Below are 144,179 nucleotides of genomic sequence, written 5' to 3'. Positions count from 1 at the left end.
AGTAATCACAGCTAATGCCTGGACGTGGAACAAGAACAAAACTTATCACATCATTTTGATTATCAGACCAAGGCTCGCGCTATACTTTGATCTTAGTTTTACGTTGACCCATTGTTCGATCTTTAAATAAAAAGCTTTTCGAATTGTTTTTAAATATAATTGGTAGTGATTGTTTGTTAGCTAAAGGTTCGTGTTAAGAAAATAAAAATTGTAAATAAACATAAATAAGTCACAGTAAAAGTATGTTTAACTAAAATAGTGATTATCTTTCTATGTTTTAAATTTAATTGTCTATCAATTAAGTTGCAAAATTGTAAAAGTCTTATCAGGCATGTCTAACTTAATAAGTAATACATAAAGTTGAATGTTATAAAACTTTATAAACCATTATACAAATTAAAGTAAAAATATTCTTTAACGAAAAAAGAATATTTACATTTTAAAATTTATTATTGTTTTACAACGTGTTCAAACTTAATTGCGGTTTTAAAGTTCATAAAAAGATGACGTGTAAAAATTTAGTAACTATTTAAGTTCTGGTTTTTTAAGAACATATTAAAATTGAAAAAGTTTTTTTTCCATTACAACATTTAAAAAATAAAATATTACTTAAAACTTAAGTGTAAAAAAAAGATTTAACTTTTAGTTTAAATGTTATAAAAACGTGTGAGTATGTTTTGATAAACAGTTGTACTAAAAATAAAAACAGCTTATTGTTTTACTCTGCAATTTAAAGGTCCTCTGTCTTCTAACTTTGAAGTATTTCCTTATTATAACTTTTTAGCCAATATTTATTTCGGCCATCATCAACAATGTTGAGATGTTCTTTGACATCGATAATAAACAATGAACTTCACCGCAAGATCAACAACAACAGCATCCGAGACAATCATACGACCGGTTTCGTCCTTATTAGGACTCATCAGGCAGGAATAGTCGCGAGAAACCGCTATTGTGATCTTAAACAAGAGGGCTTAAGTACTATACTTAAGTTTTTTTCAATTTTACCCACAAACGGTTGCTTCAGTACTTAGTACTTAAGCCCGCTTGTTTAAGATCACAATAGCGGTTTCTCGCGACTATTCCTGCCTGATGAGTCCTAATAAGGACGAAACCGGTCGTATGATTGTCTCGGATGCTGTTGTTGTTGATCTTGCGGTAAAGTTCATTGTTTATTATCGATGGCATAAAACATCTCAACATTGTTGACGATGGCCGAAATAAATATTGGCTAAAACTGATCAAACGAGCGCAGACTATAATCTCACAACAAGCTGACAATGTCTGAGACGTTGAGCTGTGAATGATATAGCTGTGTCATTTTTCAATTTTACCCACAAACGGTCGCTTCAGTACTTAGTACTTAAGCCCGCTTGTTTAAGACCACAATAGCGGTTTCTCGCGACTATTCCTGCCTGATGAGTCCTAATAAGGACGAAACCGGTCGTAGGATTGTCTCGGATGCTGTTGTTGTTGATCTTGCGGTAAAGTTCATTGCTTATTATAACTTGTAATTTATTTTCAGTTAAAGTTTTATTCCAATCGAGTTCAAAAAATCAGAAGTCTTAAACTTTTATCTTAAATTTATAAAACTTAGCTATATCAAATATAAAAACTAGTCATTAATAGTCATAGAACTTTAAAATTTTACATTTGACCTCTCTACATTAATTTCAATTTTAAAATATTTTATAATATTAATCAAATAAATATAGTTTTGCACAATGACGTAGACCAAGTTAATTAAACTTAATTTAGTAAATTATGAAAAACAATTTATTTTGATGTAAACAGAAAAGTATTCTTTACATAAAATATGTTAGTTATTTAAAGAAATTTTGTATCAATCTAGTTTTAGCAAGAAGTTTAAAACTAAATAGATGACTAAATTTTAAAGTTTAGAAAACAAAATATGTGACAAAAGCTTAAAAATCAATAAAATTAATAGTTTGATTCTCTTTAATTTTTTTTTTATTTCACTTTATAACAAGTTCAATTATAAAGAATAAACTAGAAAGCTAGTAAAAATAATAAAATTTTTAGAACATGTAGTTAAAATAACCTTATTTTATAAATAAATTACAAAACTGTGAGTGAATACTTTTCATGAAGCTATAAAAAAAACTATTTAATTAATATTTGTTAAATGAATTAATTAATTTTTTTAAATCCATATTTTTTTGACTTTTTACTTACTTTAAAATCTTCTTCTGTGCAGGAATTTTTGTCTTTCTAAATAAATACAAATAAATTTTAAAGGAATTTAAAACATAAACATATTTCTTTCTATAGACATTTCATATATAAAAACAAGAAAACAATGCAAAACTGTAAACTATTCAAAACAATATTTATAGCCTATCTTTCGCCTTCATGTATGCTTTTAGCTTATGTTTTTTTTTAAATTTTCTAACTTATAGTTTTAAAACATATGAAAAAACAATAAAACTATTTAATCACCAAACTTATCTTAAAGTTAACACTTAACACTTGCTTTATAAGAATTGACTGCAACAATCAAACAAGCATCAAATCATAATTTTGCAACGATAAAAATAATTAATACGCCTAAGTATATAACTAACCTACTCACTATGAAAATCTTATGTTTACTTTTCTAAGTATGACGACCTAAGTTCTAGAAACCAAAGCAGTGATAACCGCCATGCTCTAATAACAATATAATTTAATTTACTGTTGAGAATGAAGTCTGACACCTTGTGGTGTCTACAAATTACATACCGTAATTCAATGTTATTTGTGTGTCATTACAATGTTTTTTTTATGAACAAGTTTTCTAATACTTTTTTCTGTGTGTAAACAAGTAGTGACGTCACTAAGCTCGGCAGAGTGCATTTATTGTTTTGAAGAATATTTATTATTTATTTATAAGGAAAAATTTAATTTGAATAAACTAAATAATTTATGTCATTTTTGATAATAAAAGTCATCATTAAAAAAAAAGTGTTTCACAGTATAACTTTATCAAACTAAATGTTTTTGTTATATATACTACGGCTTTGAATCTAACATAAAGTTAAGAAGTAGAACAGTATAATCCTTAAAATAATACATTTAGTTTCACAAAAACTATTTAATTTCATTTAAAAAATTAAACTATAAAAACATGTCAATTCAAACTGAGTAAAAATTTACTCCTATCGTTGTTAAATCATTTATCTAAGCTAGTTAAGCAAAAAGTCTGTTTAATTGAATATTAAAAATAAAAGAAAATTATTAGATATTTGTTACAATTTGAACTCTCGAGGTTACATTTAGCACAATATTAACGCATAGTATAAAACAGTTTTTGTAAAAAGTTTATTTTTAATATTAACTAAAATTTTATATTTAGAATAATAAATAAACTAATCATGTTGCTGTAATCAAAATAAACTAATTGAAAGAACAACATAAAATAACGACAACAGCCAATAACATCTACACGTGTCTTATATCATTATAAAAGTTGCTTTTTTAGTTTCAACTTAAAGTTAATTCTAAGAAGATTAACACAAACTTTAAGTGAAACTTTCAATTGAAATCTAGTAAAAAAATCAAAAAAGCATAAACGCAAAATACATGAAACTTTAAAAGTTTACATAATAAATTATCAACATAATAAACTTATTTGTACGGTCGTAAATTAATGATTGCATTTATTTAAGCAAGTTTACTTTAATCTAAAAAAAAGTTCAATTAAGGAAGGTTTTCCCAAAAAAGGATAAGTTTATTTTTGATGCCCCCTTGGTGACCATTACAGAAGTTTAAGAGGCCAAAAAAAGTAAAGGGGCCACAGGGGAGCCATGAGGTCATAATTTGAAACTTACACTAGATATTTTTTTGAGTTGATGATGAAGAGCAACAAAAAAGTTTTAGGCGTTTGTAGTGGTAGTTTTGAAACTTAAACTAGGTATTAAGGAAAAACTTAATTTAGGGGCCATAAGCTGTAAAAAGGGGTGCACAAGACCATAATTTCAAACTTCTACTAGATATTCTGGATTGATAATGAAGAGCATAGAAAAAATTTTTATTTTCAACGATTTGAGATTAGACAATTGTCCAAATAAAACTAAATATTAAATTGTGTAAAAGTATTTATTTTTCATCAATACCTGAATATAACAATTGAAATATTAAGACATTTTATTCAAATTTAAAGCTACTAAATAAAATTTAGCAGTTACTTTTACCGTTTTTTAAAAAACATAAATTTTATTTTCGATATAAGTAATAAATTTTTAAATATTACAAGTTATATGCTAGGCATAAAAATACTTTAAAACTTACAGACTTCATTTATTGTTTTTAAAGTTTTTAAACTTTTAAGAAAAATTTGAAAACCATTCAAATGGTTTAAATTTTATTGTAATAAACTGTAAATCGGTGAGTTACCAAAATAATAATAAACCAAATTTGAGAGATAATAATAATAATGAAAGAGCAAGGATTTAAATTTTTTGAAAAAAAGGATTTTTTATGATTCAGCATAAATTTCTAAGAAAACATTGTGATAAACTTGAATTAGGTAAATCTTGAAACATGCAAAGTTACTAATAAACTATTTAACAACTAAATCAATATTATTTAAACAAGTATAAAACGCTCAAAATTTATAAGTACATTGTTTTCCTGATAAACAAAGTTAGTCTTAAATTTGACAGCTATAGTTACAGAGTAATATTTTATCGAAACATTTTTGAAGTCAAACGACTAACAAACACAGTAAGTTTGAAAAATGGGTGATCATAAATATTAACTCAAAAAGTTCTCGTTTTAAAAGATAAAAAAGATGATTTTAGACACCTGGAAGTATCTTATAAATTAAATTCCCTGGTAATGGAATACAGTTAACATAAAAGACTGTGGTGTTTATTTATACAAGTGGAAATTTTTTAGGTAGTGAGAAAAAAGGTAGTGACGTCACTAAACTCGGAAGAATGCATTTTGTATTTTTATTAAAAATATTTTCAACAAAAATTAATAGAATAAATATAAATAATTTTTAATATTTTTTTATAAAACTTATCATTATGAAATTTTCGCACGGAAATACTTGAACAAAATATTTATATGGTTATAATAACAGCACTTATAGGTTGAATATGAATTGAAATATCGAAAGTTGATTCAAATCTTTAACTATCATTTTGAGTGTTTGAAAAATTAAAAACTATCTAAATGGGTGTAATGATACACAAAATGTTTACTTATGTTTTACAATATTCTAATAAAGTAAATTAATACAAAAATATGTCAATTGCAATTCAGAGTTATTTAGGAGAATATTTTATAACTTAACAGTAGTTTTTTTAAAAGTTTGATTATGATATAAAATAACTTTTGATGTTTAAGAATATTTTTAAAGATTTATAATTTAATTTAATGATCGTATACTAAAAAGAGCATTAATTTCACCACGTCTGATATAACCTTTAAAAATATCGGTTATAGTTTAAATAAACTCAATTGAAATACAAATCAGAAAAATTTGTAATACTAACTTAAAAACCAAACTTAATGCAAACTAATACGAATGTAAGGTAAAATATACTAGGATTTTGAATTAATATTCAAACATATTAAATTTAACTTGAAACTACAATATTAAATTTTATTACAACAGTATTATTGCAAAAACAAATTTAATTTACTTTCAAAAGCTAAGTAAAACATACTAAAACTAGTAGGCGCATTAGACCAAAATAATTTTTATTTAAACTGCTTTAAAAATAAAACATATAAACTTGTTTAACAGAAAATAACTTAAAGATTCCTTACATAAATAGTATTATACTTAAAACATTATGGTCATTTAAATAAAGTATCTATTTAAAAAAACATAACCATTTTTATTTGTTTTAAATTCATAAGAATCAATTAAAAACAAAAAAACAAACTTTTCTTATAAAAATTAACATAACTTTAATGATGTATTGAATAAATAGAAAATTAATAAAAACTATTGAAACTTTAGTTTCTGAAAGCGAACATGACTTCGATCATGTACTAAACCCTCTTGTCAAGCGTTTGTTCGTGCAAAATATTCTTCAGTTGTTCGAACACCGAATTGAGTATTGACGGCGAAACGTCGCTTAAAAACTGACCCGTTTCTTTCATCACACCGATGGCTACCTGTGGTGAAGGTTACTAAGATTCAGCTCATACGTCTATGGAAATATAAGGATGAAGTTGACACTTTTTAGTGTCTTTAAATTAAAAACATGATAAAACACAAGGATTGGAATTTGTATACGAATTTTTCAAATGTAATCATTATGTATCCAAGTAAAAATATTTTCAGTTCAAAAATAAGTAGTGACGTCACTAAACTTGGTAGAAGGCATTTAGTAGTTTAAAAGAATTATTATACAACAACTGGATTTCAACGAAAGTATATACTTTTTCATACTTTTTATGTCATCAATTTTTAAATACTACCTGGCTTTATTAAATCAAACTAAATTTCTTGTTTTAAACCTCAAGACATAACAGCTTTTTGTTAATATTAAAATATTAAAATTAGTCTTAAATATTAATTTAACTACTCTTCGAACTACTTAATTAGTCGATAAAAACAAATTTAAATAATGCTATGACAATCTTGTGTAAAAACTTAATATTTAATTAAATTTCACCAGTATATAAATACAAAACATTTTGTTTATAAAATAAGTTAAATCAAATTTACCATTTCAGACACAGATTATTCTCTATTAGCTTTGTAACTAATAAAACAATTTGAAGTTTAATCTAATTATTTTGATTGTGGCAAGATTAAAAAGGAACATTTAAAATTACCTAAATAATAGTTCTCAAACCAGTAAAATGCTAGATTAAGAACCTGTGAGTTTACAATTAATACTAAATACTTCAAAAAATATATGTACTTGGTTTTATAATCGCTTATGGTACGAAAAGTAATTGGTTTCGAACAAAAAAAATAATCTATAAAAGTTTGATTATATCAATGATGTGTAATAGTTATCACAAGTTACTATTTTAAGATAATTTTTATTGTCATATTTGTCATATTCAAATAAAATACTTTTTTATTTGGCTTTCAAACAAAGCCGTTATAAACAACGCTATCGAAATTCTAGTGGTTATAAAAATAACATTATTAAAATTTAAATTTCAAGAAAAATCGCTAAAGAATCTAGGTGGATAGCAAGTATATCAAAAACATAATTGTGGATATTTGCTACTAAGAAAGAACATTGACACTTTGTAGTGCCTTCAAATATTTGACTTAAATGTGTAACTATGATGCTAAAGACAATATAGCAGATACACTGCAATAAATGCATTCTCAACTATTTTTTTCTTGTGTGAAAATATTAGTGACGTCACTTAACTTTTCATAATACATTTTAAACTTTAGACAATAATTATCATACAAAAAGTTTTACATCTATAGAAAAATTAGTTCTTAATTAAACTAATCAACTATAAAGAATTATTTAAGTCATTAGTTTATAAGTATTACTCAGTGTAATTTTATAAAAATAAATTAATTAGTTAGAATTACGTATTACAGCTTTTAATCTAACATATAATTATAAGAGTTAATAATTATTTTGAACTATTAGAGAAATTGAAAGTAGTTAAAATAATAGTAATGACAATGTTTATTGACAAATTGACCATCTTTTGTAAAGCACAATACATTTGATTAAATTTCACAAGCATTTTAGTATAAAAAATAATAAAAAACCATTTCAATTCAAGTTCAATGTTTTCTTTGTCATAATACAGATTTGCCGTGATTAGAATTCAAAGTAACTTTGGAGATTTACGCAATAAATTTTACTTATGAAATGCTTAGTATAAAAATCTTTAATAATTTGCAAATAAAATGCTCAAACTTTTACAAATCTAGTTTAAATTTTCGTTTACTAATAAATTCATTTTTAAGCAAGTTTACTAAACATATAAATGAATTAAACTTTGATTTATTTAAATGGTTTATTTATAAATAAATGATAATCATCCAATATCATAATAAAATACTTAAAATTTTAGATAACGCTTACTTTTTTAATTTATCCTATCTTGAAAGTATTAAATATTAGAGCAGTAACAATTCTAAATAAAAACTAATAACTACCAAAAAATTATTCAATAGCAAATTATTTGTTGTGAAATTTCATTTTTTTTTTAATTTAGTACTTGATTGTGATATAGTTAGGTTAAAGTGTTTCAAAATAATTGTCAACCAATTTAAGCAACTAACAATCATGTTTTGAACTAATATTATATTATAAAGTTAAACAAATAAATAACATTTATAATTACGAACATAACTTCAATCGTATACTGAATATTAATATATAAAATTAAAATATTTAACTAAAAACAAACAAAATTTACCTTTCTGAAAGCGAACATGACTTCGATCATGTACTGAACCCTCTTGTCAAGCGTTTGTTCGTGCAAAATATTCTTCAATTGTTCGAACACCGAATTGAGTATTGTCGGCGAAACGTCGCTCAAAAACTGACCGGTTTCTTTCAACACACCGATGGCTACCTGTAGTGAAATTTTAAAACACTTTACCTCATTTGCATAATGTTATGAATGAAACTATTTCTGAAACCTCAATACTGCAGCCAACCCCTTATTTTCACTTACTTTATGATGATTATCAACTTGTTGTTAAGAATGTAGTTTGAAACTTTAATACTTTGAAGTTATGAACCCTTTTATCAAGTTTTTGTTCATAGAAAATACACCTATAGTGAAAAGACTATTATTCAGTTCTCACATCTATAAAAACATACGAGTGAATTTGACACTTTTAGTGTCTTCAAATTAAAAATGATAAAACACAAGATTGAAATTTGTTAAATATATATGTAATCAATGTAGTCAATATGTTTCCAAGTAAAAATATTTTCAGTTCGAAAATAAGTGGTGACGTCACTAAACTTAGTAGAAGGCATTTAGTTTAAAAAAGAATTATTATACAACAACTGGTTTTCAACAAAAGTATATACTTTTTCATGCTTTTTATGTTATCAATTTTAAATTATTACTTGGCTTAATTAAATCAAATTAAATTTCCTGTTTTAAACCTCAACACATAATAGCTTAGAATATCATATTAAACATCAAAATTATTTTTAAATACTTATTTAACTACTCTTTGATCTATCTCATTAGTTGGTAAAAACAAAATTAAATAATGCTATGACAATTTTATGTTTACATAAATTTCACTAGTATCCAGGTATAAAACATTTAATCTATAAAAGTATGTCAATTTAAATTCATACTTATTAAACAGATTATTTTCTATCAGCTTTGTAACTTATTTAAAATTCGAAGTAAACTTAATTTTAATCTATTAATTTTGGTTGTTGCAAGTTTAGAAGGGAAGACTTGAAAAAACCTAAAAAATAATTCTTAATTCATTATTATTTTATACAAATTAATTTTCAAGAATATACATAAAAATAAAAGTTTGGTCCATGAACGAGAAAACTTTTCGGTTTTCGAGTCGTACACCAGGGCTATAATTTAATGCCTTGTCCAAGACATATTAAAAAAATAACAGTTTCAATTACAAACGTAATATTTTACTGAACTTTTTGCAAATAAAAACTAAAGAGAAAAAGACAATTTAAACATAGAGAAGGAGTTAAAGTAGCGAATACTGTACTGATAAAACTGATAAATATTTAAATAGAATAAAAAAAGGCTTTATAATAGCGAACATGAACTATGTACTGAATAAGTAATTTTGAAACAATAAACGGAATATGTTATTAATATCATGTTCTTACTAATTAACATCATATTTTAAAACTAAATTGAATAAAAAAATAAGAATTTACTTACATTGTTGCCACTGTTTTTTGGCAAGTTTCCTCTATGTTTTTGAAAAACATGTTTTGGGGTTTATTTTTACTTTTTAGGTTAAATTTAATTTTAAGGTAAAAAACAGTGTTAAGTAGTATAACAACATTAAAAAGAGTAAAGCTATTTTATGAGTGTTTTTTAAGCAAAAAATTTAACGCTAACAAAACGTTTTTATTTATATGTTAGATTCAAATCGAAATTTCATTATTGTAAATGCAAAAGCTTTGTAAAGTTCCAGGTGTATTTTCAAAGTTTCTCAAATCCAGGGTTTTTTAGTCTAAATTGACAAAATCCAGAATTCCAGGGTTTGTGGCAACCCTGTACCTATCTAATAGAAAACATTACCTCTTTTATTTGTTCTAAACTTATATGAATCAATAAATATATAAACAAACAAATAACCTTTCTGATAGCGAACATGACTTCAATCATGTACTGAACCCTCTTGTCAAGCGTTTGTTCGTACTAAATATTCTTCAATTGTTCGAACACCGAATTGAGTATTCTCAGCGTTATTCAATACACCAATGGCTAACTGTGGTGAACGTTACAAAAATTTAGCTCTTACGTCTGAGGAAAAATTGTTTTTTTTTAGATTATTATTTAAGTAGTTTTGAGTCTTTTTCAATTAAAATATTATCTTTTATTTTCACATTTATAACTACAAAAACACAAAACATATTTAGAGTACATATTAGTTGCATGTAAATGGATGCACATGTTTTTACAAACTAAGAATAACGGTAATAGGTTGATGATGATGGAGTTTGACTTTTTACAATGTCTTCAAAATGTTGTGTATGTAAACCTCTTAATAACTAAATTAATATTTTAAACACAAGCTTCATTTTTATATACAATTCAACTTTTTTGTGTGTTTAAAAATATTATGACGTCATTAAACTTGTCAGAATGCATTTTTTTTCAATCACAATTTTTTATTTGTATAAAAGTCATCTTCAAAAAGTACTACTCGCTTTAACTTCGAATTTAAGAAAATTAAAATTCTTGTTTAAAAACTCAACACATTACAGGTTTAAGTCATACTTTCAAATTATAATTACATGAAATTAATTGCTCTTCGAACTACTTGATTAGTAAATAAAAACAAACTTAAATAGTTTCGTGACAACCTTATGTAACACTTAATATTTACTTAAATTTCACAAGTAAATAAGTACAAAACATTTAGTTTATAAAAATATGTCAATTCAAATTCAAAATATTTAGACAGAATGTTCTATTTCATCTTATAAGTAACTTAAAATTCAAAGAAAGTTATTTAATTTAATCAATTAGTTTTTGACTGTTGCGAGTTTAAAAGGGAAGGTTTAAAATAGTCTTAAAAACTATTTTTAAATCAGAAAAACCTAGATTTAATAACTTTTATAAATTTACAAATTGAACTAAATTTAAAAAGAAAACAGTATGAACTCATGTTTAATGGTCATTTGCTAACAAAATTATTTAACCAAGTATATCAAAGCCTAAAATGAAAGTTTTAAATTATAGTTTTAGTAGTTCAAAGGTAAATAAATTAAGTAAAAATAATAACTATTATAATGTCAAAAAAATATTAAAATGTTAATTTATAAATCATGAAAAATCTATCTGTAATCACAAAAATGTTTTATACAAAAGAATAAAATTTTGATACAGGTTAGTAATTATCGATATATTATAACTACTGTTTATTTTTTTTAAAGTTTTAATTTCTTTATAACACAATATTTTACTGCAACAAAAGGAAATAAGATAGTAAGGAAAAAAATAAACAAAGAAAACATCAAAGAAAACGGATTTAAGATAATTCTTCTAAAAATTAAAATTCTGATGGTTTGAAAGGTTTATTGAAACAACATAGTACTTAACAAACTAGCATTTAGTAAGCTTCAATAATACATATATACAACATATAGTTCAAAATAACTGCAACAAGAATAAAATGCTCTAAGTTTACTAGACAATCTTTTTACAGTTTACCTAGCTTATTTGACTTATGCCTTAGACAATTATCTATCCAAAACTGCAATTGTACATGAAAAATACTTGGACTAGTTAGAAGTGATATAACTAAGGATTCACTTAATGCAAAATTTGACACTACACAGTTTTTTCAAATAGATTTAGCACCGAGGTTGCTTTTTTATTTTACTGAAATCAATAAATATTCGATGGTAAAATGAAGTTTTAGGAAACAATTTTTATTTATAATGTGAAAAAAAGCTTACTAACTCAGCTTTTTTCAGCTTATTCAAGTCTCTTTAAACTTTTGGTTCAATTTCATTTTTTAACTAAAAGTATTTGTAGTTCACAAGCGTATATAAGGTATTAATAGTTTCTAAAAGAAATAAAGATTTTTTTATGGTTTTTTTTTCACTAAAAAGCTGTTTATGATAAACTTAATACAATGTTATGTGTTCAAATTAAATTTAACTATCTCATGTTAAAATTAATTCTATGGCCTACTGAGGTGAAAATATTTCAAATATTAATATGTTTCTTTGTGTAAAACGTCTGTGAACTGAACAACTATAGGTGAATTTGACACTTTTAAGTGTCCTCAAATTAAAATATGATAAACCACAAGAATGGAGCTTGTAAAATATGTAGGTTAACAATATAATCAATATGTTTTCAAGTTAAAACATTTTCAGTTCGAAAATAAGTGGTGACGTCACTAAAATTAGTAGAAGGTATTTAGTAGTTTAAAAAATTATTATTATACAACAACTGGTTTTCAACGAAAGTATATATTTTTTCATACTTTTTATGTCATCAATTTTAATATATTACCTGGCTTATTAAATCAAACTAAATTTCCTGTTTTAAACCTCAACACATATAAGAAATTTAAGATTACAACTCAACACATGTTTAAGCAAATATAAGAATATTAGTGAGTTTAAAAAATAAAGTAAATACTTCAAAAAGTATATGTACTTTGTTTTATAAATGCTTACTAATCAAATTTATTTAACCAAGTTTATTATAGCCGGAAGTTTCACATCTACTTTTAGTTGTTCATAAGTAAATACACTACAAAATATAATAAATATCCAAATATCAAATAGAAAATTGAAATATTAGGAGGCAGTTAATCTATAAATCATAAAAATATTTCATTGTTTTTACAAACAGTTAGTACTTGATTGTAATATAGTTTAAGTTAAATTATTTCAAAATAATTGTCAACCAAATTTAGCAGCTAACATACATGTTTTTAACGAATATTAGATTATAAAGTTGAACAAACAAATAACATTTTTAATTACGAACATAGCTTCAATCTCATACTGATTAATGTTTATTTTATTTAAAAACTATTAAAATACTTTCTAACAGTAAAAGTAACTTCAATCATGCATTTAATAAATAACTATTGAAATCAAAACAAAGAAATTAACCTTTCTGATGGCGAATATGACTTTAATCATGTACTGATATAAAAAAATAAGTAATAAATTTTAATATATATGCAAACTAATAACCTTTCTCTAAATTACAATACCACATTGTATTACAATATCATATAGAAAAAGTATAAAAAATATATAAGTATATAAAAAGATAGGGTTATTTAAGTAAACTTAGACATATAGTACAACTTTTATTATTATTAATAGAACAAACTTGGAATAAATTTTAACTGAAGAACACTTCAAATTTAGTAAATGGTAAGCCTTCAAGTTAAATATTTTTCACTGCTTAATAACATTTTATTGAAGTGACTTTTCTTTCAAAACATAAACAAATAAATATTACACTAAATTAGTACAAACAAATACAATAAATCTTTATTTAAAAACAAACAATTAACCTTTCCAATAGCGAACATAACTTCGATCATGTACTGAACCCTCTTATCAAGCGTTTGTTCGTGCAAAATATTCTTCAATTGTTCGAACACCGAATTGAGTATTGTCGGCGAAACGTCGCTTAAAAACTGACCTGTTTCTTTCAACACACCGATGGCTACCTGTGGTGAAGGTTACTAAAACTCAGGTATAACTCTCACGTCTGTATACATAAAAGTTCTTTAAGACTCCTTAAAATAAAGAGTGTTTTTTAACCGAAATTCTTTGTTATTCACATGCGTGAATAAGATATTAATACTTTCCAAATGATATACAGATTTCGAAATTTTTTATATGCTAACATGCGCACTTAATAGTGACAAACTGTATGTACGAAAATTAACACATAGCAGTGTCTTCAAAATGAAAATACTTCAACTATATAATGTTAATAGTTTTCTAAGGCTTACCGAGGTAAATTTAATTCAAGTAGAAATATGTTTCTATTCGTAAAAAAGTAGTGACGTCACAAAACTTGTCAGAATGCATTTCAATGTTAAAAAAAAATTTGTTATACAGAAAGCATTTTGAACAGTAACAAATAGTTTTTTGACATATTTTTATAAAATTTATATCTTAAAAAGTATTACTCGGTTAATTATCAAACAAAATGATATTTAGATGTATTACTTTATAATATTAAGATCTGGTTTATAGGTTGATATAAAATAATCGAAATAAAATCAATTATCAGCTTTGCATATCTAAACAATTATTTAAATTTCACAAGTATTATAAATTTTAACATAAAAATGTCTCAACTTAAAATCACAACGCAAATACAAACATATTCTACAGTATTGTGTGTAGAAAAAAATTTATACGAGTTGATTTTGATTGCATTTAAAAATTAAATCTTGGTTTTTAAGCGATTGGTTTTGAGTTTTACAAATTTATAAAGAATGGTGTAAAGTATAATGATTAATATCAAGAGAAATATTTTAATTGTTAAGTAGCAAAAGTAATGGTCATTAAATAAAAGTGATTAAATTAGATTAATAAAATAGGCTCATTTTATATTTTATGGTCATGTTTTGATAAATTAATTTATTTAACAAAATGCATTTTTACCTAAAAAAGAAGTGCATTTAGAGTTACACCCGTTCATTAATAAAAATTCGAATTAAAGCAAAATCTTTTAAAAAAAAATCAATTTTTAAACTACCCGAATGAAAATAATTACACAAAATTCTTAATACAAACTCTTACCTAAAAGAGATTATTATACATGGGTAACTGTTTAGACAAATGAAAAGTTTCTTTGCTTCTACAAATGATCAACATTTTATTGTAATAAACTATTATTATTGATATTTTGAAAATATAAGATACAAATTGCTAAAACAAGTAAAACACCAAAGAGCAAAACTTTAAAATTATACTAACTAAACAATTGAATATCTAGTGATTAAACAAAGTAGTTGTAGCATATCAAATTGTATCACAAAAGTAGTATTTAGCAAGATTTTATACAGCATACAACTGTAAGCTAGTTCAAAAATAACTGCAGTCAGTGTTAAACAATGAAATCTATTACTAGTTATTTTGCTGTTATAATAAACAAATGACAAAAATAAGTGTGAAAAAGCAAATAAAATTCAAGGTTTTCAGGATTTTCTTAATTTCTTAAAATCAAAGCTTATTTTTGGCTTAAATTTTCAATTTCAAGGTATTTCTAGGGTTTTTGATAACCCTAAATAATTTCAATTATAGCAACTGAATGTTTATGACAAAGTTTAAAACATGACTGTTATAAATAAATCTTAAATCTATCAGTGCTAAAAGGTACATTGCAAGGCTCGATTTGCAAATAATAAACTCATCACAATCTAAATACAAGAAAATATCTCAGATATGTAAATAGACTTACAAAATATATAATTACAGCTACTTGATTTTGAGAAAAAGTCCGACACCTTGCAGTGTCATTTAAATAAATTTATTAGTGATTTGTAGTAGTTTAAAAATATATTAGTTTGTATTCTAATTATGTAAATAATACTTCTACAAGTAAAACATTTTTTGTGAAATGGCGTCACTAAATTTGTCTCAATGTATTTTGTAGTTTAAATAAGAAATATCAATTTAACAAAAATTAATTTTGAACAATATTAAACAACTTAATTAAATCCTTACTAAATTAAATAATCCTTGACACGCGTTTTTTCAATGTTTAATTATTTGAAAAGCATCCCTAGGTTTAAATTTTCCAAATAAAACTTCTCGTTTAAATGAACATGTTACAACTTTTAAACTAGCGTAAAGCATTAAAAGTATATGAAAATACTTTTTATACACTTTTTTGAACTATTTGAGTAGTTGACGAATAATAATCTAAATAAAGACTTTACTCAACTTCTGTAACATAAAACATTTATTAATATTTAAACAACATCTAAAAAAATATAAATGAAATGTCAATTCAGGTTCACAACTACTAAACAAACATATAAATTTTATATTCAGCTTTATACATTATTTAAACTTCCAAGCAAATTTTAAAAAATAGTCGATAAAATATTAAGTTTTACATAAGTTGTTTATTTGTTATTACAGTGGGTTTTTAATAAAATTGTCTAAAAATAAAGTATTGTCAACAAATAATAAAACACATAAAAAGTTTTGAAATAATAACTTTATTTTTAATTTTATAATTCTTAAAAACTTTATTTTTTGTAGACAAAAACATTATGCATTTAGCTAATTCTTAGCAAAAGTTGCAAAAGTATTTTTTGTTCAACATATATATATAATGACTTTTCAGTTTAAAACTATATAATTATAAAATAAAACTAAAGCTTAAATAATTATATCAAGAATTTTCTGTTTGTATGAAATATTCTAGGTTACAAGCCATTATAAAAAAAAAATCACCTTATATACTAAACCACATACTGTAAAAAGTCTTGAAATAATGCAAAAGTGAATAGCATTAATATCAAAGTAATTGGTTTACAGAACAAAATAAATTGATAATCAGAAAAATTGTTGATTAACTACATAACATTTTTTAAACAGCTTTTTTCTGGTGCATAACTTATTTAAAAAATATAACAAAACACATTTCATTTTTCTTAAATTTATTTGAGTACTTTCGTAGTAAGGCTCCTCAGAATTTGTATCTAACTAAGTTAAACTGAATTGAAATTCAAATAAAGTTACATATACTGTAGAACAAAGTTTTAAAATATAAAATGACGTAATAATAGAATGTTAAATCTAACTAAAAGCTTATACTATAGAAATTTGCTGCACTAATAAAACTCATTAAGGGTCATATTTATCGCTGGTTTATTTTAGTTTGATTCTAATCTAACAAGTTTTATTAGTACAGCAAATTTCTATAATATAAGCTTTTAGTCAGATTTAACATTCTATTACTATGTCATTTTATATTTTAAAACTTTGTTCTACAGTATATGTAACTTTATTTCAATTTTAATTCAGCTTAACTTAGTAAGATACAAATTCTGAGGAGCCTTACTACGAAAGTACTCAAATAAATTTAAGAAAGATTAAATGTGTTTTGTTATATTTTTTAAAAAACACTTTTTATTTTATATAAACTATTAATACAGATGACATCAAAGTTTCATATAGCAAAGCAAAAGTAAAACAACTTTTACTAAAAACTATATTTAAAATTAAATTTACAATACCTAGCAACAGATGTAAAATAAATTACTGTGATTATTTTTTAAATCTATGTAATAACTATAGTCTCAAAGCAAATCTGCTTTGTGGCATATGATTGTAAGACTTTTTTTTAGTTCAAGAAAAACATTTAAAAAAACAACCGCTATGGTCAACAAAAAAAAATGCAGCTTATTTTAACAACAATAGGTTTTCTAATAAAAAGAAAAGTAATTTACCTTTTAAACTTCAAAATGGCATGCTTTAGTTCTAATTTATGTAGTTCTCTCAAATGCAAGTAGACTCTTCTAAATTTTGTTGTATGACAATTTTTTCCATCTTTAATTCTGCCAGCAGGCTAGAATCTAACATTGCTGGTCTGGTGGGATACCTAAAAATTTTGTTAGCTTTTAATTATGTATGAAATAATTCACTATTACAACTTTTAGTGTTGCTTTTGTTACTACAGCTTTGAACATGGTTGCCACTTTGTCAATTGTTTTACATTTTTGAAGAAAAATGACAAAATTCTTGACTTTTCTTGACTTTACAGCTTTATGTTGTTAGGGGGCTGCCAAATGGTCAGAAAAAATACCAAAAAAAAATTTTTATTAAAGTTAACTTTCCTTATAAATGGGCACTAAATCAAACAAGATCATCAGTTGAATAAAATCATATTCAATTAGAGTTTTGAATAAGATTTTATTCAACTGATGATCTAATTTGATTTTGTTCAAACGAGTGAAACGTTGTTTTATAAATAAAATTTAAAATTTTGTATTGATCGTTCTCCTTATCATTAAGTTGAGAACTTTTATTGTGATCTATAAAGTAAAAATACAGAGCTGAGGTATATGACTAATTACATTTGTCCATTGTTATAATATGTAAAACTAGCAACTAAAAATCAATATATGATTATTTTAAGGGCATAGGGCGAGGCCAACATTTTTTTTTACTAAAAATAACATTGGCTTCTATATAAAAACTTAAAGTACAAACTACAAGCAAGTTTTCATAGAATTAAAAAATCTTATTTAACTTTTGAGATATTGTAATTTTTGTAAAAGGTTTCAGATACAAATGTATGGACCACAAATTTTTTTGGGTCAACTTTCTTGGAAATTTAAAAGCACTAATAATCTATTTTCTCCTAAAACCTCAACTTTTCAGAAAAATGTTCCTTTTATAGTTTCAAAGACTTTGAATGCTGCAATTTCAAAAAAATATTAAATATAAAAATTTTAATTAAATAAAACAAAAAAATATGTGATCTTTTTAAATACTTTTTTTTCAAAAAATTCTTCATTCAAATCTTATTTAAGTTTAATAATAGACTTTCTGTGAAAATTTGCAGAAAATTGCTAAAAAAATGAAGGAGGAGATAGATTTTTAATGAAATAGTCTTTTTTCACTTGCACCTTCTGTATTCCATTAGAAACCTATTGAGGTCAATGATCAAATATATCTAAAAATTTACTTTGAATTTTAAATCGGTTAAAAACTTCTGATAACTCAGATAAAACTATATAAAATTAGATCTACTTGTAAAAATCAAGGTGAAACCCCCTGTAGTCTTTACTGTAACTGCATTTTAAATAGATTACTGTAATTTCAACTGTTATTTATCTATGAGAAGGAGTTCATAAACTATTTGATGCACAATGGATCTAAACAAACAAATATTGTTTTTAATTAAAACTAAGTTTTTTGGTTTTATTATACTTATAAGAACATGTTTACACTCATTTAAAAGTATCATAAAAGTGCAGTTTTCTTACTTGTATTTAATAAAAATTGTACCTTTTTTAAATGTAATAGACTTTCTGTGAAAATTTGCAGAAAATTGCTAAAAAAATGAAGGAGGAGATAGATTTTTAATGAAATAGTCTTTTTTCACTTGCACCTTTTGTATTCCATTAGAAACCTATTGAGGTCAATGATCAAATATATCTAAAAATTTACTTTGAATTTTAAATCGGTTAAAAACTTCTGATAACTCAGATAAAACTATATAAAATTAGATCTACTTGTAAAAATCAAGGTGAAACACCCATGGCCTTTATTTAGCTGCATTTTAATTAGGTTACTATAATTGAAATTTTTTAATTGTTATTTAGATTATTAATATGAAAACAAGTACCTTTAGTAGTAGAACATCATTTTGCTGACATCTCAAAGTTTTGATGAAATTTTGATGTTTAGTCTTAGGTTGACATCAAAAATTATTTGTTTCCTATACTAAAAAAATGAACTTATTTTAAATCATTACAGCTGTTCCTAATAAACTATAGTTAACAACTTAGTATAGTGAGTTTTATCTTAATAAAAGTTTATATTAAAAATATATTAAGGGCTGTTTAAATTTCAATTTTAAAACTGATGTTCATAAAAACTCTTATTTTTCTTAAATATTCTAATTTATATTTGGATAGATTTATTTTAAATACATTGTAATATTTTCATGTGTGTTAGTTATGTGTTTCAAATTCTTATTATTTATGTCATACACTAATTAATTTATACATATACTTGTTTACATAACTTTTGGATTTTTCATTTTTTTTTATTTAAGTCTTTAAAATTTATACAGATCACAAAATAATATGAAAAACTAAACTGCGGTCTTTTCAGCCTCAAAAAACCCAGCCTCAAAAATGAAAAAATACCCTAAAAAACATGGTTTTTGAGTCTAAACTCAAAAATCAATCACGTTCACAGTTTTCAACCAATTTAAACAAAAAAGGTCTTAAACAATTGTTTATGCTTTGTAGTTATCAGAACATTTATTTTTATCAATTATAAAAGCCGAAAAATATTATTTTTTCCATCATAAAATCAAGCATTTTTTTTACTAGATTTCCGTATAAAAGCGGACATATTTTTTCAAAAATCAATCACGTTCACAGTTCTCAACTAATTTAAACAAAAAAGGTCTTAAACGATAGTTTAAGCTTTGTAGTTATCAGAACAATTACTTTTATTAATTATGAAAGCCGAAAAATATTATTTTTTTCCATCACAAAATTAAGCATTTTTTTACTAGTTTTTCCCTATAAAAGCGGACATATTTTTTCAAAAATCAATCACGTTCACAGTTCTCAACTAATTTAAACAAAAAAGGTCTTAAACGATAGTTAATGCTTTGTAGTTATCAGAACATTTACTTTTATTAATTATGAAAGCCGAAAAATATTTTTTTTTTCTATCACAAAATCAAGCATTTTTTTACTAGTTTTTCCTTATAAAAGCGGACATGGTTTTTTCAAAAATCAATCACGTTCACAAGTCTCATCCAATTTAAACAAAAAAGGTCTTAAACGATAGTTTATGCTTTGTAGTTATCAGAACATTTACTTTTATTAATTATGAAAGCCAAAAAATATTATTTTTTTCTATCACAAAATTAAGCATTTTTTTACTAGTTTTTCCTTATAAAAGCGGACATGGTTTTTTCAAAAATCAATCACGTTCACAGTTCTCAACTAATTTAAACAAAAAAGGTCTTAAACGATAGTTTATGCTTTGTAGTTATCAGAACATTTACTTTTATTAATTATGAAAGCCGGAAAATATTATTTTTTTCCATCATAAAATCAAGCATTTTTTTACTAGTTTTTCCTTATAAAAGCGGACATGGTTTTTTCAAAAATCAATCACGTTCACAATTCTCAACCAATTTAAACAAAAAAGGTCTTAAACGATAGTTTATGCTTTGTAGTTATCAGAACATTTACTTTTATTAATTCTGAAAGCCGAAAAATATTATTTTTTTCCATCACAAAATAAAGCATTTTTTTACTAGTTTTTCCTTATAAAAGCGGACATGGTTTTTTCAAAAATCAATCACGTTCACAGTTCTCAACTAATTTAAACCAAAAATATCTTAAACGATAGTTTATGCTTTGTAGTTATCAGAACATTTACTTTTATTAATTATGAAAGCCGAAAAATATTATTTATTTCCATCACAAAATCAAGCATTTTTTTACTAGTTTTTCCTTATAAAAGCGGACATGGTTTTTTCAAAAATCAATCACGTTCACAAGTCTTAACCAATTTAAACAAAAAAGGTCTTAAACGATAGTTTATGCTTTGTAGTTATCAGAACATTTACTTTTATTAATTATGAAAGCCGAAAAATATTATTTATTTCCATCACAAAATCAAGCATTTTTTTACTAGTTTTTCCTTATAAAAGCGGACATGGTTTTTTCAAAAATCAATCACGTTCACAAGTCTCAACCAATTTAAACAAAAAAGGTCTTAAACGATAGTTTATGCTTTGTAGTTATCAGAACAATTACTTTTATTAATTATGAAAGCCGAAAAATATTATTTTTTTCCATCACAAAATTAAGCATTTTTTTACTAGTTTTTCCCTATAAAAGCGGACATATTTTTTCAAAAATCAATCACGTTCACAGTTCTCAACTAATTTAAACAAAAAAGGTCTTAAACGATAGTTAATGCTTTGTAGTTATCAGAACATTTACTTTTATTAATTATGAAAGCCGAAAAATATTTTTTTTTTCTATCACAAAATCAAGCATTTTTTTACTAGTTTTTCCTTATAAAAGCGGACATGGTTTTTTCAAAAATCAATCACGTTCACAAGTCTCATCCAATTTAAACAAAAAAGGTCTTAAACGATAGTTTATGCTTTGTAGTTATCAGAACATTTACTTTTATTAATTATGAAAGCCAAAAAATATTATTTTTTTCTATCACAAAATTAAGCATTTTTTTACTAGTTTTTCCTTATAAAAGCGGACATGGTTTTTTCAAAAATCAATCACGTTCACAGTTCTCAACTAATTTAAACAAAAAAGGTCTTAAACGATAGTTTATGCTTTGTAGTTATCAGAACATTTACTTTTATTAATTATGAAAGCCGGAAAATATTATTTTTTTCCATCATAAAATCAAGCATTTTTTTACTAGTTTTTCCTTATAAAAGCGGACATGGTTTTTTCAAAAATCAATCACGTTCACAAGTCTCAACCAATTTAAACAAAAAAGGTCTTAAACGATAGTTTATGCTTTGTAGTTATCAGAACATTTACTTTTATTAATTCTGAAAGCCGAAAAATATTATTTTTTTCCATCACAAAATAAAGCATTTTTTTACTAGTTTTTCCTTATAAAAGCGGACATGGTTTTTTCAAAAATCAATCACGTTCACAGTTCTCAACTAATTTAAACCAAAAATATCTTAAACGATAGTTTATGCTTTGTAGTTATCAGAACATTTACTTTTATTAATTATGAAAGCCGAAAAATATTATTTATTTCCATCACAAAATCAAGCATTTTTTTACTAGTTTTTCCTTATAAAAGCGGACATGGTTTTTTCAAAAATCAATCACGTTCACAAGTCTTAACCAATTTAAACAAAAAAGGTCTTAAACGATAGTTTATGCTTTGTAGTTATCAGAACATTTACTTTTATTAATTATGAAAGCCGAAAAATATTATTTATTTCCATCACAAAATCAAGCATTTTTTTACTAGTTTTTCCTTATAAAAGCGGACATGGTTTTTTCAAAAATCAATCACGTTCACAAGTCTCAACCAATTTAAACAAAAAAGGTCTTAAACGATAGTTTATGCTTTGTAGTTATCAGAACATTTACTTTTATTAATTATGAAAGCCGAAAAATATTATTTTTTTCTATCACAAAATTAAGCATTTTTTTACTAGTTTTTCCTTATAAAAGCGGACATGGTTTTTTCAAAAATCAATCACGTTCACAAGTCTCAACCAATTTAAACAAAAAAGGTCTTAAACGATAGTTTATGCTTTGTAGTTATCAGAACATTTACTTTTATTAATTCTGAAAGCCGAAAAATATTATTTTTTTCCATCACAAAATTAAGCATTTTTTTACTAGTTTTTCCTTATAAAAGCGGACATGTTTTTTTCAAAAATCAATCACGTTCACAGTTCTCAACTAATTTAAACAAAAAAGGTCTTAAACGATAGTTTATGCTTTGTAGTTATCAGAACATTTACTTTTATTAATTATGAAAGCCGAAAAATATTATTTTTTTCTATCACAAAATTAAGCATTTTTTTACTAGTTTTTCCTTATAAAAGCGGACATGGTTTTTTCAAAAATCAATCACGTTCACAGTTCTCAACTAATTTAAACAAAAAAGGTCTTAAACGATAGTTTATGCTTTGTAGTTATCAGAACATTTACTTTTATTAATTATGAAAGCCGAAAAATATTATTTTTTTCCATCACAAAATTAAGCATTTTTTTACTAGTTTAAAGAAATATTGAGTATTTAGTTTTGTTCGATGTAAGTTGCGATTTAATTTAATAACTAAAAAAATTAAACAGTATTTGAAAAAAAAAAAATTAGTTTGCAGAAAAACTTATTCAAAACTTGAATGATGAGATTAGTAGTTTGAAGTTAGAAGGAGATGAACAGCTACTAAGTAAAAGAAAACTTATTGCAGATGAAATATTGTTAATTGGAGGTTAGTATACATACTAAAGGTAAATTAGTCTTTTCTAAAATAAAAGTTTTATAACATATATAACCTTTGTTATTCAGGTCCGCCAAATGTCGGTCCAGACCTAGACTATTGCTTTGGTTGCGGTAATGAAGACTTGGAAACAAAAAAAAAAACAAAAAGTTTTTGTGGGTGAGTTCAACTTAAGGTTACAAATAACAATCATTAAAGATTAAAACAAAGTTTTTATTTATAAAATACGTAAACTATTTTTTTAAAGATTCAGTGCGGAATTGGGAAGTGCCGACGGTGGTTCCACTTGAAATGTGCCGGATTAAGAACCAAACCAGCAAAAGGGTTTAATTAAAGCTGCTTAATGTGTCAAAATTTATGATTGTTTCAGTTTATGAATTTCGTTGTTTCGTTGCTACTATTTAAAGTTAAAATTAACGACAAGTTACTTTTAAATTTTATTTTTATCAACTGCTTATACATTATTAATCGTTTGCTAAAGATCCTTTGCTTTAAATTTACTTTAGTGTTTATTTATTTGCAAAAATAAAATGCTAAATAAAATTTTTAACCACTATTTGTATTTGTATTCTTAACTTATAACAAAATACTTAACACTAACTAAAAATCTTGCTGTAAATTGACAATATTCGCTTTAAAAGTACTCCTGCATTATCAAAAAAATGCAAACAGTATATTTTAAGGCCATAATCTTTTATCAAGAAGGTGGTTTTAGGGTAAAATTATGTTTATTATGAAAATACTTCTTAAGACTTTTATTCTATTTTTTAAAATATTTTTTAGTTAAGTTGAATGTTTCTTATAATTAGACTTAAGAACTCAGTTATAACCTATTAAAGTATTTCTATTAGTTTTAAAGCTTTGAATTAAGATTTAAACAACAATTTTAGTAAAACTTTCCTTGCTTTTATTAAAATTAAAAACATATATTTGCAATTAGTGTTTGTATAGTTCAGCAATAGGAGTAAATATAATAAACCTGCTATCAGCCGAATTTAGCAATGCGTATTGTGCGTAGAGTTGTAAAACAATAATAAAAGCTATAAAACAAAAAACTGCAGTAAAACCAGTTATATGTAGTATATTTTTTTTCTCTATCTTTAAGTCTTTTGTGTATAGTAGACTTCCATTTAACGCAGTCGTCTGCAAGCAACTGCCCTAATCAGTTTTTAAGTTATTTGTTGTTGTTGATCGTGCAGTGAAGTTCATTGTTTATTTTCGATGGCATAAAACAGGGGTCGGCAAACTGCGGCCCGCGAAGGGTACATCTGCGGCCCGCGAGCACGTTATTTTTTTGAATGGAATGCGGCCCGCGAAAGAAAATTTTGTGGCCCGCGAGCATGTAAAAGTGGCCCGCTGAGCAAAAATATTTCAAGTAAAATTTTTTTCGGTAATTCGATTTAATTTGATTAGTTTGGTTTTAAGTCTCTGTATAACATTTAAAAATAATTAGAAGAAGTTACTACTTTAGTTTAAACATGTGAAAAAGACAGATTAGCATTCTAACAGGATATTTTTCTGAGTTTCTTAATAACTTCTTCTTACAACAGCAATTAGTTATCTGAAAAAAGGGTTTAAAGAGTGCTTGAATTTTGTAAGTTAGTTATGTTATACCTATTTATTAAATAAACTAAATGCAAATGTTTTCCATTTTGTACAAAAGTAATGCACAGTAATTAACTAAAGTGTCATTTCTTTATAGCTTAGATATTCTTTTCAATATTTTTTATACCTAAGTTTCTTTTATATATTTTTTATTTGTAAATGTAATGTTTTAGTGTAAAAACATTTAAAATAACAAAGTAATAAAAAAAAGGTTTATTTAAGTTTTGTTTTGACACATTTTAAATTTTTAGAAGTTTTCTTTGCACTTAAATTAATTTATATGCACTCCAACTTAAAAAGATGCTCATATTTTAAACCACTATTTATAAAATACTTTAGTTAGTTTAAGTTTAGTTTATGCATATTTTTCTAAGTTTGTTTTTTCTACATGTAATATCTAAATTTGTACAGACACATTTAAAACAGTATATATGACATAAACTAATATAGTTTTTGTTAGGTATACATTTTCATTTTTCAAACATTTTTTTTTCAAACTAAGTTAACTTTTATGCTTTGCATATCAATACACACATTTGCTGTTTTTTGGAGCTACCTATTTAATATAAACTAGTCTAGGGGTGGTTTATAAACATTGACACACACTCAGACTATCACTATTTGAAGACTTCAAATCTCAGGCCAACTAAGTCATTTTATAAGTTTTTGGCTAGAATTGTTTTTTGTATACAAAACAATCAGAAATGTTTTTGTTAACTCAGGCTGGCTTTTTTGCTTGAAAGAGTGGCAAATTAAATTTATGATGTAAGTTTTGCTCAACCCAAAGTGTTAGTTTCAGTTATAATGTATATTAAATTTTAAGACTTGCAGCTGATATAATTCAGAATATTATTTATATTATTGTGTACATTTAAGTGTGAACAACCAGTGTTACCAAAAAACATGAATCTCGGAAAAGCTTTAAACTTGAAAATTTATGCTTAAAAATTTTAGAAAAAAACTTGTATTTGAGATTTTTTGAAAAAGCCTGGAGTTTCAAACAATTTTAATATGTAAAGTAGTGAAATTTCGATTAGACACAAAAAATTTAGCAAATAAACATTTCTTTATTAAAAAATATATTAAAGAAGCTTAACAGTGTTTTTTAATATTGATATACTTTATAAGACACTTTTTAAACTTTAATTAAACTTTATACTAAAAATAAAAGAAGAAATTGTACTTCTAAAAACTTTTGGTGCATTGCACCTTTACTTGTAAAATTTTACCGATTGTTGTGCTTCGTGTTTGAACTAAACCAAGAAATTATACTAAAGTGTCAAAGTTAAAAAAACATCTCTAATAAAAATTCTCAGATGAGCAATAGTTTTTCTATAAGTGCTCTCATTTTAACATATTGATTAAAGTCATAATTTGATTTATGCGACTTTATAACCTTAATGCATTTCTTAGTTAGGACTTTTTGTTGTCATTGAAGAAATAAACAAAAGTTTTTTATTACTGCCAACAAAAATTCTTTAAAAAATTTTTCAATTATAAACGTTATCTCATTTTTAACAATAGATTTTGCTACTTTATAACTTGCCTAACAACTTTTTTCTGATAATTTCTGATACTTTTTTATAGTTACTGAAGATAATCATGTGCTTTGTTGGAACTGACTTTGCTGATTTGTTTTTTTATCGTTTCTCGCAATAACTCCTAACTAACGTTTTATTTTTATTTTTGTTGCTCGTCTTTTATTTTAGAACTAATATTTTTAAATGCTTTATTCTATTTGCAGATAAAGAATTGCTGTAATGCTTAATAAAAAAATAGTTTTTCTCTTTGCTATAATTCAATAAAGTTTTGTTTTGTTAAAAACGTTTAAGAAAGTTAATTGTCCATTCCAGCTGACTTATATTTTTTTGGCATGTAATTTGTTTACTGTTAATAAGTTTCGTTATTTCTTTATGTTGTGATCTTTGTTTTAACTGGATTGCTACACAAACAGGCTATTTTAAAAGCTTGAAAACTCAGATGTGTGTGAAACATTTTTATTTCAAACACTTTAAAGAAATCTTAGAATTCCCAGAATAGCTTTTATGACTGTAGTGTAATTTACTAATTGTAGTTTTTTCTTGTTTTTTTACACTTTGTGTACTTTTTAATGATGATGATATTCTTACTAGGTACTTAAGCTTGATATACAACGATTTACTAGCTTTTTAAACTTTTAATGAACTTAGGCTGGTTTGATACAACTCAGACTTTTTTGCTTTTTAAGTGACAACCATGTAAAAAAATAGTTACTAATAAGATATTTTATTTAAGTATTCGAAAATTAATTATGTTAAAGAATTTGTTCTAGCTTTCTATAATACAAACAGGTATCAATTTCATTAAATTAACTAATTACTAAATTTTTTATTAAATGTAAACTATTTAACACGCAAAAACTTTTTTTTGAAGTTAATATTCTTAGAAATATGAAAAAAGGGGTTGATAATATAACAAATATATAAAAGTAACTTATAAGTTGTCTTTCAAGTTTTGTTTTTATAGGGAGTTAAATTGTATGTAAAATTAGAAAAGTATTAAAATTAACTTATTAAGTGCTTATGAAAGTACATAGTTTATTAACACATAAGTATATTAGTCAATGTAAATTTTATCCAAATTTAATTTTATTTAAATAGTCATTCAATGTATAGCTAAAAGTCATTTAAAATGATAAGGTTAATAAAATTAAAACTTTTCTCTAGTGTGACTAAAACTAAAACAAAAAGATTATTCAAATGTCACTAAAACTAAAACTGCGGCCCGCGAAGACTTTGTAAACTTGAAATTTGGCCCGCGACCACCAACTGCCTGCCGACCCCTGGCATAAAACATCTCAACTTGTTGACGATGGCCGAAATAAATATTGGCTAAATCTGATAAAACGAGCGTGGAGAGTAAAATCTCACATTAAGCTGACAATGTCTAAGACGTTGGGCTGTGAAGATTTGCCTGCGTCAATTTTTCGGACTTTACCCACAAACGGTCGCTTCAGTTCTTTGTAATAAAGCCCGCTTGGTAAGATCACAACAGCGGTTTCTCGCGACTATTCCTACCTGATGAGTCCTAATTAGAACGAAACCGGTCGTAGGATTGTCTCGGATGCTTTTGTTGTTGATCGTGCGGTGAGGTTCATTGTTTATACAGTTTTTAAATTGAAATGTTTATGCTGTATATCGGTTAAATATATTTTTATAAGATATAATATAAATAATTCGTAAACTATTCTACAGCTTAAAAATAAAGTGCTTACTATTTAAAAATTAATAATTTGGTAATAATTTATTACAATAATAAAAAACTGATTAATATTAATTTTTTTGGTAACTTATTAGCAATCGGTTAAAGTTGTTGCATTTGTTTTTTTTGATTAATATTATTTTTTTGGTAAAGCCTTTGTTTTTTTTTATAAAGAAGGCTCACTTAAAAGCACACTTTACTTGTGAACAATGAGCCTTGATAATTGTCAGCACTTAAAATCATGTAAAAAAGTTGGTTGTCAAGGATTTAAGTATGTGAATAAAATCATTCAAAAAAGTTGCAAAATTTTTCATTTTTGAGGCTGGGTTTTTTAAGGCTGAAAAGACTTTGGTAAAAACTAAAACTAACTTAAATCTTCCTTTTTGCATAACCTTGTTTTCTATTGGATTTATTTAAAGTATATAATTATACAAAAACTTTATTTTTAGTTTTGGCATACTTTGGAAAATTGATTTAATTGTATACTCTAAACTTTTTTTTTTTTTTTTCCATGCTCAAAATTGAAAATATATTCAAAAACTGCTTACACCTACCTATTGACAACAATTCATCTGACATGCTTTAATTTTGTTTTAGTTTTGATAATCTACCACTTTTTCAAACAATTCAAAACAAAAGGTAGTTTAAAACAAAATGGCGATTTTACTTTCTGCTACACAATAATTAGATATATTTTTAAGTTTAGTTTAAACCAGCTCTTTAATACTGCAACAAAATTAAAGTATAAACAAAGTAACAAATTAACTCTATATATATATATATATATATAGAATTAAGTTATTTAACTAGATAAATCAAATCTTTCACACTGAGCCCACCTTATGGGCTTTATTAATAAAAAAGTTTATTTCAAGATGTAAAACTCAAAGGACTCGAGTCCTTTGAGTTTTACATCTTGAAATAAACTTTTATATATATATATAATATATATTATATATTATATGTAAATATTTAACAAGGTTATTATTTAAACTTGAACACCTTCTACAGAGCCTACTTGAAGGGTTTTTAAACAGTTTATTAGAAAAGTACGATTTTTAAAATACTAGTAGATATGTTTCATAAAGCTAAACGCTTTAATTATCAGCCAGTTCAATTTAAAATAAAAAGCACTTTACTTTAGTAAAATTTTTTGTATAACTTTTGCATCTATGTTTAGTAAAGTTCTTTTTATTTTAAATTGAACTGGCTGATGAATAAAGCGTTTAACTTTAAGAAGCATATGTACCAGTATTTTTAAAACCTTACTTTCCAACAAATTATATATATAATAATAGAATAGTAGAATGTTTTTAAAAAAATAATAATTTTTCTTATTATAAAATAAGCAAGATTATTTTACATTAACGACACATACAACATATACTAAACTATATTTTGTTTTTGACAAAGCAGCTAAATAGTAGTATTTATATATTTTTCCAGTTCACAATGTATAAGTTGTTTTTTATTACTGTAATTTTCCTAAGTATGTTTTGACTTTAAGAGGCATAAACAAATTCTTCGTTGTACTGATTTCAAAAATTATTTATGTAAAGTAACCGTAAATTTGCAGTAAAATAACACAGCCGACTACTTACTCGAAAACTATTTTTTTCGTTATCTAATTTAAATTTTACAATTTTAGTTTTTAGCTCCTCTGTAAAGTATAAGTTTTTGTTTAATCAATAGGTATAGTTAAGTTTTTATTGACATTCAATTATACAATCTTTATTGTCTACTAGTTAAGTACAACTTTTTGTGTGAAAGTTTGCACCTTTTAATATATATTCTATTTACTGCACATATATTGAAATGAGTTATAAAAATTTTTACAGCTGTAGATTACTTTAATGTGTTTACAAAAGAAGTTGCAAAGACAGGACATTAAACAGTATCCACTGTGTATGAATCGATAACAAAAAAGTTTTTTTAATAAATTATGCTCGCATTTTACTATCTTGAGCTAAAAATAATAAAATTTTAAAAAATTAAGATTCAAAAAAATAAAAAACACTTTATATAAACTTTAATACTAAAAGTTTAAAATATTAAGATTTTTTTACCCAATACTTTCTACTGGAAAAGTCTTAATTAACTTTAGCACTTATCTTGATATTGACTTTTTTTTTCATTTTGTTATAAAGCACGAACAATGCTTTTGCATGTTTGAAAAACTGTAGAAAACAGAACTTTATATAAAAAAATAACACATGAATCTTATTTTAGCTTGACAGTACAAAAAAGCTGCTCAAGTTAAAATCCACACACACTTTTGCTAAAAACTTTAAATGTGAAAGTACATCATTCAGCACTGGTTAGTAGATTTAGTGCTATATGATGTATATTTTGTATACAGAAATGTTTATTATACAGGTAAAACTCAAACCGGTATAAAACAATTTATTAGCATTTTATTAAAAAATACAGTCTTCAATTCCGTAAAAGTTTTACTTTAAGTTATTAATCAAGCAAGTTTTAACACAAGTTAAAATAAAAGTTACTATGATGCTTGCTAGATGAGGTTCACTCAAAATTCAGTCTGAATTTTTTTTATGTTTTATGAAGGAAAACAAAAATCTTGCTCAAAAAATGTACAGACTCCAAGTTAAAATGAATAGACCTTTTGAATTTTTGCATAACGTTCACATAAACTCAATGCACATGAGATAGATGGTGTAAATTATGTTGTTTAAAATTTAATAAAATTTAAAGTTTATTTTTTTCTTGTGACTAAAAATTGTTGTTGTAAGTGTGCTAAAAACTTTAAATACAGTTTTTTGACATTATTTACAGATAAGCAACATTGTTCAGTGTAGTATACTATTTTATTATAGTTAACAAGGTCGGAATTTTTTAAACTGAAACGTGGTAGTGAATAAAGTATTTAAATTTGCACTAATATCATTGTTTAAAAGTAAAGTTAACTAAAACTTCAATAAAGTACAAGTTTTATTTTAATTTTTTTTTTAATTAAAACACTTTACATTCTGATAAGTCATATAAAATAAAAAATGTTTGTTTTCAGTGAAGTTATAGTTCATCCTTGTTTGGTTTGTTATTCTAAAACCACTTATAAAATCAAGAAAAAAAAAATTATTCAACTAAAGTTCAATTGAATGTAAGTCATCGATCATGTTAATATTTCACTTTAGAGAAATTATACATACAACTAAAAAAAGTTTTTCGGCTAGTAACAAAAAATTCAATATGACAATCTGTCTGAAAAGCTTTAAGATAAAATTCCTGGGCAAGACGGTTAACTTTATCCGTGGTGTATGACTTGATAACCAAAGAGTTTTCATACCTTGAACTAAACTTATTGAGCACTTTTTTTTTGTTTAATTAACAATCATTTAGCAAAGTAAAATAAAAAAGAAATTATCAGTTATTAATTTTTTAAAACTTTTAAACTTCAATTCTCTGAATACATAAGCTTTTCCCGGTTTGTTTTTAAACTGTTAGGTAGAAATTAACTAAATACATTCTAGTTCAGGGTTTCTCATAGTGAGCCATTTCATTAATTAAGGGGTAAATATTTTGAAACTTACACTTAGGTACTCCGAAGTTGACGGAGAAAAAAAGGAATTTAGCGTACCTAAAGGTAATTTTCAAATTTATCCAGACCAGAGATTCCCAAATTTGGCCATTAAAAACATTTAGGGGACCATAAGCTCGAAGGGGGGCATGAAGCCATAATTTTAATATATTCTAGAGTTAACTATACAGAGCAAAAACAAAAGTCTCTGGCGTATTCAACATTAGCTTTTTTAATGAGCTGGTCATAGCTTTTTTTTGTCTTCAATAGAGACCTTATAAAAAAAAGTTTGGAAAACCCTGGTATAGTTTAAAACGTTAAAAATTTAGAAACTTACAGGATTGCCAATGGTTTTTGAGAAATTTATTCCAAGTTTAATGATTTTCTACCAGATTTTTGAAAGTACACGTTTTGTAAAAGTTGTTTAGAACTTTTTTTTTTTGCCTAAATTGTAAAAATTCAGGTTTTCCAGGCCACCATTTACTTATTAATTTTAATAGCTAAAAACCTTTTTAGGTGGACATTAACTTATTCTATTACACTTGCTAATGAAAAAGTTTTTATTTTAATCCGAGCTTTGTTACTGCTAAATGCAAGTGTTCTGATTTTTTTGAAATTTTTGTTTCAGTGTATAGTTGTTTTCCGTAAAAAAAATTTTTCACAAAAAATAGTTAAAATTATAATTAAAGTTGGTTTAAAAGTTTAAAAGTTTTAGTTAACACTTTGGCAAGTTGATACTTACAAAATATCTATTAATTTAAAAAAAATTAAACGCTTTTCAATACGATCGACTAATTGCAACCCCTAAATTTATAATGGCACTCATGGTTAGTCTTATTTATATTCTGGATCACTTTCTTTTAACTTGGATTTTCTAGTGGCGATTTCGACTATCAGTAGTTAACGACTAGTAAGATAGTAAAATAGAAAACGGGTAAATTAACTAGTTAAAAGGCGTTATCTATTTAAGTGACAATTTAAATTTAGTTTTGAAAACCGTGTCTGGAATAATTCAATAAATTCAAGTTAATTACTGACTGCAATTATTGTGTTTTTTAATGTTGAACCAAGCTGTTTTACATGAGTGATTAAGAATTTCAAAAAGTGGACTTGTACAACAACTTATTCCAAAATATTAAGCTCCTATTTTGTGCTTTCCGTTGTTCCCCATTAACAACTTTACCATATACACAATTCAATTAAATCTGACCCTAAGCATTGATTACACTTTAAGTTAAATGATATCAAATACTAAAAGAGCCAAAAAAAAACTTCTGCATTTAAGTGTAGGACAAAAAGCCGTTTTAACTATAAGCAGGGTGGCCACTGGTTTTTTTAGAAACATCTTTTAAGTTTTCTTATTTTCTATGTTTTTTATAAGTACACGTTTTTGGGTCTATTTTTTGTTTTTAGTCTAAATATTGTATCAAGTAGTATAACAACATTGAAAATACACTGTAAAGCTACTTTAATTGTGCTTCTAAATATGAAATTTCGATGATGAATTTTGATCTGTTAGGTAGATTCAAATTAAAATATTACTACTTAACATATAAAATTTGTTTAAAAATTAAGGTTCTTTAGTGATTTGTGTGCAAAACTTAAGGATTTTTAAAGTTTCTCAAATTACGATTATGTTTGGCTTAATTTGCCGAATTCCAGGTTTAGTGGCCAACTTGTATAATGCAAAATAAAACTAATCTTAATTTTCAGCTGTCCATGACAATATTAAACTACCCATTGATAGGTTTTTTATGTAAATATGAATAGTGGTGACTTAAATCAAACAAATCGTTTTATGCTAATAGTCTCAATAATTCAACTTAAGATTCCTTATTGAACAATCTGTAAATTCATTAAAATCTTCCATTTGGAATGGGCAACGCACTTATAAACTTTTAACCTCTTTTGAAAATTAGTTAAAACCTTTCAACTTACAATTTTCTAAAGTATGCTTCTTGATGATGGTTAATACATAGCAGTGCAATAATAATTGTACCATGACATTTACATTACCGTAAATTTTTATTTTAAAGTACAATTTTTCAAAAAAGTTCGGCCCTTACAGAAATTTTTAGTGAATCTGGCCCGCCGACTGACTTTTCAAGCTGTTATTTATGCTCTTTATCAATACAAAACCATCTTTTAAATTATTGGACTTCTATATCCGTTTTTTACAGGTTAGAAAACTTATTGTAATTTGCACTACTTACACAACACAAGCGAACATAATTTTTAGGTTAAAAGCTCTTAACGTATTTCAATATTCGGTAATAGAAACCTTAATATATTTTTGTAGCATTTAATTTACCAAAGACAAATGCAAGCGAGGTTTTCATCAACTTTTTAATGAGAGATTAGCACAATAGAAACAAAAAGAAATATTTTGTACACCAGCTAACAACAAATAGCTGCAATTGTAAAGTTGTGAGCAGTTTTTAGTGAAAACTCGCGACTCTGCTGCTTAAAACTACATAAAAAGCCGTTAAAAATGGCGGGAAACCTTTTCGCTTGATTGGTTTTGTGCAACGAAGCATAGCAAAAAAGTAAAGATGGCGCCAAAAAACAACATAATTTATTTATTAAAAAAAGGGGTGAGTTACTCGTTTTAGTATATAAACACTGATATATATATAGTTACACACATTAAATGCAAACAGAGTCGTCACGTTTAAGTTGTGACGTCACAATCACTTGTTGAAGTGGGGGGTCTGACGGATGGCCAGGCAGAGGGCGTTGGATTTGTCGAGCAACAGCTGGGTGGAGATCTCGGTGGAAAGCGCCCTGCCGCCCTCGATACCAAGAAGATCGGCTGTAAAAATATAATATATTATTCTTATTTCTAATTAAGAAACTATATCTTATCATGTATATTTGTTAATTTTAAAAATTTATTAATATCAGTTGAAAGTTCTCTGAAATACTTGGTAGATCGGCTGTAAAAATATATAAATATTATATTATTTGTAATTAATATATTTATATTTAAAATTAGTTAGTGGAAAAAAAATATAAAAACGTAACATCTGTGTTATATAAAATTTTAGTTTAATGTCTCCAACAACATCCAATGTGTCAGAAGCTTGAAACTTTTACAAAAATTTAAACTTAATTATTTAAATTTCTTAACACACGCTATAATTTTGAAAAACAAAAAGAGGAGTAAGTTTATTTAATTAATTACTAATAGATTGATATTTTGTTGTTATATATAATAAATAAACGTAAATTTACCATCTTGGAGGATTCTGAGAACCTGATCATAAGCTTCTTTGAATACCTTCTTGTTATCAGAACTGTCATTTTCTTGCTGGGTTTGAACACTGTTTGAAATAAATAAAATGTTATTTTAATATATTTGAAATTACAACTTTACTTCTTGCTATCAGAACAATCATTTTCCTTCCATCCGCAGTTGTTAAAATTTTTTGTAATCATTCATAAAGATATTTATTTCCAATTACACGTGTTATTATTAATTAATTTATATTGAGATCAAGATTGATGTTATTGTGACTTTGTATTAGTGCTAAGATGGTGGTTATGACGTAATATTGAACTTGCTAGTTTTTAGAATATTCATTTTATTTTATCTGAGTTTAAATCACACTGTTGACGATGAAATAAATAAAGCACTATCAATGGCTTATACAATGTGATTTCGTAGTTAACAATAACCTGTGCTTAATAATGGTGGTGATGATGTAAAAAAATATTGTGAATCAGGAGTGAACTTATAACTACAATACATTTATTTATAATAATCTATACTTGAATATGGTGTTGATGATGTAATTATTATTTAAATATTTATTTATTATAATAACCTGTGCTTGAAAATAGTGGCTATACTTCAATTATTAATTTTATATTTATTAACAATTACCTATGCTTGAAAATAGTAGTTATAATATAACTGAAGATGGAGAACCAGGAATGGAGATTTTGACAAAATGTCGGGCTGTACAACAAATTCTCATCACTCTGGATCTCCTGCTGAGGTTGATTGTTCACTCTGTAAACATGTATTCATTTTATTAAACATAACTCGTTTATACTCATGATAATATACAATCTTATTAGGCTAACTGTTCACTCAAGTAATTCCAACTTTAGTAAGTTGAGTTCGTTACACTGTGAATTTTGAAACTGTATACATTTATTGTTTTCATTTTAGTAAAAAAAATGTCATAGTTAACATTTTTTAATCTACTGTAAAAAACCATATGTTTTATTTATACCTATTCAATTAACTATTTACTTACCTCTGAAGATTTTTGACAATTTCATCGAGGCAAGGCGCGCAAGCAGCAACATCTTCAAAGCAGTTCTTCAATAGGCTAACCTGTGAAATTAATAACAAATATTTAATACATAAATTTAATTATAACTAATAAAATAGTAAAAACAACAAAGAATAAATATCATTGTGATTTATTAAGCTAAATAAAATAAATCTTCAAAAAAACTTTAACAAAATCACTTGTTATCATAATAAATAATAAAAGCTTATTACAATTAGAGCAAAATTAATTTGAACAAAAACCAGCTTTTTACTACAAACTGTTTTTATTGCAAAACTTGAAACTTGTTTTTCACTGTTACAACAAAAAAGACTTAAAACAAAACAAAAACCATAACAACTTGACAAAATTAATAAATCAAGCATTTATCTATATTCCAGTGAAATTGTTTCACTAGGATCTTTTGTTAGCAAACGATTAAATTTATATTTTAAAAAGGTTAAATCAAGCACACCCATAGGAGATATCTGAAACAAAAAAAAACTAACAACTTAACAACTTTATTAAATCAACCCATAGAAATTTTCTCACCTTGTTGTTATGCTGGTTGGCGGGAAGATTGGCGTTCTGGGAGCTGGAAGGGGCGAACTTGGAAGCGAGCAGGTTGAGGATGCCCACCCTCGAGAAGAACTCGGCGGTTGGCATGACAGCGAGCGCGAAGAACGTTGCCGCCTTCTGGTAATGCTTGATCGCCTTTTGGAAGTTGGTCGCTTTCTGTTTGGAAATATAAATAATTATTTATTGTATTTTTATTTCATATGTTATTGTCAAGGATGCTTTGAAGCAGAAAATGCAGCTTTGATTGACCAAAAACTGGGATTGGTGACTGGAAATTATCCTTATCAACCTGAATTTGTAAGAATTTGAAACCAATAGCAACTTGAAACTAATAAAAATTTTACTGGAATAAAAAAAGAAGTTAATAACTAGAAGTAAAATCATTTCTATGAAGTTCATTTTAAGTCATAAAAATTATCCTGATTGAGTGTGTGGCAAACTTTGTTTATCACCTGTCACAGTTTACTAATCCTGATTTAATTATGCCCTCACAAAAATATTTACCTGAGCTTGGTCCTTGATTGTACTGACAAGCATTATACATATTCTGACGCAACAAATATCTAACCTGAGCTTGGTCCTTTTCTTAAAAAGCCTGATTGTACTTTCATATTATGACGTAACAAACCAACCTGAGTCTGATCCTTCACCCAAGTACGCATGATTGTATATTTATACTATGACGTCACGAAAATACTCACCTGAGCCTGATCCTTCTCCAAGTAGGCCTGGTTGTACTGGCAGGCGAGCATGTGGTGGCTCTCGGCGATTCTGTTCCGGGCCACCTTCAGGTTGGCGCTGTCCAGGTGGTTCTCCGTGAAGTACTTCCAGATCCTGATGGACTTGGTCAGGTACTGGAACATGTCGCCCTCCATACTGTTCGCAGTGTCCTGTGTTGTGAGTGAATGGTTTTATACTGTTTCTATTTGAGTTTTATGCTGTTTCTATTGAGTTTTAGTTTTAAGCTGTTTATATTGATTTTTTGTTTTATACTGTTTCCTATTAAGTTTTTTTTTAAGTTTTTAGCTGGGTAAAAGTATCTCCAGTGAACGTCTGAAATTGAAAACTTATTTGCTTAAATAAATTTCAACCCGTTTATATATTTTATTGCAAATAATTATTTGTTAAACCCTGTGTTCGATAAATATGCTCCAACGGTCTCTTTGTTGTTGAACGGATCTGACCTACAAACATGTACAAAACAAAAATTAAATACATTACCAAAACAATATATATATATTTATTTATATTTCAAACAAAATTAGGTTTACACCGGTCATTGTACATGTTTATTGATTTATCAAAACTTTAATCTGTGAAAAGTTATACACAAAAAACATTTTTATTAAACTGTTGAATACTTTAATTTCATAGTGTATGTTTTGTAGGGTTTCTATAGAATACATTTGATTTTTATAGCTACAAATATAAAAACAATTGTACTAAAACATTAATAACTCTACGCTGTGTATTTTTCATTATTTAATTATAGCGCTTAGTTTGGCTACTAATTAGATTCTACATAATACCCTAGATTACCCTGTACCCTAGAAATGTGTTTTAAAATTCAAATAGCAACTAGCAAGATTTACAGATAAATTATATTTAAAATACAATCAAACTTTAGTATTTAAATAAAAATAATAACAAACTGCAGATAATTAAACATTCTGCTAGAAAGTTGGCAGAAAATGTTTTGAAATTAAATTGGAAACTTAAAACTAGTTAATTAAATAAAACATTAAGTACCTGCAAATTGTTCAACATTCTGTTAGCAAGCTGGTAGAAAGTGTCACCGAGGTTCCAGTTGATCGTGTCCCACCTCAGATCTTCCTTCAACCCGGTTTGCTTGTAAATCTCCTGAGCGTGCTCGTACCTGTGAGTTGTAAACAAGTTTAATCGGGCGAAATTGTAAATATAAAGATGTAGATAAGTATAATCGGGTGAAATTGTAAATAAAAGTTGTTAACTGGTTCAATTGGGCGAAATTGTAAATATAAAGATGTTAACTGGTTCAATGACCTCAAATTGATAATAAAATTCATTTAAACACCTTTTTTACTGAACAGGTAAACATACACATACATTTAGTTATCTATTTTTAATTTTAATGCAATTACAATATTTTTTGGAACATATGTGATGTAAATATATAAAAAACTTGTTTTGGAAACTTTTCAAAAAACAAAGGTCTTTTCTTTCATTGTCATTAGACATTGTTATATAAAATAAGACTAATAATTTTTTTTCCCAATACGAAATAGTATCAATCAATAGACACTTAGTAATTTAATTTGATTTTATTTTAAAACTGTCAAAATAATACTGACTTAATCTGTAAGTATAAAAGTTTTTTGAAATTAATTTTCTGTAGTTGTATACTTTAAATATTGATATCTAATTTTTATACACACAAAACAAATACCGACTTACTTTAAAGCAAATTACTAACAAAACAATGTTTAAACTTTACTTCGTTAACTCAAAATAACATCCTAAATAAGAACGGTAAGATTAAATTTAAATTCTGAACTTAAGAAAATTCTCATACACAAACAGAGTCACGATTGCGTGAGGTTTTGTGTCACAAAAATTCGCAATTTAAATGTTACTTGTGCAATACTTATATAAAGTTTTTTCAATTGTAAAATAATATTACTATAGCATATTTTGTCGGGTACAGTTTTTTCAACTTTTAAAATTTATTTAGGATATCACACAAGTAAAACTTTAGTTAACCAGGTAAGAGTTCATAAAAATAAATTTTTATAGCATTAATATAGCAGAGAGATTTATACAATATGTACATAAACTTATTTTTTGTACTTCAATTGTTATAAGCTTTGTGATAATAAAATTGTGTGATAAAACTGAACAGTTCTATCGGAATTAAGTTTTGCATGACTTAATAACACTGCTTGTCATAAATAAGTTCAAGTTGCACAAAACTAAGCTGTCAACTAAAAACCTTGTTTCGTTTACCACTTGTTGTTTTTTTTCTAACATAATATTTTTAAAACAAAATTTTTGAATTTTTAAGTTTGCATATGTCATCACTTTTGAACTGTATGGGAGTTACTAATTACGAATGATAAAAACACTTATTATCTCTTCAAGTTTAAATTATGAGTGAAAACGTTGGAAAGCTTTTAATTTTTTATTAAATGTAGTTAAATAAATCTCCTAATAAAAACACTATTTATCAATATTGAGATGTCGCTATTTTTCAAAATACTTTTTTTATTAATTAGTATAATTTACAACCGACTGTTTACGGGCTTACACTTTATTTTATTTAGAACTTGTAATTTCTAAATTTTAAAACAATAAGCTTTCAAGAGTCAATAAAATGAATGATGTAATCGTGGTGGTTTGAAGTCTCAAAAGTTTTATTAGTTTGAGAGTTATATTTATCAGTTAATTATCATAACTAACTTATATAATAGTGTCGATTGATAATAGAAAACATAACTCCTTTGCTTATAAAAAATAATTAGACTTTAACTGTATTTTATTTATAAACTTCTAAATAACATCAGTACCATAAAAAACGGTTGCAATGTTTATTTAAAATAACTACTAATAACTTTTCCTTTAACTAACTTATTTTATTTGGGTGACTATTGTTTAATAACTTAAGTAGACTTCATTTAAATATTATGTTTAAAAAAAAGTTAATATTACACAAAAGTTTTCAAGCAATTTGAAATTAAATGTTGGTAAAATGACCGGCAGTAATTGCAGCAACAATTATAATTCTTGAACCAATAAAAATATACATTTACCGATTTGTTCACTATTTTTGTCAAAAGAAAAGCCTATATATAAATTTCAAATACTTGAGAAACTTATCTTTCTATTTGTAGTCGTGAAAAATAAAAGTTTACTATTTTAAGCTCAATTTACGTTCTTAATTTTATTTTATCATTAACTGTCTGACAAATTGACTAAAAACTGAAAATTCAATCACATTTTTAACAGGTTTTAAAATTAGAAAAGTATATTTAAAAGAAAAAACTAAAGTTACTGGAATGATGCAAAACTCTTTCAACACATGTGGAAAAATCTAAATTTAACAAATACTTTTTTTTTGGTTTGTATCAAAAATATATATACACTGCAATTCATGGTTAAAACGCTGTTAAAACAAAATTTTTACGCTCAAGACGAATTTTGAGTGCCTTTCTATTTTTCAAGGGCTTATATAGCTTCCTCAACGACCTTTTATCATTTTGCACTGAGTTTACAACACAAACTGACATTATTTCCAACATTTTAACACAAAATGACATTATTTCCAACATTTTAACACAAAATGACATTATTTTCAACATTTTAACACAAAATGACATTATTTCCAAAATTTTAACATGATTATAGACAAATAGTAGTTAGTTATATGACGTTTGCAATTATCTATTTATGAACCAGGTCCATAAAATATTTTTATATAAAACATTTTTCAAATTACACTCATCTGTTAATAATGGAAAAAATCAGTTAAATCAAACTCTTAAACATGATTGAAGTTTTGTAAGCAGTTCACAATATTTTTAATACGGTGTATTTTTAATTAAGTACTGTAAATTAATAACATAATTTATACGACCTACATAACTGAGTAACAATTTTTGTTTTTATTTTATTACAAAACAGTATGTTAGCTACAAATGACTTTATTTATTTTTTATTACGGCTTACATATTTAACATATTAAAAGATTTAGTTTCTAGCTCACAAAAAGTTATCATGCGTTTAATTAATATTTTTGAAAAAAGTGAATATATTAAATTTTAAAATTTTACTTTCAAAACTCATAATGACAAATTTTAACTAAAATTTTATTTTATTTATTTGGTCAACAGTAATAGTTCGTTAATTGTTTATATTTTTATTTGATATCATTAGTTTGATGATTCATTACTTTGGAACTCAGTCGACGAATTAAAACTGGGATATTAAACTCATATTAACTGGGATAAATAAAATATAATAAAACTTAAGTAAAAATATTTTCTTGTATTATTTTTTTGATTGTTTTAGCTTGTGGTATCTATCAAAATAAAAACATTTGTGAGGATGTTTATTGAAATAAAAAAAAATGATAAAATATTATTTGAAAGTAGATGAAAATAATATTTTGACAGAACACAAAGCGTTTTTTATACGCTTATTACAAGCTTAAAATATAAATTTGATTTTAATCTGCAAATTAAGTCATTCTAAATAAAGAAAAAGCGTAATGGTCGATTGGGCTTATAAAAATAAACTTTCTCACTACTTTTTTTTTGCTTTCCTATTTTTAAAACTTTTTTTATTCACTTTTAAACTGTAGTAACAATATTTTTTGAACATAATTTTTTTAAACTTTTTATGTTACTAAGCTGGGTTTTTTCTTAAACAGATTTTTTAAACCCGTTTATAATTTCTTTAAGGTCAAACTTATCAGTGCTCGCAATTAATCCAATTTCCGACACGAAATCTCAAAAATTACAAAATTTAACATTCATTTCTCATTACTTGAGTTTTATAAATAGCGCGTCAATGGCGAGTCCTAGGGGAAAATAAACAAATCTGATTTGAACGAAAACATTTTTCTTGGAAACATCACAAAAGTGTAACATGAAAAGTTTGAAGCAGTAAACAGTCATTACGTGAAATTTATTTTACTTTAATATATTTTGAAACTAATTAAGTGATTTAAAAATTAACTGTTAACTCATATACATAACCATTAGAATATAGTAAATATTTTCTTGAATTTAATAACGGGATACTTTTTACTTTAACTGGCATAGTTACCAAAACAATGTGAGTTAATAAATGTATGACATTAACATAACTGCATTCTCTTTCTTTTTAATGAATTTTTTATAAAGTTTAAAATGTTATTTCTTTAGACTTTTATTACTCACTTTTTTGTATTAGTTAGAATAGTTGATTTGTATTTTATATTACTTATTAGTATTTTTAACAACTTATATTTAATTAAATTCGACCGAAACACTTTCTATGAGTTATCCAATAACCACAACATCTATATTTATCTGCTACTTTTTTATTAGATCTAAAAAAATAATAACTATTGCAGTGAAATATGAAATATTAAGTTGCTGTGAAATGTGTTATTTCTAAACAGTCTGAAAATTGTTATAAATCCTATAATTAGTATTCAAACCTGTACGGCACATAATTCATAACATTTTGTCTAAATAAATGTTACAACAGTCATTTTAAAAGTATATATGTTTGCTCGAATCAACATAGCATTAGTAACATTTTTTTTCTACTAACATTAGTATTATGGATTTGTTTAAAATTCATGAAAATATATGCATTCAGGTTAACTTTAAGCAACCTTAGAACAAATAGGATAAATTTTTAGTCTTACTTTTGGGACACAAAAATAAAACATGAATGATGAAATTAAATGATATTCTAAAAAATTGAACACAAGTACAAGTCAGTAACGTAAAATTTAAAGCTAGCCAATATGCAATATACCAAATTGAATATACCAATTAAATTTGTATATATAATTTTATCAGAGTAGACTTGTTTGAGCTCATTTTTTGAAACACTTAAATCAATTTCACAATGAAATGTCTAAAAACTAACCAGTATGTTAATTAAGTTAACTAAGAAACATGGAAATTTAACAAACTTTTCAGCAGCCTTCTTCAACAGGTCAGTTTCAGCGTGCGTTGTATTGAAATCACACGACTTATTCTTGACAAATACCGCGTGTGCCCTGTGAATTTAATTATTACACAACATTGAATAACTGACTACTTCAAAGCTTAATCAACATGATATAAACTGACATAACAACCAGTGTGTATTTTAATACTAGAGTGGTTGCAACACAACAGTTTTGGTGAACTTTTTTTAAACTTCAAACTAGTTAATTTCAAAAATTGCCAACATGCACTACATTGATCTGCAACTTATTTACGTCAACATATAACATACTGTACACATACCTGTAAATCAACGCAGATTTGGCCAAGCACAACACTTTCTTGTCGACTTGATCGTGGATGTTGTAAGCCTTGGTGGCAACTTCCACTGCTTGCTTGAAGCAAGATGACGATGACAGGGTGAAGTTTATGTCGGCTGTTGTGTTGAGAAACAACTTATAAGTCATGAAAAAAATACTTAAGTTATGAGGTTATGGTAGAGTGAAGTAGTCGGGAATGTTGGCAATTTGTTGTAATTAAGTGGGGAATAAAGAAAGTATTAAAACATTGGTATTCTTAATTTTCTAAATTGAAGTTTCAGATGTTTACAAAAAGTGATTACCTAATAAATTTAATTAACGTCATAGAAAAAAACAGTTGTTTTTATTTTCTAATAAGCTTTACTTGTTTTGATCTCTAGGACTAAACAGCTTAAATGTTACTTCGGAAAAACATACAGGCTAACTTTAATGAATTCAAATATAGTAATATATCAATTGAAAATTAATTACCCTCAGCAGCAATGTACAAATACGGGTTAACGTGGTCAACTTGAACTTCGATGGTCGAGGTCATTGGCAACCTGTTTTAATTTAATAAAGTTATTACAGTTAACAATAAAACGAATCGATTAAAAACATGGAATAAAATTTTCCATCCAGTGACATATTTATTTTTTACCTAGGTTTTTTTTTTAATTTGTCAATTTCCTGGTTTTTCTAGTTTTTTAGCCTAAATTGTCAAATTCCAGGTTTTTTGGCAATCCTGTCCTGGTGCAAACAGATAAAACTTCGAACAAATAATCTAATAACATAAAAAACTGTATATGTAAACTTATCACAAGCAATCCTGGTACAAACAGACGATATTTAATTAAATAAAATATCAATAAAATAAATAAAACAATTACTAACCTAGTGCAAAAAGAAGATATGTAATTAAATAAAATATCATTTAAATGAATAAAACAAATATAAACCTATCACAGGCGATCCTGGTGCACACTGACGAAATCTCCCTTCCGCTGGATCCTCCACTACTTACACTCTGCTCCTTCTTGCTGACTGCTTGCCTCCTGTTGGAGTGGTACTGCGCCATCGCCACGTTGAAGCACTGCGAAGCTAGCTTCTGCATGTCCCTGTGATTTGTTAGTTGTTATAAGTATTAGTTTTTATTTAGGGGATTTTTTATGTTGTAGTGGTACTGCGCCATCGCCACGTTGAAACACTGCGAAGCTAGCTTCTGCATGTCCCTGTTATTTGTTAGTTTTGAGTTAGGGGATTTTTTTATAAATAGTTGAACTGTTCTCGAGTTGAAGAACTTAAACTGATTTCTGATTAGGAAAATTTTCAAGATCTTCAGAAATTAACATTGATGGTAATTCACTGTGTTAAATTCAGATTATAATTTGAGGAACGCTTTAAAATGTTTAAACTTCATACTCCTGCAGGTCCGTATAATGACTTTTAATCTATGATTGTACTCTGCTCAAATGAAGACTATACACAGGGTTGCTGCTCAAAATTTTGTAAATTTATCTTAAGTTAAGTAAGAAGTTAGTTATTAGATAGAATCTATTAAAACCAGATTGTAATTTCAGGAGCACTAAATGTATTTCTGCAGGTCTGTTATATAAAACGGTCAATTCTTTATATATAATAAAAAACTTTAATGAGTTCCGTAGTTGAGAATAGAAAATTTTAAATAAAATATAAAGTTAAATATTTAATATTGTTGAGAAATTATGTAAATAATTATTTCAAGTATTGAAGTTATGAAATCATACTAAATAACTATTCTCACACAACTACTGACAAAAATGACTTGTGTAGCCTAGTGTAGAGGGTGGAAAATCCAAAACAAAGTATAAAAACAAACCAACTGGTTTAAATTATCAGAAACTAATTGGTAGTTGTTAGGAACCTTAATGGGCAAGACAAGGGTATAAAAACTCAAAATAAAAATAAAAAACTAACTGATAAAAACTATCAGGGTCTTACTGAAAGTTATTGGGATCTATTTGAGTTTGGAATTTTTTTTTAACTTATTAGTATAAAACTATCAGAAACTAACTGATACTTGTTAGGAAATGTGAAAATGTGATAAAAGCTTAAATTTAAGGTATTTTAATTTTTATAAACAATTTTTGAAACTAACTGATAGTTGTTGGGGACCTGGGTGGCCCACTTGAACTTGTGACCCAGCTGCGGGTAGAAGATCTTGCAGACGTTGAAGTACGAGCGGTGTCGCTTCTGCAGTTCGCCGAAGTTCGTAATGAACTTCTTGATGGCCGTCTGGTCGTTCGACTTGAAACACACAGCCAGCTGGTAGTAGATGTTACCTGTGAAATATTTTATTTATATTTGCTTTACTATACATTTATATGCAATTTATTTTATTTGGTCGTTCGACTTGAAGCAAACAGCAAGTTGGTAGTAGATGTTACCTGTGGGATTATTTGTATTTTAATTTGTTTATATCTTTTTTTTATTATTTTATCATATTATTAAGTTTGGTAGTTCGATTGGAACTGTTTTGTTTATGAGTTTTATTACTATTATTTATTTGTATATAACTTATTTTATAATCGTTCGACTTGAAACACATAGCCTACTGGTAGTAGCTGTTACCTGTGATATATATTTTTATTTATATTTGTTTTATTTTTATGTGTTGTTACGTCTGATCATTTAATTTGAAAAAAAATTAGTAGTGTTATTTGTATATAATTTAATTAGTATTCACCTTCTAAATTTTAGATGTTACCCGTGGAGCTGTTTGAAACCGAGAATATTAATACATTAAAGTATACAAAAAATCGCTTACACTTCTGTTTTTATTTAACATTAGACGCAAATATTTTTTATGATAAGTTTAACAACATAAACATGTATGTAGAACTCTATATGTAAAATTTTAAGTTTTGAAAGGTATAACGACACGATTAATTCTTTATTTTAGTACATTGAACAAAATGATAATATATTTAAATTTAACAAAACTTTTTAATTGTTCGTGACTTGGCCTGGCAAGAAATTAAGTTTTTTTTTTACTTGTAATTTTTGAATAAAATTTTATGCACAAAAATTCAGATACAAGACTAATAAAAATTAGACGTTTCAAGTAAAAAAAATCATTAGAATAATTATGCACTTTTATTAATTCTTATCCACTTGTTTCTGTAAATAAAACAAATAGAAACAAACAAAAACAATTTCATTAGCAGTGTCGTTTTAAACAAATAAATTAGAAAAAAGTAATGTCACATGATTACAAGGCATTGAGTGAAAAATGTATCTATAGAATGTTTTGTTTTAGTCTGAATTTACCTTGTTTTGTTAAATAGACAACGTTATCTAGGACAAAGTCATGTTGAAAATGATTACAATAAACATTTTTTAACTGTTTACAAATTAATGTTGTTTGTAAAAACGTTACAAGTAGAAAGAAATACATATGATAACTTTAAAAACTAAAATTACGCCTGAATGTTTAAATACATGTTTAAATGTTCAAATTAATTAAAATAAAATTTATTTTGTTTTTAAGTTTTAGTAGTTATACTTCAAGATTTAAACAAATACTAACAAGTGCCTAAATTTACAAGTTATAAATAAAAAAAAACATTTTCATCTAGGTTGAGCAACTTATTTTTATGTATTTTTAGCTAAATTATATAACAGAAGAAATGAAAAGTATTGCGGTTTGCTGACGACTTTTTTAATCACACGCAAGCCTCAAAGAGTTGTTGTATATTGAAATGTGCTTTTTTATTTCTTTAATTTTGCGCATACTTACTTTAAAATTCAAATCAGGGGTTGGCAAAATGCGGTCTGCGAGGAACATTTATGCTAATAACGTTCTTTTTTAAAATGGTATAAAAAATATTTTTTGGTGATAACTTACAACTAGGGTTCAACTTAAGTAATTATTCGTAAATAGTGCGTCTTATAGCTTGTTTTGTCCAAATTTTTGGTTTAAATAGCATTTTTGTATCATTTATTACAATAATTATCTATAAATAGCTCGCGAAGACTTATTTCTGTATAGAGGGGCCCGATAGAAAATTTTTGTAAGAAAATTGGCCCGCTACTTAATTAAGGCAACCGACCCTAACAAACACTTTAAAACAAAATTATGTAAGTGATCAACCTGAAGTTAGGACTTTTTTTGTGAAAACTACAGGGAATAACTCTTTAATTATTCTCGACCAGGGTTTCCCAAAAAAAAATTTTAAATTGCCCCCTTTGAAGAAATTAAAATGGCTATTGCCCCCTCCAACATGACTATATTTTTTTAATCTTAATCTGAAACTCAAGAATATCTAGTGTAAGTTTCAAAATCAAAAAATCGCCCCCCCCCCTTTTGCCCCTTTACTAATTATTGCCCCCCAACTTACTAAAATCGCCCCCAGGGGGCGGTACCGACCACTTTGGGAAACCCTGTTTTAGAGGTTTTTTTAATACAAATTAAAATATTTTGTTCACGCTTTCAACTTCAATCTCCAAATTGTTTTTGTACTACGTTTTGAACATAAACGAGAAACATTTAATTGAAATTTTGAACTAATGGATGGCAATTTTTTCTCGCGTGCACCTGTAAACTTCATTCCAGGTTTCGTACATTCGGGTTTTCAATTAAGTTTAAAAGTTTTACTTTAATAATTAGCACATTACCAAATAATGTCTACGTTGTTCTTTTAAAACCTAAAAAATTTTTGGCCTATATTTCATACAAACAACGTCTTCTAAACTCAATAAAACAATTGTGATAACAATCAAACCGCAAAAATGCTGAAATCAGCAGTTTTAAATGCAATACGTGTTCGCGAAATTTTTGTTTTACGTTTCACAAATGTTTGAAAATATTTGCATTGTTCATGTTTTATTAATAATAAGTTGATGTTTTCTTTAACATTTTAACTATCTTGGAAAATTTGCATTGTTGGTAACGTTCTGTTAAGGTTTAAAAAATAAAATACATAAAATATACAAAAGTTTAGACACTGCAACTTTGCAAATTTAAAAGTATTGACTGATGTTTGAAAATATTTGCAATTTTCTTGATTAACTGTCTATAAAATGCAAAATGATGCATTTAAACATTTCATTTTTGTCAGTGTTCGAAAATACTTGCATTGCTTACATACTTCATAATGTTCTGAGAAAGTACAAAATCTTTAAAAAATATTACTTATAAACATTTATTAAATATGTTTTCGCACTATCACGCTTGCACAGACATTTAATGGTTATTTTGTTCGCACAACTTTGCCACACTTACTTACAAATTGGCCATACTAGTATATTTGCTGAAGGTCCTTTAAAACTATTTTCTAAACATGTTCTTTAAATAACCCAAGTTTTTTTTTTACCCAGTAGTTGTAACACATGTAAAATTGAAGTTTTTTTTTTTTTTTTTGGACATTTAATACCTACATACAATTTTGATTCAATTTTATTTTGTCACCTTTTCAACATCACATCAACATATTTTGTTTCAGTATTCTAAAAGGTTGTATGCAAAGTAAAGAAAAGTTTTAAAACTACAAAACCTAACCAATAAAACAAGTGTGAGTATGTTATCAAAACTTTACTTTACCATCCTAATCTGGGCATTCAAGTGATACTGAAACTTTAGTTTTTTAATAATAGTTCTTACAGAAGACTTGTAACTTATTTGAAGTAGAGACTTTTAGAACTTATAACATTTCTTTATTTTTAGCCTTAACTTCTGAATAGAATACACATAACCTGACGTTCTTTAAACACTGAAATATTGTCGTTTCTATTCAAGCTTAAGTAAGAAAAGCTTTTTTTTTTGTTAAAAAGCCAGAAATTAAATTAAATTATTCATATCCAGAAGCGCATAATTAAAAATGTGTACTTTATGGACACATATTGTGAGCAATGTTTTTTTATTGGGATTTAATATAGTTTAACAAAAATAAGGAAAATGACTCAAAGTTAAAACAATTTTATTTTTGTTATATATATTATTAACTTAAGGAGTAATAATAACGGCAATTTTTAACTTTTTACATACTTTTAAATGCATTTGGTGGCTTTAAAAACCATTACATGAACTAATAAACGGTATGAGTTACCTTTATACATACAAACTTGAATTTTCAAGTTTTTTTTTCTGCTATTTTTCAATCAAAACTCAGACAACTGGAAAAACGTCATTCAAATTACATAATTGTTATTTAATTTTTGTGTGTTAATAAAACGACGAATTTTAAACAATATTCCTTTAACAAAATACATAATCAAAATTAAATATTTTCTTAGTCTAAGACATTTTTAACTGGTAGCATTTTTCATTAGTATCAACTTTCTTTTTATGAATGAAGTTTAAAAAAACTTGAGCAATTTCACCGCATCAATTATTTAAAACTGGTTTAATTTTTCAATTGCTTGAAATGTTTTACATTTAAATTAAATTTTTCACGCATAACTTTTTTGATAATTTTTTTTTTGTACATTAAAAGTTTAATTCAAACTGTTTTTGTTTAGAGTGTAGCTTTATTATACTTATTTTTTCTCAAAACATTTAAAAAGCTTTTTCTAATACAGGTATTTTGAAGAACAATTATTTAGTTGTACTCCACTAAATAAGATAAATCAAAGAATCTTAAGAAAAGTAAAGTATTTAAACAATTCTTTACACTTGATATCAGTTGTTTTTATTGTGTTTTTACCACAATCTAATTTGTGGTGTAGATGCTTATTTTGAAACTACAAGTTTACAAATGGTTATGCTTTTCGCATAAAGTTTTCAAATACTATAGTCATTTTGGTAGGTATTCGGATTCTTTAAATTAATTATTGCCAAACCTTAATGTTAATTTAGAATTGTGTAGTTAATTTTACTACTCAACAAATGATGCTTTTATTATAGAAAGTATATATTTGTTTTTTATTTTAATATGCTAGTATAACAGCAAATACGTTTCTGTAAAAACGCCTCTCAGGGTAGCAAAAGCTATTTTTAAAAACTCAACAGCAAAAAAATGTGACAAGATTTTATATGAAAAGATTTGCTAAATTATTTTGAAAAATATTATAACTTGATAGCAACAGATTTTATATTGTATGACCACAAAAACAACGATTGAATATTGTAAAACAACCTATCATTTGACAGTGGTATTCGAACTTTAATTAGAAAAAACAACTTTCTAACCTCTACTGATTCACCCATTTCAACATTTAAAGACAAATAAAAATCTTTGCCCGGGCAAAAATTTGTTTACATCAATAACATATTCTTTAATGACTAATTCTGATGTAGTCAACAGAAATATTAATTTTTGAATCACAATTATAAAACAGCATGAGGACTACAAAGTTTCCAATACTTAACAATTGACATATATTTTTAACTTGTCTAATACCCTTCCATTTCTTATAATTATAAATATTTTAATATTTGTAGTAACATTTAGTCTTAATATTAATAAGCCAGCACTATATACTATAATGTTATTGCACCAAGTTTTTCAATATACTATAATTATTATTATATATTTACTATAATGTATTTTAAATTGTTTTAAATTTATTATTAATATAATCAATATACTACAATTATTTCAACTAATTTTTAAAGCAAACTGAAGTGAAAAATCAAAAATATTTTTTTAGTTATCAATTTCAACAAACCTGCGTTGTACAGCATGATGGTGAAAAAGATGTCGTTCTCCACCCTGTTGCTGTCACCCACCTGCTGGTTGTTGCTAGGCAACTGGTCCCGGTTGCCAACCACCAGCGTCTTCAGGTAGGCCCCGTTGTCGGGGGTGAGCTCGTCGAGTATCTCCTGCTCGCACAAACCCAGGAAGATGTACACCAAAGACTCCGCGTACTTCTCCTCCTGCGAGGAGTAATTTAAAAATTAAACTACTTTTATTCTTTTTATTCTTTTATTTAAAATGTGGGAAATGTACCTAAATGTAAGTAATTTAATTAAAAATAATTTTATTCTTTTTTTTCTTTATAATCTATAAGTTAAAATGTGGGATAATATATGAGTTTATTCTTGTTTTTATTATTCTTATATATTAATTTTTTTTTATTACACCAGAGACTCAGTGTACTTCTCTTCCTGCGAGTATAAGCGAATAAAGTTATTTTTTTAATGTTTTTTTTTAAGTTGTCTTTGTTCTTATTGTTTTTATTTTTTTATTTATGGAATATCTACACCAACGACTCTGCGTACTTTTTTTCCTGCAAGATTAAATAAAATTATAACTACTTTTATCCTCAGTTTTTTTTGTTGACACTAAAAATTATAAGCTATTTCGTTCTGTTGTGGATGTATATGTGTATATGAAATATAGTTTCACAGGGAAGAACAGACCATTTTAACTATTAGATTGAAACTAATTAATAATATTTTCAATTAGTAATTAGTTTAATTGCAATAAAAACAAACCTTCAAGGCCTTGTTGCAAAGGGACGAACAGACCATTTTGGTGAAGTGTATCAAACTGAATACCATGGGGTGGTTCTTGGCGAAAACCTGGAAATTAACCTGCGAAACAAATAAAACTATAAACAAAAATTAAAAACAAAAGCACAGTAATAGTTCAAAATTATAATTAGTTAGCAAATAAAAAACATTGGTTGTCTAAAAATTATTTTATTCTTTTTTAGTAGGTATTTTTTAAAGAAATTAATTTGTACAAAGAAAATTTTAAAAATCAAAACGAAGCTTTTAAGAAACTTTGATTAACCAGAATACTTTATAGCTTAATTACATGCAAGGTGTTTTTATTATTATAATTAGATAACTTAATTATTTATTTTAATTATATATATATTCATTCTCACCTTATCGGAATTTTCGCTCAACCACTGTTTTTCGTTGCCCATGTGCTTCTTGAAGGTGGCCGCGAGAATTTCCAACCCGCGGAAGGCCAGGTCCAGCGCGAACGGGATGTGTGTGAACTGCTGCGCCTGAGACTGAAAAAATGTATTAAAAATATAAAGTAAAATGTATATTTGATAAAGATCTAATGCAATTGGTATGCGAATGAAGTGCTGTGCTTGAGACTGAAAATAATTGGAAATTAATTATAAAGTGAAACATGTGAAAATATTTAAAATTATTAAAAATTTTTTCTTAAACATTAAATATTTAAGTTAAGAAAGTTATTTCAGCCTGAGACTGAAAAAAATATAAAAATTAAATATCAAGTGAAATATATGTTTGATAAAGGTCCAATGCAATTGGTATGCGAATGAACTGCTGGGCCTGAGACTGTTGATATGTGAAAATATTTAAAATTATTTATTTGATATAATGTATTTGAAATAATTTTATTTTCAATTTTTTAATCTTATTCTATTAGTGCAAAAATCCAATGGGAATGGGAGTGAATCGCCTAGCTTGTGAATGTAAAGTGTAAAATTATATGAATATTAAGTATTAAAGAAATTAAATTATTAACCATAGTACTAAACCTATTACGTTTCAGTCCAATTCATAAGCGCAGTTTACAAGCGAGAGTAAAGTTTCCACATTCACGTAATCAAATTTTTATCGTGAAAACTCCACTCTCGCCCCAGAAATTTGTCAAAATCACAGAAGAATCCAAACAAAAACTTGCAAAATATTCCAGATGAAAGCTTGTGTGTTGTTTTAAAACTCACATAAGTGATTTTTAAACTGGGGTAAACTTCCTTGTTTTAGGGGGTAAACTTCCTTGTTTTAGGAGGTTAATTTTCTCTATTACAAGTTATGTAAAATGATGTTCATTAACTGTCGTTTTAATTTATATGTTAGTTTTTTTTTAAGTTTAATAAACTTTTTAAATTTTAAATTTTTTTACATTTAATAAGTTTAAGCAGGGTTGCCGAAAAACCTAGAATCGTGGAAAAACCAGGAATTTGAGAAATTTTAAAAACCTGGAATTTTGAACAAAAATTACCAAAAAACTTGGATTTTTAAATAAAAATCTCTTAAAAACCTAGAAAAACTTGGAATTTTAAACAACTCATACATGTTAAAAAATAGTTTTTGATTTGACACAACAAATCTATCGGATAGATATAAGTTTCTTGTCATCGTCATTTTTTTAACACACTTAAAAAAGTTTTAAGATATTTTTTCAATGTCGTTATACTATGTTACACAGTTTTTACATTTAATTTAATTTTAAACTAAAATAGAACCAAAAAACGTGTAATTTTGAAAACCTTGAGAAAATTTGCCAAAAATATCTGTTTAAGTTCAAAAAACCTTTTTTTTTCTTCCTCAAAATTAAACACCATTTTGTATATTGAGGGTAGTTTCGGTAAATACCTTCTAAAATGGGGTAAAACATGGAAAAAATGTTGAGAACCGCTTACCCAATTGACTACAAACTACTTTTTAGCTCACTACTTTAACAATACTTTAAATTAATTAAATAAGAAAAGATTTCAAATACCAGACTATGCAGCTATAAATAGGAACTAATTGCTTTTTGACATATCAAGTCGATTATACCAGCATTTTTAATATGCAAGCCATATTCTGAAACTTTAAAGGCATCATCTCAACCGATTCTTAAAATATTTCTTTGACTTAGTTTAACGTAGAAGTTCATGCCCGAGTCTGCACTCATATTTACTAAAAAACCTTGGAAAAATTTTACTTACCATTTTTAATTGGAAGTGGTTTTTTTTTGCAAAAACTCATACCTGACCCTGCACTTGTATTTTACTAACCTACTTGCATAGGTAAATGTTTACCGTAGATTACGTTTTTTATTTATAAGTAATTCTACCTAATGATGGGTCGATTCTGGTCACGTGACATAAGAAACAACTTTAAAATACTTTTATTAAATTTCACTGATTAAATCTACAACAATCACATGTGTATAAATAAGATTAATTCACTAATAATAAGCTGATTCTGCACTGGAGATTGACTGATTCTTTAAAATAACAGCTTACAGATAAAAATTAATACTAAACAGTAACTCACATGAACAGTTTACCAATCTTTTATAACGGCTATCGTACCAAAAAACCAATTAAAAAAAACAATTCTTTTACTAAACACCCGTACCTGGTTCTGCACTGGCGACTGGCTGATCCTGGTCACGTGACCGTTCCTCTGCACGGCCACGATGGACTTCTGGCTTCCGGACTCCGGAGACGACTTCAGGTGATCGGGCAGCTGAACGTCTGTATTGGTAATTATTAATTTTTATTATTACATATATAATTAATATAATTATTAATTTGAATATTATTTAATATTAATTAATATATCGGTGATATAATTATTATATTATTTATTTTAACACGTTTGTATTAATACAATTTAGCTGGTAAGATTTTTAACAGGGTTACCACTCGTTTTTTCAAAAATTTTACAGGTTTTCACAATTTCTTACAGGTTTTTAAAAGTACACACTTTTGGGTCTACTTTTAGTTTAATGTTAAGTTTAAGGCAAGAAACTGTGTTAAATAGTATAAAAACATTGAAAAGATACTGTAAAGCTACTTTAAACATGTTTTTTAATAAAAAAATGTTTGATGATGACAAAAATTTCTTATCTATATGATAGATTTTTGTGTCAAATTGAAATTTAACTACTGAACATGTGAAAATTGTTAAAATTCCAGGTATTTCCAGGCTTATTTTCCCTAAATTGTCAAATCCCAGGTTTTTCCAGGATTCCAAGTAATTCTGTTTTAATATTGTAGATTGGTAGTTGCAAGTATGTGGAATATTGGTAAGCAATTATATTTTTTAATTTTTTCACGCCCACGAACATCTTAATGTTTTTTGCGCGTCCGGGGACTATTTGTTTAATTTTAACTTTGTGAAAATATCAACAAATTTCATTATCGACACTTAAACAATACATCTTTTAATAATTGATGAAACTTTGTTTGCAAGAAAAATAAAACTTTGTTTTACACCGACTGAGACAAATTAAAATACAAAAAATAATAACAATTGATCAAACTACCATCGGTTGATATATCTAAATCTTTCATAATCTCTTCACGGATTGCTTTAATTTCAGCTGGAGTTAACCTTTCTTTTTTTGTACAAAAATTGCTCGTTAATAAAGTTCAAAAAAAAAAGAAGTTTAATTAATCAATTATATTTTTCATTTTAAACCAACTGTGGGGGTCTTTTATATTTTTCAAAAATTACTCATTAACAATGTTGTAGAAACAAAACAAATAAATTGTAATTGATAATTTAAACAATAATTATATAAATAACAATTAATTATGATTTCAACAAAAACAAACTGTGGGGGTCGTTCCCGTTGATCCTGGGGCGGAACTGCTGGTTGCCGTGGTTACCGTTGGCTTGTTGCTGCTGGCAACCGGCCTGCAACTGGTTCATTGCGCTGACGTAACCGCCTTCGACCATACACCACATGCTGAAGTGGTACAACGCAACCGACAACAGGATGGGTGCCTTGACCTGATAAGGTATCACATAGATTAATATTTATGTATCAGGTATTATGAATAAAAGTAGAATTTTTTATTTCCTGGTCAACTTTACTAAGTATCACGGTTTACTATTTAACTAAAACAACGACACCAAGAGTAATAAGTGGGGATAAAAAATAGGTTGTTTGATTCATCACACCAACCTGTTTAGGGTCATCTAACAACTGGGTTCAGCTACTGAGCAACTCAACATGCTGATACAAAAAATATATATATATAAGGCTATTATTCAAACTTGAACACCTTCTACTGAGCCCACTTGAAGGGCTTTAAATCAAACTGGCTGATTATTAAGGCGTCTAGTCTTATGAAACATATGTACCAGTATTTTTAAAATCGTACATTTCAATAAATTATATATACAATAAAAATTTTTTCAGTTCTAACCTGTTTAGGATCATCTAACAACTGGATGCAGCTTGATAGCAGCTCAACGTGCTGGTACTTGACCTCGCTTTCCACGGGCTTCTCAACGGTCATCTGCTTGGCAATGTGCAGAAGCAGGGCTGCTACGGGTACAACCACTCGAGGGTTCGCCTCCACCTCCTGAATTTTTATTATAATTTTTTTATGTTATATTTGCATTTATTTGTTTTAATTTATTCTATGTGCAGCAATAAAGCTGCCACGGGCACAACTACACGAGGGTTCGCCTCTAACTCCTTGAGTTTTTAAAAGTTAAATTAATTATTTAACTTATTATAGACAAACAGTGCAGGCCATGAGTTCTTGGACTGACGCAATAAAAACCTATACTATAAAATATAAATTATATATAAAAATTGTTGAAAACATCGACTTAAGAAACTGATAGCGAGTTTAAATAATAATCGACTTTTTTGACCAGACTATTTTTTAGACCTTTATTATGATCTTTTATTTAGTTATTACCAAACTATCATTATAGATGATACATTACCTGATTAACGTCATCAGGGCTCAGATACTCGGTCCTGGGCAGCACGGGTCGGTTGTCATGGGAACCGTTGACAGAAGGGGGCGGGGAGTTGCCGTTGACCTGCTGGTTTCCATGGTGACCGGAGAGGCGGGAGGTCACGTTGGGGGCTTTTTGGTTGAGTTTGTCGTGACCCTGGCACAAACTGCTGATGTCGTACACTCTGTGAAAACTTTTTTCATTATTTAGTTTAAACGTTAAACTACTAGTTATTTCTAAAACTCAAAATTAAGTTTGATATTAGTGGTTGATGCGTGATAATACATCAAAAAACAAACAATACTTTATTATTATCTTTGTAGAGCAACATAATTTTTATCAGAATATAAGTGAGTCTTATGTGAATAAATAAAGTAAACAAACACTAACAAAGCTTCATTGGCCTCCTTGTACATCCAGTAGCAGCTACCAGGCTTGGCGTGGTTGCAACGAATAAACTGGCTCAGGTAGGGAACCACGTTCTTGGTGAAACCTTCAACCTGGAAATATATTAAAAATTGATTGATAAGGTTTTGAGGTTTTGAAGTCAATTCTTCTAAATAGGTGCTTATAAAGCTTATAAAAACATGTGCTATATATAGACTCCCGCGGGATTTTCGTGAAACTAACTTTCTAGTTTTAATTTTTGTTTGGAATATTTGTTGTAATTCATTAAAGAACACGATTCTAAACTCATTAACTACCATAAAATATTATTCAGTAATTTGAAATTGTAGTTTTTATCGAGATTTCAAGAGATTTTTTAGGCGCAATGTTCCAGCTGAACTACGTTTACGCCTAATTAACTGAACCTTAAACAACCCAAAAAACTCCCTATAACAAAACACGTTATTCAACTACCTCGTTGTCCATGTTCCTGTAGGAGGGAACCTGCGTGGGCTGAGGGACCCTTCCACCGCCGTTGCTAGGCACCTTGTTGTCAAGGGTAACCACCGTCTTGGGAATGGACTTGGGGACGAACCGCTTGCAGAGGTCATGAAGCTTGGTATCAGTTCCTGTTTGAAACAAATATTTGTTTGAAAAGAAATAAATAATAACTCTATAACTTTATTTATAGGCTAGCTAACCTTATTATTAAGAAAACTAATAATACAATTATAAAATAATGTATGCGTTAAAAAACGAATTAATAAAAACACGTCCGATAATAAATTTAGTAAAACTAAATTTAACATATCTTTGTTTTATTGGTATCAAGTCCTAGAAATATAATATAAAATAGGTAATAATAAATATTTACCACTTCAAATCTATACTTTAAATAAATAAACAGGCGTTCATAAAATAAATAAATCATTTTTCCATTAAAAAACTGTTTTTAACATAGAAAATTGTTGGTTTATTTTCTTCAGATTTCACAATAGTTCTTTCTAGAACTTTTTTGTTATCTGTGTCAAGCAGTAACAAATTTACTAATCTGCTTTATTCAACTTTATTTACGACTTTTTATTGAGTTTAAGTTTTTAGGCGCACTAATAGCAAAAAAAAAGCCATTTTGTTACAACTTTCTAAACTGTCACTAAACATGATATAGTTTTAGAACTTGTTTATAGTTCCTTTTATTGGGTAACTTGTTTTTTTAAACAGTTACTTTGTAATATTTAGACACAATTATGTTTTTAAATGTTTTTAGTGAAACATACATTTTGTTACTGTTTTTCTTTTAATTCGAGGTTTTCATTATTTTTTTTATCAATAATTATATCAAGATATGGCATACAAATGCATCTTTTACCCACAGCAAAATCATCAAAATTAAATTAAAAGAATAACATTATTGTTACGTTATTTTACATTATTTTATTGTTAGTGACTTATTATATGACTTTTTTTGACACTTGTGACATATGATTTTATTTAGGCTATAGGGAGTCCAACATATTTTTTTACAAATAATAACATTGGCTCCTATATGAAAGCTTTCACTACAAACTACAAGCCAGTTTTTCCAGAGTTAAAAAACTTATTAACCTCCAAGATATTGTAATTTTGTAAAAAGTTTCTTATACAAATGTAAGCACTGAAATTTTTCAGGGTCAATTTTAGCAGATATTTTAAAAATCATCTTTATATTTATTTTATGAGGAATAAACCTTAAACTTCCAGGAAAAATCCTTTTAAAATTTGAGAGACTTTCAATATTGAAAATTTAAATAAATAAAAATTAAATCAAGGATTTAATTAAATTTTAAAATTTAGTCTACAAAAATTTTTTTTTTTTTTGTAGTTTAATTTTTATTTTCAAAAATAAAATCCTGCATTAAAAATATTCAAGTATTGGTAATGGAATTTCTGTAAAAATTTCAAGAAGATGGGGAAAAATAAAAAAGAAATATTTTTAGTAATTTCTAAATTTCCAAAAAAATTACCTTGGAAAATGTTCATTCCTAACATTTGTATCAGAAACTTTTTACAAAAACTACATTAGCTTAGAAATTGAATATTTTTTTTTACAATCTATTAATACTGACTTGTAGTTTATAGTGAAAGCTTTAATAAAAGAGTTATTTTTTGTAAAAATGCTGGGCCTCCTATACCCTTAATAAAATCAGTGAGGCTTCACATGTTAATAAGTGTTAGAATAACTTTTTCCTGATTTTAGTTTGCTCCTTTTATAAGCAACCTGTTAGGATCACTGACTTTGATCGCTTTAATCTCAAAAGCTACTTTAAATTTTTTCAAACGGTTAAAAATGTCTGATACCTACAACATAACTCTACAAAATTAAATCAATTTGTTAAAATTAATGTAGACCCCCTATGGCCTTAACTGACTTTTTATTTTTTAGTCTTTAAAAACTATATACAATTTACAATGTAACATTTATTGCATTATTGGGACTTTTTTGACTGGATTGTTTAAACTTTAATAAAAATTTTACACTAATTAATTTGAGATATTTTCATTATTAAAAATTTAGGAAGAAAATTCTTAAACCTTAAGTACAATTGATAAGTTGTTTCAAACTTTTAACTTTGGATGTTTAGCTATTATACAAGTTTACCATTCAATTTATCCTGCTATTCAAGACACAAGAACTTAAAGGTTATAGTCTTAAACCACATTCACAATATTGTACTCCTGGTAATACAGTGTGTGCTGAGCTTGTGGTAGATAAAACAAAATGACAAAAGGTAAAGTACTGTTTGCAGTCACACAATGTTATGATGATTTAAAACGTTTTATCTCATTCAATTTACAAGCAGCAGTAAGAAATGCCTCAAGGGGTGAAGTGATATAAAGATTTGTGGTTAGCTAATTAAAGCATTCTCATGCAGTTAAAATGTATTCAACTATTTTAAGCCCAATATCATGGCGTCTGAAAAATATGAAGTCATCATAAATATATTTATTTTTGTTATTTGGAGAATAAATTTGTACTTCAGCTGTTGCTTTGAATTAAAAATGGTACCAAAAAAATAAAAATATCTTAAGTTCAAGTTTCAAATAACTTCAAACTATAAGTTGTTGAAAATTGAAAATAATCCCTTAGATTATTGGAAAGCAATTTACAGCAGTTAAGCAAGTTACTATTGTAAAAAGTAATTCTTGATTTTTTTTTTCAATATCAACCCACAGGACTAATACTAAACTTATAAGTACAAACTCACCGTGATGGTACACTTTCCAGTCTTTCTACATTGTCATACAATAACTGGAAATATATATTTTAAATGCAAAAAAATCATTAACTTGTTATTTTAATTTTTAGTACAAAATATCCTACAAGTGATACAAGAAGAAAATTTAGTTTTCACAGTAAAAACTTTTGATACTATAATGAAAAACATTATTCTTAAAACAGTAACTTATAAACAAAGCAGTAAGTCTGCCTCACCAAAACAGAAAAATACTTGACAAGAAAGCAAGATAAAATATGAGCATTAAAATTTTCTCCAGGTTTTCAAAATTTCTTCCAGGTTTTTAAAATAACACGCTTAAGGGTCTATTATTAGTTTTAAATTGAGTTAAAGGTAAAAACTGTTATAAACAGTATAACAACATTGACAAGATACTGGAAAAACAACTTTATATTTGTTTTTTAATAAAAAAACTTTTTGATGATAATAATATAATTTTATCCATATGATACATTTTTTGTATCAAATGGAAATTTTACTTCTTTACATAAAGAAGTTGTTTAAATTTTAAGAATTTTAGTAATTTTTGTTCAAAATTCAATGATTTTTAGTTATTTTTGTTCAGAATTCATGTTATTTTTTTTTAATTTCTATAATTCCAGGATTTTCCAGGTTTTTTAGACTAGATTGTCAACTTACAGATTTTTCAAGGATCCAGTTATTTTGGCAACCCTGTTACTATTAGTTATACATGATCAAATAAAACACATAAGATACCAAGGTCTTACTTAAAACAGGGTTTTCAAAACTCACTTTCATACTTTCCTCTCTTTGTTGAATATTGTCCCTTACCTATTAACTTTTGTGCCCTCCTTACAAAGTAAAACCTTACAAAGTAACTCTGATAGTAAAACCTTAAGATTTTATTTAACAACTATACAAATCTGGACAATTCAAAATCTTTAAGTTTTTTTAAGAGCACAACTCAATTTATAAATACTTGAAAAATGTATAAAAATACATATGTTGGTCTAACTAAAAGCTACAAACACTTTTTTATTATTTCAAAATTTTTAAACAGATATGCAAAGATTATGTTTAAATTATTTGTAGTAATTGTTTATAATTCATATTTTTTTCTTATAATTTGTTTTTTTCACAAACAAAAAGTGTTTGTTGGTATTAGTTAGATCAACATACGTAGCTTTTATTTTTTCAAATACAAATTACTTTTTGAGTTGTGGTGTTAAGAAAATTAAAAACTTGAGTTGTCTAAATTTGAATAGTTGTGGACCCAAATCTTGGAAATTTGCTATCAGGAACAATAACTTGTGAGGGGGCAAAAAATATAAATGGGTAAGGGACAATATTTAATAAAGGGGTGCAAATAAGAAAGTGGGTTTGGGAAATCCACTTTAACATCCCTATTTAATAAAACCCTAATATCCTTTGTGTTTTATTCAACTTTATAAAAAACATGTTTAATCAAAGGTAAGTTATAGAATACTCTAACTTTATCTTGCTTTCATATCAATTAAATGTTCTGTCCTTGTTGAGGAGCCTTACTACTTGTTTTTTTAAGAATAATAATTTTCACAGTTGGGTCAAAGATTTAACATAAGTTACTTAGCATATAGTATTTGTAAACTTATTTTCAGATATTTTGTACAAAATATTTAAATGACTATAGAAGTGACTTTTCTCTTTGAACTATATATTTCTATTTATCTTTAAACAGTGTAAAATAACTGCATGGTTTATCTCTGAAAAGCTTGAAATTGTTAAGGTATCAAGAAAAAATTTCAAGAACTTGAACTGATGGAATTTGAATTGTCATGTTACCCAAATACTGCCCACTTCAAGAAACTCTAGTTTAAATCAAATATATATGATACAACTAGTATATTTTAGGTTGAGCATGTTAGGAAAGGTTATGGGATAAAAGATCTACTAAAAAAAGTACGGACGGACAAGTGATACGGACGGGTTTTTCTTTACCAAATTTCAATTATTTAGTTAACCTTTCTTGATCATGTTAGTAAAATAAACAACAACATGGTTTTTTTTAATAAACTTAAACTTTTAATAATTCTAACCAGCTTGGATATTCGCGCATTTTTGTCATACAGATTTCAATTAGTTCTATTATTATTACAATAAATCTTTCTTAATTATGTTAGTACAATAAACAACAACGTGACAGGATTAATCAGCTTTTATTAACTTTATTTTTTTTAATAACAAACCGGTAAGGATATGAACCGGTTCTCCATTGTTGACGGACGGGACTCTCACTGTTGAGTTCTGGAAAAGCTGGGGCCTCGTCTTGGAGTAACGCTGCTCCTCGCGCTTCAGCTCCCACGAGTCGGGGTCGTGATTCAATGAAGGGACCCTGGCGGGGGCGGGCTGGGGCTGAGGGGCTTTCCCCTGGATGGAGGCGGCTTGGGTGGACGACTTGTTCTTGGCCATGGTGAGGAATTTGAATACTTAAAAGCTGAAAGCATGTAGGTTTGTTAGAAAAAAATTATTTTGTACATTTTATAATTAAAAACTTGAAAGATGAGAGTAAGAATTTTGTTTAACTAAAATCAATACTTCTTTATTTCAACTTAAAAATGTAACTTAAACTTCTACTTAAACTTAATTTTATTGCATGAGTAAGATTAGTTTGTAGTTTTTTTTAAAAATTACAGCCTTATTATCTTTGAGAATAAAATAAAATGTTGTGGAGTGATTTTCAACATCATGAGATTTAATTTTCATTGAATTTTATTATAAACTCAGGACAAATAAAGCTAGCTTGATGAAACTCAGACTAGTCTATAATCACTCAAGCTGAATTTTTAAGGTTTGCCACTCTTGGAGTCAAAAACTACCCTGAGTAAAAACTGTCCTGAGTGATCTCAAACTGTGAGTCAATTGGATTTATCTTAAATACACTTTTCAAAATGAGTAAAACTCATATTTTTAAACAAAATTGGTTATAAATTACTAAAATATTGAACTGGTACAATTAAATTTCATCCAAGATCTTGGAAAAACAAACTGGAGTGAGATTTTCTAAAAAAAAACCTGAATACTACCCTAATTAAAAAAATACATACTAGTCTGAGCGATCCTGAGTTTTTTTTTAATTCAAACTAGCCTGAGTTGACCTTAATATTTCTGATTTTTTCAAAAATTTCAAACTTTTATGATTTATCCTCAGTGTGTTGTAGTTCTGTTTTTCATTCATGAGAGAGTGACAACCCTGATTTGAGAACATATTTATTTTCATCATTTGGACTAGACTTTATAGCCTTAACAGAGCTCATAGACCTCATTTTTAACAACTTTTAAAATACTTGAAAAGTTTAGAGATTTTTAATTTTAAGAAACAAAGAGAAAGTTTTTTTTTTCTCATTAGGAGTTTTAAAATCAAAAGATTTTAAGACTTGTATTTGATCAACTATTATCAATAAAATTGTTGTGTGGTTTCTTTTTTTTTTTGCATAATGCACTGAAATCTTAAACTTAAGATCGAGATCATAGTTTTTAACTTTAATAAGATATGATAAATATTTTTTTTATTTTAATCAGGTTATCAAACAAGTTTTTTTTTCAATTTTGTATGATAAATATCAGATTACTATTTTATTTTGTCCAATTTTTATTAGTTTATAAATTGGCTCCAAGGTTTAGAATTAAATAAGTTTTATTACAAACTTTACTATTATTATTTTCAATTTAATTAAATTCAATTAATTACCCATACAAATGAAAATTAATTAATAGAAATTTGGCCAATTTTTATTATTTTGAACATTATACTTCATTCTCTTAGAACTTAGCAACAAAAATTTAAATTAATCATATTTAATTGTTTATTAAACATTGTACTTAATCTCATAAAATAGGAAGCCAGTTGTTATTGTAAATACAAAAAAATGGACCGAAAACTATGGATACTTCTTCTTTGGTTTGAACAAAAATTGAATTTAATTAAGCATTTGAATTGATTTATTATTAAAGATTGTAATGACTATCAAAAAAATTATGAGCCTAGGTGTTAATTTTAAACAGATGAAAATTGGCCAAATGATTTGAATAATTTTTTTCTAATTGAAACAATTAATTTTTAAGAAATGCTTTAGTAGCTTCCATAAAAAAAAACAAATATTTTAGTTTAAAAATAGCACCTAGGTTCACTATTAAATGAGTGTTATCAGAAACTTTAACTATAATTTTTCCAAGTAAGTTAATTCAATTAATTTTTTTATAACTGAAAACTTGTTAATAACATTTTGCCAATTTTTATTAGTTTAAAAATTACACTTTGGCTTTTTAGAACTCAACTAGAAAAGTTTCAAGCCTCAGAAAATTATAAAAGCAGGCGAAACAAAAAAAACTGTGGATGAATTTTTCTTAATTTAATTAACTTAATTAATTTATTTAATTAGTTAATTAACCTTAATTAAATTTAATTCAACTAATTTAATTCAATAAATACAATTAACTCAATTAAATAAACACAATATAATTAAAATTAAAACTAAATTTAACCTAATTAATTTAATTAATTAAAATTAATTTAATTAAAATAAAAATTTAATTAAAACAATTAATTATAATACTTATAATTGTTAATTTAATTAAATAATAAATACTAATTTTAATTAATTTTATCAAGTTTATTATTGATGTTTGTAATAAAACTCTCTAAATTATGAATCTATCTAGGTGCAATTTTCAACTTAAAAAACTGGCCAAAATGCAATGGATAAATTTTCTTTGATTTAAGTGATAAATTAAATTTAATAAATTTGAATCAAGTTATTATTTAAGATTGTAATTAATTGAATAATTAATTATAAAATTTTGTAAAAAAACTCAATTAATTATAAAGCTAGGTGCTATTTAAAAAACTGCCAAATTCAATACAAAAATTTCATTGATTTAATAAATAATTATTAAATCAATATTATCTAAAAATAAATAATTATTTATTTATTAAACATTCTTATTCTAGGATATCTTATCACTTTTGATCAATCATGCTATTTTAATTCATTTTTATACTTACTTTAAAAAATATTTATAACTTTAAGCCAAAGGGTGTGTTTGAAGAACCACCATACAACTCTACAAGCTTTACATCACTTTTTACAAAAATTAACATTAAACCTTTTTTAAAAGCTTAATATAAATAGTGTAACAAACTTTACTCAATTTAAAAGAATCAATTAAATCAGATCAGTTTTGAAAAGTTTTCTATACAAAGTGTATAAAACAACAACAACTCATATCTGATTTTCTAAAAGAATTTAAAAATTACATGTATGAAGTAGAAACAATTGGAAGTTTTGAAAAATTACTAAAGTTCTTCCTTTTTTACATTTTTAAATTTTTTTATAAATTAACCTCAATTTATAAGTAACACTCCATGCAACATTTTAACAAATATCAAAATTAATATCTAAAAACTATATGACCACTAAATAAGTTATTTCTTGTTTTTTTTTATTTAAGTTATTTTTTCAAATCTTTCTGTTAATCTGATTAAAACTTTATAAATAAATTAACAACAGAAATTATTTTAAAGCAACTGGTAAAAAATTGTAGGAAGAGTTTTAGAGTAAAAGTTGAAAAACTAGAGCCAATTATTGGTATAAGTGCTGCATGTTTTTATTATAAATTGTATCAAACTCATGAAAATAAACATAAAGCCCACAAACATGCAAATGTGGCCCAAAGTTTTGAAAATCACAATAGTTATTCCATATTTCAAAATGAAGAGAAAAAAGGTCTCAGAAACATTTCACTGGAAACTCAAAACTTACACTGTAAATTTATGTCTGTTACAATGAATAAAAGCTAAAACTACAACTGTGGCCTGTGGTATTTCTATTTTCAAATGTTGGCCCACAAACAAAAAAGGCCTACCCTTGCATTAGACGCATAACAAATTTTTTAAGTTTTTCACATAATTCCAGGTTTTTGAATGTTTTTATTCAAAATTTTTCAAATTTGACCTTTTCCAAGGTTTTATTAGTCAAAAATGTCTAATTCCAGGTTTTTAAGGATTCCAGGTTTTTCAAGGATTCTAGGTTTTGTGCCAACCCAACCCTGCAAATGTTGCTTTGAATTTTTTATATGGCAAAATACAACGAATAGCTTAGTTAATAATACACAACTATTTTCTTTAAAGAATCAATTTACTCCTCAGCATTCATAAATATAACTCAAAGGTATCTACTGATTGTAAATGGAAAAACATTGGCAAAATGGCCATGACTAGTCCAAGTCATTCAATAATATGAAAAATAGTATAAGTGTTTGATCTTAGTCTTTCTTAGCTTGAGTGACCAGATTATTCTCAGGGCTGCTACTCGTTTTTTCAAAATTTTTTCAAGGTTTTCCAAATTTCTTCCAGGTTTTTAAAAGTACAAATTTTTTGGTCTATTTTTGATTTAAAGTTAAGGTTAAGGTAAGAAAATGTGTTGAACAGTGTCAATATATTGAAAAGATACTATTAAGCTACTTTATATGTGTAATATAATAAAAAAACTTTGATCATGATAAATTTTATTTTTTTAAAATGATAGATATTTTGAGACAAATTGACATCAATTACTACCAAACATGTGAAAATTGCTAAAATTCCAGTTTTTTTTTTTTGGTGATTTTTGTTCAAAATTCCAGGTTTTTCCAGTTTTTTTTCAAAATTTCTCAAATCCCAGGTTTTTCAAGTTTCTTTTTACCTAAATTGTCAAATTTCAGGTCTTTCAAGGATTTTTTTATTAACATTGTCAAATTCCAGGTTTTTCAAGGTTTTCTAAGTAAAGTGGCAATCCTGTGTTCTAAATATTGAAACAGTCAGAAAAATTTAACACCTAGTACTTTATTAAAACTGAGTAAACTAAACAGTTCATTTAATTAAATTGGCAAGCAAACCAAACACTTGACTGTTATAGCTTCAACATTGCAATTCAATTGACAAAAAATATGATGAAATTTTCAAATATAACATACTTACTAATTATTAATTGCAAGAGGGAAACAGTTAAAATTAATTACTTTTAAAATAGTATAAAGGCATGGTGAAACCAAAACTTGGTGGATTTATAAAAAATACAAACTAAATCATATGAGTCTTTTACTTTTCCACATAACCAATTTTTGCAAAAAATATCAAAAATTAGTATATACGTATATCTAGAAAAAAATGCAAACAAAATAATATTTAAATTAGAATCGATAGGTAAAAGTACTAGAATAACATACCAAACCTTTCGAATAATTTCCAATCCTTACCAGATATTGATGAAAAATTTCATTCTATTCTACACACACCAAAAAGATATTAAAGCGACTATTTTGTCTTATTTCAAAGTATAAAATAGTACTTGAAAGCCTTCAACTCCTTTAACGCAACCAAAAAATTACTATAAATAGTAATAACTTATAAATTTAAAAAAAAAGTTACGTTAATTTAGTAAAACAAGTTTACATTGCTTTATAAATCGGGAAAAGTCAAATAGTTTTTTACTTGGTATTATTACTTGTACTATAATAGATCAACTTATGCAAATAGAAAATATTAATTAATTTTGTTTATATATTATTTTAATTAATTCAATTAACTTAATTAAATATAAATGTTTAATTAATTTAGTTAGTTTAGTTAATTTACTTAATTTATGATACTAATTAGCTTTATATGTTATTTGTAAAAAATCATTTTCTTTGAAATTCTTTAAATACTAAGCTCTTTTCAACATAATGTCTGACAAATACCAAATTTAAAAACATACAAATTATGCTGATAAAACAAAAAAGAACTAAATAATTTCTTTTATGAAAAAAAAAATATATATAAAGATTCAATATATTCTAAAAACTTAATAAAGAAAAAAACAAAAAAAGTTTGTAGTTGTACGTACACCTAAATACTTTATTTAATTAAGTGATTAATAGTAAATTTAAGTTTAAAAACTTTATATTAAAAAAGCTATCATAATCGTGTTCACTTTATTAATAAAATATTATTCATTAATAATATTACGTAAATAAAACGTATTAATTAGTTTAAGTTTGATTTTTTATAATTTTAAACTAATTTAAACTTATTATCTACTACAGTATGTTATTTAAGATACTTTTTTAAATTATCATTAGTTTCTGCAAAAAAGCGTAAACAAAGGAAATTAAATTTTAATGGTAATTAATTATTATAGTATAAATAAGTCTAAAGACTATTACAAACTAAAAAAAGCATTTTGGGAATTGTAGTTAAAAGTAACTGTTTAAATATAAGTTCTTAATATCACAAAATAAAAATTTTTAAAGCCAGGACTGAGTATGCGATAAAACTTTTGAAAATACTTTTACAAAAATTAAGTTAACATTGTTTGCTTTTCATGAAAATATCAAAAATGTACATATATAATATATATACTTTACTTCTTGTTTTTACTTTCACATAAATTAATAGTATTAAGATTATGGTCATTGTTTAGAATAATGTACCGGATGCTATCTAAGGATGCGGGCACGCGTAGTTTTTTTTATAATTTGGAAAAAACATGTGAACATCAACCAATTTAATGTTCTATTTTAAAATATATGTAGAAAGTACTTTTAGTTTATTTTTGAATACACACAATAAGTGCTAACTGCTAACTATACAAATATTTTATTAGATATTAGATATTCTTCAAACTTAATTTTTTATTTTAGTGTACAACTTTTCAAAAACAATTGGTCGTCAAATGCTTTTTTTTTAACAAACATAGCCCTTATAAGATTTCTCTTATAAATCTATATTACCAATTAACTACGTTGACCGCCCCTTTAACTATGAAAATTGAAGTGATAAGTTTAATACTTAATAAAAATTTCAATTTTTAGTTTTTAATTTCAAAAAAAAACATAATTTTTTTCAAAGAGTTTGCATCGCATTCTATTTATCTTTTAAATCTCAAGCATTAAATTACTTATTTTCATAACAAATCACAGTAAGACGGTGTACATTTGATGTTTACAACAAAAAAAAATAGTTGAAAAATTAATTTTGTATTTATAATTATTTTACACAGTTTCTTTTAATTTTAAAGATAAACTAATAAATTAAACAAAAATAATCCACCTTAGTGGTGTTCGTACACAAGTGAAAAATAATAAATTTAGTACGCGAACCAAGCTACCAAAAAAATACTTAATATTATATTACACTAATTTAAGACTTGTAGTTTGTAAAAGTAAAAAAAAAATATAAGTTTCGTACACCAGGTCCCAAGTATTTTGTGCGCATTTTGAGTTGTTTAATTTAACACAAATAAACATTTATAAATATAACAAACAATAATAAAATTTTAATATTATTGAAACATTATTTAAAGTTTTTGAATTGCAATTAGTTTTTAATGATACAAAAAATTAGACAAAGATTTGAATAATGTTTCATGCAACACTCAACTTATTAATACTACAAAATAAAATAGAATTTATATTTTACTATTTTAAAACTTATTTAAACAGGTTTACACGGTCAGAATTTTCTATTTATTACTTTACATAAAAAAGTTGTCTTTAATAAAATTATTTTTATTCAATGCATCAAACAAACAAAAAGTTGTCTCAGTTTGTTTTTATGAGTCATACTTTTAATTATTTTTTTTTAAATGCTAACTCACCTCTCTATATCTTTAGACTTTGTAAACTTATGTTCGTTGACTAACTGATAAACATTTAGTTATACCTCATTATATCAGAAATTTTGATAACAATAAGAGATTAGATTAAAATTCTTAAAGAAACATGACTGTGTTAAATAATGAAAGTATAATGAAATAATGAGTGTTTATAACACAAATAAATAATACAGGACTCTTGCCTTATATATGAATACACATCTAAAAAAGAAATTTAAGAAAATTCCTATCAAAAAGAAGCAGTGATACTTAATAAATATTGAGCTTACACTTAACACAAATCTCAATTGTTTTTTTAGTAAACATATCACTTAGTTTCTTTTGACGTTTTTTTAGTTTACGTTCTTCTTCTGTAACATTTTCTTTACATAGCAAGCGTTAAAATTGCTCGCACCTTGCCTTCAATTCTTTGTAATGCTCACCAGCACCAGTTGCAGCTTTGGAAGAACACAACTGCGCGTTAAAAAGTTTTGTTCGAAAGACGAAATCCATTACAGCACCAAATGCATATCTTTGTAAAAGGCTATAGAACAAATTTTAATATAGACATCACACCATTTCTTAATTGTAAACAAGTGCTTAATTATAAATTGAATTGGACAAGTAGAATAGAATATAAATGTTAAGTATCAAATAAAACAAACAAAAATAAAAATAAAATTTACTTATTATTAAATTAGTAAAATTTTTGCACAATTATTATTATATTATATGAATTTAAATCCTTTTTTTAACATATGTATAGTTTTATCTTTTTTTTCATGTTTATAAATAAAGTTAACAAGTTGTTAAAACTGGAAAAATCCCCTGTCTACTTTTAACTAGAAGAAATATCATAAAACAGCTATTACAATAACTATATTTGGTACCTCTCGTATCTTTACGATCTCTCGTATCTTTACGCATTTTTTTTCTGTGGACACAATGTGCGTAAATAAGCGAGAGGTTACTTTATTTAATGTCTTCATCAACAATTAAATATACTTATCTTTAATATCTGTAAAGAAAAGTAAATAACTATGTCGCATTAACTCAGAAATAAATCTACTATTTAAAAAAAAAATAAAATAAAACAGTTATTTTACTATATATGCAATAAAAGTAAAACAGTAGTTCTTTAGCCTGTCATGAAACTACATATAAAATACAGCTAATTGTAAGCCTGTGTAAAGTATAAGTAAGTTTTAGTTGTTATGTTTTAGTTAATAAGGGTACGTTTTGTTAACAGGTTCTGCAGTTGTAAGGTTTTAAAAATGTTCAATACATAACATTCAGTAAACTGATAATACAGCAAAATATTAAGAACATCGATTCTCTTTTCCCTAACCCACCTTGCCGAAATATATGAAAAACAAACCGAAAAAAGCTTTATTACTTAAAACTTAAAATAATAATGTAAAAATGATTTTATTTTATTTACTACCAGGCTTCGGTAACAAAAAAAAACACACTTTTTCAAGTATAATAAAATATTAAATTGCCCCTAACAATGCTGCCTATCTACAATATTATATAAAAACTTATTTATGCATGAAAACCTGAACAATACTAAAATGTTGCATATTCGAAAAACTAAAGCTTATAAGTGTATAATTGGGCGAAACAAGTACTAATTCAAAAAAATTAAATTAAAGTAATTTAATGAGTCAAAAAAAATATTAATAAGAACATTAAAAAAAACTAAAAATGTATACCTAGAAACTAATTTAAATAGAACTAAAAGCTGTTTGAAATTGGAATTCAAACTAAGTATCAACAAAACATTGACAAAACTCACTAAAGAATTCAAAATATAGTTTGTATTAAGTTAATGTACCAGTCAAAATTTAAATGAATTTAAGAAATATCTAAAAAAATTCAAAAAATTTATCTAATTTGAATAATTTGAATTTAAAATAAATAACAACAAAACAATTCAACAAAAAAGTCAAACACCTATTTTGTATTAGTATTGTATACTTATCTAACTTTTATTTGCTTTCCATTTTATTAATAAAATTTTATTTCTGTGCCCGCATAAGTACATTAGTTCCGTTATTTTGTTGATGCAACTTATATTGGATTCAAGTACTAATAAAGTATCTTTTAAGCATAACCTGCATGTTATTGTCCCTGGTTTAGACTTTTTTTTTGCTTTTTTAGTAATTTCCGAGTTAATTTGTAGTTCTTGTTTTCATGTTTTAATTTGTGTGTTAGTTTTGAAAGTTCAGTTGCTTGTTTGTACTGGAGGTAGTTTTTGTCGTTTGGTTTGCTATTAATCGATTTATTATGTGTTGTTGTACGTTTTTATAGCTGGTTGGCACTTAGCCCAACTTATTTTTATTTTTAGTTAAGCCAAGTAACTGCATTAAAACTTTAAGTAAACATAATTAACATGCTAGCCAATCAGAAGAGACCTCAGAAGCGCAGTCGACGCTTTATTAACTTATACCTTTGTTTAAAGCTTCTAAAAATGTTTCAGTATTTTTTTTGAAGGTTACAAATAACAACTCTTTAAATATATACCTTTAAATTGTTATAACATAAACCTATTTGCTATAGTATTTCCACAAAATTTTTTTTATAACTAAACTAAGGTCTCTTAATTTTCTCTATATTTTTTAAAAATTAAGATAAATTTTTGGTATTGGTATATTTGTAATCTATTTTTGGACTGATTGATGGTGTGGGCAGAGATGGCTTGGCTTTGGTATTTAAATTTGGAATGTAGTGCTATTGTTTTGTCTCCATTGACAATGTGGCTGAAGATAGGTTTGATAAGGTTTTATTTAACTTAACTTAATTCTTATATGAATTCATGAGTTAAATAAATAGACTTTTTTTTACCGAACTACAATTTTATATTCGACTACTTTTAATAATTAGAAATTTATATACTTGTTAGATCATTAACATTATTATTTAAAAAAAGCAGCTGATGAGCCCACTATACAAGAAATAAAAGTTTTTAAGTACGTACTGTATTGTTTGATAGCCTATTTTTGTGATTTTTTGACTACTATAATTTTTTTCCCTTGATCCATTATTAAGTTTACTCTATAAGTTAAGTTTTAAATTTTAACTTGTTTTTATGTAAAGTTTATTAGATATATAACAAGTTTTCTTCAAAATATATTTGTACATTAAAAAGTAAGTATGATTTCTTTTTACGTATATATTTACATTGCCTTAAGTTTTTACAACAATTATATTTATGAGAATTAGCAATCATAATTGAGTTATAACATATATTAGAAGTAGTAAATAATTTATTTTTTTTAATACATTTAAGCACATACAAAGAAAATTTACAGATAGTTTTATAGTAGAGTATGATCTACAGTTTTTGTTTTACACATATGTTTATTCTTACTTGTATATTTTTAAATGTTTTTATTTTTCAAAGCATTTGTACCACTTCTCCTTTTTATGTTGTTGTGGAACTTTTTGTTACATTTTTTGCGGTTGGTCTTGTAAAAAGAGCAACAAAATATATGTGAACGTACATAATCGTAAAAATTTAAATTTAAAGGGAGGAGACGGTGTGTTGCCCCTGGTAGACTATGGTTTCCATAGTCAGTATTGACAGCAATGGGTATAAAAAATAGTCCACATTAATTTTTTACTTCAAAAAATATATAATTTTTAGTTAATTTAAACTACAGTACTTAAAAAAAAACTTCCAATTTAAAATAATATTGATTTTTCATTGATCATAAGTTTCTTTTTTATTGTTTTAACTAAAACTGCTCAAAAACATTTTATAAAATGTATGGTGTGAGGCTTGATGACCAAAAGGTCTTTCTTTAAACCAATCCATTGACCATAGTTGGGAGCGTTCACTTTTTTTTCTTAAGTTTTAATATACTTATGCGTATGCACATTTTATATTTAGTTTATTACATATTTTTTGTAGTGCTTTTTCTACAAAATATGTATAAACTAATGTTGTCCGGAAAGTACTGTGCAAACGACTATTATTTAACTTTTATTTACTTTGGTATTCTTTAGCTTAAACTATAATATTTACACAATGTTATTTTTATTGTTGGTCTTTTTAGTCTTTTAATTTAGTGCAACTTCTATAGATGATAATAGGTAAAAAAACTTAACTTATATATTTTTTAAATTCAACTTGCTTAGCTTAGTTTACAATAAAACATTTTTAATAACATATTCATAAAATTATAATAGATCTAATTTCTTTTGGATCTATAATGAACTAAAATCTAATATAAATTGTATAATTAAAAGTTTAATTGTGAGTAGCAATTCTTTAGTTTGCTTGTTAAATTTTCCAAGCCTGTAATGGATGATATACGCTGCAAATAATTTAAGTTATAGTTCATCAAAACATTGTTTCATATTTATTGCTAAGCATTTTGTATAAAAATAAAATACTTTTACAGCAGCTAGTTTACAACTTGATAAGGTATTAAAACTTTAAAATAATATTTTTTTATAGTCTGAAAAATATTAAAAAATTAATTTAAAAAACATTAACTACTAAAGTTTTAGTCTTATGAAACTCCACTACAAAGCTTTAACTTTATTAGTTTTTAACAATTACTATTTATTCTAATTATAATTTTCAAAGCGATGTTATAAACAGGAACCGCTCATTTCCAACCCGCACACAATATCCACCTGATCAGTTTTAATCACCAATCAATTTCAAACGTCTATTTTATCTTTTTATTTTTGAGAGTCATTTTTGCATAGTGTCACTTTTTCATAGTGTCACTTTTTCATAGTTTCATTTTTTCATAGTGTCACTTTTTATAGTGTCACTTTTTCATAGTGTCACTTTTTCATAGTGTCACTTTTTCATAGTGTCACTTTTGCATAGTGTCACTTTTTCATAATGTCACTTTTTCATAGTGTCACTTTTTCATAGTGTCACTTTTTCATAATGTCACTTTTTCATAGTGTCACTTTTTCATAGTGTCACTTTTGCATAGTGTCACTTTTTCATAGTGTCACTTATTCATAGTGTCACTTTTTAATAGTGTCATTTTTGCATAGTGTCACTTTTGCTTAGTGTCACTTTTTCATAGTGTCACTTTTGCATACTGTCATTTTTGCATAGTGTCACTTTTGCATACTGTCATTAATAGGTAGTGTCACTTTTGCATAGTGTCACTTTTTCATAGTGTCACTTTTTCATAGTGTCATTTTTTCATAGTGTCACATTGGCATAGTGTCACTTTTTCATAGTGTCTTTTTTTCATAGTGTCACTTTTTCATAGTGTCACTTTTTCATAGTATCACTTTTGCATAGTGTCACTTTTGCATAGTGTCATTTTTTCATAGTGTCACTTTTGCATAGTGTCACTTTTTCATAGTGTAACTTTTTCATAGTGTCACTTTTGCATATTTTCACTTTTGCATACTGTCATTTTTGCATAGTGTCACTTTTGCATAGTGTCACTTTTGCGTACTGTCATTTTTGCATAGTGTCACTTTTTCATAGTGTCATTTTTGCATAGTGTCACTTTTGCATAGTGTCACTTTTTCATACTGTAATTTTTGCATAGTGTCACTTTTTCATAGCGTCACTTTTGCATAGTGTCACTTTTTCACAGTGTCACTTTTGCATAGTGTCACTTTTTCATAGTGTCACTTTTTCATAGTGTCACACTTGCATAGTGTCACTTTTTCATAGTGTCACTTTTGCATAGTGTCACTTTTTCATAGTGTCACTTTTGTATAGTGTCACTTTTTCATAGTGTCACTTTTGCATAGTGTCACTTTTGCATATTGTCATTTTTGCATAAGTGTTACTTTTTCACGAACTATCACGTTTTTATGACTGCAATTTTGTACAAAGAGTTCTGTTTGCATGATATCAATGTTTCACAGGCGGCATATTTTGTGCCTGTCGTCATTTTTTAACGGCTAACTTTTACAAGAATTGGATATTTTGAGTTGAAGAAACTTATCTAAAAACATTTATTTAAAAAATTCAAATTAGACTATATCTGTATTAAAATTAAGTCTTACCTGTTTAAAAATCAATTACGTAATAAGATAAACTTAAATGTATATTAATTAAATTTAATTTGACAATTGAAATTGAAATAAACAAAATATAACTAAAGGCTAACTAAATACAACTTTAAGTCGAGTAAAAAAGTATATATTAAATTTTATTATCAATTAAAACACGGACGATTCAGTAAACAAATTTTTTGATTTAAGTTTTAGTTTTTTGGACTAACCTTTTTATTTTTACTTTAATATTCATTGTTTTTATACTACCAGATCAGAATATCCACACTTAATCATACGCTGTTAAAACAATTTTTTTTCAAAAGGGAGTTTGTTAGCATGAAAACATTTCAAAACAAGTTTACTGACGACAATAACAGCAATATAGTTTTTTTAACTTTATTTTGAATTCAACCTACAAAATGTATACCATATTCTAGACATAGAATGATTTCTAGTTTTAGAGATAATTACTACCTAAAATCGGGACTGGTCATTTGCACAAAGAAACTTTTTTACGAGTAGTCAATTTTGCACGGAGTCACTTTTGCAAGAGTGACACGTTTTGCACAATAGTGAAAAAATTAATGACAGTAAATTATAAAATACATTAATAAAAAAACCAACTTAAGGTAAGGGATAGGGGTAACAGTAATAGTAAAGAAAATGATAATAACAAAATAGATTTAAAAAAAAAATCAAAGGTTGATAAAAAAAAAAGAAGAAGAAAAAAGCTAACGACCAAGGTTAGGGGTTAGGGTCAGGGATAACAGTGATTATAAAGAAGTATTAAAAATTAAAATAGATAAAATTAATAAAGTTTCAATCCGTGCAAAAAAGAAACTTCATGTAAAATTGACTTCACGTGCAATTCTGACACCTACCTTGCTAAAACTCAAAAAGAAAATATAAATAGGTTTAAATAGTTAAAGCCTATCATTTATTATGTTAATTTAAATTGTACTAAATATGAATAATTTCAACGTTACATCAACTTACTTGTAAAGCAAAGAAAAAAGAAAGTCGCACTAGAGCACAAATCAGTGCATACATTCTTCAACAACCAGCTTCTTCTTTGTACGAAAGTTTGAGCTTGTAAGACATAGACACGGTATAGTAAAATTTATAACATTATTAACACACAAATCTTGATAAAAATTGTATAACAAAGTAATAATTTATCTAATTTATTGCAAAAAACTGCACTTACACACGATACGAAGCAAGTAGTTGTAAACTTAGATACTTTAAACTGTTTTTAGACTAGACTAAACATAAGTTTATGTTTTAATACTGACTTGTTCTACTTTTAGATTAAGTCTATATAGATGTAAAAAGCATTAACATACAAGTTTAAGCCAAATTTTAAGCTGTAATGATAAGTTATGCTTTTTAAAAATAAAGAGTAAAAAAAAATACTTCACTTTAAAACTGGCTAAAAATAATTAAAACTTTTAAATTTTTTTTCACTTCTAAAAGTTGTTTTCATTAAAAATTTGTTTTAAGACTCTTGACATTTGTACAACTAAATATAAAAGAATATAACTTAATGTTTCTGTCAAAATTCCTGGTTTGTAGTGTTTTTGTGCATCTATGTACTTTATTTTGTACTTTTGATATCAGCTAAGTCAAAGTTATCTTTAAATTTATTTATATTGAGAAAATTAAAAGCATTTAAACATAAAAAAGTTTTTTTTTTCAAAGTTTTACTTAGAAAAGGAAATTAATTAGCAATAATAATTTTCAAAAGTTTCGTTTTAGGTTAAGATTATTTAGATTTAAAAATATTTAATACTAAATTATTAAAGTTTTTGAAAAATAGAAATTAAAACACAGTTTTAAATATATTTTGTTTTCTTAAGTTTTATGAAATTTAATTTGACTTAAATATACTTGTTTTAAATAGAGATTTATATAAATATAGTATTAAACTGTGCAAAATATCACCTGTGCATAAGTGACGTCATACAATAGTGGATATTCGTCCAAGGTAAACGTTTCGTGCGAAAATTAAACCCGTAAGAAAAGAATGCCGTGCAAAAAAAAAAAGATCTTGCAAAAATGACAAATAACTCTGGTAGAGATTGTTCGGTTGGAAGTTAATCGGGTTGGAATTGACTCGGGTTGGAATTGACTCGGGTTGGAATTGACATGGGTTGGAAATTATCAGATGGGAATTGGTTCGGGTGGGAATTGATCAGGTTGGAAATGATCGGGTGGGAATTGTCAGTATACCGTTTTAAATACAGCAACTTGCAAGCTTTAGTTAAAAAGAGTTTCAAAGAGTGAAGTAGTTTATAAAACTCAGTTACTATCGTAGTGTACAAAAAAAAGCACAAAAAGTTTAAAATTTGAAAAAAACTATAATATATTTGTTAATATTTCTATACTTTATCTAATGTTAATTTAATGTAAATTTATAATTTTAGTTGATGTTCTTAATAGCTATTATAGTATCGTTTTAAAACCATATTGTTTAGTCATCAACCAAGCTTTTTAGTCTTGTAATTTGTGTAATAGAAAAAGAAATACTTGTATTTGATTCATAAAGTATTTTAAAAACAGTTTTTTAAAGTTTCTCAACCTTATTGAGAAAACCTTCTACTTTTGAAATTAGGAAAATTTTTCTAAATCCGTTTTATTTAAGCTCGATATTTAAACCTGATTACCTTGTAAAGTTTTTTTTTTTATAACAGTATGTTATTTGTTTTAAGTTTATATACATATTTTTACATAGAAATAGTAAAAAAAAAACCTATTATTGCTTTGATTTTTTTTGTACATATAAAAACAGCTTTAATACACAAAAGTTTTTATAAAAAGCAAAATAAGCCTCAGTCTTGAGAGCCTTAAGTAGTAAAAAATTATAATCAATAATAACTGATTAAAACATTTCTTTTTAAATTGAAAATGTACTACATATATTTCAACAAAGTGTGAAAAAAAGTCAAACTAAAGCAGCATGTAACTTAATAGCAAAAAAAAAATAATACTTGAAAAGCCAAAAGGTGAACACACCTCAAATACTACTTGATATGGTGAAAAAATACATAAATATCAGATTCAAAATTTTATCAACAGCGCAAAACAAGTACTTACTCCTAGCTAATAGTGGTTAACCACTAAAGCAAATGAGCCAAACGAATATAATCAACGAGATGCTTACAACTTAAAAGATATACAAAAATTTAAAACTGTATATTGCTGATTTAGCATCAAAATCGCTGAATTGATTGATTTGTGCGTCTTAGTATTTTATGCTTTATATTGTAGAAAAAGTTTTTTGTTTGTAAAAAGCTTGAAGTTGATACTAAAATAGGAAATTTTGCAACTTCTTTTTTGCTTTACTTGGAAGTCATAGTCTATGACTCATAGATTATTGAAATCATTAATAATAAAAAGACTTATAAGAAGATGGTACAATATTGGCAATAATATTTTACTTAAACGCTTAAATAAGTTGTTACTATATTTTTTTTTATCAAAAATTTTGATTTCATGTTAATCTATAAAAATTTAAACAAAACCCTTTTTTTATTTTTAAACATTGATTTTTTTTTGTTATGCGTCTTTCAATTAAGTAGCTCAGGTTTTTTTGTCAAAGTCAAGCGTAGGACAATAAACTTGCAATGATAATAAAGTTGAAAAACACAACGACCATCATTCTAAAAAAAGGAGAAATTTCGAGCTTTTTTTACGTTAAAAATTTCAAACACAACAACTTATTTGTTTTTTGTTCTTAAAGAGTTATTATATATTTAATTTAATGATACAGACCAAATGAATAATGTTTTTTTTTTTTTGAGTTTGGGTTTTTGGGTCGGTGCTAGATCCCATAGACAAAACAGGAAGTTTAACTTTTCTTTAATTCTCGCACTGTACCTCAAAAAAAAATATTTAACAATTTTTTTACAATAGATTTAAGTGAATTAACTTTATTGATTAGTGAACTTGTTTTCTATATAAACTTAATGTTTTTTGAGATACAGGCCATTTTTGGTTTTTCAGTTTTGTATTGTTCGGGTCTTGTTGGTAGTAAAAAAAAAACGTTAAGAAAATATAAATTTGCTCCGAATAAAAATGTTTTTGATAAGTTTAAAAAAAGCTTAAATCAATCTTTAAAAATGTTGCAAGAACTAGAAACGACAAAAAGGTTTATTTATATTTCATTTTTCTCTCCAATCGCTTCATATCATTAAAAAAAAGGTTAAAATAAGCACTTTTGTTATTTAAAAATGTTAAACAAAATATATTTATTTATTCAAATTTTTTAAACCAAGATAAAAGACTCTTATTTTAGAATTTTTATCGTGTTTTTCTTTTTATTTTTATATTCAGTTTTAAAGCAAGTCTTTGGAAAATTTTCATCTATTAGTTTTATAATAGAATTACATTAAAGTCAGCAAAAGATAGTTATATACAATTATATCGTATTTAAAGTTAAAATTCTTACAGAGATTTGTTGTACATTTACTTATAATTACTATTCGTTACATATAAAAACAGCTTTTAAATTTAGTTGTGTATTACTTTTCAACTGTCTTTTAGTAGTCTAAGATATTTTTGTTAAAATAAATCGAATAGTGTTTGTTTTTGATCTTTTTGTTGTTTTTTAAGTCTAATTAATTATCTTCATTGTATTTAAAAATTTTAGTAGAGAATTGATTTAGTAACAAAAATAAAATGAAAAACTATTTATTTGCTTAAAATCAACATATTTTAAACAAAAACTTAAGACAATTTTCATTCCAAAATATTTTTTTAGCAAACAACTAAAATATATTTCAACTAACCCTTATTAACTACTTTTGCTAGCATTTAGTTTTAGAACAAATGTTGAATAAGTAAACAGTTATAGTATAGGTTTCTTCGGAAGTTACTCAATTGATAAATTAAGCAAAATTAATTAGAGATCGATAAACAATTTACTATTACATAATAAAAAAGTAATTAGTAATTAAACTAAGATAAGCATACGTACAAAAGTACAAGTAAAACAAACAATAAGTAAACCAAAATAAGTGACAAACAAAGCATTTATAAAATGTTGCTTGCATAAATTAGGTCTAAACATTTTTATAAATAAAGATTCAAAAATGCTTTTAGATGATAATCCTTACGTGCTTTACTTAAAATTAAAAGATAACTATCATTATAATTCTATGTTCAATCATAATCGTTTAATAAGTGTTCAGCAATCACCGATGATCTATTTGATAGTTTATTTAAACCCGTGTCCTTCAAACTTCTAAGGGGTTTTGAAATATGTTGTTCTCTTCTAGCTTGAAATCTCTTGGAAGTTCTGCCGATATACACATTATCACAGTGTAATTTGAACTTAAAAATAAATTTACTTTTTTTCTAGATAGGCAGTAACATCGTTCTGAATTCAATTCAAAGATTTTCTTGTAAAATGGCTAATTCTTGTTGTAGAGATTTTAAAGTTGTGTTTTGACATGTTTTTGACATGCTTTTTAACAGCTATTGCTTCTTTACTTAAATATAGCTGTTTTAAATATATAGGGCACTTTCTTAGTCCTTGTTTAATAGGCTTTACCGATTTAGAGATTGTATTGTTAGTTGTTTTACTGATCATATGTTTATTTTATTATAGTCTATTGAAAGACAAAAAAAGACGCTTAAAACATTTGGTCCTAGGACCTTGTGCAAAAAGAACTTTTCGGTTATCGAGTCGCACACCGCGATACCTTTTAACGTCTTATCGAGGAATATGTGACGCAAATCTTAGAGCTCCAAAAAAACATTTAATTTTATCTAGTTCTTCCTTTAACAATTTCCTTGAATAAATCTTGTGCTCTCTGCATACCAAACAGAAAATTAAGCCAACTTTTCTGGATAAAGGACAAAACGACTGAAAGAAGTATATAAGCCAACAAAAGTTAAATTAGTCAACAAAAATGTTTTTGAATGAATCTCGTCTCAAACTTCTGTTTAATATCTGTAGTAATAAAAAATATACAATATAATTCTAAATATTTAATCCTAAGACGTAAGGTATGAATATTGAAAGTATTATCAAAGTAGAGTACATAATTAGTACTGTAAAAGCTCTATGTTAAAAGGAATTGTATTTTATTCTTTGTTGGATTGTTAAAGTCCACAGAGTTAGAGTACAAAGTTTATCAAAACTATATTTACATTATCTAAAACCACTAAGCGCATAGGCTTGTCAAGGAAAAATAAAAAGTATGAGTTTTTAAACCGCTAGATTTAATGAAGTTTAATGTAATAGGGCTTTGCTTAGAAAGAAGAATGAAAATAAATTATTTTATAGTAGCGAAACATAAAATGATCAAAAAGTAAAAACATCTTCGTTACAGTACCATTTATTTAATGTCTTTTCACCAGTTTTTAGCACAAATTGTTTGCTAGTTAATGCCAAATATTTTTGTTTTGTTTTTGTTGTATTCTGTTTTTTAGGGGAATTTTACAATTCTAATTTTTTTTATGTGCCTAAATTCTCAAAACCAATAAATCTAGACAAAACTAAAATGTCAAAGATTTATCAAAAAATATGATTGTAAATTTTCAAGAATTTCAGGGAGAAAACTTTTAAGTTATGTAATCAATTTAAATTTAACATGATAATGTTAAGGATCCTAATGAAGGTTTGAAAACTCTCTGAGTTGAACATTACAAGATCAAAACCTATGGCCAACAGATGTACAAAAAATTGTAAAGAAAAACTTAAGTTTTAAACCGGATTGCCACATAATCAGACTACTCAGGATATCTCTGAGTTGTTTCAATTAAAGAACTCAGGCTTGTTTTTATGTATTTTATAAATATCTAAGTTTTTATAAATATCTAGGATGATGTTGCAGCAATATCAAAGTGAAAATAGTTTCACTTAGATATTGAAAAGCTCTAGATTAGCCCCTTTAAAGAAATTAAAGAAGCCATGGCCCCCTTCAACTAGATTACTCATAAATTACCATAAAAAATAAACACCTAAGAACCTTTTTTTACTTTTCATCTGCAAATCAAGAATATCTAGTGTATCTGTCATGGCCCTGGCCCTCAAGGGGCCACTTGGCCCACTTTGGGAAAGTCTGCTCAAGATCTCAACTAAACTCTAATTTTAGAATGTGCTTATAACAAAATAAACACATTGATAAGGCATTTATGAAGTGTGCATAAAATTTTAATTAATTTTATAAAATCTAGAAAATTTAAGTTTTTATTTTATGTATGTAAATAAAATTTGGTTATGCTTAATTTAAGGTGAGCATGTTTTGATCAAAAACTTATTTCCTATTTTTTAATTAATTTGTTTTTCTTACTATTTGTACTTTAATTTTACTACCACTGTTACCTCTAACCCTTACCCTAGGTCGGTAGCTTTTTTTGCTTTAATTATCAATTTTTATTTATTATAAGTTACCAACCAAAGCGCGCTCATCTAAAGTTAAGCATAACCTATAATTTATTTACTACAAAGTTTAAAATAATGCACGCACACTTATTGTTTATATTTAGAGCAGTTTTTAGGACATCTTTTACATCCAAAATAGTTATAGTTATTTACAGATTGAAATGAAAACAAGCTCTTTAGAGCAACAAAGGAAACTGCAACTTCTGCTGACCTTAAATTGTTCAGTTTTTTTGTTATTTTTTTGGTCACTTTAGGTATGTAAGCTTGAATAATTTAATTTTTTAACTTTAGGTCTTATAAATAATTCTTTCATTCTAATAACTTTGACTGACCCACAGCTTTGCTTGGTATAGCTCACTTATAGTACTCACTATTTTCCCCAATGAGTGGCAACCCTGTTTAAATTTTAATGAACTTACTTGAAATGTTGACTCAACATACGTGTAATATATTTTGCAAGATTTAATACCAGTGGTTGATACAAAAATGGTTTATACTGTGTACCATCCTATAAGGTGCACAAAGTTATCTACAATGCTAGATTGTTTATATTATAGCTAACCACACAATTATCAGTTTATTATTTAAGATTTTATAATTTATTTGTCATGTTTTTTAAGTTTTAAAAGTATCATAAAAATTGTTTAGTGCATGAAAATAAATGTAGTAAAGTGGTTAATACAATATACTTTCAGATTACACTGAAAGTTAAATATACTAATCTAATAATCCAACCATAGTAGAGGTTGAATAATGTAAGAATGTTAAAAAAAAATAAACACTAGTATAAAATGGCAATATAAATAATTTGAGATAAAACTATATTGTATGAAAAAAGAATATTTTATTAAAAAAAAAAACTATTTTTTTAGTGATTATTAAAAATTAAAGTTATCATAAGTTTGTTTTCAGAGGTAATATATTTAAGGGCATAGGGGGGGGGGGTAAACACCCTTTTTTGGTTTTTGATCTTATTTTATATAGTTTTTACTGAGCTACAAAATGCTTTTTACAGATTTTAAAAATTCAAAATAATTTTTGAGATATAGCCGGTCAAAGTCAGAGCCAACAATAGGTTCCTTATGGGAGGCGCAAACTAAAACGGCAAAAATAGACTATTTTACTAAAAATCTATCTTCTCCTACGTTGTTTGAGATAACTACTTCAAACTTTCAGGAAATTTTTCTTGATATATTTAGAAAATTCTGTCGGAAGGAATTTTGAAAAAAATAAAAAATAAAAATTTTATATAAAAAATAAACAAAAAAAAAACAGTTTTTTTTTTGTTTTTTTGTTGCCTCCGACTTTGACCGTCTATATCTCAAAAAAATATTTTGAATTTTTAAAATCTGTAAAAAGCATCATGTAGCTTAGTAAAAACTATATAAAATAAGATCAAAAACCAAAAAAGGGTGTTTACCCCCCCCCCCCCCCCCCTATGCCCTTAAATAGAAATCAACTCAAACTCAATAGAGATATAAAAAACATATTTATTTTTTCAGAAGACAGTTAGAGTGTACTCTGAATATAACTAATTTCTATTGCAGATATACATATTGTTTAAGATCTTGTAAATTTTTTAAGCTAATATTAATTCAACAATGATGTCATACTTAAAAATATATACTGAGCTAATCCACATAGTAAAACAAATTATCAACAACTATGAAACATAAGTTTAAAAATATGCACTTGTGCCCAAAAGGCAGAAAGTTTTAGCCTTTTTTAGAAACTCAAAACTTTTTTCAAATTTATTTTTATTTTTTACATGATTAGCTCAGCTAATTCTTAAAATTTACCGCTTGTTAAAAATTAAGAATTAGTTCAAACTAATCTTTGAGATATAAGCAATTGTAAGAGCATTCAATAGGATTTTTATGGGAGGCGCTAACTAAAAGGGCAAAAATAGACTATTTTACTAAAAATCATCTCCTTTAGTTTTTGAGCAACTGTTGTAAAACTTTTTCTGAGTAAGCTTTAATAAATTTTAAACAACCTGTGTAAGAAAAGGATTAAAAAAAAAATTATATAAAAAAAAAGGTTTTTATAAAACTTGGGTCATAAATTTTTTATGATTGTTAATACAATTTTTAAAAAATCCGCTTCGTACAAATTGTTTTAAATATTGAAAAGTACAGTTCCTGAAAATTTGAATATAATTGCTTAAAGAATGAAGGAGATAGATTTTAAGTGAGTTATTTAAAAATTCTGAGAAAATTGCTTTTGAAAATTTTCAATTCTATACTGTTGTATTGGTTTTTTTTTACAAAATTTGTTATATCTCAAAAGGTAACTGAAATTTTTTTGATTGAAAAACTATCTTATAGTTTATGCTCTAAGTTTTAAAAAAGAGCCCATGTAATTTTTCTAAAGTAAATGTTTTCCCCCCTATGCCTTTAATAAAGCAAAATTTAATGGTTTATGGCTAGATAAAACTTGGATGAAAGAAGTTTCTTTTTGTTTGTAATTTCTTTTGTCAATAGTATAAACCGTTTATCCTAGCAAATAAGCTATTATTAAGCATTAAAACACCAAAAAGCAGTATCTGGCTGAATAAAAAAAAGAGTGGGAATTCGAATATACATGTCTATTTTAAACTGTCTGAAAATTGACCTGGCCTTAGTACTCTTTTTGTTCTCCACCATCTTCAACTTTACCTCCCTTCGAAAATAGTTTTTTCTCTACATATTGACTTTCCTTTGGTATGCAAAAAGTAGAAAATAGTTATTATCCTATTTTTTCAGAAGATCTTGCAGAGCTTTTTAAAAATATTTTTCCTAATAGTTTGGTAGCTAATAACTTGGTATTGCTCAATATGCAAAGAATATTTTGATGAAAAAATCAAGGGATAAGTTGTTAAGTATTTTCTTATGATGAAAGCTTTTATACATTAAATCTATAAGGATAATATTGTCAGAAATTTTTTGAGGATAAAAGAGTAAAAGTAACTTATTAAAACTTTAATCTGAGTTTTTGACACATGTTTCTTCAAAAGATCTTGCATACCATCTTAAAAATTCAACTAAAGGTTTTGAAAGTTGGATCTAACTTTCAATATATTAGTCTGGATGTGTACTAAGCATTGTTTATACCCTGATAAAAGGGAATCCAAAGCTAATCAACATTAGTAGTTTTAGCTTCTTTTTCTTCATAGGCATTCCAAAAAGGAGTAGAAACAAGCTAGAAATTGAAAAAAATGCTCAAGCACAATGCTAGTTCTTGTAGAAGGAATTTTTTAAAGCTTACTTCTTTTGGTAGCTTTAGCCTAATTTTTAGTCTAAGTTTTTTTAAATTATTTTATAAGACTAATGTTATTTTTCCATGGATTTCCCTAGACTTTTTTCTAAAGTTTTAGTTTGAACCCTGTAGTGTTATGAACATCAAAACTAAACTTATCCTTAATTTTTGGATTTCTTAATGATAATAAGTAGTTATTATATACACATTTAGAATCCTCTAGTTTTTGTTTAAGTTTAATTTTGAAGAGTTTAAGATGTATTTTATTTATAAAGTATAAACCAGTAATTGGAAAACTTGCTGTAGGCGGTATTAATTTATTTAATATAATTTTGCTTGTCTTTTAATATTTTAAGTTTTTAGTGTTATTTTAAAAGATAATCTATCTCATATTTTTGTTTTAATAAACTTGGTAAAGAATATGATTTTTTGAGCATATTAAAATATTCCTTTTTTCACAAACCCTGGTCAAACTTTGCTAAGTCTGATTTAAAAATAACAGGTTTAGTTTTGAAATTAATTTTAAATGTAAATTCAACTTTAAAATAATTAAGTTAATTATAGTACAGCTATTTAAAAAAATATTAAGTTTTATATTCAGTTAAAAACATTCTTTTGAAATCTGTGCTTTTTAAAAGTGCTTTTGAAATTTTATAATATATTATTCTTTGCTCTTTAAGTTAATTGAATTTTTTTATAGAAAAAGTAAACAAAAATGCCTAGCATTTACAAAAAATTTTATGAAAAAGTAAATATCTAAAAAAATGAAATTAATTTAGTATATATGTTCATAATTGTTTAATAAGTTGTTAAACAAGATCATCAAATTCAAAATTTTATTACCAAAATTTTAAAGTGAGTATGGTGTAAAAATAAATAAAATAGTTTCTTTTTTTACAAAAATTTACTTGTCAGAAACATAAAGCTTAAAAGTATAAAATACTCTTAGTCAGTTTTTTTTGGAAAAATAACATTTTTTATAAGTTTATTATTGTAAAATAATAATTATCAATTTATAATTATTATAAGTAAAATAGAGATGATGAATTGTTTTTAAATTGTCATTTGAAAATCATGATAGATCAATTAAAATTTATCTGCATTTTATTATTTTAGCTTAAAACCTTAGAAAAATAAACATTCTTTTAATAATAAAAAGTAATTCTAGTGTTTAAAACTTAAAAAATAATTAATCAATTGATTAAATAAAAAAAAAAAAAAATAAAAAAAGAAAACTTTTATTATATATTTTTCAAATTAAACTGAAAACTGTTGATAAAATGGTTTAAGATAAAATGGTTTAGCAAGGACTTACTTGAAAAGTTTATAAATAAAGGAGAAAATACATTATCAGTTGAATAGTCTTTTTGCAAGTTTATTTTCAGTTTGAATTAGGAACTCACTGAGCTAAACTTATGAATCTTAAAAAGTTATTTGAGTTTTTTAAACACTTAAACTTGGGAAATAACTATAAAACTATACAAAATAAAAATAACTTGTTGAAAACAAGGTGGATCCTAATTAGCATTTTATATAAAATTAGGAATTTTCTAATTATATTAATTTTGTTTTAGTAATAAAAACCACTAAATGCCCTAGTACAAATGGTGGCAAACTGCAGCCTGCGGGCCCGCAATCTTGTATTGACTAATTTAAATAATTTAGTTTTCTAAAAATAAAACACAACTTTAGTGTTATATTTGAAGGATAATACACAGCCTAAACTTTTTTTGTTCAAAAAAGTTATTTCAAAAATGTCTTTTAAGCACATTAAAAACGTTCCTTATTTGACCTGCCAACCCCTGCCCTAGTATATATACAATTTAAATATGAAACTGAAACATTCCTGTGAAAAATACTTTAAAAAAATGTTTTTCTCAATTATTGGATGATCTGTGTTTTCAAAGGTAACTTTAAAAAGTAACACAGCAATTTTAATTGTCAAAATTAATTTTTTTGATAGTCTAGTCAGAATCTCATTTCTAGTAAAATGGTATAGTTGAAAAAATCTTCAAATTTTATTGTGCATTAGCAAGTTTAAAAAAATTGTTTAGTTTAGTTACTTTTGATTTTGTTCAACTTTATTTTATGTTTAGATATTTTGAATAAACAATTAGAGATAACTACTTATACTTTTAAATTTAATTTAGTTACAAATATTATTCAAGATTATGATTACATCTACAGCAACTGTGATTTAAAATGTAAGAAATTTATTTTTAGTTGTATATTTTTTTAAACTTCACTTTAATTTAAAGCATGTAGAATCAAAGTGTGTTAAATTAAACACTGCTTAAAAACTACTTTTTGTTACTTGTATGAAATTAAAGTATAACTTCATTATTTAAGCCATTTGTTTTGTATATTTTTATTTGTTGTATGTATAATGAGCTGAAGATTTTTCTGAAAAGTTATAAAGTGAAAAAAGTTTAAGGTCATATTAAAATTAAGATTAAAAAGTTGTACATAAGAGATATGTTAATAAAACAGAGTTACTGTTTTATTTGACATTAATAAATAGTAAGTAAAGCTTATAAATTCTACATAAAAGCTATATTTTTTATTCTAGGTTTTAGGTTGACATTACTCCAGGAGCAACTCATTATATCCATTTTCTAGCATTTAGTTTATTATTATAATATTATTTTTATTTTTACTATTTTTTCTAGTTACAATTTAAACTATCCGTGTAAGCACAATATTTGAAAACAAAAACTTTTTATTTTTTAACTTAAAATGAGTAGTTACATCAGCAAAGTTACATATATAATTGTTTATACATTTATAGTTTTTTATTTTTAAGTTATTTAACAAGTTTTTATGTAATTTTATGATTTTTTTTCAAAAACTAAATATTTTCAAAGATTCTCTCACTTCGGTCATACTAATGCTTCACTTTTTCATACTAGAAAGCTCTTTATTTAAAAAAAGTTTTTATTTTTGCAGAAACTTTTTATTTAAAACAAAAAATGAGCAGTTCCAGCAGCAACTCGAGTTCGAGCTCATCATCAGGATCTTCCAGTTCAAGCTCCTCATCAAGCGGATCTTCTTCTTTAAATGAGGAGCAGAAGGTCCAGCAGGTGGAGAAGCAGCAGAAGAGAAAGAAGAGCCCCAAGTCCAAGAAGCAGAGAGACATGGAAGCCACGGTTAAGAAGGAGCCCACCCCAGGTAAATAATAGTTTTTATTTTATATTGATTTTAATTCATTTATAAATAAAGGTGAACTTTAAGTTTGTCCTAAGCCTTGGTAATAATTTATATCATTTGTAATAAATTTTTGTTTTATACTTTATTATACTTTCACCTCTTTAAATTATTTGTGTTAATTATTTTGTTCTATACAGCAGCCACAGTTAAAAAGGAGCCCTCCCCAGATAAGTAATAATTATTATTTTATATTAATTTTAAATCATTTATAAATGAAGGTGAACTTTTAATTTGTCCTTAGCCTTGGTAATAAATTATAATAAAATAGAATATTATAAATACTTGTAATTAATTTTTGTTTTGTACGATATTATACTTTCACCACCTTAAATTTTTTATGTCAATTGTTTTGTTCTATACGGCAGCCACAGTTAAAAAGGAGCCCACTCCAGGTAAATCATTTTATAAAAACACTATTGATAAATATTAGTGCTAATACTATTTTAATTGGTATATGGAAGACTAACCCAATGTAAATAACTCATAGTAAAAATATTTCTAAATTATTTTTTGTATTAAGTTAAAAAGAATCTGAGACTTGTTTATTTTTAAACTTTTATATTTTTTGTTGTAAACTTAAAGCCACATTTAAGAAGGAACTCACCCCAGGTAAATGGTTGATGATAATATTTTTGTAAGCATTTATTATTTTTTAATTTATTAAATATATTGATCATTTTTGATTATTTTTAACTGTTCTGCATAAAATTTTGTTCTACTTATGAACTTCTGTGTTAATTTAATATGAATTGATTTATATGAAAGCTAATGTTAAGAAAAAAAAAAAACAATTAAATGTAATAATTGAAAATACTTATCTAAGTATAAGTACTGTAGAGGTTTATTAAAAGTGTTGTGAAACTTCTAAGTAACATTTATAAAATATTTCTTTTATAGTTGTCCTATTATAAAATGTTGTACTACTTGGAAATTTTATTGTTTTTTAAATTCAAATTGTTTCATATGGAAGCCACAGTTATAAAAGACTCCACCCATGGTAATAATTGCTGCAAATTTCTTTAATTCATTTATTGGTAGAATTGTACTTAAATTTTTCTTAAGCCTTGGTAATAATTTAAAATTTTTATGAAATATTAAGTGAATGCTTTAAATGTTTCTAAAAAAAACATTGAATAATTAGGTTTCAAATGTTAAAAAAAAAATTTGCTAACTTATTTTGCTTCCAACACTTGAAGTTTTTTATGTTATTTTATTCTCTTCTATGTTTCTATATATTTAAATTGGTTTATATTGAAGCCACAATTAAAAAAAATTAAATTAAGGTAAACAATTGCAATAATTATATAAAGCTTATAAAAAATATAAAAGTACTTTAGTAGGTTTTTCTAAATAATTTATACTCAAGTTTTAAAGCTGTTTGTTTTATGAGACATGTATGGAAGCTACACCCCAGGTAAAAATTTGGTAAGGAAAAGTTCTAGCAAATTTTTTATAAGGTTTTCAAAATGCGAATCATAGAATCTTGTGTATTCTAAAGTATTGATTTTAAATTTGTTTAGAGTTTTTTTCAATTTTATATGAAGTTAATTTATATGAAGTTATGGTGAAAAAAGAGTCAGCCCCAGGTGTTATTTGATATCAATAAAAAAAATTCTTAGTAAAAAGTTTTTTCTTATAAATACCATTTCATATAAAACTTAAATTCAAGCTAGTCATTTAAAGTTTAGTTTTCCAGAGTTGTCACACATTCAGAATAACTTTAGTTACTTTGAAATTTTCTAAAACCTCTGGCTGACCCAGCTAAAGTTCTGCAGAGGAATTTGTATTTTAGTCTTTTGTTTTAAACATTTTCTGACATTGTTTAGATAGTATAGTAAATATTCTAAAGCATTTCTATCAACAAACAGAATAAAGCTTTGTAGATGTGATTATCAATAAATTTTGATAATTAAAACAAGTAAACAAAAATAGTAAAAAAAGCAGTTTTGTTCTATACATTTACATTGAATACAACTACTCACCTTAAGTAATCATATTTTTATGCTTCACATATATAAATATTAAATTGATATTTAAAATATTAAATCATTATCTTGCAAGTTTTCTACTAACCAAGCAGAAGGAGGTTTATTAAAAAAAGTTACAAAATAAAGCATGTTTTCGCAAACTTAAAAATAAAATTTAAATTTGAAAATTTTCAACTTTCAGATTTCTAAACAAAATCTTTTTAAATGTGAAAAAAACTATAATATATGTTTTTTAAACACATATAATAGTATAAACAAACATTAATATGCTTATGTAAACATTCTACAACTTTACTTTCCCCATAAACAGAGGAAAGCTCAGAGGATGAGATGCCTGCCAACGCGATCAAGTCGGTTGTCACGCAAGTGGTCAACAAGGAGCCATCGCCGCCGATCAGGAAGAGGAAGGCCGAAGACAAGTTCACGATAAAGACGGGTGGCGCGTACATTCCTCCTGCTAGGTTGCGGATGATGCAGCAACAAATAACTGATAAGAGCAGGTTGATAATTATATTTGTTATATATATTTATTATAGTATATATAATAATAATAACTATATAATTGTTTATTACAATTTATGTGGCACTTACATACCTCCCGAAAGGTTAAGGATGATGCAATAATAGATAACAATAATTTACTTTTTTGTTGTTAAAATTTAATAGATTTTTTTTTAATTATTTAAACTTTTATAATGTAATTTTTTTTACACATTTGTTAGCAAAAAATTAAAGCAGATAAATATTATTCAGTATTTTATAATTGAAATTTTTATGTATTGAAAAATTTGATAGTTTTTTATTGATGTTTCAGTTGTATTTATTATGTAAAAATATTTTTGTAATTTTCAAATTCATTATATAAATATTTTTAAGCTTTTGAAATGAGGCTTGAAACAAGTACTTATAAAAAAAAATAAAAAAAGAGCACTGAATAAAAAAAAAAGTATAACAATACCATATGTAATAAAAAAAAAAGTTAAATTTTCAATGTATATTTTAACCAAAACAGCAAGGAATACCAGAGGATAAGCTGGGAAGCGCTGAAGAAAAGCATCAACGGTCTTGTTAACAAAGTCAACATATCCAACATAAACGCAATTGTGTTCGAACTACTGAAAGAAAATGTTGTCAGGGGAAGGTAAGTGTTTGTATAAAATTTTTACAAAAGTAAATAAAAAAATTAAGAATTTTAGAATTTTGTTTCAAAAGCGAACATTTTCAATAAAGTAAGTTGTGTGTTCTTTAATTAATTTTGAATTTTATAAGGTAAGTGTTTGTTCATTACCACTTTATTTAAGTCTAGCTGATTGTAGAATTCTGTCTAACTGTTAATTTTATCCACTCTTCAAATCAATAAGTTTATGGAGAATATTTATTTCATTTTTCCTGAGCTGTACACAGAAGTATTTAAAAATTTTTGTGAGTGTAAGAGTTTTATGGAGTTTTTAAAAGCCATTTTGTTTTCAAATTACTCAAAAAAAATGTTGTGTGGTGAAATTAGTCGCTGTTTTTTATAAACATGTGACGGGCCGTTTGTATATGAATTAAACATAACTTACAAAACATATTTGAATAAATAAATTTGTAAATACTAAAAACAACATCATTATCTTTGTTAAGGGTGTTTATTAAAGAAGAATACTGTCATGTTACATGTAAAAGTTTTAAATAAAGTAACATTTACTGTACATATACATATATATCAGAGTTTCCCAATGTGGACAATATTGGGGTGATACTTACTATCAGGGGGCAATAATTAATTACAAAAAAATTAAATGTATAATTAAATAGAAAATGACAATGTCTGATAAATGGTTATTGTTTTTAAATTTCTCCTAAAACGGTCCCTTATGAAAATAAGATCCTGATGAATACTGATAAAACTTTATATAAAATGTTTGCATAAAAAACATAAAATAATAACTTTTCAAACAGAGGATTGTTAGCAGTCTCCCTGTTAACAGCGCAGAACGCCTCACCCACGTTCACATAAAAAATAATTTAGTATAAAATGTTTATACATTTATACAATACCTAATAAAATTAAACAACTATATAACTAACTAAAACTAAGCATTTTCCAATAGAGGTACAGACCATCATTCACACTTGTACAAGTTTTATAAATTTTTAAATCAATTGCATAAGATCCCTGCAGAGAGTTATAAGCAAAGCAGTATTAAAATGTTTGTACAAAATAGTAATAAAAAACTTTTCTTACAGAGGTCTACTTGCAGTATCCCTGTTAACAGCGCAGAACGCCTCGCCAACGTTCACGCACGTGTACGCGGCGCTCACTTTTATATAAAAAAATACTCCACACATTATTCTCAAATACTTCTTCTAATAAATATAGCTAAATTATTAGATTAATAAATAACTAAATTTCTAAAATAACTTTTCAAACAGAGGATTGTTAGCGGTCTCCCTGTTAACGGCGCAGAACGCCTCACCCACGTTCACTCACGTGTACGCGGCTCTCGTCTCCTTCATCAACCCCAGGTTCCCGCAGAACGGAGAGCTCATTGCCAAGCGTCTCGCCAACAAGTTCAAGCAGACTTTCAGGAGAAAGCAGAAGGTTTGGGTTGAATTTTAATTTAATTTAGTTATAGAATAAGTTCAAATAATTTAACATTCACTTTTAACCAATTATAGTCCAAGCAAACTTTCAGAGGAAAAAAAAAAAGCTTTTGATCATTAGTTTTAATTAAAAAACTAGTATTAAGAACGCAGTTTAACATTTTTTTTAATAGTGTCACTCTGCAAGTAAATGACTATGCATTTAAAGATTGCATATTAAATGATGAACATAAATATTTTTGATATTTGATTTGTTATTGCCGGTTTGTGCTGTTTTGAATACAAACAGTTATCTGTATTTAATAAATATAAAATTTTATAACAACGTCCAAGTGAATTCATGAAAGCTTGTCAGTTGAGCTTGTTTTTTCAGTTTGAAAAGTTTAAATTTAATATATAAAAGTTTGTTTAATACTTAATTGAATAATTTAAATTTTTTTTCAACAAAATCAGTGTTTACATTCATATTTTGTAAAAGTTAGATTTTAGATAACTACATATGAGATTTTTAATAATTTTGATATTTTTCAGTTGACTGCATTTAAATAACTAAATTAATTGTAGTATTTTTAAACAAATATATATTTCAACAGAGCGAATGCTTGCACGCCTGCCAGTTCATAGGCCACCTGGTAAACCAGAAAGTTATTCACGAAACATTGATATTTGAAATACTGCTCATACTCCTCTCCAATCCCACTGAGGACTCCGTCGAGGTTTGTTTAATTTTCAATTAGTTTTTAGTTCAGGGGTTTAAGATTGTTTTAGAATATTTAAAATGTGTCCTTTGGCTAGTATACTTCTTTTCGAAACCTTTAGAGAGAAAAAAAAGATTAATTGGTCACTGTTTAATTTTCAATTAAATAATTTGATATAGAGGGGAGTTATAAATGTTTCAATATCGATGTAATAGTTAGATTGAGCTAAAGGTGATTTGAGGGGTTTTAGATAATTTTTAAAACTAACGTTGGGTCAGTGTAATTCTTATATCTGATTTATTTTTTTTTAAGTTTTAAAAGTTTAAAAGTGACCATGGAATAGTGTAAATCTTTCAAAAATTTGAAAACAAAAATTAATTTGTGTACATCCTTTATTAATCTTATTAAGCTATGTTTTGTATTATTTAATTATATATGTTACAGTGGCGTAGCGTGGTATTTTGGTCAGGGGGTGCGCAAATTTTTTCTCAAAAAATCCCCTAATTAAAACTTTTGGGCCGCAAATTTTTCGGGGTCAATTTTCTCGGAAATTTAAAAATTACTAAAAATCTATCTTCTACTTCATTTTTGAAGCAATCTTCTTCAAATTTTAGAAAATGTTCCTTACATTACAAGAAAAAAAGTTTACTTATGAATTTAGATAATTAAAATAAATAAAAATTTTATTAAAAAAAATTTAAAAAAATATTTACTACAATTTTAAAGAATTTTTTTATTATTTTTAAACTTATAGAAATTAGGCTTTATAACAAAGTTTTAAAACCACTAAATCTACCCTGAGTTAAAAAAAACAAATCTATCCTTAGTCAGCCTAAGCTTAAAAATACTTGAAACAGTTATCCTGATTTTACTGAGACATACTAAAGTTTTCCAAAACTTCATAAAATCCTGATTTATCCTGAGTGTGTGAAAAGATTTTACTAAATGTTCTTGATACAAAACAAAATGTTTAAAAGATAAATTTTTTAAGGTCAACATTTTCAATGCTTTTATAATTCACAGGAAATATAACTTTTCACTTATCTTAAAATCAGTTTTTCTAAGATCTTTAGGGAATAGCATTTTTTAAATACTACAAACAGTGGTAGAAAGAATTTTTTTTTAAGTACCATTCAAAATTTGATTTAAAACTAAATAAATTTAAATTCAAAATTAAACTATTATGTCTTTTAGACTAAAAATTGATTGTAAAAATTTTGTTTTACAAGTTGCTATAAATTAATTCATTATGTGACTAAAGAAATTTTAAAATAACTTGCTACAAAAATTGTTTAATTTTTAAACTTTATGCCTGATAGAATAACAAAGTTTGATTTGTTTCTCATCTTATTAAAAAAAGTAACTACTTTTAATAAAAATTTTAAGTTTAGATAGTTTAAACAATACTTTTTGTATAGTAAGATTAAAACTGTAATCACAGTATGAAATGTTTGTTTATTATTTATTTTAATTTATTATTTTATTTTTTTCTGTTTTTTGTTATTTTTCTTTTGAATTATTTTGTTTATATTTTCATTCTTATTATCAATTTATTTTTATTTTATTAGCAGTTGTTTATTGCTATTTTTACTACAATTTGTTTATTCTTGAATCATTATCACTATAAAACAGGTTTAGCTTCATGGCTTGTTGACAAAATGTTAGCATATGTCCTTGTAAAAAAATCTGTCATAAGGTTATACTACTGCGGTGCACTAACTAGTTGCGTGCTGTTTGAGTGTAAATTCTTATGAATTTAATGAAGTTATAAAATTTTTCATTATGGAGTTTTTCATCAACATCGGTGCGCATTTGCACTTACGCACCGAATCAGTATACTGGGTAATTTCCCTAACTTGTCAATAATTGGTATTCAAAATTTTTTTTAACTTTTTGAATACTAGATAAACATAGTTGAAAAAAGGCAAATTAAGCAGAAAAAATAAACAATAAAGGATAAAGATATTGCATTTTATTTCTTTTTTTTTGGGTGGCACGCATGCGCCAGCGTCCCTCCCCACGCTACTCCCCTGATATATTATATATTATTTTAATTAATAATAGTTTCAAGGGGTTTCAAATAAGGTTTAAAACTAACCCTGGGTAATACTCTTTTAATTTATTAAAAAACATTAAAACATAAGTTAGTTTGTATAGAACGTTTATTAATCTATATTCTGTATTATTTCAACCAGTTAATTTGAAACATTCTAGATTTTTAAAGTTTGGGTTTATGGATGTACTTGTTTTACCAGATTTTAAATTTCTTCTAAAAGAATTATTGACATTGTTGAAAAAAAGCTCTGTTTGTTATGCCAATTTGATAATATTTTTCAAAACCTATATATTATTTATTACATAGAGTTTTGTAATTTTGTTCAGTTGAATATTATAAATGTATGTTATAAATATTTAAAAATGACTCGTGATAGTTTGAAAATAAAATTATTTCTTTAACATCTTAAAAAAATGTTAAACTTTTGGTAGAAACAGCTAAAGTTTATATAGTTGTAATGCAGGGGTCGGCAAACTGCGGCCCGCGAAGGATAAATCTGCGGCCCGCGAGCACGTTATTTTTTTAAATGGAATGCGGCCCGCGAAAGAAAATTTTGCGGCCCGCAACCACGTAAATGTGGCCCGCTGAGCAAAAATATATTTTAAGTTAAATTTGTTCGATTGATTTAGTTTTAAGTTCCTGTAAAATACTTAAAAACAATTAAAAGACTTTACTGATTTAGCTTAAAATATGAAAAAGACAGGTTAGGATTGCACCAGGTTTTTTTCTCATTTTAAATTTCTTCTTACAACAGCAAATCTTTTTCTTAAAAAAAGAGTGTAAAAATTGCGTTGAATTAGTAAAATAGTTATAGCTATTTGTAAAAACTAAATGCAAATGTTTTCCGTTTTATACAAAAGTAAGAACAGTAATTAACTAAAATGTTATTTCTTTACAGTTTAGTTTTTTAACACGTTTTTTGTACCTAAATTTCTATTACAGATGTTTTGTTACTAAATGTTATATACTAGTGTGCAAAAAAATATTAAAAATAACATAATAACAATAACAAGAAATAAGGTTAACTTTTTTTTGGTTTTGACACCTTTGATATTTTAGAAGATTTCTTTGCATCTTATATTAATTCTTATGCACACCATTGATCAAATATGCTTATATTTTAAACCACTTTTTTTAATACTTAACGAGATAAAATTTAGTTTAAGCATAATTTTCTAACATTATTGTTTCTACATGTATTATCTAAGTGTGTACAGACACATTTAAAACAGTATATATTACATAAATTAAAAAAGTTTTTGTTAGGTATACTTTTTGATTTTTTAAACAATTTTTATTGACTAAATAAGTTAATTTTTATGCGTTTAATATAAACAGTTGCTGTTTTTTGTAACTACCTATTTAATACAAACTAGATTGAAAAATGGTAATTTATTGAGTTCGTACATTTTTAATCAAAATAGTTCAAATTCGATCAAATAAATAAATAAAAATTGTCACACACTCAGATTATGACTATTTGAAGACTTCAAATCTCAGGCCAGTTTAGTCATTTTTCAGTTTTTGGCTTGAATTTCTTTTTGTATGCTAAAATATCAGGCTAGTTTTGGTCACTTGGACTGACTTTTTTTGCTTTAAAGAGTGGTAAATTAAATTAATGATGTACGTTATGTTCAATGCACAGTGTTGGTTTAAATTAAAATATGTTTTAAATTTTAAGTCTTGCAGCTGATATAATTTGAACTATTTTTTATATTAATTGTATACATAAAAGTCTGAACAATTAGTGTTGCCAAAAAATCCCGGAAAAGCTTGGAATTTGACAATTTATTCTTAATCTATAGAACCTATAGAAGCCTTGAATTTGAGAATTATCAAAAAAAAAAAAAACCTGGAATGTTAAACAATTTTTACATGTAAAGTAATGAAAATTCGATTTGACTGATACAAAAATCTACCATATAAATATTTTTTGTTCAAAAACACACTTAAAGTAGCTTAACAGTATTTTATAAATTTTTCTTAATTATTTAAGACGTTTTTTTAACTTTAACTTAGTTATATACTAAAATTAGAAGCAAAATGTTGTATTTAAAAAAAAATTTTATTGGTCCATTGCACTTTTGCTTTTAAAATGTCTTTACCTATTGTTGTGCTTTGTATTGGAACTAAACCTAGAAATTCTTCTAAAATGACAAAATTAGTAAAACACCTGTAATAAAAATTCTAAAATGAACAATATCTGTTGTATCAGTTCTAACATCTTAACAGATTGATTTAAGTCCTTATTTTGTTTATGCGGCTTTATAATCTTCAGACATTTCCTAAACACGACTTCTTGTTGAAATTGAAGAAATAAACAAAAATATTTTACTAACCCCATCACAAACTATTTAAATAAGTTTTCAACTCTAAACGATATCTTTTTTTAGTAATTAATTTTGCTACCTTATGACTTGCCTTAATAGTTTTTTCTGATCAGTCTGTAGTTACTGAATAATCATGTGCGTTGTTGAAACTGACATAAGCGATTTTTTTTTTGTTTCTCGCAACAACTCGAAACTAACGTATTATAGTTCTTGTAGCTCGTCATATAACTTACATTTGCTCTTTTTAAATACAAAGTTTTAATGCAGATAAAGAATTGCTATAATGCTCAATAAAAAATAGGTTTTTCAAATTCTTTAATAGCTTAATAATTTTTTATACATTTGTTAAAGCTGAATTAAAATATTTTTTTTAGTTATATAATTGGTTCACTGTAAATAAACTTCGGTATTTCTTTATTTTATAAACTTGATTTTAAACAGGGTTGCCAAACAAACAGCCTTGTTTAAAAAAATTATAAAATTTAGACTAGGTTGAAGCTGTTTAAGAATTTTTTATAAAATTTTGGAGTATTTGAAACTTTTATTTCAAATACTTTGAATAAATCTTCAAATGCTCGGAATAGTTTTTATGACTGTAGTGTAGTTTACTAATTGTAATTTTTTTGACTATTTAGATATTGTGCTTTTTTATAAAATGATATATTAGTTATGTATTTAAGCTTGATTAGCAGAAAGTTTTTAGCTATTTTATCTTTTAGTAAACTTTTGATATAATTCAGTCATTTTTGCTTTTAAAGTGGCAACCGTGTAAAAGACTAATTAATTACTTATAAGGTATTTTATTAAAGTATTCCAACATTAAATATGTTAAAAAATTTGATTTAGCTTATCTATAGTACAAATAGGTATTAATTTTATTTAATCATTTAATTACTGAGTTTTCTAAAGAATGCAAACTATTTAAGACATAAAAACTATTTTCAAAAACTAACATTTTTTTTTAATATGAAAAAGTGGTTTCATAATATAAAAATGTATAAAAGTGACCCATAAATGTTTTTCAAGCTTGGTTTTTATAGAGCATTAGGTTGAAAGTAAAAAATAAAAATATTTTATCAAGTTTAACTTATTAAGTGTTTAAGAAAGTACATATTTTATTACGACTTAAATATACAATGTAAACTCTACTCAAATAGATATTTATATATTAAATAGGCATTCTATGTGTAGCTAAAAGTCATTTAAAGTAATAAAGTGAATAAAAATAAAACTATCTCTAATGTGACTAAAATTAAAGCCAAAAGATTATTCAAATATCACTAATTCTAAAACGGTGGCCCGCGAAGATTTTGGAAACTTGAAATTTGGCCCGCGACCCCCAAATGCCTGCCGACCCCTGTTGTAATGCCTAAAAATTATGCTTTTTTAAGTATAAAGAGTTGTTGGAAGGTTGTAAGTTATATAATAAATCAGTATAAACTGAAAAATATCTTTCTCATGGCTGTGAATTAAATTGGCATGTTTTTATATTTAAGTTTTTTATGATAGTTTTAACTTTTGAAACTCCTAAAAATAAAGATTAAAAATATGTCAATATACTTCTATTATTTTATGTTGAATTAAAAGCTGTAATTACCACAGTTAAACTAGAAGTTTGATTTGATTAAATATTTTGTTTTACACACTAACAGATTTTTGAGTAGTTAAAAACATAACTAAAGAACAATGTCAACATGTTTAAAGTTTTTATGTGGAATTAAAAAAGTAATTTGCGCATTTAAACAAGAAATTTAAATCGATCAAGTTAGACAAGTAGTTCTATTTCATGTAAAAAAAAAACTTATCAAAAGTCATTTGTTTTTGTTAAACTTTTTGTTTAATATTTGTAACTCAAACTACGAATTGTACTGAGCCAAACTTAGTGACGTCATTAAGTTTTTGTCACAAAAAATGTTTTTCTTTCAAAAATATAAACTACACAGTAAGATTAGTATTATGAGAAGGTTTATATGTAAAGAGAGAATTTTTTAAAGACACCACAGCGTGTCAAATTTGTAAAATCCTTACTCATTACGACTTGGCATTTAATAAAAGTCAAAATTTTGTTAAAAATTTTAAACGACTTATATGCCAATTAACTTCTTTTGATTATATGCCTTTCTAAATTTATTGTAGTAATTGCAGCTCCTTATTAATAATTCTAAAATTTTATTTACAATTAATTTAAGAAGTGTAAATCATTAAAATAACAGCAAATAAATTTTTACATGTTGTAAACTTTATACTTTTCGGGTGCCTGACTATTCAAATTCGGACAATTCAAATTATTAAAAACAAATTGGAAGGGCCACAGCTAAAATAGTTGTGTATATTTGTCAACTATATAAAATATATATATATGTAGGTCCTATTATTATCTCCAAGCCATTTTTTTCTTTTTGCAAAACATTAAATAATTTTTGAGATATGGCTTAAATAAAGTAAAAAACATAGTTATTTTTAGTAATTTTTAAGTATCTTGTAAAATATTGAAGGTTTTGCGAAAAAGAAAAACTTGCTTGTAGATATTGGTAAGATCTACATATGTATATTTTATTTTAAATTGTATTACATTTTGGGATAATGTACTTTAAATTTTGAGTTGTCCGAATGTGAATTGTCATGTAACCATACTTTTCGTAGTTTTTTTTCATTGATAAATACGTGCCTGTGTAAAACTTAACTAACTTTTATTAGTATGTTGTATTTTGTTCTTTAAATTGTTTTGTAAAGTTATCTGAAGTGTTTATATTTCAGCTAATAATTTTAAATAAAATGTAATAAGTAACTGATTTATGACAGAATGTATTTTGTTTGATGGTTTTGAATTTAAATCAACATTTTTCTATAATTCAAACTTGCTTCAATAAAGTGAAACTTAATAAACATCATATATATATATTAAGGTGGTCATTATTTTTCAAATAGGTTACTTTCTATAATCTTTTTAAATACAGGATTGCCAAACAACCTGAAATCTTGGAAAAACCTGGAATTTGACAATTTAGCCGAAAAAAAAAAGCAAAATCTGAAATTTTAAACTATTTTTCATTTAAAGTAACAGAATTTCAATAAGATACAAAAAATGTATTATAAAATTTAGAAATTTTTGTAACATTAGAAAACATTAAATTAAAGTAGTTTTACATTATCTTTACAATATGTATGCTATTTAAGTTAAGTTTAATTTTATTCTAAAAATTGACCGAGAAACTTGCTTTTTAATAACGTGAAATAATTTCAGAAAACCTAGAAGAAATTTACAAAAAACCTTTGGCAACTCTGTAAATGTTTTAAAGAATATTAAAAAATCTTAAACGTACTCATCGTTTGGTAATTAAATAAAAACCCTTTTTATACTAAAAATTTGTTATGGTAAAAAGTTAAATTGACTGATACATTTTAAATGATGACTTATGTAAAAAAATATCAAAGAATGTTTGTTTTTGTTCAAAAATTATTTATCGAGTTACGAAATACACTCTGCCAAGTTTAGTGACGTCACCACTTTTTTACACACAGAAAAATTATTTTTTAGCAACTTAAGATTTTGTCTCAATGTTAGTATTTGAAATTTTATATAAAACATATTAAGCAAGATGTATGTATATAACAGGTTGCCAAAAAATATAGAAACACCTAGAATTTAAAAATTTAGTCTAGAAAATCTATAAAAAAACTGAAATTTTTAACAATTTTAACATGTTAAGTAGTAAAATTCTAAAAACCTGGATAAAATTTTCTAAAAGCATTTGGCAACCCTGATATAAATAAACTCAACAATTCGAAGTGACTTCAAAGTGTCGAACTTCATCAAGAAGCCATCAATTCTACGGAAATTAACATCCTGTACTGACACATAAAGACGAAAGATCTAAATTAGTTGTATAGTTTTACAGCATAACAATTTATATTATACTTTTTAATGTTTATCGCAGACTCTAAGTTTATTTTTTAGGTTTTGCAAGCTAATACGTTAATAGTGACGTGAGATTTATACAGACCAATAGCAAATACTTTTGTAGACCTTTATTTTTAAAGCCTTTTGCCAACAGAAGCAATTTTTTTAATCTAATAATGAAATAAGTGTGTCTATTGGCAAAAATAACATAAAGACTCTAAGTTTATATATGGAGTCTTAAAGAATTGTTATGTATACAGACGTGAGAGTTATACCTGAATTTTAGTAACCTTCACCACAGGTAGCCATCGGTGTGTTGAAAGAAACCGGTCAGTTTTTAAGCGACGTTTCGCCGACAATACTCAATTCAGTGTTCGAACAACTTAAGAATATTTTGCACGAACAAACGCTTGACAAGAGGGTTCAGTACATGATCGAAGTCATGTTCGCTATAAGAAAGGTAAATTATGTTTATATATTTAGAAATAAAATGTAAATAAATTAAAGAAATATAAAAATATTTAAAATGACTTATGTTTGCTATTGGATAGGTAAATTTTAATTGATTATTTATTTAAGTACTAGTTTGCAATTGAAAATATTTAGTTTAAAAGTTTAAAATATTATTTTCTTTTTAAACATATAGTATTAAATTTTGCAAAAACAAGCTTTCATTGTCTATTTTTAACTAGTCTTTAGAATTTTATACATTATCATTATACATTTATATATTATCGGTTTTCAATTCGTTCGTATCTCATTTGTTATGCATTACTTAAAAAAAATTTCAGGATCATTTCAAGGAGCACCCGATGATTCACGAAGATTTGAAAGAACACATTTCTGAATTAGAGGAAGATCAGGTAAATAAATTTTTGTTATATTTCAACTGGTTTAATATTTATTTTGTTTATGTATTTAGTTTTTAATAGTTTAGTTATTGTTTATGTAATTAGTTGTAATATTTGAAGGAGCACATCTTAGAATTGCAATAAGATCAAGTTGAAATTATTTATTAATATTTTAATAAATTATTGTTTATTGGTATATATTGAATAATAACTCCTTGTTGCTCCATACTTTATCAACAATGAGAACTCTGAAATGATATATTAAACTAAAAATACAACATAAACACATTATAATATTGTTTGTCTAATTATTATTAGATTATAAAGTTTTAGTTTATGTCTGTTTACTTATGAAGTTAATATCATAATCTTTATTAGAAAAAGGTTTCAAATTGTTTTATTATTTTTATAATCGGGTGTTGTTAGTAATTGATTATTCATTTTTAAATTATTTCTATGTTGTTATGTTTTATAATCACTAAAGGTAAATAACTGAATAAGTGGTATAATTTTAGTCAAATTATTAAACTTCATGTGTTTTATCCAATCAACATTTGAAACAAAAAAAAAAAAAACTATTGAATAACCTGTTTTTACTTAAGAGTTAACTCAAATAGTGAAAATGAATGATTTTACGCCCCAAATTCATGAAAGCAATCAATATAAACTATTTTGATATTTTATAAGGTAACCCGTTTAGTAAAAGTCAACAATATTACACTACAAATTTTAGAGACAACCAAAAATAAGTATTAAATGAGAATAAATATTCAACAACTAAGTACATTTTAAGGTTACTCATTTCGTAAAAGTAAATGAAGTAACACCTCAAATCCTGGAAAAAGTTTAATGTTTTATTGATGTTGTTTTTAGGTTACTCACTTGGTAAAAGTAAATGGAGTTACGCCCAAAATGCTTGAAACAAATAAAAAAACTTTAAACTAGCGATATGTAATTTATTATTAATCTTAGGTGACCCACTTGGTAAAAGTAAACGAGGTGACGCCCCAAATGCTTGAAACGAACAAAAACGTTTTCATTTTCGATCCGGATTTTGAGGAGAATGAAAAATCCTACGAGAGAATAAAAGCTGAGATATTGGGAGATGAGAGCTCTTCGGATGGTGATTTGTTGTTTTGATTAGTAAATATTAATTGTGTGTTTTTGTGCAACTAACTACAAGCTTACTAGTTGTATATTTATATATTTTACTGTTTTGTATACTGTTTTGATTATTTGATAAGTATTTAATTTAGAGAGTAATTTATTATATGTTTTATATATTGATATAAAATTTTAATTTATTTTTCGTTTTGTGTTTATTCAGAAAGTATTATATTTTATTTTTTTGCGATTTACCATGTTAATTGTGCGATATTGTACAGTTAACATAAAGTAAAATTTAGCATAATAACAACTTCTGATAGTAAAAAAAATATAAATTTTGTTTTCCACGCATAGAAATTTCATGAACAGCATTACAATACTTGTATAAGTTAATTTATCAATTTTCACATAGGACGATGATTATCTTCGTTATACAAAATACAATTTAAATAGTTTATTTAATATTTTGATTTATGCATTTGCACAGACGGATTAAGAACAATAACAAAAATTAATGATGATAATAAAAAAAGATAATATTTTTTTTACAGATGATGACGGGTCTTCTTAATCATATTTCTCAATGATTTATTATTATTTTTTAAAATAAGTATAAAAGTTTTAAGTATACAAGCTGTATAACTTTTTGGTGTTTGATGTTAAAATTGTTGGCGAATTTTTATATATATATATTTATTTTATTTTGTTTTTACAGACGAAATCGGATCATATAAGTAAACAATAGTACAGATTATATATTTTTATGTATGGTATAAACATTTATTTAGTTATTTTTTAGACGATGATGAATTATCTTCGGTTTACAAAATGCAATTAAAATAATTTATTTAATATTTTAATTTTTATATAAATATTTATTTAATATTTGTTTAATTATTTTTTAGAAGATGAAGGATCATCTTCCTCAAGTTCGGATTCGAGTTCGGGCGACGAAGAAGAAGAAGAAAGTTTGTTTTTTATTTATTTTCGAAAAATAATTGTTTTATTTATATTTGTTTATATGTTGTTTTAAATATAACTTTAATATATATAAAGACTTACTGATTTTGTAGTTTTAACATAATAAAATTTCGTCATTCTTGAAGAAGAAAGTTTTTTTTTTTTTTCAAAAAATAATTGTTTTGTTTGTATTTTGCTGTTGAAATACAATTTTAGATGAAGAAAGTTTGTTTTAAATTTATTTTATTAAACAAAAAAAAATTGAAACTTTTTTAATTATAGTGCGAGCTGGTTGTTTGTATATTTTAAGGTTTAAGGACTGCAAAATTTAAGGGTTGATACGAAAAAATTTTTCTACAAAATAATTGTTTTATTTATATTTTATCATTAAAGTACCACTTTAGATCAGTTCAGGTTTTCCAGCATTTTAGTAACTCACAAACTTCATACTGTTATCCTTTTAAAATTGTTGTTACTTAGATCAAAAGCTTGTCTATTTTTTAAACTAATTTAGAATATTTATTTTTTTAAATTTTCCATGTAAATATTTGTTTTTTAGTACTTTGAAAAACTAAAGTTTAACTGATTCGTTCAGTTTCTCCATGTAAGATGTTATAAAACCTGGAGATTTTTGTTAGTTCGCGCTCAAAATTCTTAATATCAGTTGACAATAAGGTAATGATTAAATTTAATTGAAATTTTCATATAATAGATGGAAGACCAGTATATTTAACACATGGTAAATATTTTGAGATTTTTGTCAACTAATAACTGTCAATATAATATAAATATAATATAAATATAAAATTAATATAATATAAATAAAATATAAATGTTGTTTTCACAGAAAAGATGGAGATTCAGGACATGACTGCGACGAACCAAGTCGCACTGAGGAGAAATATTTATTTGACCATACAATCCTCACTTACGTTTGAGGAGTGCGCTCACAAGATGATGAAAATGCAGTTTAACGATGAGGATTATGTAAGATATTTAATTAATTTAGTTTGTTTTATTTAATTATATTTATCTGAAAATACAATCTTCAATTAACGATGAGGATTATGTAAGATATATTTATTTATTTGAGTATTAAATGTAAGATATTTAAAAATTAATTATGTTTTATTGGTTGATTATTGAATACAACTATGTATAAGTTTTGAAAATCTGTTCGCGGTGAAACTTATTAATTGTATAAATTTTTCAATAAACAATTTTTAATACATGAATCCTCAACTTGAATCCATTCCTTTGTCTAACCTGTTAAAACCACATGTTTAATTTTGTACTCTAAAACATTTAAATGACGTCATAATTGCACACATCCGGAAATATTTCAGCTTATTTTGCTGCAATAATAAATTTGATGAAAACTTAATGTGCAAAAGCCATAGTTTAATACCTAATTCGTGTATTACACAGGGTTGCCACTTTACCTGGAAACCTGGAAAAACCTGGAATTTGACAATTTAGGTAAAAATTACCTGAAAAAAACCTGGTATTTTGATCAAAATACCTGGAATTTTTAATAATTTTAACATTTTCAGTTGTAAAATTTTGACTTGACACAAAAAACCTATCATATAGTTAAGATTTTTTGTCATCATCAAAAGAACTTTTTATTAAAAAACACATTTAAAGTAACTTTACAGTATCTTTTCAATATTTTTATAATACTTAACACAGTTTCTTAAATAGAAATTAACTTAAAACTAAAAATAGACCCAAAAATGTGTACTTTTAAAAACGTGGAAGAAATTTTGTAAATCAGGAAAAAAATTTGAAAAAATGAGTGGCAACCCTGACTACGACGTGACAAACCCGTTTTACCCTAAAATATTTTCATGACAGTAATAATGCTCAAACGGCCAGTGAAAACATGCGGACAACAGTTCTGATAAAGTGGTATAAACAGTTGACTGCTCGATATATAAATTATATAAACATATTACTAATATCTTTTACAAATATTTTTACAGCAGTAAAAAACAGTATATAGTATAAATTATAATTTAAGAAAAAAAAATCGAGTAAAAAAGCCTTAATTTTGCCTTTATTTGATCTTGACAAAATTTTTACTATTACGTCTCAATTTAAAAGAGCCGAAATTTGCTATCAATTCACATCAAGGAACTTTTAACAAACTATCATAAAATCAATTACAAGCTTAGTAAAAAAAAAGCTATTTTAAATTCAGTAGCACAAAATACCTGGAAAATGACAACTTGGCTAAAATACCTGGAATTTGAGAAATTTAGAAAAAACAAACTGGAAATCAAACAAAAAAAAAACCTGGAGTTTTAAATGAATTTTACATGAAAAATTGATTAAATTTAAATTTGACACAAAAAATCTATGGTATAGATAATTTTTATTATTATTATCAAGTTTTTTTTGTTAAAACATATTTAAAGTAGCTTTACATTTCAAAGTTAAGTAGTAGTTAAGACATATTTTTACCCTAAACTTAGACTCAAAAACTTGTACTTTTATTTTAAGCTAAGAAAATTCAGAAAATATAAATTTCTTTAAAACCTTTGGCAACCCTGCGTGTACTAAAATATGTTCTAAAAATCGTATAAAATAATATAAATAAATCACATTCAAACAGCCTGAGATATCGCCACGATAGTCGATTGTTGCAGTCAACAACGAACATATAAATAAAAATATCTTATAATATAGTTAAAATACAAACATCAAACAACAAATATAATTTATACAACAGCCGGAAATATTCGCGATGATAGTGGATTGCTGCTCGCAACAGCGAACATACGAGAAGTTCTACGGTTTGCTTGCGGGAAGGTTCTGCCAGTTGAGAAGGGAGCACATGGAAAGATTCGAAGTTCTCTTCGGCAAGCAGTACGAAGTCATTCACAGATTGGAGACCAACAAATTGAGAAATGTTGCAAAAGTAAGTTTTTTTTTGTATAATATGTGTATTTGTTGTACACGAAGTCATTCACAGACTGGAGACCAACAAATTGAGAAATGTTGCCAAGGTTTGATATAAATAAGTTTTTCTAAATTTTTTAGTATACAAAGTTATAAATTTTATTTTACCACTAACTTACACTAAAAGCAATATGCGCACTAAAGTGTGCACTGAAGAGCTGCACTAAAAGTAGCGCGACCAGTTTATGTTGGTGAGCTTACTTTAAAGGTTCAGTTTGCTCATACTGTCTATTTTTGGGTATTTTCTCAACCGGACCTTTATTATTCTTGATATGAATTCATACGTCGGCTTAAAGCTATTAGGTTAATTATTTTTGCCAATCTCAAACACTTGTAAAAGTACTAAATTTTCGCTCAACTCATCCAGAAAACATTCCGTGGTCCACAAAACACAAATAAATATATATATAGAGCCAATATTTTATTACAGTCTAAAGAATATAGTAATTATAATTGAATTAATAATTAACAACAACTTTTCATCTAATACACTCAGACAAGATCCCATGGTCTGTGTTCGAAAACGTGATACAATTTAATTAAAACATAATAGTTTGAGTGAAACAACAACTAAAATACATTTTAAAACAAGATTAACACTATAAACTAATAATTGTATAAATATAACCAATAAAACGAAATTGTTCGCAGTTTTTCGCCCACCTCATCCATTCAGACAACATCCCGTGGTCGGTGTTCGCTAACGTCCGGTTAACCGAGGAACACACGACCTCAAGCGGAAGGATTTTTCTGAAAATATTGCTGCAGGAGGTGGCAGAGTACATGGGCATTGAGAAGCTGAACAAAAGGTTTCAGGACCCCACGATGTCACAGTTCTTCGAAGGAATATTTCCCAGGGACAATCCGAAGGATACAAGGTTGGTACTATAACCATATATTTATTTTTTATTTTTTCTGTTATTTGGATAACCCCAAGGATACGAGGTTTTTTAAAAATTTATTTATTTTCTTATTCTGTTTTTTAAAGAAACAAGGTAAATTTTTCAGTTTTTAATCAATAATTTAAGTTTTGAATAGTTTTAAAAGCACATTAACTGCTTTTATCTATGTTTGAGCTAGTTATTTAGTGGGTTGTTTCCAAGACATAGTACTAAGAATACCAGGATTTATAATAATCATAAGCTAGGTAATTATAAATTAGGTATACTTGAAGAGTATTGCATCAAATTAGGTATATTTATTTTTGAAAATTTTATAAATTTAATTATATAAATTTTTTCGCACTATTTATTTATTTACTTATCCATTGTCTTTTTTTTTGTTTTGCAGGCCTGAAGACCCAATTTAGGGTGAAACGACGTTGTATTTGCGAAAATAAAATTAGTATTAATTATAAATCAATTAAATTACATGATAAAAGTAAGCTATACCATAATTGTGAGTAAACAGGTATGAGCATTTAACTTGAAACAATCCATATTTAACTACTGTCATTTACTTTTTAATAAGTATTTTTTCGTAGTCTATACTGAATGTTCTAGTTTCAGGGTTGCCAAAAATCTTTGAAGCCTGGAAAAACCTGAAATTTTAAACGAAAAACAAGGAATTTGAAACAGATTTATATTTTAAGTAGAAAAGTTTTAATTAGACGCAAAAAATCTACCATATGAATATTTTTTTTGTCATCAACAAAGTTTTATTCATTAAAAAACACATTCGAAGTAGCTTTACAGTATCTTTTCAATGTTTTTATACTACTTAACCAGTTTTTTACCTTGACTTAACTTTAAACTAAAAATAGACCCCAAAACGTGTACTTTTAAAAACATAGAGAAAATTTAGAAAACCCCGAGAAAATTTTCCAAAAACATTTGGCAACCCTGTAGTTTTTTCCATTTGTTTCCCGTAGTTTAATGTCATTTGAAATGTTATTATAATTTATATTTATATCACAAATTTATTATCAATTTAGTTCAACAATAAACTCTATATAGTTGCTAGTAAATATTACACTGAAATAGGTCGTAAATGTTAACTGATTAATGTTTTCTCTTTCAGGTTTTCACTCAATTTCCTGACAACCATCAAATAACATTACAATATACAATTACAATTTGAATGTTTATGAAATAAAAATAAAATCACTTTGTGATTTTTAACATATATATATATATATGTATATTACCGTTTTTAGTAAAGTGCTTTTTATTTTAAATTAAACTGGCTTATAATTAAAGCTTTATGAAACATATGTACCAGTATTTTTAAAATTGTTTTTTTCCAATAAATTATATATATAATTTATATTCTATATAATATTTGAAATTCATATATAATTTATATATGATTTAAGATTTATTATATAGAATATAAATCTTAAATCACGCAATCTTCTCTGTCAGATTTTCAATAAATTTCCTGACGACGATAGGGTTGGGTCAGCTGACAGATCAAATGAGGGAGCATCTTCAGCAATCGCAGAAAAAATTGCAGCTGAAATTGCAGAGGGAACAGTTGAAGGCTCTCGCCGCGGGTTAGAACTTTATTGACTATATTAAGTTAAATTTAGCCAAATTAGTTGATAATTGTTGTAGTTGTGATTTAGATTAAGGCGCGCTGAAAATTATAAGTCGTTGATAATATTCCATCGTAGAATGTTGTTTTGGAACTCATATTTGAAAAGTATAGTATTTCGTCATTTTAAAGTCGAGCACATAGCGACATACAACAAGCGAATAAGACTTCATTGATGAGTAATAATTAAACGCAGACTAACTTTCTTTTAAATTGGGTCTATTTTATTTGGTATGTAGAACTTGATAGTTTTTATTTATGATGATGTATAGCACCTACGCTTTTTCGCTTGCATTTTTGCATTTGGTAACAATACTTTGTTTATGTTATATTTGTACAACAGTTGTAATTTGCGAGTTATTAGTATAAGGTGGTTCTGGAATTGAATACTATTATTACAAGGTAAAGTTAAACTGAGGACATTGGCTTAAGTAAAAAACTGAACGAATGATGGTTGTAACAAACTTTATATTTTATTGTTTAACGTTGATAATTAAATTTAAAAGTGATTGAACAAGCAGGAAGTGGTATTAGCTTAAAAGTTCGACATTCAAGAGTTGTTTAGCTGCATGAGTAATAAAGAGCATATTTGAAACATTTCTTCTTGTTTTTTTAATGTACAAGGTTGCCAAAAAACCTGGGATCAATTAATCATAACCTTTTACAGTTACTTGTAAAGATGAAAACTTTAAAGTTGTTATATTGGTACATTTCCACAGGAAGTTCCTCTGACGATTCAAGTTCCTCCGAAAGTTCCTCTTCCAGCTCTTCGTCGTCCTCCGAAAGTTCCAGCGAAAGTTCGAGTTCGGAGGAGGAGAGGAGAAAGAAGAAGTCGTCCAAGAAGAAGAAGTCTTCAAATAAAAAGAAAAGCAAGAAGAAGAGCAGAAAGGATTCTTCGAGCTCGGACGACGAAAGTTCTGAAGATGAGCGTAAAACGGTGAGATAAATTTTTTTATTAATTAGCTGACTTATTTTATTGTTATTTTAATCGAATGTTTTGTTTGCCTTCGAAACCAACTGGAACTTTTCATCTCGGCAAAAATAAATTTAATGTTACAGTTTGCCACGTTTAATAAATTAAAGCTGCTAGAATCATATGGTTTTGAATTTGAAGTTTAATTTTTGTCGTATTGGAAACTAGAGTTGATTATATTTTTAGAAAAAGAAGAAGAAGGCAGCCGGCAAGAAGAGGAAGCGGGAATCGAGCAGCTCCTCAGAAGAAGAACAGGACGAAGAGGACAGGAGAAGGAAGAAAAAGTCGGCGGGGAAGAGGAAGAAGGAGTCGAGCTCAGACTCTTCCAGCTCGGAAAGCGAAGAAGACGGAAGAAGCAGGAAGGTTGAAAAGAGGAAGGAAGAATCGGGAAAAGAAGACGGAAGGAAGAAGATCAAGCAAGAGAAGAGTTCCTCCGAAAGCTCGGAAAGTTCCTCCGAAGACGACAAGGAGATGATGAAAAAGCTGCAGAAGAAGAAGCAAGGCGAGAAGAAGGGAAAGAGCGGGAAAGACTCGTCCTCCTCGTCAGGAGAAGACTCGAGTAGCTCGTCTGAGGAAGAGGAAAACAAAAAAGTTGGCAGCAGGAGAGGAGAAAGTCGCAGGGAAGACCGCAGGAGAGGAGAAAGTCGAAACGGGGGCAGGGGAGCGTACAAGCGCGTGTGGGAGAAATCGCCCGATGACGTCAGAGGCGGGGACCGCGATGACGTCAGAAGGAAAAGAAGGGAGGAGTTGCGAGAGAAAAGGAGCGAGGAGAATCTTCCTCCGAGGAGAAGGAGGTCTTCAGGTGAATCCCCCGAAGCGAAGAAGAGGAGGGAGGTAAAGCGAGAGAGCTCGTTTGAAGAGAGGAGAAAAAGAAGAGAAGAGAGGCACCGGGAGATGCGAGTTAAGTCAAACGAGAGAAGGGAGGTGAAACGAGACAGGTCAAACGAGAGAAGGGAAGTAAAACGAGACAGGTCAAACGAGAGAAGGGAGGTGAAACGAGAGAGACGAGAGAGATCCACAGAAAGGAGAGAAGTGAAAAGGGAGAAAAGGTCGGCGGAGAGGGGGTCAAGAAGAGAGGAGAGAAGAAGATAAAAAATAAAAATGTATTTATTTGTGCAGGGTTGCCAAAAACCTGGAAATCTGTAAAACTCTGGAATTTGACAATTTAGGCTAAAAAATCTGGAAAAGCCTGGTTTTTTAAAAATTTTATCATGTTAAATGGTTAATTTTCGATTTTATACAAAAAATCTATTGTAAAGTTATTGTTATCATCAAAAAATTATTATTTATTAAACTAACATAGACCCAAAAATGTGTACCTTTGAAAACCTGGAGAAAATTTGGCAAAAACATTTGGCAACCCTGTTTGTGGTAAATGATAATCATTTAGATTTTTGTTTTAATGTACAAAGAAGATTGAACTTTTTTTTAAATATCAACTGACATAAATTAACTTCAAAATAGAGAGTTTAATAGTAGACTTCTTTTCGTTTTTTACTAATTGCGTATTTTTATTCTTTTTATTTTTGAACTTTTAGTGTATAATAAACATAGGCTTCTTTATAGAAAAATGAAACGTTTATTTAATTATCTTATTTGTAAATTCCATTCAGCTCAGGGTTTCCCTAGGGAGGCGTGAATTATAAGGGACAATAAGTTATGGGTAGTAGTTTAATAAAAATGGTATGTGAGAAAAAATTTCGTTCATCTATTATGAAAATGAGTTTGGGAAACCCTGATTTATAGTGGTACATGCTACTCAAAACTCAAGCTTCTTGTTTCAAAGTTTTTCAAAAGCATTAGTTGGCTTTGGCTTGTTTGAGTTTTTTCAAAACTCAGGCTGTTTAAGATCTATAAATCGCAGGATAGTTTTTTACGACTAAAGATTTGTTCTACATCGAAATGTGTTCTTATTAAGTCATTATGTCATCTTGGTTATTCGATATGTATAACTATCGACCTTATTTTAAACGTTTTTTTGCCACTACTTTTGAATTTTTCTCATTAACTCTGCTAGTTTTTGGTCACTCAGGCTAGTTTGATGTAGCTAAGGCGATCTTTTTTCACTTCGAAAAGTTGCAATCTTACAATAAACTTATTCGCCACAAAAACTCTATAAATACCTAACATGTTATCCATAAAGAATACTTTATACATAACATCAATATTAAGTTGTCAGTAGTATATCTAATCTTAAAAGTTCAAAATGTAGTAATATATGTTGAATTTGTTTCTGTTAAAAAGAAAATAAGAACTTATTTAGGTGCAATTTAACATAGGAGGTCCTTATAACATTAAACATTGTTAAAAATCAGAATTTATTTGGTAAGTTTGATTTACAATGAACAAAAAATTAGTACGGGTTTCTTTTGAGAAAAAAAAAGATTGTTTATCTTAAATTCCTTTTAAAATGCAGTATTGATAATTTCAAAATCTTTTGGTTGTGTTTGAATAAACTAAGCAGCCAAAAAAAAGTTGAATAAAATCAATTACTTTCCAAATCATAAAAAATGAGTAATCTATTAACTGTTTAAATTATTAACTAACCAAAAAGAAAAAAATCCGTTTTTATTTTACTATTTTTATTTAGTTAACTAGTAATTTATCATAAACTAGAGCAGTAGTCGTCAAGCTAATCGAATTCTGTGTACACCAAGCTTCAAAAAATTAAATCGGTGCACCCCAAAATCTTATTTTAATAAGCATCGCTATTGGTGGGACTACGTAAACACTTTTATTAGTGCATTTCTTTTTAAATCATAACGCAGTTTGTGATTACATGCAAACAATTTAAGAACTGAAGCTGAAACTTTTTATTTGATCCTCTTTTTAATTGACCTCTTTATTTGTTTTACCTCATTTTCACAATGATATTTTAGTTTATGGCTTTGTCTTCCATACTTATTAATTGAACACTTCTCCGCAATTATTACAAAATCCCCAGTTCAGTATTCTTTAAATACTTTATTAAATATTAACTACCAACCTAATCTAACTCTAAATATTTTTTGTCTAATCTCAAAACTTAGTGCATCCCTAAATGAGTTTCGTGTACACTAGTGTGCACTAGTGTACACCTTGACGACCACTGAGCTAGAGCTTCTATTTTGTTTAGTTAACTAGAAATTTATCATAATTTAGAGTAACAATATAAGAACTAAATAAGTTTACACGAAACCAGGTATAATTTACTCTTAGAATATCCATATCTCTTACTAGGTTAATACTTTAATGTTAAATCATAATCTATCAAAATAAGCTTCATTTAAGTTCAATTTTCTTGTCCAACGCAAATTAATTTTTAAAATGGTGCCTTTGTGAATAAATAAAAGTTAAATTTAGTAAAATTTTTCATTTTAGCCACCTCTACGTGCAAAACCCTTTCGCACTTGCAACAGATGTGTTTAAAAGGCCATTAGTTTTTATGCGAGTATGAGCGCGTGTTTATAGTTTAGTATTTAAAAGATCTCTTTGCATAAAGCTATTTTGAGGGTAGAATAAACTGTCAGGATTCAACTTTGTTATTAACCTAGGTTTGTATGTAACAAAAATTAAAGTTAGTACTGTTATTTTATGTACACTATATGTATACTATATGCTATATTTTTATCAATAGTTTAAATTTTTATAATTTCAACTGTGTGTTCTAAATTAAATTGTTAGTGAAACTTTAACAAATGTTTATGGACCCACATTAGTAAAACAAAATTAAGTGCTAACTAATAAATATTGATAAAATTTTTACCTTATTTTTAATATTAAAGTATTTTTAAATTTTATTACTTCAGGCCAAATTTATTTTATTGTCTAGAAAAACTGCTTGCAGTATCAAGCGTGTATTAATCAGGACACTTTCTGTAGTTTTTCAATAGGGGGCGGCAGCCTTTTATAAGTTTTTCATTGGCCGTACTGTTTAGTAAAAAAGGGGCCGCAATTATTTTACGAACTTGTAGCTATAAGTAAAAAGTAGAATTTTAAACCAAAAATGTGACACGATAAGGAGATTTTTGTTGAGTTAAAAGCTTTATTGAAAGATTTCCTTACAAAACCTTTAAATTTTATGGCTTTAAAAAAGTATGTTTTAAGGATATAATTAACAGTTTAACGTTCCGCAGTTTAACTAAGCCTGAACTCAAGTACTGTACAATTTATTAAAACTGTTTAATAGGTTTTAAATTAGTAGGAATAGTAGGACATTATACTTTTTATTGGGTGTTTCTTGCTACCGAACAAAATATCTTTATTATAAATACAATGTACTATAACTTTTTAGTTTGCATAAACTACAAGTATTTTTTTATAAACAAAGTACTTTACACATAACTAAAATAAATACTCTTTATAGTTATAGTACTAACAATCAACACTTAAAATAAGTAAACAAATAGTAAAAAAAAAGTACCGAGCTTAAAATTATTTTCAATCTATGTGAAGTTGTGTTCATAAGCTAAAATAAAATATCACATTTTTAAGCTTCATTATAACAATTCTTTCACTAATTACTGAGGCCTTAATTGTAAAAACAGTAACTGTCAGATTTTTTTTCAAGATTTTAAGTCATTTTGATGAGTACGCAAATGATAATATCTACTTGAACTTTGTGTAAACCTTCTTCCACAAAATTACATCCAAAAGGTATATCTCCAGTATGATTCTTATGTGACGGTTTAAACTTGATTTGAAGGAAAATTTCCTTTTGAAAACTTCACACTCAAGAGGTTTTTCTTTAGTTTGAGTCAACATGTGTTTTTTCAAATTAGTTTTTAGATAACATTGTTTTCTGCATACATTGAAAATCTTTCTTACCGTTATGTATCAAATTTCTGTCTTGTTAAGTTAGTTTTTTTAGTATAAAATTTGTTTTATTGTTCACAATTAAATGGTTTATTATCAGTATGAACTATTAAATGCTTCTTTAAGCTACTTCTTAGTGAAAAAAACATCTTTTGCAAACATCAAACTGATAAATCTTCAAACTAGAATGAGTAAGCTGATGTCTTGTCAAATCACCTTTTCTTGCAAAACTTTTATCACAAACATCACGCTTATAAAATATACCAGAGTAAATAAGTTGATATATTGTCAAATCACCTATTTAGGCATAACTTTTATCACAATCATTACTTTTATGATGCTTCTCTCCAGTATGAGTTATTTTATGAGCAATTAGTTGTGATTTAAATTAAAAACACTTTCCACGAAAATTACACTCACGCTGGTTAACATTGTTTAAACGCTTTAAATTTGTTTGTTCAGTACTCATTGTTTAAATCTTAAAAATACAGAGTAAGTTATAAAATAGGAAATATTTTTGAACAATTTAAACATTGTTATTACAAGTTAAGATTTCGACAAACTTTTAGTACTTAACGATTTATAAAATAAAAAATGGTATAAGTGGTTACAAATAATATTAAAATATTCAAGTAGAAATCTATAAAAAGTTTTTTTACAAAGTTGGGTTTTGTATAAACTTTTGTTAAAACCAATTCACAAAAACAAATGATTTATTCAAATCAGTGTTATTCATTATTTAAACACAAACGATACAATGTTATTAAAAAAATTGTTTCTTGATAAGAGTCTTGTTTTCAAACGTATATTTATTTAAAAATAGAACCGTTACAAACGAAGAACAAAAGATTCTGACTTAACAAACTATATACTTTGCATGTAATTAGTCTAGATGGTGATTCAAGTGTTAGAATTAATAGCAATTTCGTTTTAGCAATTTTAAGTTAATTAGTGTTTAGCAAATGTTTCCATGCACAAATGCTTTAAAATTGTACTTTAAAAATAGTTTTTAATTTTTTTTTGTACAAAAGTGTTTTGCAGCTTAACAAAACTTTAAAAAAGCAAATTTTGTAATCTATCTAATCTTTAAAAATAAAGGTAGTTTTATATACATAATGCTTATATTTTTACTAACTTCGTAAGTGATCAAGGACGTTTGTTGTGCACAATCAGTAAAAAAAAAAGTTAAAAAGCTGTTTTTGAATTTTACTTTTTGTAGGGATGAAAAGTTTATCTACAATAAACTTTTAAACTAGATTAAGTAAAATTCATAAACTTGAAATTTTATCAGTGGTTAAAATGGTATAAAATCAATTTTGAATTAAAAATTAAAAAACTTAAATTGAGCAAAAAATAGATAATGCCAATTGCTTTATTATTAATGTTCAATAACTTTTCTAATTTAGTCTACTCCTGTTTATTTATAACATTGATTAACTACTAAAGAACTACTGTTAGAGAACTTATAGAATTAATTATATACAGAAATTTAAAATATTATGTTAGTTTGTGAGACTGCTAACGTAATATTGTGAAATTAAAAGTAAAAGTTGAACTATAAATAAAGATGGTATCAAAATGATTAAAGTTTTGTTGATAAGTAAAATAGACATTAAAATTTATTATTAAATATATTTTTAATTCGATCACACAATAAAATTTTCTTGTAGTAGTTTATTAGTACATAAATAATTCAAAAAAAGGGCTGAAACTCAGTTCAATTTTTATTTTGTTACTTTATTAGTAGAACCTTTTAGAAATAAGCTATTTTTTTAACAAAATATGTTTAAAAACAAAACTAGAACAACTGTCATAACCACGATTGGATTCTACATAAACCCTTTATAACGCCGAGATTTTAAAAACTAATAAATTCAAAAGTTTAATTTTCGGAAGTTCTAAAGTGTAAAGTAAAAAAGATATTATTTTTATTCTTATTTTAATGCCATACATAACACTCAAAAAGGTTGCTTCTTGCAGTTTCGATTAAATCCAAAAATTTGTTAAATCATACTTTTTAAGTACATTTTTTGTACTACTTTTAAAGGTTTTATTGAATCAAAAAATACTCTATCAATACTTGCTGTAGTTAGAACAAAATAAATAAACAACGGTAGTATATCAATTTCTTTAAAACATTTTTTGAAAATAAAACGTTTAAATCAAAGTTTTGCGTTTAAAAACACTTATAGTTCAAAATAACTTTGTAACGTTTTAACACTTTTCTCTAAACTCAAACTTAATAATCTTTAAATTTTAAACTAAACTTTAAGTCAATTCAAAACTAACAGTGCTCTAATAGAATATCTACACTGTCTATATATACTATAGTAACAAGTATATGTGTAGAATTTACACTTCCTTAAAAGTAATTATATGGTTTTAGGAACACATACAATGTTTAAACAATTAAGTGAAAATTTAAAATATAGCTTATAAATTAATTTAAATTTATATAAAATTTGTTTTAAATAAACATAATTCATAAAATAAAAATTTGTTTAAACCAGTCTTTATTCGTTATTTAAATACAACCGTGTTGATAGTTTTTATTTAAAAGTTTAGTATGACCTTTACATTTTTTTAAATAATCTATTTCGTTTTACATGATTACATTAATATTTTATTTTTACAGTTTATTTTAAACAAAATAATATTTCCATCTTATCTTAAGATATAAGAGATCATCAGTTGTTTAAATAACTGTGAAAAAAGTTTATGAACAAATGAATAGAAGGTATATCAAAATACAGAGACTAATGGTGAAACTGATTATATTAAGACAAAATCATTTTTACTAAATAAGTTAAAAAATAATGTGAATAACATGTCACGTGTATATCTCATTAGTTCATATGTAGAATATTCAGTATCAAATGGGTTTTCTAAAAACAGTCTGCTGTATTTTAGAAAGTTTCGAAAATGCTGATCTTTCACATAACTGAGACAGTGAACTTATTTCATTTTTAAATACCCAAATTATAGATTTCATTATTCTGGACAAGTCATCGAAATGTATCCGTGGTGTGCGACTGGATAACCGAGAGGTTCTTCGTGCACCAGGTCCTAAGACCGAATATTTTGAACAAATTTTTGTCTTTCAATAAACAGTATTAGACACGACTTTAGTCTTATATTTGAACTTTAAGTATTTGAAATAAATACAGGATCTAAAAGTCCTCATATTGTTTTTTTTCTAACCACAGAGTACTTAAAAGCTGATTTTCAATTATCTTTTTTTGAAAATAACAAACTGCTACCATTTGTTTGAATAACTTTTAAACTTATTTATTCATCAAAAATAAGAACATTAATAATATTTAATAGTTGTTTAAAAAAACTATAAAAACTCATCGGTTAGTTATTGATTAAACATTTAAATATAGTTATGCAATAACTTTATTAAAAATTCAATATAAATTTTTGTTGATTTTTCATATTTAAAATGTTTTATTTTACTAGAAACTAGTAAATAACTACATTTAATGTGCAGTCGTATAATTTTTTAATACTAAAATCATAATCTTAAAATAAAGTTTCATTATAACACGTTTGGTGTTGTTCTATTAACAATTAATTTAACATTAAATTAAAATTAAAACACCCAATGCAACAAGTTTTTAATCGAGAAGTTTTGTTTATAAATTTGAAAAAAAAAGTAAAAAGTATTATAACTATTGTTAATAAGTTTATTATTTAACTGAAATATATTTAACCTGACAGTTACAACTGTTAAAATATAACTATAAAAACTGCTTTGCAATAATAAATGTTATTTAAAAAGACTTTTTTTAAACTTAACTTTCATATGTTGTTATAAATTGTTTTATTTATTATTTTAATAAAATATTTAAAGTGTGCTTAAATACAGCAGACGTGCGTACAACTTTTGTATAGATTATATTGAATTTAATACAAAAGGGGTAGGAGTCAAATATGCACGAAGGAGCACTTTTGCACGGCGTCAATTTTGCACGAGGGTTCACATATCACAAAGACACTTTTGCACGGGTTGACATTACTAAAAATAATATTTTTTTTTATATATTTTTATTTTTTATTTATTTTATGTTTACTATCACTATTAACCCTAACCCTTACCCTCGGTTTGTAACTTTATTTCTTCTATTTTGTTTTTACTTATTTATTAATTTCTGTTTATTTTTCTTATTTAGTATTATTTTATAAACAATTTAATTAGTTATTTATTTTTTATTACTACTGTTACCTAATTCTTTTTTTTATGTAATAATATATTTAATAATGTAAGTTTTTTGTAAAAATAATTATTTTTTTTATTTTTACTATCATTTTTACCCCTAACCCTCGCTCGGTAACTTACTTTTTTATTCTTTTTTTTCGTTAATTTTTGTTTTTGTAGTTTTTTCTTGATTGTTTTCTAAAATTTTAATCATTGTTTTACTCTCGTGCAAAAATGAACGTTCGTGCATATTAATGACACCTATCCAATTAATGATATAAAGTTTAAAACAGCTTGTCTGGTTTAAACTAATTTCAAAAGTGTTATAGATACTTGGTTAAGATTTTTACAACTAAGATATATCTAACGTAAAAACAGTAGTTAATATTTTAAAAATAGGAAATAAGATTAATTAAAGTTATAAGGTATGTAGAGCACATAGTAAAATTCGAACTTAAACTTATATATTTTATACAATGTCATGGCTAATAAAAATATTATAAACTTTACTGCATATTCAAGTAAATAAAACTTATTCAAAATATATTTGCAATGCATTTACGCTATATTCATTTATTTACTCCTATCTGTATTAGCTGATTTATCTAAACTGAAACAATTAAAAAAAGCTAGTATTTCTTGCTTTATTAAGTATAAAACTATTATAAATATACTTTAATAATTTCACATATAAACTTACGGGATAAATATAGTTTTAACACATTTTAGTTTTATTACATTAGTGGATAATATAATTAAATGTAACTAAATAAGCACGCAATCAAATGATGATATTTCAATTTTATTTAAGCATATACGTTTTTTTAATTCTAGTATATATAGCATGCAAAAAGGTGCTGATATCACTGTTTTATTAAAACTTTATTCAACTTATTTACCTGTCTAACAAAACTGATATTTTTCATTCTTTTTTTGTATACCAATATTAAAAATGATAACTTTTCATCACGCCTACTCCCTAATAAAGATTTATTAAAGCCTGCTATAGATTTACATTATGCAAAGTTTGAAAAATCAAATTTTTAAATTACCAAAACAATACTTTTGGTACAAATTTTTTAGAAGTAGTAAAATATAGTTTATAATATACAAAACAGCTTTTTGTTCTGTAATTTAATAGATTTCTTAAAATGTTTTAAAAAACTGACTTTATTTTAACAAACCTAGTTTGTTGACAATGTTGTAATATAATTAAATGTAAATATATAAGCACGCAATCAATTAATAATGTTTCAATTTTGTTTAAGCATAAAAATTTTTATTTCTAGTATATATAGCATGCAAAAAGGTGCTGATCTCACTGTTTTATAGAAACTTTATTGAAAATATTTGACTTTATAATAAAACTGATAGTTTTCATTTGTTTTTTGTGTTACAAATATTAATAACGGTATTTTTCCACTACACCTTTTCTCTAAGCTATAAATTTAATTTGAATCTAAAACTTTAACTATCTAAAACAGTAGAAAACTAAACTATACATTTCATAACTTATCTTTTTAAAATCTGATACCAAAAGCTTAAACATGTGTTACTGTTATACAAAATGCACAAGTGGTCATTTAATATAGTTCAGAATATAACTTAGTCAAAGTTTGCTTGGTAATACCTTTACTTTTAAACTAAAAAATTTTCTTGTTAAATGATTTTGTGCTTGTATGAAATAAGAACGAGCACAGTTTAATTCAAACTTTTTAATTAACACTTATTCATATTTGTAATTTAAAATACTTAATTTTTTATTAAATATTATAATGTAACTAAATTTTATATTTAATGTTTATCAAGTCTTTAGTAACTAAAATTCTTGGAAGTGGTTTATATCTTTTTGTAATGTTTATATTCTTACATAATTCTGATGTTTTAACAGAATGTTAGTAAAATATACATAGACAAATATTATCTTTACAAACAAAAATCTTAAAAATAGGTATTAATTATTTTTGTTTAGACGAGTAATATTTACTTATTAAACATTTTTGCAGTCCATTCCTAGAAAAAAGGAAATTACAATGCAAGTTTTTATTGTACAAAATCTCTCATCTTGCGAGCCAATTTGTTTCATGACTATCATTTAGTGATGTAACAATGTTTTAACAGCAAAATTATTTTCACAAAAAGTTTTATACTTTGAAGTTGTTTCTACGAATATAATGTTTAAATATTCAGGATAATTTAATATTTTAAGGGTCTTATTAAAGACCTATACTAGTTTCATTCGCGTTTAAAGTTAATATTAAGCCTTAGACTAGGCAAAATATTCAGCCAGCGGGCCAGATGTGGTAAAAATAATGGTCTTGCAGGTCAGACCATTTAATTTTAAATATTTCACGAAAACCACTCAATTATTCAATTTATTTCGACAAAAACTAATTCTATATGACTTTTGTTTTACTAAATCCAGTGCAAGTTTTAAATGTCTCATAAACTGTGCCTAAGTCGTTTTTTTATTAATTTTCATCTAAATCACGTTACAACTAGTGTAAGCTTCAAAATTTGGTTTAGCAGGTCGAATCTACATTCTCGCATTCATACCTTCGCTCCTTCGAATTCAACTGAATTTTTGTAAGCATTCGTTCACGCTCTCAGTGTCGAATCTTGCCAACAGACCGTACACCCCTATCTTAGAAAAATATTTGAGATAAAAAGTTCGATTTTAATATTTTAGTGCGAATGCATTATAAAGTAGTGTAGCTTAAACTAAGCATTTTCAAGTAATTTATTTAAACAGTAGATCCATGGTTTGGTTATGAAGATGTTTCTAGAAAAATACAAGTTAATTAATGTCTTATTTAAACTTTATCCCTTTGGGTTAAAAAATAAAATGTTTTTCTGTTTATAAAGCTTCGCTTTATACTTAATTTGTCTTTTTGCGTTTATTTTAGCACCAGAGTCTTTATTGTTAAAGAAAAAATCAAATATTTTCAAAACATTTCAAAAAAAAAAGAATTTTATATAAAACAAAACAACTCTAGAATAATACTGGTAACAAAAAACAAACTCAAAAACTTAAAAATTTTTAACTAAAGGCACACTTATAAACATTTTATTAGAACCTGTTTGTTTAGACTTGACTACTTGTCAAGTTCTCTTAGTTTTTTATTATATTACTAAATCAAAATTATTTTCATGCTTTATTATATATTATGATATGATTACTAGGAAAATCTGAGATAAAAAAAACCTTTAGCAACCTTAATGTTTATCATGCTAAATATCTCTATTTTGTTTAATAACTATCATTTAGTGGCGTAACAGTGTTTAGATATCTAAATTATTTTATTTGAAAGTTTATATTTTGAAGTATTTTTTAAATATACGATTTTCAAAAATTTAAAGTAACTCTATTATTTCAAAGGTCTTAAATAAGACCTATACGCAGATTATTTTACACTACCCCCTCTACAAAACAGAAGTGTGTAACTTGGAAGAATTGCATTTGCAGAGTCTAATAAAGAAATATTCTAGAATCAGCGAACAGAGCTCGCTGTCCTTTGTCTCTACTTAAATTTGTGCAATTTTTAATTAAATCTTAATTTATTTGTTGTTTTATGTTTTTAAATCGTTTTGTATTTTAATCTTATTTTGTTTCGTCGTAAATGCTTAACTTACTTGTATTTAATTACCTTTCTACCCATATAAATATAAAGTACTTTAGATAGTTTTTTATAACTGGAAGATCTGCTAAAAGGCAGTGAAACTGTGGTAGTACTAAGTAGACGACTGGTATCTGAACTTTTTAGTATTATTATCGCTCACACTTGAGTTTGAGCACTTTATTATTATCTAGTTTGAGACTTTTATAGTCTATTTTATTTGTTATTAAAATTAGTTATTTTTGCTTGTAAAAAAAAAAGTAAACGGTACGTTATTACTTTAGATTTTCAAAATAAACTGTTAAAATTAATTTAGATTGTCAGAGACGTGATTTTTGAGAGCAAAGTTTTTTGATTTAATGGTTAAAACTTTCAATTAAAAACATAAATATTTTTTTAGTACTACAAATATTAAACAAAGTTTTAAGACGAGTTTATTCAAAAACATTTTTATAAAGCAAATAAGTAAAATATATTTCAGCTAACCCTTATCAACTACTTTTGCTTGCAACTACTTTTAAAATAAGCTTTGAGTACGTGAAAAGTTATAGGTTTCATGAAAAAAATACTCAGCTAGAAAAGTTAAACAAAATAAATTAGAGATATGTTAACAGTTTATAAAAACATAATTGTATAGTTATTTATTAATTTAATTAAGATAAGCGTACATAAAAAAATACAATTAAAACAAAAAACAAGTAAAATGTAATAAGCGACAAACGGCATTTATAACAACTTACCAAGATTAGATTTTAAAAAAGTACTGTTGCTTGCGTAAATAAGATCTTAACGTTTTTATTAAAAAAAATTATAAAACGCTAAGTTGATAATCGTTTAATGCCTTACTCAAAGTTTAAAAATGACTATCTTTATAATTCTTTGAACCATCATAATTGTATAATAAGTTTTAAGCAATCGCCGATGACCTGTTATAAGGTTTACTCGAACCTGTATCCATCTTTGATAGTTGCTGAAATTAAACAAAATATTTTAAAGTGTAAGTAGATCTTAAAAAATACTTTGTTTTAAACATTCACAATAATATTGTTTAAATAATTACTTAAACTCTTTAATTAAAAAGAAATTGGAACACACAAATTATAAAAAAACAATAAGTAGTTTAAATTCTATAGAATATTCAATTAAAAGGTTTCTAAATCTAAAATAAACAGATAAAAGTATTGAAAAAGAAAATATAGACTTTTTTGTGAAATAGCTTGCTTATTAACTGCTTGAAATGTCTTTTAAAGACTAAGAAATTTAAATTGCAAAGCTTTAACTACTTCATTTTGTTCTTACGTTTACCACTTATTTTTAAAATTTAAACCGTTTGAACTAAAAAAATAGCTTCTAATAGTTATCAAAACTACAAATAGTTATCAGACAGTACAAAATAAGCTCTATATTTTTGTGCAACAAAAGGAGAAAATATAAGTTTTAAAACATTTTTGAGAAAAAATCTATTAGTAAAGCTTTATGCAGAAAATAATGTTTGAAATTTTAAAGACAATAACATATGTTATTAAAGTTTATTTTAATTCGATAAAAAATTATAACGAAAGTTTTTTAAGACTATATATACAGTTTTGTCGGAATTTTTTGTTTTTATTAAATATAATCAAATAATCAAAATTTAATATGAATTTGTTTTTGAGTAAAAAAACTTTGAATTAACTATAAGTTATGTAGCTAAAAATTATGATAATAATAATTAAGGCATAAATGATGTAAAATATTTACTTATTAATAGTAAAAGTTACTTTTGAAAATTAAAAAGAAGCTTAAAATTAGCTTATTATATGAAATGAAATAGAAAACATTTATAAACACAAATAATTTCCCCTTAACATATGAGGAAAATAAAAATCTTCAACTTTCAATGTACTTTATCGAATTACAGTCGACCTATTAGTGTGATCTATACTTAAATTTGTTTTATTTAGTATATAGATTAGTTTTTCAGTATCTTTAGGTATTAATTTAGTTTTAAAAATAATAAACTACAATCAATATTGAATTCAGAATTTAGCTGACATAATTGCATTATGTTAGTAAAATCTCGGAAAAGGTGTGAGGCATGGTACATTATTTTGAGGAACTTGCCTTTCGTAAAAAAATAGTAATTATTGATTTATAAATTTAGATTGTAGGAATTTTTCTAATGTTTGCAAGTTAGTATGCTTTAATTTTACCTTTTTTTTAATGTAAAATAGTTTTAAGTTTAAATTTATAATAATATGTCAGTTTGCAAAATATATATTAAAAAAATATGAAATAAATATTTGTATACAGCTACTTTAAATTTAGATATACAGATTTATAAAGTTAATCTTATTAAAAGTTTTATAATCTAAACAACATCTTATACTTATATTATATGACTATAAAAATTTTTTATGTATATTTGGGTCGTTTTTTTACATACAAATTTGAATAACTTAATAATTTTATGGTTAAAAAAAAACACATTTTCTCAAAAATTTTTTTTAATTAGTTTTTTACATTAAAAAAAAAATCAGTATTTAAAAAGTATTGTAATCTTTTACTAGACTTAACAATTTTTTTGAGGTATTCAAAAATTAAAATACTTTTAGGAAGATTCCAACACACTGACCTTTTAAATGTCTAACTATTTTTAGTTTTTAAAACTGTTAGAGTAGAGTTACATTGGAAATCAAATATAAATTAATTTGCATTCATGTTAAATACAAATAAGAATAAAAACTTTTGTATTAGTTATTTTTGTTGAGTTGTTACAAGTCAAATGTAATACAACAGTTAAAACAAAACTTTAAAATTTAAGTTAAAAAAATTTAAATTTAAAATATAATATAGGTTATATCACGAGTAATCATTAAAAAAAAAGTCACAATAGTATCAAACCACTTTTTTTTTTTCATTCTTTAAATTTTTGTTGTTCTTTGTACCATATAGTAATTACTAATAAGTTTTTGCGTTCGTAGCTATAATGACATATTAATGTTTTTGTATTTAGGTTTATATGGTTGTAATAATACATTAAATTATAATTCTTTACTTTTATAATTGTTTAATGGGTTAGCTATTTTATAGCTTGTATTAATAACTATATTTCTTTGAAAATGTCTCTAATGTCTGAAGAAAACAAGTCAAATACTTTCCATGTACCAAAAGTTCTGTATGAAAATAGGTATTGTAACCAAGAAGGATTCAGTATTTTGGTTTGTGGAGGAAAAGACAAAAATGGAAAAGTTACAAACGAAGTTTTAGAATTAAAAATACCTAGTTTTGATTTAATTAAATTTCCTTCAATGGTGAAACCACATTATGAATTTGAATTACTTAATTTTAACTCTGGTGTATTTGCTCGTTGTGATACTTTAGAATTAAACCAAAAGCTAGGTAAGTCAAAAGTATCTATTGAAACTTATTCGGAGAAAAATGAAAGTTGGACTCATTAATATATACAAGTCGAAGAAAATCATTATTATTGCATAACTTCCTTCATGAATAAACTTTATACAATTGGAGGATGGATTTTTGATGAAAATGAAGATGAAGTTTGTTTTTCAATGTGTTTTGTTTATAATTTCAAAAGAGACAAATGGAGTAAAATAGCAAATTTAAATATAGCAAGACAAAATTCTGCATTTTTAGTTTTTGAAAGTCAAATCGTTATTACTGGAGGTTTCAGTGATGAACAATACAATTATGAAGATTTAAAATCAGTAGAATCATATGATTACTATAAAAATGAATGGAAATATTTACCTGATATGATTGAAAGAAGATATAATCATGATGCAGTTAGCATGGGTAACAAAATGTTTGTTATTGGTGGCTATAATACTATAAGCTGTGAAGTATTTGACAGTTTTTCTAGATCGTTTACAAAGATTTATTCAGAAATTAAAGTTCCTGACTTAAAAGATTGGTACTTTAACGCGTTCTGTGTTGGAAATAGTGTAGTAGTGTTTCATAACTTTGATGAGACTCTTACAAAAACAGTTGTTTACATGTATGACGTTTATAAGAAAAATTGGTCAAACATTCAGTGTGATATTTCTAAAAATTTGTTTAAATCCAGTTATGTGAAGTATTACACCTAGTTGTCAAGAACGATAAAATAGAATGTAGCACAGTTTCAAACTTATTCTATAAACACATACAATACTATGTAGGAGTTATCCTTCTAAAACTATTTCAATTTTAGTTTAAAACTTATATTTTAGACTTTTTTTGTTTTTTGTTACTTGCAAAATTGTTTATGTTAATAAAACTAATGGTCACTAAAGGATTTCCTTAATATAACTCAATTAATTTTTGAACTTTACCACACGATAAACAACAAAAGCATCCGAGATTTCCTTCATTAAACTTGTTAACTAGTTTAATTTTATTATGTTATTTTCAACTTATCGCCAATAAAGTCGTATAAAACAAAAGTGAAAATAAGGTATGAAGCCTACCCTTACTATCGTAATTCAATGAATAAATTGACAAAAGAATTTCAATATATATTTAAAGTTATATACGATCAAGAAAAAAAACTGTCACTAAAATAAATGATAAGCTTTTATATTAATTAAGTTACTTCCACAGTGAAAACAAAGAATTTACTACATTTAGTCAGTAATCACAAAATTTTAACATTTTAAACTAGTCTAACCTTATCTTAATCTTCGCAATATAAATAAAAATAGGTACTAAAGTAGTAAACTTCGTTGATATTTTCTAAAACTTTAATCATAAAAAAATATTTCTAAAGAATTTAACATGATAGTAAGTAATTTTTAAATTGAATCATAACAACTCTTCCATTAAAAAATACAGTTGTAAACAAGTTTTATAATTTATTAAATATCAATGATATTTATATCGATAAGTAAAATCTGAGTTATTAAACATTACTTAAATTAATTTATCAGAAAGATAAATACGTCGTTACCCGAATGTTTTATATTTTATTCAGCAATTTTAAGTTATTAGTAGTTGGTTACAATTGAACTTAACATAAATTTAAAAAATACGAACTACAAACAACAAATATTTTACAAACTAAAATCAGTTCATAGTACTTACTGTTTATTTATAACAAATTTATTTATAGAGTAAGTTTTAAGATTTATAAACTATGCCTAGTTGTCAACAATAGCTGTTTTTAGTATATAGAAAAATTAAATAAAAACAGACCTTGAATATCGATTTCTTTTTATAGTATGAAATAGATTATAACAATAGAGTTAACTTTTTAGTTGCTATAAAACTGTTAGCGGAATTCTATTTTCATAGTTTTTATACCAAATTCAAAAATTTAAATTAATGTTACAAAAATTCAATACTTATACAATTTGTTTGTTGATACTTTAGCAGTTTACTAATATTCTATTAACAATTTACTTCTTATCTAAATTGCCTAACACCAGAACGGGTAAATAACGAAAGTTACCCTTTTAATTTTTATAAAAATAAAATAGACATCTTCTAAAAAAATTTTTAAGAATTAACATTTTCAGATTTTAGTGAATTAGAGTTTTTTAACTGTTTAAAATTGATACTAAGAGAGATAACTAAACATAATCTAAGTATACAAGTTGCTTTAGCTTATTAATAAATTTAAATGTTTTTTACTAAACGAAAAATGCAATACTTTCTTTTGGAAAATATTAATTTGTACAGAAAAGCTAAAAAACAACATAAATACTAAGCTTTTTTTGTGTACTATACTTGCAGTTTAGCTATAGACAGATTTTCATAAATTTAAGTGCTACTGCTAAGCATCGAGTATTAGCCAAGTAATATATGTTTTTAGTATAGAATATAAACGTTTAATTTAAATAATTAAATGTTTTTAAAACCTAGTTTATAAATCAGTGCATTAAGAACCTCAGAATTGAATTTACTTTTTACATAACGTAACAACTTTCATGAATATATTACTTACGGTACAAAACATTATAAGGTGTTCAAGTAGTGTACGACTCGATAACCGAAATTGTCTAGATTTAAGTGCTACTGTTAAACATCGAGTATTAGCCAAACAGCACATTCTTTTACTTGTTATTTTAAACTTTACATCAGGGTTTGTCAAATTTTTTCATAAATACACCCTTGAAAAATTAAATAAACACTAGTCTTCACTATACATTTACTTGTAAATTATTCTCAAAACTTTTTTGTCCTTTCTATCATTTTGTCTTAAAGGGCGATAGTGCCCACTTTGGTGAATCTTTAACAGATCGATAATTAAAAATTTCTCTAAAAAACCTCATAAAATATTAATACTAGTATCTTTTTGTTTTGGGTATTCAAATTCACACAGAAGTAAATAAAACTTTCTTTGTGTTTTAAATCAAGTTCTACTGATTTGAACTGTTCGAAGTAGCCTGTAATTTTAAATATTTTTGCTTTGATGCAATGTTTAATGAAGCTATATTTTTTTAAATAAAAATATATCTTACTCTAGTAAATCAAAAATAATTATGCCTATAAATAGTAAATTATTAGCTAAACAATATTTATGACAAGAAAATTCATCTTTAACCATAAAAAATATATTTTAGTTCAATACTTATAAATCATTTTTTTATATTTGTAGTACTAAAAAGCTTTAAGTCAAACAAAATGAAACTTTATTTTAAATTTAACTTTTTATCACTTTATGATTTTTAGCACAAATTTTGCTGTAAATACAATAAAGCTTTGTTTACTTTTTTTAGAATTTTTAATGAAACAAAATTTAGCAAAGTATTACATTTATTTATTAGAATTTAATTTTTTGAAAAGTACTAGTTTTAAGAGTTCAAGGTTATCGACTTAAAATCATACTTTAAATGTGTGTTTATAAAACGAATTTTACTTCTTGTAAAAAGAGCTTATACTACTAAGCTATAGCTCAACTCTTGTTTGATTATATATAACTTTAAATCTCAAGTCTATGAACATATTGTATTAAAGAACAACTGCAAACACTAACAAATATAAAGAACCATCATACTTTAGAACAGGGGCGTGTTTTGACTGGTTTCCTATTTCCTGTGAACCCCCTGATAAAAAAGAAAAAAAAGACTCTTAGATTATCACTAAAAACGTTGTTTATTGACTTTGTTTTGGTTATTTTATCAACATTGAATAATGAATGTTGAATTTTTAACACTGAAAAATTAAAAAGTTTCCTAAACAAAAAATGCTCGTTTTTGCCAAGCTGAAATAGATTTTAAATAAAGGTTTAATGGTGACGTCAAAATAGGTAAAAGTTTTAAAGTAGCATTTTTTTTCTAGGAAACTATTTACTAAGGTGCTTTTAGTTCCCACTATAAATTGTTACTTAGTGTAAATAACTTTTGCTACAGTATTGTTTTTGAAATAGTAAGTAAAATATTACTTAAAAAATGTCCAATATAATCACTATAATTTATTTTACCAAGTTAGTTGTATATAACAATGTTGTGTAAAACTTTTGCCCTTTAAAATTTCTATTTTTGTTTATGTGTCAATTAACAGGGTTCATTTATTCTGGCAATTTATTTTTTTATCATTTAATGGTGTTTTAATTTTTTTGTTATTTAAGTTGCTTTATTTTTGTATATCTGTTGGCCACAAAGTTGGTCCTTGATTTTTGAAATATTAAACTCAGAAAGATTTCAAAATCATTATTAGAATTCCTGCACCATCAAGCTAACATTTAATTATAATTTAAACATATTTTAATTTAGTTGTAAAAGTCTATACATTTTTAGTAATTACCTAGAATGATATCGCACCAATATTATGCTGAAATTATATTGTTTTTAGTTTCTTTTTGAACCATAATTTTAGACTTAAAATCAATATTTTAAGCCTTAAATAATTGATCTAAAATTATACTTCGTTTTAAACTAGTTATATAAATACATAGTTAGAATTAAAATCATATGTTATAAACTAAAATACTTAATTGATATTATTTTACAGCATAGTAATGTATATAAGTTATTGTATCATTTGCTTTATTTTAAAATTAAAAGCAATTAAATATATAAGTTTTATTGGTTTATGATAAATAAGTTTTATTTAAGTGTTTATAAAACATAATTTTTAAGCCTATAATTCTAGTAAAAAACAACATTGGATTTAATATAATTTCAGCTTGATATTGGTGCGACATCATCCTAGGTAATTACTCATTTTTTTGTAAAATTTCAATTTTTATAGATTAAATTACTTGAAATTTTTTTTTATTTTAAGTATATTTTTTCCGGTTCTTTTAGTTTTAAATTATCTAAATTTAATACAGTATAATAAATAAAAATGTATAGTATTTTTCCATTACTATTCATATGTTTTATTTTATTCTAAGCAGAAAAAGCATTTTAAACACAGAATTTTTCGGATAAAAATTGCGTACTTACCTGGCAGTGCATACCTATGAAATGCGTACTTAGGTGGAAGATTAAGAACAAAAAAAATTGTGAACCCCCTTTGAAAAAAGTCTAGACACGCCCCTGCTTTAGAAAGTACTTTAATTGTAGTCGAAACTTTCGCATTAGAATATAATGTTACCAAAATATATTACAACAATGAATAAGTTAGTTAAGAACTACGTTACTACTAAGTTACTACTTGGAATCGAAAAATACACTAAAGTAATAAACACTAACTAACAAAGAACTTTACGATAAACAATATAATAACAAATAAGTTCATTTCTGGAACTCATCTAAAATGTCTTACTTCGAATATTACCGCAGTCACAATGTTGCAGGATATATTGACACTTCTTAAACTTGGTAAACTTGCTTCAGATCAACTTGCTTTCTAGTTTACTGATTTATAATATTTGAAGTTCAACTAAATGGAACGGATAGATGTCATATATTCACCAAATTACCCTTTTGCACGGAGAGTAACTTTTGCATGAAGGGACTTTTTTGTCAGTTATAAAGTTAAAGATCAATTTATTTCCTGTTTATATTAAATCAGACTTTTACATTTACTTCATTCAACTATTCCGATTTAAAGCATTATCAGACCTTCAAACTATGATTCCTTTTATTGTTATATCTACACTCGAACACAAAACATTGACATTTTAACATTTTTATTAAAATTTATTGAAAAAAAGTGTTTTGTTGTTATTTTTCTTTTAAATAATATTAAACTTCTACAAACTTATCCTTGAAAAACCTTATTTCTATAGTTTTATTAAAAAAAAATATAAAGTTTTTTACATATTTAAGTATATTTCCTAAACTTAATAAGATGTACTAAAAGTTAACAAATAAAATTAGTAGTTATTAAATAAGACTAATACTAATTTTAGATTTAAAATGATAAAAAAAGCTTTTAAGTATCTTATTCTTTAACTCTAAGAATTTTATTTTATCTATTTTTCTATTTTTATTAATTTATATATTACCTGTAGGAATACAATAAGGAATGTTTTATTTACTTTAACTTAACTATACTTGTTTCTATATTCTGATTAACCTATAATTTACCTATAAAATAAATAAAAAGTATCTAAACTTTGGAAGCAAAAAGAATATATAACAAAATGAATTTAAAAAGTTTGAAACATTAAGCTTGTTAGGTAAACGGTAAATTAAACTAAAATTGCAAAAAAAAGATTAACTAAAAAAACTTATATAACTAATATATTACAATTTTTACTGAACTTAATAAAATAAGTTCTATTTTGCAGTTTAGCAAAAATCTAGAAAGTATTTGTTCAAGAAAGTGAATGTTAAATTAACTTTGCATGTTGCAACTTCATGCCGAGAAACCGACGAGTTTTTCAACTGACGAGCTTGCGTTTTAAAATTCTAAAAATCAACACGAGTGTAAAGTTAGCTTGAATAATTCTTTTTAAATGTTCAAACTTTGGATCTGATTATTTTACTTATCTTAATAACTAATTAAAAACTTTTTTTTAATTTTAGAGAACAGTCCTTTGTCTAAAAACTAAAAAAAATCCATTGGGTTGCGGTTTCGTTATTAGTGTGGGGCCCCTTAGAAAAAATAGAGTTTTTTTATAAATTTTTTTATCTTATAAGGTTAAGTAAAAAAAAAATAATACTTTTTTTTAATCTTCTTATTAATATGTGTATACACGGCTATAATTTTTTTTTACTCACTGTCAATATTTTGTACAATTTGGCCATAATTGATTTTTTTTATGAACTTTACGAATTATGAACTCAAACTTAAAGTTTCACCTAAATTCTTAGCACTTAAGCAAGAATTCCCTCAAATAGCTTTACTAAGCATTTAGATAAAACTTTATGTGTTTAAAAAAAATAATTGATTGTAAAAAAAAATAATAATACCATCACAAAACTTAACTATACAAGTATGTTAAATATAAAAATTATTACAAAAACTTTTTTATTTTCGCAAGAAAACCTGTAAACAAAAACTCGTAAAATTATGCAAAATTGAAATTTTTCTGAAAATTGGATTAAGCTTATGGTAAAAAAAAATTAATTTCAAGTATAAACTATTTTAGTAAGTAGGTTTAAAAAAAAAAGGAAAATAAATCAATTATTTCGAAGAAAAACTTGCAAAAGTAAAAAATTAGAAAAAAACTCAAAATTTAAAGGGGCCCACTACAAAAGTCAAACCCTAATTCGATGGAAACTATTGTGAAAATTAAGGCAAAATACCGTTCTTTATAATAAAAAAAAAAGTTCCAAGTTAGCATTAAAGAATTTGAAAATAATTAACTTTAAAGTTTGCTTAAAAAAAAATTACAAAAAAAGCAATTCAAGCGAAGTTCACGCTCATCAAAAAAAATTTTTTTATGTTAAACATAAAAAACAAGTTTTTAGAATTTAAACTAAATCGCTCGTTTATAAATGGCTCGAAATAATATTGCCCTAGTTGCAGCTAATTAGTAAAAACTATTTTTCTATTTTGTTTCTATTTTTGATTAAAGCTCAACTTTCCCCTAAAGTGTGGCAGTAAAAAATTTTGTAGCTAATTAGTTTTTTCTCTTTAGCAACTCAGATACTTGATAATCAGCATCTTAAATACTAATTTTACATATATAGGTTTATCTAATAAATACTTACAGCACTAATAAGTTTATGGAATTAGTAAAAGCTAAAATATTAATACGATTAAATGGGAATATGAGTTAATAATAAAATTCATTACAGAAGCGATGGGAAAAATAATATGTAAATTATTAACATTTATAAACGAAAAAAAATACTTAGATGTGATATTTAGAGTTTTACTAAAATTAGAAAGTGTTAAAAGTATAAATCAAATGAAAGAAATTTATTTCTCTCAAACTTATTAGAGACAAAAAACAAACAAAATACGCATTCTATGCATAAAGTTATATTATAAATGTATACAGTAATTATCCTAACATCTAGTGTTTTACAATTATACATAATATAAATCAGTACTTATCAGTAGATTACTACTTTGTTGAACACAGCAACTGAAGCTCTCCGTAACTCCATAGTCTTTTATTAATCAGTTGATTTTATTTTTATCTCAGTATTTTGTTGATGAGATTTTAAATGGTAATTTCTACCTGAAATATGTCTGAACCTTCTACCACAAATATCACAGTCAAAAGGTCTATCTCCGGTATGAATTCTAATGTGAACATTTAAATGATGTCTCCGTGAAAACTTCCTTTTACAAACTTCACATTCATGAGGCTTTTCTTTAGTGTGGGTCAACATGTGTATTTTCAAATCACCTTTTAGAGTAAATTTCTTCTGACAAATATTACACTTAAAATCTTTTCTTCCACTATGTATCAACATGTGTCTTGTTAAGCTAGATTTTAGAGGAAAACCTTTCTTACACTGTTTACATTTAAATGGTTTTTGATCAGTATGAACTACTGCATGCTGTTTTAAATGACTTCTTTGTGAAAAACATCTTTTACAAACATCAAACTGATAAATCTTCAAACCAGAATGAGTGAGCTGATGTTTTGTCAAATGGCTTTTCTGTGCGAAACGTTTAGAACATGTCTCACATTTAAAAGGTTTTTCTCCAGAATGAATTCTTTGATGTACAGTTAAAATATATTTTGATTTAAAACCCTTTTCACAAGTGTGACAAAAGTACTTATTATCATACTTTGAAAGCTTTAAACTTTTTTGAGAATTATTTATCACTAACATTTCTAATGACTAAATTATGAAGTTAATTTAACTACTACTTTAGTTTAAATTATTAATTAAATTAAAAATATAAATTAACAGAACTACTTTAAAGCACAGCTAGTTATCTTTATTAAACCATTACCTAATTTTTTTTTAGAAATACTAATTTCTTTTAGTACAAGATATTTTATAAATGGATGTAATATAATTATGTCAAAAGTAAAGTTGAATTTAGAACAGACTACTACTTCAAAAGTAAACTTTTCGTTATAGATATTTAGAAAACTTTTAATTATCATAGTGAAGTTTAAATTATTTTCATTTTAAATCTACAAATTTAAGTATCGTAAAAGTAAAAAACTGTATAATAAACTGTATAAATGGCTTAAAGCATTTCACCTTTAAAGTTTTTTACATTTTTAATTTTTTCTAGCATGAAATTCAAAAGTATTAAACATTAAGTATTTTTATTTTACATCTATTAATATTGTAGAAAAATTCTTTTATATTTTTACTATATTTAAAATGTTGAGTAAAATTTCAAATTTTGTATACATACTATTATTTTTAAAGTCTGAAAATCAGTTTCTAGTTTTGTTTTTCATCAAATTAACTAGAGCAAAATTATTTGTGAGAGTAATTAGAATTGATTTAAGAAAAATGTTGGTATATACTTAAAATAACTAATAAAAATCAGTTAAAAAGTAAATAATATAATAATTGCTTTAATGTAACAGTCACTCGCGTAGTTTTTCACATATTTTTTAAATAGTAAGGTTTTTATATTTTTCAATTGGTTCTTTAGATAAATTATTTTGAAAAATTAAAATTAATCAATAACATAAGCTTATAAAAACCAAACTTAAGCACTTACTACACTTGTAAACACTTAAAAAAAAATAACAGCCAAGTTTAATTTTATTTTAATCTATAAATCAAAAAAGCAGAGTTATTTTAAGTTAAATATTTTTTATATAGCTTATGTTAAAGATATGATTTTTAAAAACTTGAACTACAATGAAAGCTTTGAAAAGCAACACAGACAAGAACTTGAAAGTAATACAGCAAACTCTATCTTAAGATTATACTTACTGTTGAAAACGAGATTTTAAGTAAATAAATTTATGTTCTGAAATGCATATTTTTCCTTAAAATTGTTCACTTTTAAAAACACATTTTCAATTCAGTACGAAATATAGGCTGTGTTCAAAATATTTTTTTATTTATACTTGTAAACTTCTACGTACTTATGTGAGATTTTTTGGGTCCTATAGAAACAATGGGATTTTTACCCTAGTCTTTGCTGAGTCGGTTATTTTTTTTTAAAGTTTAACTTTTTTCATAACCTAATCCCTTATCCACCATACTCAACATATAAAAATTAATCAAGTATTCAAGTTTTAAAAACTAAATTTAAAAATAACGTGATAAAAATGCTTTTTTATTGCTACATCAGCATTTATTAGGGGAAACACCGTAACGTTTCAGAAATACTTTTTTTTTGATTAAACACTTTAGGCTGTTTTCAAAATGTGTACCTAAGAAGAAGTTTATTGTAGCATATCTTAACAAAACTATTATCAACAGTTTATATAAATTCGTAATTTTTTACAAAAATGTTTCTTGACTGACATTTAAAAAGGTGATAATGTGTTGTGTTTGCTATTTATAACTTTAAGCTTATTTTTAGACCATTTTAAGTAAAAACAGTATAAAAGATAAATATACAATTCTATTTGTTTTTAATAGTGTTGTTAACATTTTAACATCTAATATAAAGGATAGTAAAACAACAAAATTTTTACTTTTTTTTTTGTAAATAAGTAAGTCTGAACAACTTTTGTGTAGTGCATTTAGTTGTCTTGCTGCAGGTTGCCGGTTCTGAAATATCACAATGATAAATTTTTGTATTATATGTTTCACATTCGAATGGTCTTTCTCCGAAACGAATTATTTCATGACGATTTAGACTTAATTTTAATAAATACTTTTCTCAAAAGTTTCGCAAACATGCTAGAACTACTGGATTCGGAGGAGCAGTATCCATACTAAAAAGTATTTTTAATTTATAAAGCCTTTTGCTAATAAAATGTAATAAACATTTTAGATCTAACTTCTTAGCAAAACAAACAAAATAAACTTAAGTAACTTAAAATAAACTTAAAAAATGTTTTAAGGTTTTTTTATATCCAATTTAATAAACAGAAATTTTAAACACAAATGAATACTTCACTTATATCTTATTTCATATAAGCATTGTTTTAAAAGAAGTTTATCCAATTTAAGTAAATTACATTAATGTAAAAAAAAGTTTAGTCTCTAAAAGTTGGTAAAACTAAAAACAAAACTTTGATAAGATAAGCAAAGAACTAACTTTTTTAGTTTTAATTTACATTTAAGTGATTTCACACAACATATGTTTTACATGAAAACTATATTATTTCTAAAGACTAGCTACGGTTTCAATCTAAATATTTAACGAAACAAAATGACAATTACACTATTAGTTTCTTAGCTTATTTTCATGATCTTAGTTTAAGTTTAAATGATAAAAGGATAGTTTTTTATTTTGTTGTAGTATGAAAACTACTAACTTGAATGTCAAAAATAACAGTCTTGTTGATTAATACCTTAAAAATTTAATAAAGTATCTAAAATTTTGTGAACAGTTTGTTAGGTTTGAATACTTAGATTTTATTTTTAGTTTAGTTTATAACAAAGCTTCATCTGCAGTTTTCATTTTTGCTTTATTTTACATAAGGTCATTTGTTTAAATTCAGTAATTAATCAATATATAGTAGCCTTTTTCCACTATCTTATATGTTATGAAGTATATTCATAAGTAGTTTTAAATATATGTATTTTCCAGTTTTTAAAAACTAATTAACTTATTAGTATTTTTTATAAATACACTTCATAGCTTTTAAGTTTGTAATTTACATGTTTTGTTTTATCAACATACTGTTTTTTTCCAAACATCACATCAACACAATTTATATTTATCAAACTAATTTTACTTTCAACACTTTATTTTAACTTTCAACGCTAAAGGTGAAAAAATTTGCGGTCTTCAAACATGAAAACTTAGTCTGAAAAAATTCGTTAAAAGCTTACGTTATATATTATGGTATATTTGACGGGAAACTCGAAGCACAAAAGATACCGAGGTCTGAAATGATCAGCAAAATACAACAATATATGGTAAGTTCGATACTTTCGCAAGACTTTTAGTTAAAATAACACTATACTTACAACTGCGGCTGGTCCTGAAAATAATAGTTTAAAAATTTACAAACCCCAAAATTCTATGAACCCTGATTTGCTAATTTTACTATAATTCAGTTTTTGATATTTTTATTAAAGTTATTAAATTAATTTTTTTTTTTCAATATGTTGCTTTTAACAGCCGTTTAACAATAAACCATCAACTAATCCTTACTTTTTATATTTTCTTTTTAGATTGTATAATTTAAATTGATTAGATCTAACTTTATCTATAAGGTTTAGATTATCAAAAAGAAATTTTTAGCATTCAGATGTAGTGAAGCTAACGTTTTTTTTCTGAAATTTACAACGTTATATTTTTTAAAGTGTTTATTATGTTTTTAAGAACATTACATTTTGAGTTTTTGAGTTTTAACATAAGTGGCCATTTAGTTTAGCCTCGTTTAAAAAAATTTTGAAACATTAGATAAAATGAATTTACCATAAATTAGGTAGAACATGTTTATGCATTTTTGAATAAATGATGATTGAAATCTTAACATTTTATTTAACAAGGAAGGGTATTAAATTCTAATGCTTTAATTTATTACAACAGCGAACGATTAAAAAGTCGTTACGTCATTTTAAGATAAAAACAATTTTTTTTTAAAATGTTAGATTTTCTTAAAAAGTACCAGGCAGGCTTTGACGAGCTGAAACCCGCCAACAAAAACCTGATAGACAGCAAAAAGTCGAAAAGACAGAAAAAACTCGAACCCTCTCGTGTTACCAGAACATGCTGCTCACTCAACCGTTACATTTTTGTTCCTCGCAAGTGGTTGCATTCGGTCCCAATTGTCCGCTAATTGTTTATTACTGTTGCAGGTACAAGAAACGTCCATCTTACATGACCGAACCGGGTTTGTACGACCCGATCACCATTACTAACCGTAAAATTTGGATTACGGTTTTAACCAGGGTCTTTCGAAAACGTATCCCTACTTTGATTAGTTTTTCGGCCACCTGTTTGGACTAGTGTTTGTCCTCGCAAACTAGTTGGCTGCACATTTTACTCTTTATGTTTATTTGATGTGCATTTTTGTTAATTAAGTTTTGTTGCATTTAAATAACATGTATATATAAAAGTTTGAAGTATTTTATCAACTTAAGTTTTTATTTTGAAATGTTATTAAATTTTAAACTTTTAATATTATTTACTTATACTTAAATTTTAGTTATTTCCTAAATAGTTCTGTTTATTGCCATTTAAAATTTTCTAATATCTTAATCACTACAATCAGTGTCTTAATTATAGCTTTAAATATTTCTGTTTTAATACATTTTTTTAAAAAGTTACAATTTTGAACCAAAATTATTTGTAATTCTATTACAAGGTTTTCCAAAGTGGGCCAAGTGATCCAACTCAGGAGCTATGATGAGTAAAGGAGCTACAAGAGAGGAACGAGGTTATAGTTTGAAAACTAATATTCCGTAGTTGATTATATCTGGTCTAAAGGATACACCAGTTAGGACTATGTATTCTTAAGTTGTATTCTAGTGCAACATTGTGGCTTATTTATATTAAACAAATATTATCACTTACTAAGTTAAAAAAATCACTAATCAGTGTGCATTTAGTTATATCTGGTCTAAAGGATACACCAGTTAATCGCTAAAAATCCATACAATGACGCCTTATTAAAATTCGGCTACAACCTACTAGATAAATTAAAATGTTCCACACATCCCAGTAAAATAATGTAGAAGAAGGAACATCATATATTTCCACCTTCTTACTGCAACTCAGTCAAAGCCAAAGTTGGAAAACGATTCCTACTTCTCATAAACACGCATTTCCTCGAAGTTTACAAGCTGCACAAAATATTCAACAAGAACAGAGTCAAGACTACTAATAGCTGTTCTACGAACCTAAAATAATTATTAAAGAACACAATAAAAAAAGTTCTATCTGTACAAAGCCCAACTGAAATACCATGTAACTGCAGAAACGCTACTCATTGTCCCTTCAACGGTCAATGTCTGCATAAAGGAATGTATAAAGTTACAATTTTGCACTAGACTATAACTTAAGAATACATAGCCCTAACTTATTCTTTCAAACCACATATAACCAGCACAAATCCAGCCTGAAGCCTAACAAATCCACTCAAACAACGTTGTTGACATATATAAGGAAAATCAGCTTTAAGCATACTAAAATCTCATGTTCCATCAAGAATAAAACCACAAGCGAACCCCCTTTAACTAATGTTTGTCCTAATTGCAACTTATAAAGAATCGACATCGCAGAGTCAAACAGAAAAAGATAATTGAATCAGCGAACAGAGCTCGCTGCCTTATGCCCCCACTTCAAATCATGCTATTTTATTTACTTAACCTTAACTTATTTATTGATAATTTATGTTTTTTAAATTGCCTTTTAGCTTAACTTACTTATTTTACTTAAACAGTTTTAAATTTTGTTGTAAATGCTAGTAAACTAATAACATAAAATTTTGTATAAATAGTCAGTTTTTATAACTTGAACAAATAACGGCTGATTTACAAACAAACAATAAAAGTTATAAGTACTGAAATATAATAACAAATACTACTAGATTCCTTATTGTTCATTTGTATTTATTTCGTCAATTATATATGACATTTTATATGTAGAAACTTGTATTATACTGCTGTTATAAACAAATAAAAGTGGATAATGCTTTACACGTTAGGTCTAAAAATATACCA

The 144,179-nt window shown here is 25.7% G+C and overlaps 2 protein-coding genes across 4 annotated transcripts; one reads left to right on the top strand and one right to left on the bottom strand.

Moving 5' to 3' along the window:
- Positions 1-34,588: 34,588 nt before the first annotated feature.
- On the bottom strand, positions 34,589-68,362 carry LOC145831890 (uncharacterized). 3 transcript variants are annotated; one of them, XM_082939242.1, is made up of 23 exons: positions 68,338-68,362; positions 63,316-63,563; positions 58,329-58,483; positions 57,858-57,967; positions 57,453-57,651; positions 56,921-57,079; positions 56,324-56,501; positions 55,119-55,237; positions 52,892-53,023; positions 52,494-52,592; positions 51,725-51,932; positions 46,215-46,398; positions 45,037-45,195; positions 44,570-44,640; positions 44,082-44,214; positions 43,763-43,849; positions 38,848-38,974; positions 37,800-37,988; positions 37,072-37,254; positions 36,502-36,581; positions 36,123-36,251; positions 35,471-35,559; positions 34,589-35,048 (listed from the first exon to the last, which is right to left on the bottom strand). In XM_082939242.1, the coding sequence occupies exons 2-23, from the start codon at positions 63,536-63,538 to the stop codon at positions 34,927-34,929; spliced, it is 3,135 nt and encodes a 1,044-aa protein (XP_082795368.1). In that variant the 5' UTR covers positions 63,539-63,563; positions 68,338-68,362; the 3' UTR covers positions 34,589-34,926. The 3 variants fall into 3 exon arrangements, with proteins under 3 accessions (XP_082795368.1, XP_082795366.1, XP_082795369.1); XM_082939240.1 differs by having other exon boundaries at positions 68,333-68,361; XM_082939243.1 differs by lacking the exon at positions 68,338-68,362 and adding an exon at positions 66,132-66,220.
- A 21,955-nt stretch (positions 68,363-90,317) lies between these two features.
- LOC145831891 (pre-mRNA-splicing factor CWC22 homolog) lies at positions 90,318-115,023 on the top strand. The gene is made up of 15 exons (XM_082939244.1): positions 90,318-90,532; positions 92,870-93,059; positions 93,572-93,700; positions 94,975-95,143; positions 95,739-95,861; positions 104,432-104,590; positions 104,922-104,993; positions 105,954-106,104; positions 106,994-107,056; positions 107,896-108,035; positions 109,783-109,971; positions 110,664-110,890; positions 112,376-112,506; positions 113,267-113,484; positions 113,707-115,023. The coding sequence occupies exons 1-15, from the start codon at positions 90,334-90,336 to the stop codon at positions 114,610-114,612; spliced, it is 3,066 nt and encodes a 1,021-aa protein (XP_082795370.1). The 5' UTR covers positions 90,318-90,333; the 3' UTR covers positions 114,613-115,023.
- The last annotated feature ends 29,156 nt before the right edge of the window (positions 115,024-144,179 follow it).

Source organism: Thalia democratica, chromosome 3 (genome assembly GCF_965202585.1).
Source record: "Thalia democratica chromosome 3, ktThaDemo2.hap1.1, whole genome shotgun sequence".
Taxonomy (NCBI): Eukaryota; Metazoa; Chordata; class Thaliacea; order Salpida; family Salpidae; genus Thalia; species Thalia democratica.
This window is presented reverse-complemented; position numbering and strand designations above follow the sequence as displayed.

Coding starts and splice junctions, on each gene's coding strand:
- LOC145831890 (XM_082939242.1), bottom strand. CDS start 63,538: ATGGCCAAGAACAAGTCGTCCACCCAAGCCGCCTCCATCCAGGGGAAA. Junction 52,593..52,891: donor TGAGCGAAAATTCCGATAAG/GTGAGAATGAAT, acceptor TTTGTTTCGCAG/GTTAATTTCCAGGTTTTCGC. Junction 37,989..38,847: donor GAATGTTGAACAATTTGCAG/GTACTTAATGTT, acceptor CTCACAACACAG/GACACTGCGAACAGTATGGA.
- LOC145831891 (XM_082939244.1), top strand. CDS start 90,334: ATGAGCAGTTCCAGCAGCAACTCGAGTTCGAGCTCATCATCAGGATCT. Junction 104,994..105,953: donor CTGAATTAGAGGAAGATCAG/GTAAATAAATTT, acceptor TATTAATCTTAG/GTGACCCACTTGGTAAAAGT. Junction 107,057..107,895: donor CGACGAAGAAGAAGAAGAAA/GTTTGTTTTTTA, acceptor TTGTTTTCACAG/AAAAGATGGAGATTCAGGAC.